Source organism: Pleurodeles waltl, chromosome 7 (assembly GCF_031143425.1).
Source record: "Pleurodeles waltl isolate 20211129_DDA chromosome 7, aPleWal1.hap1.20221129, whole genome shotgun sequence".
Classification (NCBI taxonomy): Eukaryota; Metazoa; Chordata; class Amphibia; order Caudata; family Salamandridae; genus Pleurodeles; species Pleurodeles waltl.
Genome location: NC_090446.1, coordinates 1,468,658,012 through 1,468,802,190, shown reverse-complemented (window position 1 = coordinate 1,468,802,190; position 144,179 = coordinate 1,468,658,012). Strand labels below are relative to the sequence as shown.

The window sequence follows — 144,179 nt, the reverse complement described above, 5'->3', positions numbered from 1 at the left end:
ACATTTGTTGTTGCAAGGACCTAAACATCGTGGAGAGATGTCTCCAGAATACATAAAATGGTCCTGTAAGGTCCAGGATAGCCCCCACCAATGTCTCAAACCCATTGTAATGTTTACTTCTGAGTGTATTTGTAGTAGACAACTGTACCATGCAGGAAGGAGGGACACAGGCTTTGCTACCACTAGCTGAAGAACACCAAATTCTGTACAATGAGAAGCTACATCAATGCCCACATATCAGACATGGAAAGTATGACATCTGTCTGTGGATGAATCCCTGAGGCCAACACATGTGAACATCACTGCAAGTCTATCCAGCGATGCATCCCAAAAGTCACTGTTAAATTCCAAAATCAACACACAGGTGTTGTGCACCTACAACCAACATTCCACATCAAGGGTACAAATGATCATGAAGTGAAGCCATACCCTGGCCCTACCTGTCATGTCCATCATGGCTACTGCAGTTACACATGACTGATGACATACTATGAGGCATGAATGTGTCTGTCTGACAACATATGATGGTGACACAGTCCTGTCTGGGTCATCACCGTAAATGGACAACCATTGCAGAAGTACCTTTACGACAACAGGCTCCCATGGACATATATCTGAGAGATTCAAGACATCATCCCATCTGCATCTACATCTAATGCATAGTTATGTATCCTATTGGGAATGAAGCACAAGCAGACATGTAGGCAACTGGAATGTTGGCTACACTGATGACACATCACATTCCTCACTTACCATGGGAAAGTAGTTTACTACAACTGCCAATATTTTGCCATGATGATAAATGATGGACACCCATGCATCACAGACTACTGAGAGGCACCAGCACCCAGCATACAATGGAGAAAACCTGCCAATGGATTGCAGATGTCAAAATACAAATATCCCCAAACACATGGCAGTGGACAATGAGCCACATCCTACCTACCTTTGGACTGTGACATTTAGGAGGAGTGATCTGTTGGTGGAAACTAACACCCACCAGAGTAGGTAAAGCTGAATATTTGTATACTAAACACAATTTTTAGAACCTGACAGCCTTAGGGTGGACATCCCCTAACTTTTTGCCTGCCTCCCTCCACTTTTGAGATACAGTTTTTGCTGGTTTTTAGACTCTGCACACTTTACCACTGCTAACCAGTGCTAAAGTGCATATGCTCTCTCCCTTTAAACATGGTAACATTGGATCATACCCAATTGGGCTATTTTAATTGACTTATAGGTCCCTAGTAGAGTGCACTATATGTGCCCAGGGCCTGTAGATTAAAAGTTACTAGTGGGCCTGCAGCACTGATTGTGCCACCCACTTAAGTAGCCCCTTAACCTTTTCTCAGGCCCAAGGCCTGTGTGTGCAGTTTCACTGCCAATTCAACTGGGCATTTAAAAGTACTTGCCAAGCCTAAAAAAAAACTTTTCTACATATAAGTCACCCCTAAGGTGTGCACTGGGTAACCCCTAGGGCAGGTTGCTGTGTAGGTAAAAGTCAGGACAGGTACCTGTGTAATTTACATGTCCAGGTAGTGTAAAACCCCTAAATTCGTTTTTACACTGCTGTGAGGCCTGCTCCCTTCATAGGCTAACATTGGGGCTGCCCTCATATATTGTTTGAGTGGTAGCTGCTGATCTGAAAGGAGTGGGAAGGTCATGTTTAGTATGGCCAGAATGGTGATACAAAATCCTGCTGACTGGTGAAGTTGGATTTAATATTACTATTTTAGAAATGCCACTTTTAGAAAGGGAGCATTTCTCTGCACTTAAATCTTTCTGTGCCTTAGAATTCACGTCTGGCTGGGTTTAGTTGATAGCTCCTTCTGCATTCACTCAGACACACCCCAAACACAGGATACTCAGCCTCACTTGCATAAATCTGCATTTTGAATGGGTCTTCCTGGGCTGGGAGGGTTGAGGGCCTGCTCCCACACAAAGGACTGCCACACCCCCTACTGGGGCCCTGGCAGACAGGATTGAACTAAAAGGCGACCTGGTGCACTTCTGAGCTACTCTTTGAAGTCTCCCCATCTTCAAAGGCACATTTGGGTATGAAAACAGGGCCTCTGCCCCTACCAACTCAGACACTTCCTGGAGAAGAGAAACAGAACCTGCATCCCTCCAAGAAGACTTGCCTGGCTGCTCAAAGGACTCACCTGTCTGCTTTCAGTGAAGGACTGCTGCCTTGCTGTTGCCCTGCTGTCTTGCTGCTCTCTGGCTGTGGTGAAGAAGTGCTCTCGAAGGGCTTAGATAAAGCTTGTCTCCTGTTCCCTGAAGTCCCAGGTCCAAAAAGACTTCGGGCCAGATGTAGCAAAACTAGGTTTTGCGACTCGGAAATTGCGACTCCGAGCGACTCGCAATTTCCGAGTCGCAAAACCATATGCAGAAAGGTGTCTCAGACACCTTCTGCGAGTCGCTATGGGGTCGCAAAGACCCACCTCATGAAAATTAATGAGGTGGGTCGCAATTTGCGCCCCCATAGCGACTCTGGGCACTCACGTGGATGGAGGCCTGCTGGGAACAGCAGACCTCCATGTCCGTGACTGCTTTTATATAAAGCAGGTTTTTTTTTTCCAAGTGTAGCCCGTTTTCCTTAAAGGAAAACGAGCTGCACTTAGAAAAAAAAAAGAAACCTTTAGTTTCGGATTTTTTCAGGGCAGGTAGTGGTCCCTTGGACCACTGCCTGCCCTGAAAAAATAATTGTGGGTCCAGTCACAAAGGGGAAGGGGTCCCATGGGGACCCCTTCCTGTTTGCGAGTGGGTTACCATCCACTTCAAGTGGATGGTAACTGCGACTCCATTGGAATTGCATACCACTGCGACTCGCAAATAGGATTCCTATTTGCGACTCGGAAATGCATTTTGCGATTCGGTTCCGACTCGTAAAATGCATTTCTGCATAGCAAACACACGTTTGCGAGTCGCAAACGGCGTTTTTCGCCGTTTGCGAGTCGCAAACAGCTGCATCTGGCCCTTCATCTCTACAAGAAGGACTCCTTGTGCGGTGAAATCCGACGCACAGCCTGCCAGAAATGACGTACAGCCTGCATCGCAGTGAAAATTTCACCGCACGCTGAACCAGAACGACGCAGCACAACTTCGCAACGAGAAGATCGACGCAGCGCCAGCGTAGCGACCGGAACTTCGAAGCACGACCTCACTGGATCGATGCATAGCTGAGCCGGAACGACGCAGCCTGACTTCCAGAGAGGAATCGACACAGCACCTGCCATGCAGTAGAAAATTGGATGCAATGCCTACTGGATCGACACAGCTCCTGTGACTTCATCCTAGCAGCGCCGGTAACCATGCATCGTCCTCGGGGCGCCTGAAAACCCTGCAACCCGAAGAAGATCCACGATCGAGGACTGGAAATTGACGCACAGCCGCCCCTGCGTGGAAACTAAGGGGGTGATTCTCACACTGGCGGGCGGCGGAGGCCGCCCGCCAGAGTTCCCCCCTCCAAAATACCACTCCGCGGTCGAAAGACCGCTGAGGGTATTTTGGGTTTTGCACTGGGCTGGCGGGCGACCGCCAAAAGGCCGCCCGCCAGCCCAGTGCAAAACACCCTTCCCACGAGGACGCCGGCTCAGAATTGAGCAGGCGGAGTGGGAAGGTGCGACGGGTGCAGTGGCACCCGTCGCGTATTTCAGTGTCTGCATAGCAGACACTGAAATACAAAGTGGGGCCCTCTTACGGGGGCCCCTGCAGTGCCCATGCCATTGGGGCCCCACGACACCCCATACCGCCATCCTGTTCCTGGCGGGCGAACCGCCAGGAACAGGATGGCGGTATGGATGGAGGATTCATTTGGGCAGAGGAAAACCGGCGGGAGACCGGCGGTTTTCCGCATCTGACCGTGGCCAAACCGCCGCGGTCAGAATGCCCTGCGGGGCACCGCCAGCCTGTTGGCGGTGCTCCCGCCAACCCTGGCCCCGGCGGTCCATGACTGCCGGGGTCAGAATGACCCCCTAAATGATGCATCGTCGTGTGCGGCCTGAGAAATCGATGCACACCGCTTTGTTTCCACGCATCTCCTCCTCTGCGGTTCTTTGCATAGATTTTTCACGCGAACTAGGTAGTTTGTGCTTGAAAGAGACTTTGGGGGTTATTACAACTTTGGAGGAGGTGTTAATCCGTCCCAAAAGTGACGGTAAAGTGATGGATATACCACCAGCCGTATTACAAGTCCATTATATCCTATGGAACTCGTAACTGTTTGCTTTTAAAAGACTTAAGACACTTTGGCCCTCATTACATCCCTGGCTTTCTGCCGTGCAGAAGACCGCCAACATACCGCTGCGGCTGCGGAATTCCGCTACAGGTATTACGACCCACAGCTCGGAATCTGCCACAATACAGACACCCACACAAGTCTGCCACACCAAAGGTCAGTGATGAACTGGCGATACCAAAACCGACACCGTCACGCCAACAGGAATACACCCACACTATCACGACCCAGGAATCAACGCGGCGGTCATTCAACCGCGGTAATCCATTGGCGGTTACACACCGCCGCGCTCAAAATACACACACACTTACAAAACACAACCACATTTGACAATTTGAAATACACACACCTGATACACATACACACACCACACCCACACACCCAATCCAATATAAAACACACACCCACATCCCCACAAACCTTTACTACCAAAATTTAGAAAGAAGGCCAGAGAGAGAGACTACCTAAAACAACACCAGCATCCACAGGCACACAACACCATCACTTACATAACATCCACGCACCTCAAACAACACACACCAACACATCACCCACACCACATTATGGCACCTCAAAGACACCCCAGGTTGTCTAAGGAGGAGCTCAGGGTCATGGTGGAGGAAATCGTCCGGGTAAAGCCAGAGCTATTCGTATCACAGGTGCAGCAGACATCCATTGCAAGGAAGATGGAGCTATGGCGCAGAATTGTTGACAGGGTCAATGCAGTGGGACAGCATTCAAGAACACAGGATGACATCAGGAATAGGTGGAACAACCTACGGGGGAAGGTACGTTCCGTGTTATCCAGACACCAGATTGCTATACAGAGGACTGGCGGTGGACCCCCACCTCCTCCCCCACAACTAACAACATGGGAGGAGCAAGTCTTGGCAACTATGCATCCTGAGGGCCTTGCAGGAGTAGCAGGAGGACTGGACTCTGGTAAGGCAAATCTTTACTACTTTATCCCCCACACCCCACCTGCATGCCATCACATACCGCCACCCTTACCCTCACACCCATCACCCAACAACCCACAGATACCCCACTAACACAACCCACACATCCCAAAACCAAGCCCTGCATGTAACATCAATGCATGGACACCCATCACCAAAGCATGTCCAGTACAGAGACTCACTCATGTCCCAAAATCACCAATCGCACAAGGACCAAGCCAATAATGCAAGCACAGGAGTAGAGGGTCACTCACCCATTGCACAAGATGGCACACACACATACAATAACTATGCATTTACACCCCAACAGGACACATGCCCAACGTCACCGGACAGGAGGTGCCAGACATATCCAGTCCCCCCACAGAAGAGACCCACAGTGATGACAGCAGCTCTGCATGCCTGGATCAAGATGACCAGCCCGACCCATCAGGGACCTCGGGACAGTTGGTTCCCCTGATACAGTCAAAAACCACCACAGAGCCTCCCCCATCAGGAAACACCAGCACAGCACCCACCCAGCGGGCCCATCCCTCAGTCCTCAGGACACGTCAGTCATCAGTTTGTCCACCACTACAGGGAACCCAGGCAAACCCACTAACACAGGACGATCAGGGACCTGGGGCAGTGGTAGTGGGCACACGGTTCAGGGGACATAGGCACAGGATAACAGGGAAGCTGGGAGGACAGGCCCAGGGAACCCACTCTCCATGAGGCACTCTCCAACATCATGGGAGCTTACCACCATTCCCAGGAGACCATGGGCACGGTACTGGCCAAGTTTCAGGAGACCCAGCGACTGCAGGAGGAACACTACCTGGGGATTTGGGAGGGCTTGAAGTCCATCAATACCACCCTGGTTACCATTGCAGGGGTGCTGGCAGACCTTCTCAACACCAGGAGGGACACAGTGGCACACCAATGGGCCCCTGACACTAGCCTGGATGATGAACAGCCCTCCACCTCCACCGGCGCTAGTGGACAGCAGGCACCGCCACAGGAACAACAGCCCACCAGCACCCCACCCCCTGCAGATGGAGAACCACCCTGCAAACGGTCCCTGAGATCCACGAACAAGACAGAGAACATTGCCAAGACCCCTGCCAGGAAATAAGACCCCCCCTGAATGTCACCCTTCTGTCCCACAATGTCATCCTGTCCATCCTTAAACTGCCATTGCTCTCATTCCTATGCCCCTTTGGTCAATGCATCTGTGAAACAAATAGACTGGACTCTGCCATGGACATACCTCCACCATCACCACAGCCCATTTTACAACCCCCTCCACTTATTTGCACAGGAATAAACACACTTCAATCACAAAACAATCTGGAGTCAGTCTGTGCTTTCACAAATGTGTAATTGCAATATCTATGGAATATAGCAATGTCAATTTACTTGCTCACATACCAATGTAACAGAGCTGTAGGCCAGGAGTAAACATAGCAGAGGACACAAAGTGGGACCCAGATCTGTGAAATGGAAAGTCAAAGTGACAAGTCAGGGTCCATACACTGAGTGAAAATGACAGACTTATGCTAGCTCCAACAATAGTATGAGATGTGGGAAGCAGTGACATCTTACCTGTGTCTCACTGGAAGTATTGCATGATGATGTTGTTTCGGTTGTCGATATCCTCTTCTTCTGCCTCCTCTTCTTCACTGTCCACAGGCTCCACAGCTGCCACAAGACCACCATCTGGCCCTTCCTCCTGCAGAAAAGGCACCTGGCATCGCAAAGCCAGGTTGTGCAGCATACAGCAGGCCATGATTATCTGGCACACCTTCTTCGGTGAGTAGTATAGGGAACCACCTGCCAGATGGAGGCACCCGAATCTGGCCTTCAGGAGGCCGAAGGTGCGTTCTATTATCTTCCTAGTTCGCCCATGTGCCTCATTGTAGCGTTCCCCTGCCCTTGTCCTGGGATTCCTCACTGGGATTAGTAGCCATGACAGGTTGGGGTAACCAGAGTCACCTGCAAATGTCGAGCAACAACTGTTAGACACACACTAACCCTTAGGGACAACCCCATACCCAGACACCTTTGTCAACTGTATTGGGACCTTGGCCTCACGTATTAGCCACACATGGTGCCTCAGGAGTTGCGCCATCACATAAGGGATGCTGCTATTTCTCAAAATGTAAGCGTCATGCACTGAGCCAGGATACTTGGCATTCACGTGGGAGATGTACTGGTCTGCCAAACACACCGTCTGCACATTCATTGAATGGTAGCTTTTCCGGTTTCTATACACCTGTTCATTCCTGCAGGGGGGACAAATGCCACATGTGTACCATCCATGGCACCAATGATGGTGGGGATATGTCCCAGGGCATAGAAGTCACCTTTAACTGTGGGCAAATCCTCCACCTGAGGGAAACAATGTAGCTGCTCATGTGTTTCAGCAGGGCAGACAACACTCTAGACAACACGTTAGAGAACATTGTCTGGGACATCCCTGATGCCATGGCCACTGTTGTTTTAAAAGACCCACTGGCCAGGAAATGGAGTACAGACAGGACCTGCACTAGAGGAGGTATCCCTGTGGGATGGCGGATAGCTGACATCAGGTCGGGCTCCAACTGGGCACACAGTTCCAGGATTGTTGCACCATCAAGTCTGTATGTGATTATGATGTGTCTCTCTTCCATTGTCGACAGGTCCACCAGAGGTCTGTACACCGGAGGATGCCTCCATCTCATCACCTGCCCCAGCAGACGTGCCCTATGGAGGAGAACAGCGAGCAGAGAGTCATCCAACACTGAGGTATCACAATGTGTTATTTGCAGAAATGTTAATAATCCGCAATGTGCCGGTATCTGTCTGTATTCCCGGCCTAGATAGGTGTGACGCAGTTTTTATCCATCCCATGTGGCCCCCTGAAATGGCGGCTGCCTGACCTGTAAGGTGGGACAAGGGGATATGAGGTAACTGTGCTGGCGTTGTACACCGTCACGGTGGGCGGTCGAAGACCGCGGCGCAATTCTGCATTGGTTAACATTGGGCCATATGGGTCCCAGGAGCCAATTACGATGTACGCCGGAGGTGACGGTAAGCACCGCAGTGGACGTGACCGCCATTTTCTGTCTGTTCACTCACTTGATACCTGACCTTCAACAGGAGAGGACCTACACTGCAAGTGCTGCTGTGGCCTGTGTCTGGAAGCAACGATAGCTACAGTGTCTGGGGAAAGGGCCCCTGCCTTCACTTCGGAGGAGTTGGAGGAACTAGTGGATGGGGTCCTCCCCAGTACACGCAACTGTACGGTCCTCCAGACAAACAGGTGAGTACACTGTGAGCATGCTGCATGGGCAATGCCTGCTTTGAGTGGTGTGGATGGAAGATACATGGGGGGGGCTGAGGCCTGCATGTGCGTCAGGGCATGGGTGGGAACTGGTGGGCAATGAGTATGACGGTCCGGACGGGTGAGTAATTTCCTTTCCCCCTGTACCATTCCTCTAGGTCAGCGCCCATCAGAAGAAGGGTATTTGGCGTGCCAACGCCAAGGACGTCTGGACCCTCGGGGTCTACCACAGATGGAGCACCCACTGCTGTAAAACATGGGAGGACCTGCGCTGCTGGAGCAAGAAGACGGCGGAGGCCCAGCTGGCGATGACCTCCCAACGTGGAAGGGGTGCCCATTGCACCATGATGTCCCGGATCCTGGCGGTGGCGTATCCGGAGTTGGATGGGTGCTTGAGGGCATCACAGCAGCCACAAGGGGGTGAGTACACTCTCATTCAGCTGACTCTGCATGCATAACAAGGTGTCTGGGGGGGGAGGTGAGCAGTGGGTTCCCCTATGCCATTGCGAACTTGGTAGGCAAGGTCCCTTGTGAGGCAGGCTATGTGGCACCCCAACCCCACTAGTGGTAAGAGCCATCTACGCCTAGTCAGGCTCATGTGACTTCCAGGTGTGCAGCAATTGGGCTTAGGCCTCGTACCCCATGGTCAGGTAAAATTTCTAGGAACTGTGTCCGCCAACGGTAGTGGTGTTGCATGCACTGAACATGTTTTTCTTCTGTCTCTCCCCCCTTTTTGTGGTCTCCCTGTTCTTGTGTGCAATAGCATCATCAGGCGGAGGAGCATTGGCACCGGAGCAGGAGGGAGCTGCAACCCACTTGGCCCTGGAGGGTGAAGCAATGGAGTCTGAAGCCAGCAGTGGGACGGAGGGCGAGGGGAGCTCCACGGCGGGGACAGGAGCAGACACCAGTGACAGCGACTCCTCCTCTGATGGGAGCTCCCTTGCGGTGGCGGGCACCTCTGTGCCCACTGCATCAACAGGTACAGCCGCCACCCCCGCTACCAGCTCCGCCCTCACAGCAGCCCCTCAGCGTGTGTCCCGTGCCCGCTCACCCAGGAGGGTGTGCATCTCCATCGCCCCAGGCACCTCAGACCCTGCCCCAGTCAGCCCTGCTGCCCTCAGTGAGGAGGCTATTGACCTCCTAAGATCCCTCACTGTTGGGCAATCTACCATTTTGAATGCCATCCAGCGTGTTGAGAGGCATTTGCAACAAACAAATGAATACCTGGAGGGCATTCATTCTGGGCAGGTGGCCCAACAGAGAGCATTTCAGGCTCTGGCCTCAGCACTGATGTCAGCCATTGTCCCTGTGTCCAGCCTCCCCCCTCCAACTTCCTCCACCCAGACCCAATCCCCTGTACCTCAGCCTATCCTAAGCACACCATCAGACCAGCATTCACACACATCAACACACAAGAGTGGCTCAGGCAAACATAAGCATCACACATCCCACAGGCACTCACACAAGCACCATCCCCATGCAGACAAAGCAACATCCACAGCCTCCACTGCGTCCCCCTCCTCCATGTCCTCCGCCTCCTTCCCTGTCTCGTCTCCACTCACACCTGCATGCACTACATCCTCATCCACTACCTCCATCACCAGCAAGCCCATCACCACACACCGCTCACATGCAATCACCATCCCACTACCATTCACACATCCCCTTTGTCCTCTCCCAGTGTGTCTGTGAGCCCTCCTCCCAAACTACACAAATGCAGGCACACACCCACCCAACAGCCATCCACCTCACAACAGCCTCCGGCCCATGCACCTTCACCCAAATTCAGCAGACGTACACCTCCTACAATCACTACCTCTTCCTCCACTCCCAAACCCCCTCCATCTTCCCGTCCCAGTGTGTCTAAAAAACTTTTCCTGGCAACCCTTGACCTCTTCCCTTCACCTCCCCCCCTGTCCTTCTCCGAGGGCCAGGCTTTCCAGGTCCCAGCCCAGCACCTCAGCCACCAAATACCCAGGCACAGTGGTGCCAGCAACTGCAGGCTCATCGAGTGCGCCACCCATCAGGGCTGCCAGTGTGCCATGTAGCGAGGGCAAGGACATTCCGCCACCTGCCAAGGTGAAAAAGGTGCCCACATCCCGGAGGGAGAAACCGAAACTACCAGCCACCAAGGGCTCAGCAAAAACAAAAGGGGATAGTGGCAAGACAACTGCAGCACCGTCAAAGGTGGGAAAGGGCCAAAAGCAGAAGAGCAGGTTAGGAGAGGGCATGATGGCACGGACTGAGGGACCAGTGTCACACCTTCTGTCCACGACCATGCTAACCTGTACGGTGGCGAACACCGCTAGCTGCCCCGCCACCACAACCACCACCTGCACCGCCACCGGCACATCTACAGCCTCAGCGACAGTCCCCAGCCTCTTCCCCAGTGGGCAGCCGTCTGAGGCTGCACGGGACGTCCTGCTGTGTCCCTCAGCAGGTGCTGACCCATGCACCGCCACCAGCACCGCCGCCACAGACACCGCCGCAAGCACCACCACCACAGACACTGCCGCAAGCACTGCCACCGGCCCCGCGACGTACTCAGACAGTGGCACTACTGCTGACATGGCTACCATCCCCAGTGGTCAGTCGTCCGAGCCTGGAGGAGAGTTCCTGGACCCTGGGCAGCTTCCATGAGGCATGACTTCCATCACTGTTTGCACCTACAGGTGGAAGGCGAAGCTGCAGCAGTGTGGGGTATGTCGCTGCCTCCATGGCGTATCATGCTACCTGTACCTCGCCAATCTCATGGCACACACACCCAGTTGAGGGAATTGTACCAGCCACACTGCACGTGGAGCACTCTGGGCACCATGCCCCCTCCAGAACCAGTGGAGAGATACATCAACTACCTAAGTCCTTGGCAGGATGAAGCACTCTGGGCACCATGCCCCCTCCAGAACCAGTGGAGAGATACATCCACTACCTCAGTCCTTGGCAGGATGAAGCACTCTGGGCACCAGGCCCCCTCCAGAACCAGTGGAGAGATACATCCACTACCACAGTCCTTGGCAGGATGAAGCACTCTGGGCACCAGGCCCCCTCCAGAACCAGTGGAGAATGGCATCCGCTACCTCAGTCTTTGGCACGATGAAGCACTCTGGGCACCATGCCCTCTCCAGAACCAGTGGAGAGATACATCCACTACCTCAGTCCTTGGCAGGATGAAGCACTCTGGGCACCAGGCCCCCTCCAGAACCAGTGGAGAATGACATCCACTACCTCAGTCCTTGGCAGGATGAAGCACTCTGGGCACCATGCCCCCTCCAGAACCAGTGGAGAGATACATCCACTACCACAGTCCTTGGCAGGATGAAGCACTCTGGGCACCAGGCCCCCTCCAGAACCAGTGGAGAATGATATCCACTTCCTCAGTCCTTGGCAGGATGAAGCACTCTGGGCACCATGCCCCCTCCAGAACCAGTGGAGAGATACATCCACTACCTCAATCCTTGGCAGGATGAAGCACTCTGGGCACCAGGCCCACTCCAGAACCAGTGGAGGATGACATCCCCTTCCTCAGTCCTTGGCAGGATGACGCACTCTGGGCACCAGGCTCCATCCAGAACCAGTGGAGAATGACATCCACTTAAGAGATTGTGGCTTTGCACTCCCCAGGATAATGCAGTGGGCAAACCACCCACTGGAGAGACTTGAGAGACGGTGGCTTTGCACTCCCCAAGATAAAGCAGTGGGCAAACCACCCACTGGAGAGACTTGAGAGACTGTGGCTTTGCACTCCCTGGGATAAAGCAGTGGGCAAACCACCCACTGGAGGGACTTGAAAGACTGTAGCTTTGCACTCCCCAGGATACAGCAATGGGCCTGGAGCCCCCTCGTGTAGCAGTGGCGTTGTGCGTTCATCTGGCTGAGGTGCCCCCCTTCCCCTTCCCCTGAGGTGCCTGTATATTTTCGGTCTGATTCTGCAGCAGTGTTCTCTCTGTTTCCAGTCAGGTATCTAGTGTGGGCTTCACCCATGCATTTTGGGACCAGTGGTCCACGGACAATGATTGGTACACTATCCGGACTTGTGTAGTTGGTGTACATATTTGTATATACTGAATTTAGATTTTTAACTATCAGATTTTTCATGATTACACTGGTTACAATCATTTCCTTTTGTCCTTTTGTTCTTCCAGGGGGTGGGGGATGTATATGTAATGTTGCTGCATGTATTTGTGTGTATGGTGTTGTGGGTGAGGGTGGGGGTGGGGGTATTGCGTGTTGCGTGTGTGTGTCACTCTCTTCCCCCCTTCCCTGTGTTGTAGGTGCAGTACTCACCGTGGTCGTCGACGGCGTCTGTCCTGCTCCTGATAGAGCAGGAGGAAGAGCAGCATAGGTAACACCTGTAGTTCAGGCTCCATGGCATCCTGGTTCCTCGTTGGGTATCGAGAGGTGAGTGTTTTCCCTTCTGTGTACTGTTTCTGCCATGCTTTTGATAGCGTTGGTTCCGCCCCGGAAAAGGTGGCGGATAGGCGTGTTGAAATACTGTGGGCGGTACTTTGTCTTCCGCCTGTCTGTTGGCGGTTACCGCCGCGGTGTTTGTTCTACTGCTGTGGCGGTCTGAGTGTTAAAGTGGCTGTCTATGTTGGCAGTTTCCGCCATGGTCGTGATTCCATTATTTTTACCGCTGGCCTGTTGGTGGTATTACCGCCACTTTAACACCGATTGCCAGGGTTGTAATGAGGGCCTTTATATCACTTTTCAGTGATATCGCTACATTTACTTATTGCATCTTTGATCGATTTGACCTGCATTTAACCAGATAAATATTATAAATTTTTTCTAAATACTGTGTGGTGTATTTTTGTGGTGCTATATTGTGTTATTGTATGATTTATTGCACAAATACTTTACACATTGCCTTCAAAGTTAAGCCTGACTGCTCAGTGCTAAGCTACCAGAGGGTGGGCACAGGATCATTTGGATTGTGTGTGACTTACCCAGACTAGAGTGAGGGTCCTTGCTTGGACAGGGGGTAACCTGACTGCCAACCAAAGACCCCATTTCTAACAACAATCATATGCGTTCCCTGCAGCGCAATTGAATTGAGGGCTCCCCATAGTTTAGTCCTAGGACTCCGGTCCAAAAGGATGAGCACATCACACCAATTTGATCCCAGATGATCTGTGACACATGACACATCCCACATTGTCAGGGGGAGCAGTATGTCCCTCACTTAGTCACCAGGCAAAGGGTCAGGCACAAATTTGCCTTGTGTGGGAAACTGGCACCTTGTTGCAGTACCTTCCCCCCCCCCACTTTTTGCCTTATTTTTTAATGCAGCTTGGACTGGAGTGCACTAGGATACTGTTAACCAAGTTCCCAGTGCCAGTGTTTTTTCCTTAAAAACATTGCAAAGGTAATTAGATACACCTTTAGCTACCACTATAAGTCCCTAGTAAAAGGAGTTTAGGTACCCAGGGCATGGGGTACTAAGGGTAGGCCTCTGGGGGCAGCAGCACTGATTGTGCCACCCTCTAGGGCCATGCATCCAGATGCACCCAGCACTGCCATAGCTGGCTTAGTGTCCCAGTGCAAACCTAAAATGCAAGCTCAACATGGTACACTGCCTGTGTGCCCTGTCCACCACACACTGCATTTACTATGGGTAAAACACCCCTCTGGCAGGCCTTACAGCCCTAAGGCAGGGTGCACCATATGCTATGTGAGGGCATAACTGAATGAGCAATATGCCCCCACTATGTCCTAGCGAAACCTGGGACGTAGTGAGTGAACAGAGCAGTAATTTTAATATATGTGCTGGACAATGGTCAACACGAGTTTCCCAGCTACATAATGGCTACTCTGAACCCTGGGTTGTTTGGTATCAAACAACTCAGAATGATAAATACAAACTGGTATCAGTACTGGATTTATTAAAAAATGTACCTTAGAGGTGGCCCCTGCAAAAGCGAACTATTCTGGCATGGTTGCTGAGTGGTTCCAGCCAGCCTGACACCTCCAGACAGCCAATATACAAACCTTGGGGGAGAGCCCTGTCTCTCTGGTTTGTAAAACAATGCCCTTCCTGGGTGAAGGAGCTTACACACTCTCCCTCAGGAATGTGCACTGCCTTGGCAGTGAACTTCCAAAGGGCTACTGCCCTTGAAACTCGACCCCAGGCCTGCTGTTAGCAGCAGATGGCCTCCCTCTTTGCAAACCACCACTTTTAGTGGGAGCAAAGGAGGGAAACCACACAAAGGGTAGAGTGAGTGGCCTCACCTGGCATTCACCACCCATAAGGTGTTGCCTGCGAGGTGGACCCTCTTTGTTATTTTCTTCCATCTTGAATGGAGGGAAAATAGCCAATTAGGTTTAGGGCAGTGACCCTTCCCACAGGGAGTAGTCACTAAAATGGGTGGAGCCACCAAAGGTAATTGTCCCATTGAACACTACCAGGTTTCCCCTAGCATGTCCACTAAATTCAGTATTTAGTGGGCATCCTTGGACCAAGAAATTATATTTGAAAGGACAAAGAAAACCAGCACCAAAGAAGATCCAAAGCAAGAGAACTGTGGCCCTGCTGCATCAAGAAAAGGCGCTAAACCCTGCCTGCTGCACCCAGGACCTGAAAATTGCTGCGGAGGAGGAGCTGGACACTGGACTGACACCAATAAACCCAGGGGACCTCCAGGATTCACCAATCGCCCAAGATATCCCTTCTGAGTGGAGGCACTACTCTGCAAACCAACAAAGACCAACAAGCCAGTGAGGATCACTTCACTGACCAGTGTATATCTCTGCAACCAGAAGACTGGCCGATATTGCCGCAACCGGAAGTTGCAGCCATAACTCATGACACACCGACGACCACCAGGACAATCAATCGATTAGTCATAGCATTTGTCAAGCGCACTACTCACCTGTGAGGGTCTCAAGGTGCTGAGGGGGGGTGCTGCTACTGATCGAACAGCCATGTCTTGAGGTGTCTCCTCAAGGTTAGCAGGTTCTGTGTCTGTCACAGGTGGATAGGAAGAGTGTTCCACGTCTTGGCGGTGAGGTGGCGGAACAATCTGCCACAGGCAGTCATTCTGTGGATGCATAGAACAGTGGCGAGGGCAAGGTCAGTTTACAACACACTGTTTGCAGATGTGCAATGTCCAAAATTCAAGGAGCATGCACATGACACATCAGAGCTGAATGAAAGAGACAACAGGGCTGTGGGATCAAGGAACCTGTTAGGGCTATGTGACACACATTGCCAGAGTTGATAAGAGCGCATCAGTCACAGATCACCACCCTGCATATTCCCATAATAATCAGTGGACAGAGGCTCAGTAAACTGCATAATTGCAGTGAGGCATGATTTCGCATCATCGCAAGCTGTGCAGGGGTACAGGGTGTGGACACAGTGTGACACTTGCATTGTAAAAGGAAATCGATGGACCAGATCTCAACTTTTGCTATGAGTAACGATAGACAGGCCCCGGTCTCTGCAGGCTGAGCAGGCAGACCTACACAAAACACCATAACCTACAAATCACATGCATTAAAGTACATCATGTAGCCTACAGCCAATTGGCGTTGGGTGTCTATGTGCACAGCTGAGGGGCATTGTGAGTCATTACTTACCTGCAGAAGAATAGCCCAGTAAGGCCAGATGTGGCCAGAAATCACTGTGCAAACACAGAAAGAGCTCAAATAGCAATCAACTGACACATACAACATGCATTCACACCTCCTGCTCTCATGCAATCACATGTGACCACACATGAACAACATTTTATGGCAAGAGTTGCCTGGGGGTGGCTGTCATGGCACCTCACCTAGTCATGGGCATCCAACACAATATGGGTTACGGAACACCCAATACACACTCACCACATTGTCTCAGGACTCCAAACCTGTCACTTGACATAGATACATGCCCATTGACTCAACCATTTTGCACACTGTCAGCCACTGCAGAACTTTGAGGACACAATTTGATAAACTAGGCCTAAGCCTCGGCTGACTAAAGCTAATATAAGTAGAGGTACACAGAAAATTGCGCACATGAGTCACTCACCTGCTCCTCTGGTGCACCATAAAGCTGTTCATACAGGAGAAGGAACTCCTCTACAAGATTCTACAGCTCTTCTGGTGAGAAGGCATGGGCCCTATCACCTGTTGGATAAGGCATGATTGCTCCCAGAGGTGGTACACAGCAGCTAAGGTAGTGGAGGTCATGCTGGCAGCAGTGTCAGGAGTCAATTGAGGGATTCAGCAGAAGATGGTCACGTAAGCGACAGTCACTGCTGGAGGGTACTTCCATTGGCCCAAGACCGCCATAGGCAGCAATGTTATTCTATGTCAAAATCCCCTGTGGTAGCATCCGCCTACCGCCATGACGACTTTCACTGGCAATGGCGGGCGGTTCCTACTGTGCAGTGGAGTAGGTCAGGCACCCTCCATTTTAAAGGCATACTATGTAATTTAACGCTATTTTAGATGTGCCACAATTTAGAAAAGTGTTATCCTGGTGTTGCCCTGTCATGTAGGTCAATCATTTTAGTGAATGTATTGGTATGTGGTACAGCATATATGACAACATCATTGAGGGCACAACTACCACCCTCTCCCCCACTGGCATTCCAGGATTTGGGGAACTAAATCAGTCAGAGTTGCAAGTTAGATGCACATATTGTTGCTATTTAGATAGAGGATGCGTACACATATGTTGAAAAGCAAAGGGGAAACGTGTTACAAATGTGAAAATGTTAGTCTTGATTAGTGCTGTGAATCATGTTTTCAGTGACTCACATGACATGTCACAGTTTGTATGTGACATGTATAATGTGATATGCAAGGGACACAATAAAAAACAGTCATAACTTCCTTTTTTCCCACATAGTTACATTGTGAGGAGAAGGATCAGACAACCTCTTGTGTACCGTCCACTAGCAAACTTGCAGGCCATGGAGGACGTAATCCCGATATACTGTATCACCTGGATTGGCAGGCAATCGTGGATCTTTGTCACCAGTTGGAGCCAGATCTGATGCCAGTAATCCATCATCCAAATAGCATATCACCCATTGAACAAGCCATGTCAGTGTTTTACTTCCTGGCCACAGGGTCCTCCCAAAATACAGTGCCCTAACTGCTGGGATGTCCCAGCTATGTTTAGTTCAGTCTTGAAGGATGTTCATTCAGCAGTGTTGAAACACCTGGACAGCCACATCCGGTTTCCTAAATGTGAGGATGTTGGCCATGTGAAGGCAGATTTCAATGGTTTGGATCACATCCCATGTATGGTGGGAGCCATTGATGGTACCCATGTAGCCTTGGTTCAACTGCATAGCAATGAACAGGCTCTATCGGAACAGGAAGAACTACCATTCCATCAATGTCCAAGTAGTTTGTCTGACGGACCTATACATTTTCCAAGCCTGTGCCAAGTACCCGGGTTCAATCCATGATGCCTTCATCACGCAGAACGGTGCTATTCCACAGCAGATGACATGACTGCACCAAGAGAGGGCATCGCTGATTGGTAACTCACATATGTCATGTGTGTTTGTATGCTATGTCTGCTGCTAGTGAGACAATTCTTTTGACTCATTGTTGCACACATGTCACATTTTCTTACAGAGGACTCTGCTTGCCCAAACCGTCCCTGGTTGTTGACACGTTGAGGAACCCAACAACGCCAGAGAAAGTCTGCTTCAATGAGGCACATGGAAGAACACGGCATGTCATGGAGCAGGCTTTTGGGCTCCTGAAGACAAGATTTTGGGCCATTGACAAGATAGGTGGAGCCTTCCTCTACTCACCCACAAAAGTGTGTAAGATCATTGTGGCCTGCTGCATGCTCCATAAACTTGCCCTGAGAAGAAACATTCCATATATCTCTGATGAGGGGAAGCTAGCAGTGGCTATGGGTGAGCCTCCTGAGATGCCAAGTGAGGCTGACAGTGATGAGGATGAAGGTGGAGACATGAGGGTAGATCTCATCAATCAGTACTTCACTTGAGTGTAAGTATGTGATATTATGTGATTAGTGTTACTGCATAGGTGGACTGTAGGGGTCAGTATTTGTTGGAAAGGGTATCTCTGCCACCATGAGACAGGGCATCTAATGCAATGCATCATACAGCCCAGATTTCCTGGCTACATCAGGCTTGAAGATGAGAATCTCTTGACGATCTCCTTTGTTCGGGGCAGTCACATTGCACTGTCAGTGAAACAAGTTAAGTTTGAAATGAGGTTTATGTACTATATATGCCTTTACCTGCCTAAACTCCTTGTATGTCACTTATTCCTTCCAGTTCTCCTCACCATGCTGATGTGGGCATTTCAGAGTTGTGTCATTGGCAGGTTGGCAATTGCTGGTCTGACATGTTAAACGGACTTGAATTGATCCAGGTACTGTTTGTAGCAGATTTGGGGTGTATGAGTCCTATGCCCAGGCTGCCTGCACAGTGGGAGGGCAGGAATTTGAGCTACACAATAGACCTGTTTGCCGTGGTGTGTTGGGCCAATGGTCTCATGTGTGTGATTATGTGGCCTGAAAACATGTCATCCTGTGCAATCCATTCATTCTTCCTCCACATTGTGTTGACATTGATTCTGTATGCCCTGTTAGTGGCTGTCAATGTGTTTCCTCATTGCAGGCCAGTGTGCCTGTGCCACAAAACTGAAACAGGTTTGTGACTTTCCATCAGGTGCTTGCTCATTGTTTTGGGAAGGGTCTGGACTCTGTTGCTCTGCCCCTTGTCTATACCATGGCATATGTAAATTTGGCAGGCCTGGTTTTGGTATGTGATAAGGGTCAAATTAGAGAAAAAATCACATACTCTCTCTGCCTAATCTTCGGGGCAAGGTCTTACAGGCCCATACTGGTGTGGTCTGCTGCATGTTAGTGATATGATATCTGACCTGACTCCATATGGCTGGGACATTGTTGGCTGTGACTGCGCAGACATTCTTAACACCTTATGTGCAATATATTACAAAAAATGTTTGATGTGACCACACACCTGTGACATTGTGTTGCTATTCATCCTCAACATGATACTACCTGAGACATATCCATCCATCCATTATATTCTAATGTCTTAAGCATCACATGTGATTGGCATTCAACATTACAGACGGATTAAAAAAGAGAGGTAGTAGGCAGTGTTTTAGTGATGGGGGTGTTTATTTACATTACAACAAAAATGAATAGTGATACTGGATAACAAGCAATACTTGAGGTAAAGGGACCAGTCATGGTGTAGGCAATGAATAGAATGGAGGCCACAACATTTAGGGTCTGTAGTCCAGTGTCCTACTAGCATAGAATATGGAAAGTTATTTAGGAACAGTCAACGGAGTGAGTCCGTGGCACACAAAGGATTGACATCAGGAAGTTGTCAGTTGCTGGCAGTGGCTGGTATCTTCCCACCCACACCTGCTGCATGCTTGGCTGGATGTCCCGCTTGCGGGAGACTCAGTGACTACAGAGGCAGGGGTGTCTGAGGTGATTACTTCCCCTGGCAGGGCCTACCTTCCAGTGGCTGGCACCATTGAAGGGCCTGGTGAGGAAGAGCCAAAGGAAGGGGTGTGCTGTTGTTGCCTATCCCTGCAGATGGTACTACTGTTCATGTCCATCAACACCCCTGTTAGGGAGGCCATGTTGGAATTGTGGGCCTCCCACTGTTCCTGCATCTCATAATGAAAATCCCTCTATAGCTCTTTGAGTTCCCCTAGTTTGTTGGGTACTTGGCCCATCACGCCTTGGGAAAGTTGGTAGGCACTAAAAGACGTGGCTGATGGTATCCTGGCCATGGGCATCACCAGCAGCCTTTTGCCGCTATGCCACACCATCGCTCTCATGCACCCTACCCCCACGTACCTGCACCCTTGGTGCATCCTGCCCCCTTCCACTGGTTCCAGGTCCCCCATTGTCAGGGTTGGCAGGTTGTGACTCAGGAACCTGGACTGGGGGCACAAGATGTAGGAGACTGATGGAGGGACGTAGGTCTGGGGGTGACTGACTGCATGCGATGTTGAGACCCCAGGGCTAGGAGGAGTCGATATTGTCAGACTGAGGCTGACTGGTGTCATCTCCCCAGGATGCCCGGATGGGCAAGAACCATCCTCAATGTCTAGTGGTCCAGGAGTGTTAGTTTCACTGAGAGCTTCAACCATGGGGTAGTGGCAGTCTCCTCTGTGGTGTTGGTAATAGCATTCCCAGTTGCAGTGGCCGCACAGCCTGTTGATGTGGAGAGATATTGTAAGTGGGTGTATTGTGACAACTACCTCAAATAGTTGACAGTGACTATGGGCTAGGGCCATGCTCACATTGTGTTTGCTGATTTCCCTCATGTGACAAGTACACACATTGTCATTTGTAGTGAGTTGACATTGTAGCCACATACCAATTCCTGTTCAGTGACCTAGCCTCAGAATGTCTGGAATCCTTAGCTGTTGGAGGGATGGTAATAGTCTCATGTCTTGCCAGCAGTGCAGAAAGGACATTGGCTGGGAAGGATGTTGTTTAAGTCATCTTGAACATTATTTGTCATGCACACACTGTCAGAACCTGGATGATGTGTGATAGTTGTCATCCTGTGGTCAGTGCATTGTGGAAGTGACTGCTTCCAATGCCATACACCAGACAGCTTTTGGGGCCCTTCATCTGTGTAGGAAGTTCCTACCAGACAATCTGAACTATCCTTCCTGGTTACACTATATTCATCTTGACATATCAGTTCTAGATGGCTCTGGGTATGTTCTCACATCACAGAGTGTACTATGACCTGTATCCTTGTCCCTCCCAGGTGTATTACATACATTGTGGCTTAAGGGACAGTCGCACAATATCAGTGGTCTGGTGTTTGGGGTTTCATGTACTGGTCCTCCTTGAATTTATATAGATGTTACTCTTGTTACAACTCACAGTTCACTTTATCCGTCCTCTGAGGTGAGTGGACTTTCAAGTATACCAACCGGGATAATTGACTATGTGAAGAGTGGGCTGGGTAATTGGATTGAGTAGATACAGCCTCCTGGTTTCAGCAGTCATGTGACTCCCTGTACTACATGCAGTTTTTCAATTGGATTCTCCCAGGTGGGTACACGTCATGAGTGTGTTTTCAGCTAAAGGCATTTTGGCAGGTGTACAGTGTACTGTTTCTCAGAGTGTGAGAAAGGGATCCTCCTATGGGTACCAATCATTTCAATCCCTGTATTCCACACACTGTATAGTTGTTTTCCTGGCAGGTGGGTACATGTCAGAGGTTGAATAGATGGAGAATGGTGATAGTAGCAGAGCACACAGTTGTGGCTGAGTGTAGTGAGAGTCCCAGTGCCTCCTGGCCTTAGCATTCCTGTCATTGCTTGTCCTACCCACACAATATACAGTTGTGAGCCCTTCAGGGGGTGCAGTTGTATGTCTGATTAGAGGGAGAATGGTCATAGTTGCAGAGCAGTTATGGCTGAGTTTAGTGAAAGTCCCAGTGCCTCCTGGCTTTCGCATTCCTGTGACTGCCTGTACTATACACACTATACTGATGTCATCATCTCAGGTGGGTCCACTGCAAAGCGGATTTGACAAATAAGGTAATTTTGATTAGGCTATACTGTTCTGGTTTTAGTGATGGTGGAACAGTGCCTGCTGCAACTTGTAGTGCTGTCAATCCCTGTACTACACCCATAATACAGAAATGTTGTTCCACCAGGCAAGTCTTCCTGATATGAGGGAGGCCAGCCAGGGGTCTATGAACAGGCGGACACTGGGCTGTTGAGCACACAAGAATAACACAATATACAAATATACGCAAGCTGATGGAATTACTTTTGGATGACATTGCATAGTCATTCTTGTCTCTCCCAAAGGGAGATATAAACCAACAACCCACATGGCAGGACATTCACTTGTATTCTAATGCAATATTTGACTGTAACTTGGAGTGAGTGTCAGTCTCATTACTCAAATAAGCATCAACAAGAAACAAATATAGGCATGTTGGAATGATGTGTTCTGTTAAGATTACTCTCAACTTGATCTCTTCAGTCTATGCAGTCTACCCACACCCCTAAAGGGTGTGGGCCGAGGTACATCATAATCCACATTGAACAACATAAAAATGATGCCCAGATGACACAGTCCCTAAAGAACATCACTTGGTTGTTAATCATTACGCAATGCCATCTTTAACCCCTAGAGTATGCCTTTTCATATTAACCTACACAAGTCATACCATTGGCCACAACACTGCAGCCATATATTTTTAAATCAAATTTAGCATTACCCCCTAGCATTTTAACCATAGTTCCTAAAACACTCTGTTTCTGAAAAACACCGGTAATTTCAGCCTTTCACCTGTAGAAAATGTTCACCATTGTATCAATCTGTGGTTATCACCTTTCAGGCCACAAGGACTGCAGCCATGATCTTCAGCCCTATAGGGAACAGTTCCACCACACAGAAAAGAAAGTTCCAGCTGGGACAGAGCTTGAAAATTCATTGGAACCCTTGAGGGGTTATCCTTTCCAAGTCCCCTGAATCTTAGTGTGGGGACAGTTGATAACTTCTTGGGGGAGGCTGCACTTCTCCAGTAGCACCCCCCTGCACCTGTTTTTGATTTTGTTGGTGACCCCACTCTTCTAGGGTCACCACATGCCAAACAAGTGTTTTTTGCACTTAAAGTGGGACAGGCCCCACAGGGCGTTATGGGGAGCTTTTTGCTGAGCGTACATATTAAATGAGTGGCTCTCCTGCTCCTCCAGGGAGAGCTGCTGTCCTTCGTTTTGGAGTTTTGCTTTTTTTAAATTCTGTGGCCTCTCTTCGCGTCTTTTTCTGTGAGGGTGTCTGGTCCAACCTGGACACCCCACGGTCAAGCCATCATTGGAAAGCAGCCTGGGGTGACCCTCCCACCGGCTGCTCTTACCCGCTCCCTACCCAGCCAGCACTTTCATGCTCCAGCGGGCAGATGTACCTTTGTGCTGTGGCTGGGCAGGCCACAGGGGGGGAGTGCAGTGGCACTCCTCCCTCCAACTCAGCCCCATTGGGGATCAGGGATTGGGTCCTTGGCCCCCACTCACCACCTTCACAGGGAGTGCAAAAGTGATCCCTGACTTCCTCTTTGGCCACCAGTCTCGCCCTCAGCTGCCAGCCACCTTCACAGGGAACGTGAAAGCACTCTTCGACTTTGCTTCTTTGTGAGGCCCTTGGATGGGGTCTAGGGCCCCTCTTGCCATCTTCATCGGGGACCTGACAGCGTCCCCTGACTTGACGTCTTTGTGGGACCATGGGATGGGGTCAGGCCCCTTTTGGCATCTTCACAGAGGGTGCAACGGAATCACCCAAACATGACTTCTTTGTGGTGCCCCAAGATGTGGTACGGGGTCCATTCTGGCTTTTTCATGGGGGGCACGATGACATCCCCTGACTTGACTTCTCATGCCAGGGCCTAGGGATGGATACCTGGGCCACTCTCGGGTGAGTGTGCAGTGCTTCCTCCATACAACCTGTTTGGCGGGGACGAGCAACGGCATTCCCTGGCTCCATTCTTCATTGAGGGAAGCCTCCGAGCCCTTGCCTACCCTGGAGCCCCTCACGATTCCTCACCAGGTCAAGCATCATCAAACATCACACCAGGATATCTTGGTCCCCGCTGTGTCAAACTGGCGATCTTCAGCTCATTTTGCTCCTGGAGGACTTTTTTTTAGGCTTTCTGGCCTAGACGGTTACCAACTTGGTAGGTAGACAGTCCTAGTGACTCCCAGTGCCAGCTTTTCATCTGGGTGCCATCTTTTCTCCTGGGAAGCACTGTCCTTGTGCCAGAGCCCAGTCTTTCCCTCAACTGGTCCTCACGGAAAATAAGGGGACCAGCTTATCTTGTCCTGTAGTGTTCCCCACTGGGTCTGGGGTCATCCAGGGGCAGAGCCCTTGCCCAGTGGGCAGTCAGGGGGTTCTTCGTTCCAATAATCCATGACACCTGTCTTCAGTCCCAGTGTTCTGCAGAGAAGCACAGCCAAGAAAGAGAGCCCTTCCATGTGCAAGATCTTTTAAGTTGGGGCGGAAGTGTCCAGCAGGGCTGCACCTCTGGCCTATCCTGATGTACCACATCACATCACTTCTCTGACCCTGCCCCAACCTTCCTGCACAGTCCTCAGGGGTATCTCAAAATGGCGTCATCCAGGAGTTGGTTGCCACCTATGCTCCGAGAGACTTAGCCTCTCCTCCCTCACAATCCTGCCAGGGCCTCTCACAGCAATTCCTCAAAGGAGCTCCTCCTCAATGAGGGCCCTGAGGCAGCACCGGTTCCTGGCACAGAATGACAGCTGGCTGATTGATGCAAGGCCCTGCTCCTGCAGCTAGACAGTACAGTAATTGGCCCTACTCCTGAGCTGACTCAGAGAAAGATAACATTTTTGGATGACCCATAAGCTTTACAAAATGCTTTTGTAACCTACTGCATTATTCTTTTCATAGTGGTTACAGTGGACAGGACATTGGAGTCTGTGGATTCTAGGGTACTGGAGTTGCGCCCTAGGCTAGCCTCCCCCATTGACATATAATGGAGTGTCACTACAATTAAGACAGTAAAGCACACTGACTATCCCTCACATTTGTACATATGTCTCGTAAGTGTGCTCTGCTTTATCGCATGCCGGGGGCTGTTCAGGTATGCTGGTCCAGTGTTGTGTACGGCTTTGTATGTGTGCGGAAGAAGCATGAATTGGCTGTGCTTATGAATGAGGTCCAAGGGAAATTCCTTGAGGTGTAGTGCGATGTGGGTGAAGCATGGGATGTCGAGTCTGAGTCTTGAAGAAGTGTTTTCGATGGTTTGAAGGCTGTTTAGGATTTGCTTGGAGATTCCAGAATAGAGTACATTGCCATAGTCGAGCCTGCTGGTGATGAGTGCTTGTGTGATGGTCCATCTGGTGTTCTGTGGCAGACACTTGAAGATCTATCATGGCATGCACAGTATGTGAAAGCATGAGGTGCTATGATGGCTTGTGCTGTCTAGGATGATCACAAGATTTCTTGGGTGGTCGGTGGGTGTTGGTCCTAGCTCCAACAGTCACCAGGTTGAGTCTAATGGGAAGTCTTATTTTTGGAGACCAATAAGTCTGTTTTGTTGGAACTGAGCTTCAAACAGCTGATTCTCATCCACTCTGCTACCATGGTCATGAAGATGGTAAATTTCATTCTGGTGATGGTTGTCTTGTCCATCAGTGAGTGGAAAAGCTGGTTGTTGTCAGTGTAGATGATGATGGTGATGCCTTGGGATCTGTTGATGTTGATGATCAATGTCATGTAGATGTTGAACGGGGGGGTGAAGGGTGATTGAAGAAATCTGAAGTCCCACACTGCAGGTAAGTAGGATAGTTTATTGATACAAGCAACTGGGAGGGAGACTAACAGTAACTGCTGTTAGCACCATTCCACAAACGAACACAGCATACGTATGTAGCATGAGGCTGCACACACATTCCATATTGAACATTACACATCCCTCTCCTTCATTTTTTTACACACCCCTCTCCTTCATTATTTTACAACAAACAAGAACACAGAGTTAATTACAAATATCGCAATACAGTACAATAAAATAAATAAGGAATTAAGGGCCAGATGTAGCAAACACTGTGCGAGTCGCAAACGGCGAAAATCGCCGTTTGCGAGTCGCAAATGCGTTTTTGCTATGTAGAAATGCATTTTGCGAGTCGGAACCGACTCGCAAAATGCATTTCCGAGTCGCAAATAGGAAGGGGTGTTCCCTTCCTATTTGCGAGTCGCAGTGGTATGCAATTCTTATGCGGTCGCAAATGGACTCGCAGTTACCATCCACTTAAAGTGGATGGTAACCCACTCGCAAACGGGAAGGGGTCCCCATGGGACTCCTTCCCCTTTGTGACTGGTCCCAAAATTATTTTTTCAGAGCAGGCAGTGGTCCAAGGGACCACTACCTGCCCTGAAAAAATCCGAAACAAAAGGTTTCGTTTTTTTTTTTCTAAGTGCAGCTCGTTTTCCTTTAAGGAAACGGGCTACACTTTGAAAAAAAAAAACTGCTTTATTGAAAAGCAGTCACGGACATGGAGGTCTGCTGTTCCCAGCAGGCCTCCATTCCCGTGAGTGCCCTGACTCTCTATGGGGTCGCAAATTGTGACCCACCTCATTAATATTAATGAGGTGGGTCTTTGCGACCCCATAGCGACTCACAGAAGGTGTCTGAGACACCTTTCTGCATCCCAAATTGGGACTTGCAATTTGCGAGTCGCAGGGACTCGCAAATTGCAAGTCGCAATTTGGGAGTTTCCTACATCTGGCCCTAAATCACTCTTACATTATAAATTCATCTAATCTCTTGGGCAACTTTATCATCACCTTATCTTGCAGATGTGGAACACATCCTCTGTTCGCCAGAAGAAAATATTCAGAGGGAACACCTGCTATAATTTTTTTAGTCAAAACGCTTACGATCAATACACTTCGGAACTTTTATCACCTTGTTACGATTCTATATATTTCCATCACTTAACAACAAGGAATATTCATACACTTTAACAACTCTCAAAGGCTCAGAAAATCTGGATTCACACTTGTTCACCCTGCCTCCCTTCAAAACCCAATCACCAACCACGTAAACATTGTCCACACCTTCCCACCTTACTTTCTTCCTTTCCACCCCCTTTGAAAGTAAAGCCCTATGCTTACTTCAAATGGAGATATACTTGTCACACTATGAGGTGTTGTGCGCTATGACCAAATCAGATCCTTAACAGCTTTACGCCAACCCACACCATTGCCCATAGCCAACTGCAGACTATCCTTCAAAGTTCTGTTCCACCTCTCAACAAGACCATTCCTTTGAGGATAGTAAACTGATGTTCTTATGTGTTCAATATCATACTTTTCCAAAAAGTCAGTCATGACATTTGACACAAATTGTACCCCGTTATCAGACACATTAGCTTCAGGTACTCCTTCAGATTCAAATAAATCAATTAAAAACTCCATTACCACATCAGCTGTGACACTTTCCACAAATGTCACCACCAGCCATCTTGAAAAATAATGGACCACCACTAGAGCATACATAGGTATATTACCTAGAGCATACAATTGGCCCATAACATCAATGGTTACCTTCTTCCAAGGTCTGTCAGATTTGTTTGAATCTATACAAGGCTTTTTCACCACCTTCTGAGACTTGTCACTCCACGCACACAAACAACATTCTCTGATGTGACGCTGAACATCTCTGCTCATGCCAGACTACCAATATTCCAACCTGATGTACCTCTTAGTCGCACTCATGCCCAAATGGCCTTCATGGGCAAGTTTTGACACTCTTCCACGCAGCACAACAGGAACTACCAATTGTTCCCCTCTCATCACTCTGCCACCTACCATAGATAATTCAACATTTACTTGATGGAAGTGCTCTGCTTCCATGGAGGCAACTCCTCTTGTTGGTCACCCTTCACACAAGTATTTCATAACTTCCTGCAAAACCAAGTCTTCCTGCGTGACCATTAACCAATCATCATCAGGAAATCTACCATCAGTAACACTACATATGTCTACGTCAACAGCAGCTATTAATTCCTCTGGTTCCTCATCCTCTTCTACTTCATCCCTTGAAGGCAAACTGGATAAGCAATCCACGAATACATTCTTCTTACCAGGCATATACTGTAGTATATAACTAGACTAAAACATTCTCATCACCCAATAGGCTAGTCTAGGAGTGGCTGTACCAGCACCTTTAGTAGAAAAAATATCAATCAGGGGTTGATGATCAGTCCTTATCATAAAATTGGTTCCCCACACATATTTCCTAAAATACTTAACACCCACCAACAAGCAAGAGCTTCTCTTTCTATGGTGGAGTAATTATTTTCTGCCTCTCTCAGAGCTCTGGACACATCTGTAATGGTTACTTCCTTGCCCTCCCTCACTTGTAACAGTACTGTGCCTAAACCAACAGAACTAGCATCCGTGTTAATAATAGTTTGATCCTTGGTGTCAAACGGTTTAAGTGCAGGTGCAGCATTATCAATTTTTCAGTTCCACGAATTCTGACTCATACTTCTCACACCACACAAATCACTCCTTTTGGCACATCAATTTCCTCATATACCTTGTTTTGTCAGCAAACATACAGATGAATCTTGAATAATACTCGGCTAAGCCTAAAAAAGATCTGAGCTGATCTTTGTTACATGGAAAGAGTGCATTTTTGATAGCTGATACCAATTTTAATTTTGGAGAAATACCTTTTTGGAATATCCAATGACCTAAGTAATCCACCCCAGGTACCCAAATTGTACACTTCTCTTGTTTGATGGTCAATCCGCTCTCCCTAAAAATTTCAAGAACTGTTCTCATAGTACAATTGTGCTCACCCTGGTCTTTCCCAAACACCAAAATATCATCCTGAAAATATGTCACAGACAGAACTTCTTCAAACAAGTGATGCATGGCCCTTTGGAAAACGGCTGTCACTGAGGCTAAACCAAAAGGCATACGCTTAAATCTAAAAGCACCTTCTGGAGTAATAAAAGACGTTAGCAGCAGATGACAATTCCAGTGTGGAAAACGCTTTAGCCCTCTTTAATGTAGTCAGCATTTCCTCAATATTTGGAAAGGATGCCTATCAACCCAGTTGGCTGCATTAGGATCTCTGAGGTCCACACTCCAACGTAACTTCCCATAGCTTTTCTTCACAATCACCACAGGAGCTAGCCATTCAGATGCTTCAGTCTCTTCAATAATATCTTAATTACACAATGTTAGAAATGGGGTTTTTGGTTGGCAGTCAGGTTACCCTCTGTCCAAGCAGGAACCCTCACTCTAGTCAGGGTAAGTCACACACAATCCAAATTATCCTGTGCCCACCCTCTGGTAGCTTGGCACAAGCAGTCAGGCTTAACTTAGAAGGTAATGTGTAAAGTATTTGTGCAATAAATCATACAATAACACCATATAGCACCATAAAAATACACCACACAGTGTTTAGAAAAATATAGAATATTTATCTGGATATTTATAGTTCAACACAATAAAAGAGGCAATAAGAATTTGTAGAAATATCACTGAAAAGTGATATAAAGGGGGTGATTCTGATTCTGGTGGGCGGCGGAGGCCGCCCGCCAGAATTCCGCCCCATTATACCGCTCCGCGGTCAGAAGACGGCGGAGGGTATTATGAGTTTTTCCCTGGGCTGGCGGGCGGTCTTCAAAAGACCGCCCGCCAGCCCAGGGAAAAACTCCCTTCCCACGAGGATGCCGGCTCGTAATCGAGCCGGCGGAGTGGGAAGGTGCGACGGGTGCAGTGGCACCCGTCGCGTATTTCAGTGTCTGCAAGGCAGACACTGAAATACTTTGCGGGGGCCCTCTTACGGGGGCCCCTGCCGTGCCCATGCCATTGGCATGGGCACGGCAGGGGCCCCCAGGGGCCCCGCGGCACCCCCTACCGCCATCCTGTTCATGGCGGCTTTCCCACCATGAACAGGATGGCGGTAGGGGGGGTCAGAATCCTCATGGCGGCGGAGCGCGCTCCGCCGCCATGAAGGATTCCCCCGAGCAGCGGTAAGTCGGCGGGAGCCCGCCGACTTGCCGCTTCTGACCGCGGCTGAACCGCCGCGGTCAGAATGCTCGTGGGAGCACCGCCGGTCTGTCGGCGGTGCTCCCGTGGCCGGTGACCCTGGCGGTCACCGGCCGCCAGGGTGAGAATCACCCCCAAAGTGTCTTAAGTCTTTAAAAAGCAAACAAAGGCCCTCATTCTGACCTTGGCGGGCGGCGGAGGCCGCCCGCCAAAGTCCCGCCGTCAGGTTACCGTTCCGCGGTCGAAAGACCGCGGCGGTAATTCTGACTTTCCCGCTGGGCTGGCGGGCGGTCGCCTTCAGACCGCCCGCCAGCCCAGCGGGAAAGAGGCTTCCACGATGAAGCCGGCTCGGAATCGAGCCGGCGGAGTGGAAGCTGTGCGACGGGTGCAGTTGCACCCGTCGCGTATTTCACTGTCTGCGCAGCAGACAGTGAAATACATGTAGGGGCCCTCTTACGGGGGCAGCGTTGTACATGCAAGGCCGTGCGTCGAAGTTCAGTCGCCCCGTAGGCGTTGCGTCGGGCAGCGTCAGCCTGGCCGATATTCTCACCGCGGAGCAAGCTGTGCGTCAAATATTTTGAGGGGTCCAAATGAAAAAGAGAAGTCTTTTTGGTCCTGAGACTTCAGGGAACAGGAGGCAAGCTCTATCCAAGCCCTTGGAGAACACTTTGGCAGCAAGACTAGAGTTCAACAAGGCAGCAGGCCAACAGCAAGGCAGCAGTCCTTTGTAGAAAGCAGACAGGTGAGTCCTTTGAGCAGTCAGGCAGTTCTCCTCGGCAGGATGCAGGTTCTGGTTCAGGTTTCTTCTCCAGCAAGTGTCTGAGGTGGTAGGGCAGAGGCCCTGTTTTATACCCAAATGTGCCTTTGAAGTGGGGGAGACTTCAAAGAGTGGCTTAGAAGTGCACCAGGTCCCCTTTCAGTTCAATCCTGTCTGCCAGGGTCCCAGTAGGGGGTGTGGCAGTCCTTTGTGTCAGAGCAGGCCCTCCACCCTCCCAGCCCAGGATGACCCATTCAAAATGCAGATGTATGCAAGTGAGGCTGAGTACCCTGTGTTTGGGTGTGTCTGAGTGAATGCACAAGGAGCTGTCAACTAAACCTAGCCAGACATGGATTGTAAGGCACAGAAGGATTTAAGTGCAGAGAAATGCTCACTTTCTAAAAGTGGCATTTCTAAAATAGTAATATTAAATCCAACTTCACCAGTCAACAGGATTTTGTATTACCATTCTGGCCATACTAAATATGACCTTCCTACTCCCTTCAGATCAGCAGCTGCCACTTCAACAATGTATGAGGGCAGCCCCAATGTTAGCCTATGAAGGGAGCAGGCCTCACAGTAGTGTAAAAACAAATTTAGGAGTTTTACACTACCAGGACATGTAAACTAGACAGGTACATGTCCTGCCTTTTACCCACACAGCACCCTGCTCTAGGGGTTACCTGGGGCACACATTAGAGGTGACATGTGTAGAAAAAAGGGGAGCTTTAGTCTTGACAAGTACTTTTAAATGGCAAGTCGAAGTGGCAGTGAAACTGCACACACAGGCCTTGCAATGGCAGGCATGGGACAAGGTAAAGGGGCTACTTGAGTGGGTGGCACAACCAGTGCTGCAGGTCCACTAGTAGCATTTAATCTACAGGCCATAGGCACATACAGTGCACATTACTAGGGAATTATAAGTATATTAAATAGTCCAATTGGGTATGATCCAAAGTTACCATGTTTAAAGGGAGAGAGTACATGCACTTTAGCACTGGTTAACAGTGGTAAAGTGCACAGAGTCTAAAAGCCAGCAAAAACAGAGTCCAAAAAGTGGAGGGAGGCAGGCAAAAAGTTAGGGGTGACCACCCGAAGGCATGTCAGGTCTAACACACAACTTTTCTAGCTCTTGAAAAAACTGTACTCTCATAACAAAAGGAACGTGGCAAGGCTTGTGAGCCTTGGAAACAGCATTTTGTTTCTGCATGATCTTGTGCAAGACTTTCAGTCTTCCCAACCCCTTCCTAAATACCTGTGGATATTCTTCCACAAAAGTGGGTTTCTGCACAATATTCACATTCGTGCATGCCCCCAGAACTTGTTCAGGATGATTAGGATCCATTTGTATTCCAAGATCTTTTTGGTGTCGCCAACCCAACAGACTGGCACCATCCTCAACAAAATACACCTTGGATGTCACACCCACACCGTGAAACTCAAGCTTGGCCTACATGAAACCCACAAAATCTATAGGTTTATTACCAGAAACTCCCAAATGCATATCAGGAGGCTTGATTTCACGTTCAGGAAACCCTGACGTGAACTCTTTCCCAATCAAAGTGTATCCTGCCCCCGAATCAGCCATCACTCTCACATCGACACCATCAATACTGATGACACAATAAAGGCCATCCATCTTTACACTTCCAACATCCACAATCCGCAAAATAAATTCCTGACCAACCTCTTCGATATTGTCACATTCAACAGAATAGACAACCCCCTTGGATTTCCTTTCCCCAAATTGTCTTCCCTTCCCATAGCCTTACACCTCCTACAGATTTGACCAATTGCAGGACAATGTGAGTCAGACTCTATATGCCGCTTTAAACCAAATTTAAAACATGTTAAGTCACTTTTTCCTTCTAACTTTGTAGATGTACATGGTTGTCCCGTTTTTTTTATGTTTGACACCATCAAGATGAACAGAATTCACTGTTCTGTCGGAATTGACAGCTCTTTTAAACTTTCATCCATTATTTCTGCTCTTTTCATTAGGTCTATCACCAATTGTAAAGTTAAATCTTCCGTGTTTAGAAGCCTTTGCAGTATTTTCCTATTTTGAGCTTTCAGGACTAACCGGTCCCTTAGCATTTCTTCCTGAAAATGTTTGTGATTACATGAGGATGCTAAGGGCCATATTTATACTTTTTGACGCAAAACTGCGCTAAAGCAGTTTTGCGTCAAAAGAATTAGCGCCGGCTAACGCCATTCTGAAGCACCATGCGGGCGCCGTATTTATTCAATGACGTTAGCCGGCGTTAGCCGGCGGCGCTGCCTGGTGTGCGTGAAAAAAAACGACGTACACCAGGCAGCGCCGGCGTAGGGGGATATGGAGCTTGGGCGCCAAAAATGGGGCAAGTCAGGCTGAGGCAAATTTTTCGCCTCAACCCGATTTGCGCCATTTTTTTCAACTCCCAACCCCCATAGAAATTACTCCTGTCTTAGCAAAGACAGGAGTCATTCCCCCTTGCCCAGTGGCCATGCCCAGGGGACTTCTGTCCCCTGGGCATGGTTATTGGGCATAGTGGCATGTAGGGGGGCACAAATCAGGCCCCCCTATGCCACAAAAAAAAAAAAAAACACTTACCTGAACTTACCTTAATGTCCCTGGGATGGGTCCCTCCATCCTTAGGCGTCCTCCTGGGGTGGGCAAGTTTGACAGGGGGGGTCCCTGGGGGCATGGGAGGGCACCTCTGGGCTCCTTCCGAGCCCACAGGTCCCTTAACGCCTGCCCTGAGCAGGCGCTAAAAAACGGCGCAAAAGCGGCCGTACGTCATTTTTTTTTACACGTCCACTCCCGGGCGTGAATTTTACCCGGGAGTGTAAATACGGCACACATACCTCGGAGTCAATTTTTTAGACGGGAACGCCTACCTTGCGTATCATTAACGCAAAGTAGGTGTCCACGCTAAAAAATGACGCAAACTCCATGGACTTTGGCGCGAGACGCGTTTAACGCCAAAGTATAAATATGGAGTTAGTTTTGCGTCGGAATTGCGTAAAAAAAAACGACGCAATTCCGGCGCAAACGGAGTATAAATATGCCCCTAAGGCTTTCAACGCAGCCACATAACTTTCCACTGATTCACCAGGTAATTGACACCTCTTTATTTTTTTCCTGAAATTTGCATCTAATTGTTCCATGGCAAAATCATATTTGCCTCTTTCTTCTATGTTTTCATCCTCAGGATCAGGGAAATATTTTAAAATGCGTTTGCCTTCAGCTCCCAAACAATGTTTTAACATGGCACATTTTCTAGATGCCGTTAATATATCACCACCCACAGCAAGACATGCGCTGCAAATCCTTCTTTCCAATCCTCCCAAGCCGTAAGTGGTTCACCGGGAGATTTAAGGAAGAACACTGGAGTTGCAAACCCGTCTATGCCGAAGTATATGACAAAGGCAAAAAAAAATAATAATAATGGCTACAAATAGCTCTTATTCCTAATAATAATTCCATCTTTTCCTTTTTTTCCCTTCTGTTTTTAGATATGGATATATGAATAAAATGTATTTTAAAGCAGGCATGTGAATACAGACATAGGTGTGCCTGTCACCGAGAATTGCAGCAAGAAAGACTGAAAGTAACACCCAACAACGGGTTTCAGAGCAGGACGCACAGGAAGGTTCTTTTGTTGCCAGCAGTGTAGCATGTTGCTGAGTACAGTTGCTGTGCACCAGCACGCCTGAGTTGCTCGACGTTAAAGACGCTCGAGACACGCGGTTGCTGAGCAACAAGGAGCGTGGTTCCCTCTGCACATGCTTGAGACGCGCAGACACACCCAACGGACAGGCACAATTCACTGAAATTTCACTACAGATATCTGTGGGATTACACCAGCATGGATAAAGCCAACCTGAAGAATCTCTGTCAAACCCTAAGGATTGTTGTTGGAGCCGACAGCGCGAACAGCATCCCAGCGACTTTGGAACACGCCACCTCCTGTTCAACACTAAAACAGCTAACAATCCATCCAGCCTCCTCTCCTCCCGGTTGCGAAGTCCCTCCTCGCCAGTAAACAAATCTGAAATCGCATGCTGCAGGTAAGTAGGATAGTTTATTGGTACAAGCGACCGAGAGGGAGACAAACAGCATCTGCCGTCAGCACCATTCCATGATCGAACACAGCATACGTGTGTAGCACAAGGCTGCACACACATTCCATATTGAACATTACAATGATCCCTGTGGGATCCTGCAGATCAGGTTCTTATTCTCTGACATGAAAAATGGCAACATGATCCCTTGGGTTCTTCCTGTGAAGAAGGAGCAGATCCAGCTGAGTGAGGGTACTTGGATGCCAGTATCATGAAGTCTGCTGATGAAATGCTAGCCAGTCCACTAAAAACTGACTCTCACAGACACATTCTAGAACTTACATAGTGACAGCAGAAAGGATCTGCATTCAAACATAAACAGGAAAAGAAAGCATTGAAAAAGCCATGTAACATATAACATTCCTTCTCCCCTAAAAATAACAAAAGTAACATAAAATAAGAATAATAAGAATATTACAAAATGTACACACAGTCATCAAACTTTACAGGAGGATGACTAATCCTGCGTTTTCTCTTTACTCTAGATGCCACAGACTCAGCACTGACATACATTGTTCGTCATGATGCAACAAACTCAGTGTCAATCAACACACTATTGTCTGCTCCCAACTCACCATTCTCCATATCTTCACTGTGACTACCAACATCACTGGAGACACAATCGCTCAGACTATTAGGCATAGAGTGACCTGAAAATGTCTTGTTTATTTTAAACAACATTGACTTCCCCCCACGGCTGAACACCCTCTTCATTTAATGTCATTTCACCTCCACACTTGACCACTCTCCTTACATTCCACACCTTCGCATCTTGAGTGACTACACTGTTCTTGTTGACTTTCACAACTTTCAAAGGTCAACCAAATTAAGAATCTCCCTTCATTTGAAACCCAGGTTTGAGTATTCTTACCCAGTCTTTCAATACAAAGGTGGGTTCTTTGACTCTCCATTTACTGTCATATCTACTTTTCATCTTTGCTTGATTCTCTTTCACTGTCAAAGACTCTTCTTTAGCATCCATTAGAAATTCATCTGGCAAGCTCTCTTTAATCCACCATGGGGAAAACTTGGAGACCGGATCGCTTGATTTCAAGAAGCAGAAAGGACTTACTTCAATGACACTATGAGCAGTAATGCGATACATCCATTACTTTTCCTTCAACACAATTTTTATTCACTTCCAGACTTGCATGGCCATTCAATACCATCCCTAAGTACACAATTAAATCCTTTATCCTGAACATTTCCTTGAGGTTCTTACAGTGCAACAGTTATGTGCTTGATACCAAATCATTTAAGTAACTCCTCAATTTCATGAGACTTCATTTGAATACCATTATCAGTAACAAGTACTTCAGTATATCCTTCTTGAGCAAAAACCTGTTTAAAGAATTCTATCTCCACACGTGAGGTGACATGTGCAACAAATGTAATTTCAGCCCATTTGGAGTGACAGTCAATCACAACCAAAGCAACCCTGGTGTTTTGTGGAGTTTTTTGTATATGGGTCAGAAATATTGTAAAGCAGTAAAATGTTTCAAATCTTCTCTTAACTCAATTTGATGAGAGACTGATCAAAAATCCAATGTCAAAAAACCCTTAGCCCCTTCTAACATTCGTAGAACCTCATTGACGTCGGGCAAGGGATAGCAGTCTACTACAAATTTGCACTAAGTGATCTCAAGTCCACGCCCAACCTCAAATTTTTGTTTGCCTTCCTTGCCAAACCTATGGTGGGAACCTATTCAGACAATTCCGCTTCCACAATTATGTCTTCATCAATCATGCCCTCCATCATCTTCTTTAATTCTTCTCCTATATTTCTAGATACTACTCTGGGTTTCTATTTCACTGGTAGTGCACCATTTTGTTATTTTGATATTCTGGGGGAACCCCTTCAACATTCCCCAACTATCTGGGAAGGGAACACTTTGGGAAACTGACAGATCACCCAATACTTACTTTGCTGGCAGCTACAAGCAATATCTGCTCCTTACTTTAAGGGTTAAGAATGACTAACCCTCTTGTCATCCCAAAACATTCAAACCTTTTACTGCCACACACAAACTGAAATGGGCCACTGTGCCTTTGAATTCAAGATGAACATCCTCATGGCCCATGATATCTATTTTAGAACCATCAAAGCTTTCAGCTTTTATGTCAGATTCTTTCAGTGTCCAAACTCAACACACCTCCAAATTGTTGTAGAAAGTAATCTCTGGTGAGTATTGTCCATGGTGAAACAGAGTCTGCTCCACATTCATAATATGAACTACAACCTTAGGAAGTCTCACAATAACTTGCTTTTCTTCACATTCACAAAACTATTTTATGGTTAATACAATACCCATACCACTTCCACATTCTCCATTATGTTCACTTACACAGAAAACTTTCCTTTAATTGTAACATTACTATTACTCCTTTTAAAATCTTTGCATACACATGCAAAACGTCCCACACTTCCACACTTTTTGCATTCTTTACCCAATGCTGGACGTTAAGGAGATGAAGCAATATGACTGGAATTACCCTATCTAAAACAATGAACATATTTGTCTTTTCTTTTAAGAGTTGTTTGTCGACCAACACAGAAACACTCACCATTCACACTACATATATCCTTAGCACAAATTTTACTCTCCTTACTTCAACCATTTTTCTGATTGCCTTAGCAGTGCTAATTACATCCTCTAAAACTGGGTCACCCATAATCCACAACTGTTCTTGAATGCTCCTGACATGCACAATAATTTCATCCCTTATCATTCAATCTGTGATGGTCCAAAATTACAAGCCATTGGCAAAGCATGGAATCCTGTAAGAAATTCATCAAACATTTCACCCTCTTCAATGGCACAGGTGTGAACCTCCTAAGTGCAACACTACATGTAGGTTTAAACCGATTCTCCATCCTCATCATAGCTTCCTCATAAACATTTGGGTTGCCATGACCATCCTGAGGTGTCATTTGCAGTAGCATCCTGAAAACCACCTGCTTTTATAAACCCAAACAATGTAAAATAATATTTTTCTTCCTTTCCGCTGATATCCCCTCCCCGTCAATAGCTTAGTGCATTATAAATTTGTCCTTCCACCGTATCCATGGAGTTAGAGGTTCACCTTTACTGTGAAGAAACTTGGAAGGTGGGTCAAGTTAGATGATAGATATAAAAGTAAGTAGGAGACTTAAAATGTTGTGCAGTGAATTCTGCAAATAATAAAGAAGATGCCAACAGGGTTGTACCAAGTCTGGAGCGATGCACACAAAAACGTGATCCACTTAAGAAATCGATAAGCACCCTGCATACCACTCACCTGAGCTGAGCGATGTACCTAGAATGCTCAAAAACACGTGTACATCACATGGTAACAGACGCTGCATGCAACTCTCTGTGGCAACTAGTAAGAGTGCATGAACATCACTCTTGCCCAGCAGAACATGTATGAGCCTGCCAGGCTTCTCCTTTGTGGGGCGTGCAGTAGTGTGACGCCTCTGTTGCAAGCTGGCTTTTCCACTGCGCGTGCAGAAAAGGCAGCAGCAAGCAGAAATTTAAACAATGCAATACAGATACCATAGAGGTTGAAGGCAGGAGGGACAAAGTCTTGCCAGCAGAGAGAGTAAGTAGTTGTTCCAAAGGAAGTATTCCAAATATAGGGGGTCATTCTGACCTCCGCGGGCGGCGTAAGCCGCCCGCCTGGCGGGAACCGCCAGAAGACCGTACCGCGGTCGGAAGACCGTACCGCGGTCAGAAGACCACGGCGGTCATTCTGAGTTTCCCGCTGGGCTGGCGGGCGACCGCCAGAAGGCCGCCCGCCAGCCCAGCGGGAAACCACCTTCCATGAGGATGCCGGCTCCGAATGGAGCCGGCGGAGTGGAAGGGGTGCGACGGGTGCAGTTGCACCCGTCGCGATTTTCAGTGTCTGCTTGGCAGACACTGAAAATCTTGGTGGGGCCCTGTTAGGGGGCCCCTGCAGTGCCCATGCCATTGGCATGGGCACTGCAGGGGCCCCCAGGGGCCCCACGACACCCGTTACCGCCAGCCAGGTTCTGGCGGTCAAAACCGCCAGAGCCAGGCTGGCAGTAAGGGGGTCGGAATCCCCATGCCGGCGCTGCCTGCAGCGCCGCCATGGAGGATTCCCTTGGGCAGCGGGAAACCGGCGGGACACCGCCGGTTTCCCGTTTCTGACCGCGGCTGTACCGCCGCGGTCAGAATGCCCATGGGAGCACAGCCAGCCTGTTGGCGGTGCTCCCGCGGTCGTTGGCCCTGGCGGTCCATGACCGCCAGGGTCAGAATGACCCCCATAGTGATGAGAAAAAACAACAAAATCCACATAGTTGATACCTCATAAAATCTGTAGGTTTGTCAAAAACAATAGTACCCCTTTGCTGCTGGAATAGTAGCAGGCATGTCTTCTATTAGCTAGTTACTGCTTGTAAGAAAGCAGGTAGCCTTCCGGTAAAAAAACACTAGGCTAGACTCACACCCTAGCACTATGGCGTAAAGGTGTGTGCGTGGTGCACAGCAGCTGAAATCAGCATCGGCTCTAGAGAGAGGGGAGGAGAGTGCCATATCTTTATAAATGTGGCGCTCTCCTGCTCCCTTTCTGTCACACAGCGCAGCATTTTTCATTGCTGCACTCAGTGACTGTTTTCTAAATCTTCCCCAAAGACGTCCAATCATGAGCAGGGGGATGACTCAAACATCTCTACATATTGTTATATCGGATACATACAGACAGCTAAAGGAGTGTGTAGCTGAGAAATAAACACGATGTAGTTGCTGTTGTGCCATCAAATAAAACTGGAGAGAATTAACACATTGTTAAACACAAATGTAGAAAGCAGGCGTTTATAAGAATGGTCTGGATTCAAGACCTGATTTAATGACAATATAGAAGCAAGATCCGTCATGCTTTATGTATATTCACATATAATGCGTGAATTAACCATGCATTAGATGCATATTTTACTTTTAATCTGTTCTTTTTTTTATTCTTTTTTTTCTGTTTATCTACTTTACTCCAGAATTATAAGGGCATTTTCTGAATTTGCGATCAATGTCTACCCATTTAATAATTTGACATTTTTTCACGTACATACATAATCATAGAAAAACCGGTTGTAAACCCGATGTCATGATAGATATTGACCAGGAGCTTGACAATATTCACAGTGTACACTGTGAAAGGATAGGACATGCCATGATGCACAAACAGCACGCAGAAGTAACACATAGAACAGTTGTATAAATATACAGGAGGGAACCTGGGCTGCTCTTATCCAAGGTAGAATTTGTAGGTTCTTGGGTCCCGGTAGAAGTCCCATTTAGCTAAAATCCCAAATATCAGGTAGCTGATTGCAGCAATAAACATGGCTGAGCCGATGCCGAGGGCCACCCGGTTCAGGGTCAATGCTCTGTTTGATGCACGACACGCTTCCAGGACATCTCCTTCCTGATTGGCTGCTATGGTCTGAAAGAGAGATGAGGAGATGAGCACGTTGCTCTCAAAGTCAGGTGCATGCAAATATGAAGATCCAAAAGGGAATATGCAAGGCGCGCTGTGCAACACATCATGTACAGTGCACCACACTTAGCCCACCTCCCACAACGCCGACTGAGGGAAGCTATGCAAGGATTACTGTCAGGGAGGCAAGCTAAGCAAGGATTACTGTCTGGGGCGTCTCCTCCACTAGGGCGGTGGAGCGTCAACCCCACCCCCCGCCAGCAGCAGAAGCTGCAAAACGTTTATAGTAAAAACATAATAAACTCAGTTTATTATGTTTTTACTATAAAAGTGGACGGGTGTGCATGTATGTTTGGCTGGCTGTCTCAAGCCTGTCAAACATACATGCGCACTGTGGTCTCACTAGCCTGACACTGTGTTGCCAGGCTGGAGACAGCAGGCACAGGCTCCCAGTCTGCCTGGGAGTGCCCTGGCTGGGCACTACAAGCCAATCCTAACACTGCTTTGAGCAGCCTGTGCCTGCAGCGACAGAGCAGAGCAGAGCAGAATGAGGGGTGCGGGAAAAAGGTAAGTTTTATTTTTAATAATATTTTTGGGGCACCCCCACCCTCCCTGCCACGCACTGCCCGCCCCGCCCCTTTCCCCCTCCCCGAGCCGTGTCTGATTACTGTGTGCATTACCTCACATACAGTTTCCTACATACAACACAATGTATTACGCTCAGCACACGATGTACGTAACACAAATGACTAAATATAAAACAAGGCTACATAGAGTGAAGCAGAGGTCGTCCCATTTAACTGAGTGTATAATGCATCATTTGCAGGGCACTGTATGTTATGCTTTGCTTTGGTGTGTTATACAACAAAGTGTACCACAAACAAAACACAACATACAAAATACAAACCACCACATTCATAACAAGTTGTCCCAGACTGAGACCGGGAAAGTGAAGATTATAGGTGTTTATCTCATCAGTACGGTGTGACTTAACCCCATTGGTGCTCAGGATGGAAAGGTTCCACCCTCAGCCACAGTGGACATTTGCTGAGGAAGGAACCATCCTCACACCCGCCCAAGAGTGGGCCGCCCATTATATCTCCCCCACCTGGGATGGCAGCGGAAGCGCTTCGCTGCCACCCTCAACCACCCCCCCCCATTGGCGATCTGATGACTTTGGCATGCGCACATCACATGCAGCTGGGATGCGCTGGAAACTATTTGCTTCCAGCGGGTCTTCAGGACAGGATGTACTTGAGGTAAGCCCTTCTCCGGTGGAGCTTGGTGGGGGAGGGGCAACAGACACAGGCAGAAAGTAAAGTTTTTCCCTTTCCCCTGTGCCTGTTGGGAGTGGATTCCTGCACCACGAACGCAGTGAGGGCCGAGATTGTGGAGCATGAATCCACCCACTAGACGTCCCCTTTTGTTTTTGCAAGGGGGGAGTGACCTCTTGGACAAGGGTCGCTCCCAAGGGGGAAACAATTGTATCCAGGTTTTGGCACCCCTGGGGAGTAGATCAACCATTTTGTGGGGGGCCAAAACCCACTAGAACACCAGGGATATTTTGTGCGCAAAATGAACATGGAGCGACCCCTTGGGCAAGGGTCGCTCCCTTGTGGGAGAATGTATTTATTTATTCGACCTCTCCCCCTCTCAGAGGGCAGATCAGCACTTTTTAGGCAGATCTGCCCTCTGAGGGAGGGTGGAAACCCACTAAACCACCAGGGATTCTTTTCTTGTTAGGTGGGGAGAATTTATTTGGTTATTCCCTCTGTCCTCCCCCTCCCACCTCCCCCCCAGAAGGGAGATCGGCTGTTTTTAGGCCAATCTGCCCTCTCGTGGTGTGAAAGCCCACTAAATCACCAGGGATTATTTTCTTGTTAGGGTAATGACCCCTTGGACAAGGGTCGCTGAAATTGGGGGGTGAATTTATTTTGTCATTCCACCCTCCCCCTGCGAGAAAGCAGATCGGCCGCTTTTAGGCTGAACTGCCCACTGAGGAGGGGGGAAGCCCAATGAGCCACAAGGGTTTTTGTTTTGTTGCTCTGGGAGCAGCGCCTTGGGCTAGGGTCACACCTCTTGGGGGACATCTTTTTTTGTATTCCACCCCCTTCCCCAGAGGCCAGATTGGCCATTTTCAGGCCGATCTGTCCTCTGGGTGGGACGGAAGCCACCAGACAGCAGAGAGTGTCCCTTTAGCTCTTTGGGCATGTATTTTGGCAATTTCTGCACTTGGTGGAAGTTTGGTGGTATGTTTAGGCCCTCTAGGCACGAGGAAAAGTTTCTGTGTGTGGCTGATGGTCTGCGTGTACTAGTGTTTGTTTGGCTGCATATGTACTGGTATTTAGCTGGCGGTGTGTGTGGACTTGTGCTTGGTTGGCAGTGTGTGTAGACAAGCGCTTGGCTGGCGGTGTGTGTAGACTGGTGTTTGCTTGGCAGTGTCTGTGTGGACTCGTGCTGTGGACTGGTACTTGTCTGCCAGTGTGTGTAGACTGGTAGTGTGTGTGTGGACTGGGGCTGGGCTGGCAGAGTGTTTGAACTAGGGATTTTGCTGGTGGTGTGTGTCAAATTACTTCTGGTTGACGGTCTGTGTTGACTGAGTTATTGATGGTGATGTGTGTGGCTGACATTTGGGAGGTGATGGGTGGAGATTTATCATGTTAACTGTTTCTTGTCATCATTTGCCATGGGATCACCCTGATTGTGATCATCCATTTAAGATTTGGCCTGACCTTGATCACTTTGTAGAGCAATTTTCAGAAATCTATATTCCAGGGAAAGAAATAGCTGTGGACGAGTCTTAGGTCCTGTTTAAGGGCTTTTTGGTTTTTAGGCACTACATTCCTGGCAAGATGGCATGTTATATAATTAAGATGTATAAGCTGTCTAAGAGTAGGACTGTATATGTTTACAATTTCAGGGTGTACAGTGATTCCGGTACTGACCCCCCTGGTTGTCCGTCCACTTTCGGAGTTAGTGAGGAAATTGTGTGGGAATTTGGAGAAAGACGACTTTTTAACAAAGTTAACCATTTATCCATAGAGAACTTCTACACTGGTGGACAATTATTCAGGGAATTGTTCAAAGTGGACACTGGATCTTGTGGCACAATCCGCTCTAACCGTAAAGGTTACCCAAAAAGAGCTTGTTTGTAAAAAACTTGAGAGGAGGCAGTGCATTGCCTAGTGATGAACTTCTAGCTGTGAAATTTGGAGGCAGGAGAGATGTCTACATGCTGACTACTAACCATGATGAAAGTACTTCACCAGTAGCTGTTTAGGATCAGGTTTCCGAAGTGCGCAAAACTAGGTGCATTTCTTTTACTACAATAAGCACATGGGTGGTGTAGATAGAGTAGATCAGAGGTTGGAATCTTATACTGCTGTTTGTAAGGTTTACAATTGGTATAAGAAGTTGGCTATGCATTTATTCCATTTAGCAACCTTTAATGCTTTTGTTGCATTCAAGGATTGTTCTCCAGAGTCAAAGATGATGTTTGCTCAATTTCAGCAATCTCTTATAGGTAGCCTTGTTGTAGTGGAATGGGCAAGTGTTCCTAGAGTTGGAGTGGTGGAGGATGTGGCTAGACTGAAAGATTGCCACTTTGCTTATCATATTCCTCCCACGCCAAAAACAAAGATCTTCACAGTAAGAGATGTAGAGGCTACATGCGAAGAGGTGTGAAGGAGGAGAGTCGTATGTACTGCCCCAAGTGTCCTTCTAAACCTGGGCTGTGTGTGGTCATATGTGTTAAATTGTACCACACATAACAAAGTTTTTGGGAGCAACCATGAGCATAAAAGTAAACTGACTGGTTGGTATTGTTTTATATTTTTTGTTCAGATTTCATGGTTGATATTTGAATGATATATTTAGTTAGAGAAATTGTGTTTGTAGTTATAGTTTTGCATTTACTTCCTAATGGTTTGTGTTTTTTTTTGTTTTTTTTAAAAAAAATGTGATGCTGGTGTGCGTGAACTGTTGCTTGACTGGCAGTGTGCGTGGACTGGTGTTTGGATGGCAGTGCATAGGAACTGGCATTTCAGTGGCGGTGTGTGAGTAGTGACTTGCTGCTTGTCACTACACACACTGCCAGCCAGATGCCAGTCCACACACTCTGTGAGCAACCAGCTGGAGTGATTGATGTGTCAGTCATGTGGGCACATGAAAGCAATGGGCCCTTGAATGGCGCTGTCTGTTGTTACTACATAATACAGCATTGATATTATAAATGACAATATTTTAAAAAACGATATTAAACACTTTAAAACGTTATTCCTTCCTGCGATATTCTGTAGCACTATAGTGTTTCAACAAAATATTGTTTTGACGATCGTTGTGTAATGTAATATTTTCGGGACGATGTGTATTCACTGTTTAAAATATTGGCAAAATGAGTTCAACAAGACAGCAAAACGAGGACATGGGGATATTGAACAGTAAAAAGAGAATGGGGGACGTATGAGTGGAATAACTTCAGAAAATGACACCGGCATGGAGAGAGAATGGAAGAGAAAAGCGAGGAAGAGTAAAATGAGGAAAAGGAAAATGGGGAGGGAGAATGATGGAAAGGAGAAGAGAGGAAACTAGAAGCATATTCAGATTAGAATTGAGGTCGGAGTAGAATTCATGGATTGCAGATGATGTTTTGAAATGTCAAGATTAAATACACAAAAACCAGAGATAGGAGAGCACAGATGAAAGGAGCTGCTAACTTTGTTATAAAATTCACCTATAGACCGATTCTAAGCATATACATTTTTACATATCACATCATGACTAACACCCAGCCCACAGAAGTTCAATCATTAGTTCCTTTATATTTCACAAATAACCACGAGGTGGCGATCAAGAGCTGAACAAGCATCTTACAAAGGCTGAGTCTCACAAGCTGCAGCTAAAGCTAGCCAGGGCATGCCTCCTCTGCATAAACCCTCTTTGTTGGGTTTAGCGCAGTTGTAATGAAATGCACGTCACGCCCTGCTATTTATACTAATAAATTACTTAGTAGGGGTGCATTGCACAGTATCCTGCCTTTATTTGCTTGCTGTCTGAAGTGATGAACGCTTTTTCCCTCTCGATGTAGTCCTTCTCTCCCCATATGCTTTCAGGCATTCATCCATTTATTTATTCATTTAGCTATTTTGTAACATGTCTTTTGCAGTTCAAAGAGCAGTATGTGTTCTATCTCAGCTTCTTGTGGTACAGTAATACTCGCATGCCATGCGGAGAGCAATGGGTAATAATAATCAGGTCATGTGTGACCTTAGCTGATCAGTGGAATCTCACGGGTGCCCCCAACTTCTATAAAATGGGAGATGGCTCAGTGAGCTGAAATGACTCTACTGGCAAACATGCTGTCCTTGACCTATCAGGTTGTTCAAACCCCGGCAAGGAAGACTCGGCCTCTCATCCTTCCTTGATGGATACACTGAGTAGTGCACATTGAGGGTCATCGCCATTTGTTATTTACATCAGTTACCAACAGTGGGAGTGCCATATTTGTTGCTATATAATATACACATTATTTTAAGATCCTCCTATTGAAGGGTCTGTTAGGAGGATGGCGAGAGAGATGTTGTGGGCACACAGAACCCACTGTCACCTTTCCCATTAGGGCTCCAGGGCTGTGCTCTGCTTGTTTTTACCTGTTTTCGTTACACCAAGTGTGGATAAAAATGCGCAGGTTGAAGGGTTCAGTGTCATGCTCCTGCAGGCAGCAATGTACATTAAAAAAAGCTTTTAAATGCTGTGTGTGTGTGGGTGAGAGCGCCTTTGTAAGACAGCATGTGTATGTGTGAGCATGTGTGTGTGGCTGTGTGTACGTGAAGGTGAGAGAGTGAGAATGAGTGATATGAAGAGTGAGTATGAGTAAGAGTGAATGAGTTTGAGGGAGGACAACAGTGAGAGTAACGTAGTGGGCCCCTATGTGAGACTGTAAGAGTCAGTGTAAGTCCCAGTGAGTCACAGTCTGTTTGAGTCTTGGTGAATCCAAGCATGAGCCTGACAGCCTCAGGGTCTCATTTACAAATCCCCAGCGCCCTTGGAGCGTCACTTTCAGTGACGCTCTGGTGGCGCTGTGCACGTCTCCACATTACAAGGCGTCGCTAAGCCACTTTGCAAGGCTTAACGTCGCCTTGTAAATATGGGCCCGACGCAGTTTTCTGTGGCACAGGGGCGTGCATTGGGTGTTACTGTGGGTGTTTCCACGCAACGCCCATTGCTTTTGACACTGCCCCAGATTTATGAGAAATCGAGAACCTAAGGCAGCGCCAAAAACTAACACCACCACAGGGACGGTGGTAGAATGGCTCAACAAGGATAAATACTTTTATTTCTCCTGTTTTTTGCTTTTTCTATGTGTGATGCATTCTGCAGCACACGTAGAAAGAGCAAAATGCCATAAACAATCATTAAATAATGACGTTTTGCTACTTCTATGTGTGCTGCATTCTACGGCACACATAGAAGTAACAAAAAGCCATTATTCATTGTTTATGTGCAGGAAGGGATGCCTTCCTGCACATAAACAATCATTCCTTGCAACACAGGCACCCTTGCACCTTCCTGCACATAAGCAATCATTCCTTGCAACACAGGCACCCTTGCACTATGGTGCAAGTGTGCCTACGTTGGCGCTAGGCAGCTAATTGTAGCACCAGCGCAGGGGGAAAGCCGAAAGGCAGGAGTGTAGTAGAGGGTTGGGATACTTTCAACAAAAGATCAGAGAGGTAGCTGAGTTCAGGAAGCAGAAGTGTAATGTTGCTGTATTATAATAGTTTTCTTGAAAGATCTCTGTCTTCAGCTCTTTAATAAACTGGAGCAGGGTTGAGGCAGTCTAGATGTATATTCCACATCCTGGCTGCATAAATAGCGAACGCCTGTTGCCTTTTTAAAATAAAATCTTTTTCCCACTTGTTTGTCTTTGATCGGATTGTGTCTAGGCTGTACATGAACTGAAAGCCACCAAACTGGTGAGATTGGAAGCCGCATAGGTGGGAAGTGATTGCTTTGTAGATGATTCAGCTGGTTTTGAAGATGGTGCAAGCTGCAAGGGGAGCCAATGGAGTTCCATCAGTATGGAGATGATGTGATCGCCTTTCTTCTGATCCTCGATTAGATGTGCTACACTATGTGGAATACTCTTAAAAGGGTCGATATAGGAAGCCATAGTGCAAGGCACGGCCACAAGTGGAATATTGACCGAAAACTCCCCTCTTCCTTGAATCTGTGTCCATGCGTTAAAATCGAGCTCTGCTGGGAGCTGCACACACTGCCAGATCTAATCCCCTTTTTTTCAGTTTCCTCTAGAGCCACACCTTATGAGCCCAGACCAAAGCAAATGAAAAATTAACAAAGCAGACTGATTCCAGTGACTAAGGGCCATATGTACGAACACTTTTTCCCATAGACACAGAATGGGTAAAAACCTTTGCTACATCTGGCCCTAACTGTTGTATATCAAGAAACCATATTGCTCAGTATTAGGCTTAAATGCTGTCAAGGGTCATAAATTGTAAACCCGGTTTGCATTTACTGATGATCTTATTTGTAGAGACCAAATTTTCCACAAATAGCATGAAAACTTTAGGTAAGATTTTCACCCTATACCTAAGAGAGCTATCAGCTTATAAGAGGCAGGAAATTCAGGGACCCTCCCTCTTATGCACGCATATTGTGAAGCTGCTTTTCTAACTTACATTGACTAACATCTGTTAAAAAAGAGTCCTTATAATGCCTGGACAGTATACCGAACCACCATGTTTTGTTACTTTTCAGTAGAACTAGATTTATACTCTCAGGTCCTAATGCATTGCACTTTGTATGAATGGGCTGAATCTACGCAGACTTCCTCTCCCCAGGATATTGCAGCATAAATTAGGACACTTTGAGGCTCAAAATTGTACATTTCCCGGAACATTATTGTAATCTTTGTGGTATTTTTGCAGGTCCTTATGATTAGTTGCCCACCAATCAGAATTCCAAAGTTAGTGATTATTTCAATAGCTGCTGTTGGTTATTGAGATTAGTTTTATACTCTCAAGGAAATAATTCCATGCGCTTCCTATTGTTCCATCCACTATTGGTAACTGTGACTCCTACATCCATTATCCAGACTAACAAACTAACTCACAGGAAGTGGGAATATTTGACTACAGGTTCTTTGCATGCAGCAAGTACGAGTCCAGTGGTACCTTTTAATGCTTTGAGCACCAAGGAACAAAGAAGCAGGTCCGAGCGGCTCCTATCGATATTTAAGGACGCATGAGTTCGGTTCTAGACTTGGGGTCTGCTGCCTCAGGGACTTCCTGTTACCTTGATGCATTAACAAGTGACCGATCTCTTATCCACCTTCTGTTACACTTTTTAATATGGAGACACACGCTGTTGTGGTTTTCTGAATTAGACTTTGCTTACCCGACTAGCCTTGAAAAAGTCACCAGTTGTGACGAAACACATGTTGGCTGTGATTGTGGAACGATACTTGTTGGACCTGACTTTTTGACAGGGACATCCCCAAACTTTTTGCCTCCTTCCTCCTATTTTTTCTGACCTGTTGTTGTTGGCTTTTGACCTCTGGGCACTTTACCACTGCTAACCAGTGCTAAAGTGCATATGCTCTCTGTGTAAATTGTACTACTGATTGGTTTATCCATGATTGACTATTTAATTTACTTGTAAGTCCCTGGCAGAGTGCACTACATGTGCCTAGGGCAGGTAGATTAAATGCTATTAGTGGGCCTGCAGCACTGGTTGTGCCACCCACCTCAGTAGCCCCTTAACCCTGTCTCAGGCCTGCCATTGCAAGGCCTGTGTGTGCAGTTTCACTGCCACTTCGACTTGGCATTTAAAAGTACTTGCCAAGCCTAGAACTCCCCTTTTACTACATATAAGTCATCCCTAATGTGTGCCCTAGGTAACCCCTAGAGCAGGGTGCTGTGTAGGTAAAAGGCAGGACATATACCTGTGTAGTTATATGTCCTGGTAGTGTAAAACTCCTAAATTCGTTTTTACACTACTGTGAGGCCTGCTCCTTTCATAGGCTAACATTGGGGCTGCCCTCATACACTGTTGAAGTGGCAGCTGCTGATCTGAAAGGAGCAGGAAGGTCATATTTAGTATGGCCAGAATGGTAATACAAAATCCTGCTGACTGGTGAAGTCGGATTTAATATTACTATTCTAGAAATGCCACTTTTAGAAAGTGAGCATTTCTTGGCACTAAAATCTTGTTGTGCCCTTCAATCCACGTCTGGCTAGGTTTAGTTGACAGCTCCTTGTGCATTCACTCAGACACACCCCAAACACAGGGTACTCAGCCTCACTTGCATACATCTGCATTTTGAATGGGTCTTCCTGGGCTGGGAGGGTGGCGGGCCAGCCCTCACACAAAGGACTGCCACACCCCCTACTGGGACTCTGGCAGACAGGATTGAACTGAAAGGGGGCTTGGTGCATTTCTTAGAGACTCTTTGAAGTCACCCCCACTTCAAAGGCACAACTTAGTATAAAACAGGGCCTCTGCCCTACCTCATCAGACACTTGCTGGAGAAGAAACCTGAACCAGAACCTACATCCTGCCAAGAAGAACTGCCTGGCTGCTCAAAGGACTCACCTGCCTGCTTTCTACAAAGGACTGCTGCCTTGCTGTTGCCCTGCTGCTTTGCTGAACTCTTGTCTGGCTGTGAAAGTGCTCTCCAAGGGCTTGGATAGAGCTTGCCTCCTGTTCCTTGAAGTCTCAGGACCAAAAAGACTTCCCTCTTTTACTTGGACGCTCCGTGCACCGAAAATTTCGACGCACAGCTTGTTTCGCGGCGAGAAAAACGCCGCACTCCGACGCTGATCGACGCAACGCTCTCGGGACGATCGAAGATCCGACGCACGGCCTCGCAAGGACAACGCCGCCCGACCTCTAGAGGAGAAATCGACGCGACGCCTGCTGTGAGATCGTAATTTCAACGCGCAGCCCTGCAGATCGAAGTCTAGAGGAGAAATCGACGCGACGCCTGCCGTGAGATCGTAACTTCGACGCGCAGCCCCGCAGACCGACGCGCAGCCGGAGAACAAGCAGGAAAATCCACGCACAGACCCGGGACATCTGGTAATCCCCGCGATCCACAGAAAGAGACTGTCCATGCGCCGGAAAACGACGCCGACTTCCCCGCGTGGAAAATAACGACGCAAGTCCGTGTGTGCTGAGGAGAAATCGACGCGCACACCCGTTTTCCACGCACCTCTTCTCCTGTGGCCCTCTGAGAAGATTTTCCACCAGAAACCAGGTACTTGTGCTTGAAAGAGACTTTGTTTATATTCTAAAGACTTAAGACACTTTCTATCACTTTTCAGTGATATCTTTACAAATTCGTATTGCAACTTTGATCGTTTTGACCTGAAGATACCCAGATAAATATTATATATTTTTCTAAATACTGTGTGGTGTATTTTTGTGGTGTTATGCTATGGTGTTGTATGATTTATTGCACAAATGCTTTACACATTGCCTTCTAAGTTAAGCCTGACTGCTCGTGCCAAGCTACCGGAGGGTGAGCACAGGCTGATTTTGGATTGTGTGTGACTTACCCTGACTAGAGTGAGGGTTCTTGCTTGGACAGAGGGCAACCTGACTGCCAACCAAAAACCCCATTTCTAACATTGGTGATCAGCGGTGAGGATAGGACTTGTGTTTGTGCAGTGACATACAGTAGCTAAGTATTTCACTACCTACCCACAGTTGAAGGTCAACTTGATTTTTCATCTTTTTTTGCTTTTGGTTCTCTGATGTCCTCCTGGATATACTATTTATATTTGGGACTTTGGATTTTGGTTTTTGCTAGTAAGATCTTATCAGAATGGGATTGCTTACCTACGCACTCTTTGTGCCTACTGACCACCTCACTAAGGCTGACTTAAGGAGGCTTTGCAGAAAATGGGGCCTTCCTGTATCAAGGAAATCTACTAAGATGGAAATGCTACATGCCTACATAGTCTGGGAGGAAGAAAGATGGGCAGAGAGAGAGGCAGAAAAAAACCAAATGACTAAATACCCCTCAAATGAGGAGGGGGACTACTCAAATGAGGAGGATGACTACTCAGATGAGGAAAGAGATCCAGTGAGAGCAGAATGGCTCCGAGCTCGAGAGCGGTGGATGGAAGAACTAGATGAGTTTCTTGAAAGGGCTGAGGCAGCGAGTCTCTTAGCCCTGGAGGAAGAAAAGATTGCAGCTCAAGAGCTGAGCTGTAAAGAGCTGAAACTGGAGGCCGGAAGGGCTGAGTCCAGTTCAGATGGTGGCAGCAAAAATCTTGCATCTAGTACTGCTGAAGAAGGGCACAAGCCCAGAGATGTGGTGCCCAACTTGAAGAAGGGAGTTGACACACCCCAGGCAGTTCAAGGGTATGAGGTAGTTCCCGTTATGCACAGGGTCCCTGAGAAGGATTGGGGAACTGGCACAGGGAGTCATATTCCTACTGGGGGGAGGGACACTTTACTGACTCTAGCAGAGAGTGACAGAGAAAAGGGTTCCCCCCTGGTGGACGTCCTGGATATAGAGTGTAGAGACATCCCAGAAGAGTATGGGTTGAGTGTCAGGGACAGACAGATACTGTCTCACCAGTCTCAGGAGGGTGAAGTAGAGTGCTTTTCCAAGGTTGAGTTACTGGGTGGTTGGGTGAAGGGTACTGTGGTTAATACATGTGAAGGGCAGAATGATGTAATTGCTGGAGAGCATATGTCTGGTCCTTATTTTCCAGAGCTACGCCAACACCAGGTGGAGTGTGAGTTCTCTGACCCCAGGGAACTTACAATGGAGGCAGACTTCTGGGTGAGTACCAGAGAGTCTGAAGAGGCATTTGGGGGTGCTCCTGAAGGGAGTGGTCTAGGTGGTTCCCAACCGAGTGTGGTGGGAAAGGATTGTAGTGTCCCAGGTAGGTCCCAGGTCCTAGAGGGTTCCATGAGGGAACACCAGGAGGGAAGCCTAGCCTGTACCGTAGGGCCACCTTTTGAGGGAAGCCCCGCAGTGTCAGAAGAACTTGGGGGGGTGACTGTAGCCAGCATCCCAACAGTTCTGGTGTCTGGCAGTACCCCTCCTAGTGAGGGGGTGCAGAAGTCCAGACATAGGGTTGAGAGGGGGTTGCAGACCCCAGTGTTGGACCTTGAGAGTCAGGGGACAGCTCTGAGAGCAGAGCCCCCCAGGAATGACCCAGGTGAAACCGTTTCTGGTTTGGGGGAAACCCAGACTCTGCCGGATGGGCAGAGGTCGGGAGACCTGCGCCAACCAGACTCTTGTGTGACCCTTGGGGACGGTATGTCCCTTGTGGGGGGTGAGAGTGCCCCCCAGGAAGTCCTGGCATGCCAGGCAAAGATTCAACCTCAGGGTGGTGACTCTAGGTTGGATACCCAGGTTCAGAGGTTAAACTCTGACCTGGTGGGAGGTAGATGTGCCTCCCAAGAAGTCCTGCTGTGCCAGGCAATTGTCCAACCTCAGGGTGTTGACTCTGGGTTGGAGAACCAGGTTCAGAGGTTAAACTCTGACCTGATGGGGGGTAGGTGTGCCCCCCAGAAAGTCCTGGCGTGCCAGGCAATTGCCCAACCTCAGGGTGGTGACCCTGGGTTGGGGAACCAGGCTCAGCGGTTAAACTCTGACCTGGTGGGAGGTAGGTGTGCCTCCCTGGAAGTCCTGGCCTGCCAAGCAATGGTTCAACTTCAGGGTGATGACTCTGGATTGGCTAACCAGGTGCAGGGGATAAACTCTGACCTGTTGGGGGGTAGGTGTGCCCCCCAGAAAGTCCTGGTGTACCAGGCAGTGGTCCAACCTCAGAGTGCTGGCTCTGGGTTGGATAACCTGGTTCAGAGGTTAAACTCTGACCTGGTGGGGGGTAGGTGTGCCCCCCAGAAAGTCCTGGCATGCCAGGCAATTGTTCAACCTCAGGGTGGTGACTCTGGGTTGGATACCCAGGCTCAGAGGTTAAACTCTGACCTGGTGGGAGGTAGGTGTGCCTCCCTGGAAGTCCTGGTGTACCAGGCAGTTGTCCAACCTCAGGGTGCTGACTCTGGGTTGGATAACCAGGTTCAGAGGTTAAACTCTGACCTGGTGGGGGGTAGGTGTGCCCCCCAGAAAGCCCTGGCGTGCCAGGCAGTTGCCCAACCTCAGGGTGGTGACCCTAGGTTGGAGAACCAGGTCCAGAGGTTAAACTCTGACCTGGTGGAGGGTCAGTGTGCCCTCCAGGAAGTCCTGGCGTGCCAGGCAATTGTTCAACTTCAGGGTGGTGACTCTGAGTCGAATGGCCATGTTCAGAGGTTAAACTCTGACCTGGTGGAGGGTCAGTGTGCCCTCCAGGAAGTCCTGGCGTGCCAGGCAATTGTTCAACTTCAGGGTGGTGACTCTGAGTTGAATGGTCAGGTGCAGAGGTTAAACTCTGACCTGGTGGGGGGTAGGTGTGCCCCCCAAGAAGTCCTGGTTTGCCAGGCAGTGATCCAGTCTGAGGGTACAGACCCTGGGCTGGAAGACCAGGTTCAGGGTGTCCCCCCGGACCTGGAGGGAGGGGCTACTGATAACAGTGCCCCTACCATGTTGTCTTCTGAGGAGGCCACTCCTAGTTGGAGGGTGCTGGACCCCAGAGGGGAGGGCAGGGGGAGGGAAGCCTCACCCCGGGCCCTAGTCCAACCTGAAGGTACAGGCCCCAGGTTGGAGGGCCAGTTGCAGGTTAACAGCCCTGCACTGGTGGAGGAATGGTACAGGGCGACTTCTGTAAGCACCCTGACCATGTTGGACTCTGGGGGTACCGCTCCAGGAGGGAGGGTACAGAGCCCCAGAGGGGAGGACCAGGGTCAGGCTGTCATCCCTGACCTGGTGGAAGGGAGAGTGGTTAAAGGGTGCCCAGCACCTGGGGCTACCGCCCCCCACTCTCCACAGCCACAGTGGTTGGAGAGCTTTGAGAGGCCTGGGGCCTGGCTCTCATCCCTGGCAGCTGTCAGTAATCACTGTGGCTTGCTGTCCGGGTGGACAGAGTTATCCCTGGGGAGGGGACAAGTGTGACACCCCGGGGGTAGAGTGGGCAACACCACTGTGTTGGTCGTGGTGGTACTATCCTGCTCCTGGGATACATCTGTGAGCAAAGTAAGGTTAGGTGCTGCACAGATGGGATCCGCAGGTAAGGAGAAAGGTTCCCCAGGGGTTGGCTTAGTGGGCCCTGAGAGTATGGACAGAGTGATCCAATTGGAGTCAGGAAGGCGAAGAACTGGAGCATGCCCCTGCTGTTGTGGGCCTGGGTTCTTGTTCTGTCGCCTCAAACAGGGAAGTACATCAGGATAGTGATTGTTCTCCCCTGGCTTTAGGCTGGTAGGGGGTCATGTTGGACCTGGCTTTTTGACAGGGACATCCCCAAACTTTTTGCCTCCTTCCTCCTATTTTTTCTGACCTGTTGTTGTTGGCTTTTGACCTCTGGGCACTTTACCACTGCTAACCAGTGCTAAAGTGCATATGCTCTCTGTGTAAATTGTACTACTGATTGGTTTATCCATGATTGACTATTTAATTTACTTGTAAGTCCCTGGCAGAGTGCACTACATGTGCCTAGGGCAGGTAGATTAAATGCTATTAGTGGGCCTGCAGCACTGGTTGTGCCACCCACCTCAGTAGCCCCTTAACCCTGTCTCAGGCCTGCCATTGCAAGGCCTGTGTGTGCAGTTTCACTGCCACTTCGACTTGGCATTTAAAAGTACTTGCCAAGCCTAGAACTCCCCTTTTACTACATATAAGTCATCCCTAATGTGTGCCCTAGGTAACCCCTAGAGCAGGGTGCTGTGTAGGTAAAAGGCAGGACATGTACCTGTGTAGTTATATGTCCTGGTAGTGTAAAACTCCTAAATTCGTTTTTACACTACTGTGAGGCCTGCTCCTTTCATAGGCTAACATTGGGGCTGCCCTCATACACTGTTGAAGTGGCAGCTGCTGATCTGAAAGGAGCAGGAAGGTCATATTTAGTATGGCCAGAATGGTAATACAAAATCCTGCTGACTGGTGAAGTCGGATTTAATATTACTATTCTAGAAATGCCACTTTTAGAAAGTGAGCATTTCTTGGCACTAAAATCTTGTTGTGCCCTTCAATCCACGTCTGGCTAGGTTTAGTTGACAGCTCCTTGTGCATTCACTCAGACACACCCCAAACACAGGGTACTCAGCCTCACTTGCATACATCTGCATTTTGAATGGGTCTTCCTGGGCTGGGAGGGTGGCGGGCCAGCCCTCACACAAAGGACTGCCACACCCCCTACTGGGACTCTGGCAGACAGGATTGAACTGAAAGGGGGCTTGGTGCATTTCTTAGAGACTCTTTGAAGTCTCCCCCACTTCAAAGGCACAACTTAGTATAAAACAGGGCCTCTGCCCTACCTCATCAGACACTTGCTGGAGAAGAAACCTGAACCAGAACCTACATCCTGCCAAGAAGAACTGCCTGGCTGCTCAAAGGACTCACCTGCCTGCTTTCTACAAAGGACTGCTGCCTTGCTGTTGCCCTGCTGCCTTGCTGAACTCTTGTCTGGCTGTGAAAGTGCTCTCCAAGGGCTTGGATAGAGCTTGCCTCCTGTTCCTTGAAGTCTCAGGACCAAAAAGACTTCCCTCTTTTACTTGGACGCTCCGTGCACCGAAAATTTCGACGCACAGCTTGTTTCGCGGCGAGAAAAATGCTGCACTCCGACGCTGATCGACGCGACGCTCTCGGGACGATCGAAGATCCGCGCACGGCCTCGCAAGGACAACGCCGCCCGACCTCTAGAGGAGAAATCGACGCGACGCCTGCCGTGAGATCGTAATTTCAACGCGCAGCCCCGCAGATCGAAGTCTAGAGGAGAAATCGACGCGACGCCTGCCGTGAGATCGTAACTTCGACGCGCAGCCCCGCAGACCGACGCGCAACCGGAGAACAAGCAGGAAAATCCACGCACAGACCCGGGACATCTGGTAATCCCCGCGATCCACAGAAAGAGACTGTCCACGCGCCGGAAAACGACGCCGACTTCACCGCGTGGAAAATAACGACGCAAGTCCGTGTGTGCTGAGGAGAAATCGACGCGCACACCCGTTTTCCACGCACCTCTTCTCCTGTGGCCCTCTGAGAAGATTTTCCACCAGAAACCAGGTACTTGTGCTTGAAAGAGACTTTGTTTATATTCTAAAGACTTAAGACACTTTCTATCACTTTTCAGTGATATCTTTACAAATTCGTATTGCAACTTTGATCGTTTTGACCTGAAGATACCCAGATAAATATTATATATTTTTCTAAATACTATGTGGTGTATTTTTGTGGTTTTATGCTATGGTGTTGTATGATTTATTGCACAAATGCTTTACACATTGCCTTCTAAGTTAAGCCTGACTGCTCGTGCCAAGCTACCGGAGGGTGAGCACAGGATGATTTTGGATTGTGTGTGACTTACCCTGACTAGAGTGAGGGTTCTTGCTTGGACAGAGGGCAACCTGACTGCCAACCAAAAACCCCATTTCTAACAATACTCATCTTGCTACATTCATGTCCATATCTATAAATAAATAAATGGGACCTACTAAAACCAAACTCCTCTGGATGACTTGTTGATTATGAACTATTCTGGAGTGCTGCAGTATCTTTAAAAATATATGAATGGTGTTTCTTGGGTACACTATATTATACTTTTGGGTTATGGAGCATACTCCACTGCTTAGCACAGTGCTCTACCCTACTTTGGACTAACTTCAACATAAACTATCATTGATTGTACTTTTATAACACATAGGAAGAGCACCCATTTTACCACCACGACCCATATTCTTCTCTGTGTACCCTTTAATAGGGTTGGAACGTATGACCGGTAGGTAGGTTATGTGAACATTTCAGCAGCAGGTGCATTATGAACCAAGTTGCCTCTTCAGCTCAGATTCACACTGAGAAAGACGTTTAGGGCCTATCAGCTCTTCAGGCTGCTCCCTATCAAGCAAATCAGGATGTATAGAAGAGCCCTTCCCCATACCCCATACCCCACCACGCTGTGCATGAATAAAGTAGCCTAACTTCCAAGGGCCCACAGATCATGACCTTATCCTATATAATCAGTATACAGAAATTACTGCTTCAAAGTGAGAGGAAACATAAAACCATCTTCTCGTCCAAGAGACAGCAAAGCCAGTAACTGAGGATGAAGCAAAAGCATTTTTACAAAACAGATGAGAACTGCCCATCAATGATGGAAAAGGATTAGATAAAGTTGATGCATTTGTATACAGGAAAAGAAAGTAATACTTTCACGCTTTGTTGTGCATCATACTCACTGTCTGCTTCCACAGCCACAGCATCTGACGAGACCCCTCAATAGAAGTGGGCAAGCCACTGAAAGCTTAAGCCAGATGCCTGAACCTGGCTCGGCTCAAGGTCCTCTGGTATCCCCAAGCCCAAAACGAGCCAAGGTGATATGGCAAAGTTAGATGGGAAACCAGGTTTGAATCCTGGCCGCGGCTCAGCATCCTGTGAATCCAGAATCCATGTGCCAACAAAAGAATAATCTGTAATGTAGTTTTGTCTTAGTCTGGTGGCTTAGTGGACTGATGCGTCCAATGTAGGGACCGATGATTAACCTTATGGTCACAGGTTCAAATCCTGGCGGGTTCACTCAACCTTTCATCCTTCTGAGGTTGATAAAATGAGTACCATTCAGTTGGGTAACAATACACATCTGTTTTTCAGTCTTTTGATACCCTCAGGTGATACATGCTCTTTACAAATACACATGTTGTGAAGCACTTTTATGTCCTTGGGCACTTTTTGTGCCATGTAAATTGCCAAAAATACAATGTGGACCCTGCCCGTCACCCATGTTCTAATCTTATCCTCCAAGACTTAAAGACAAAGTATTTTGATGCCTGATAGAGGTATTAATCTAGTGACTGGTTTGCACAATGTGAAACTGGCAAATCGGGGATCAATTCCGGCTTCCCTGTGTTGTCAAATTGTATGATATTAGGCAAATAGTTTTTCAGTGACTCATCTTTTTGTTCATTACCACATATGAGAGCACTTCAAATACGTGAGTTCAGGATGTGCGCTGTACACAAACCTGTCTTGTGTTTGATTCAATAGTATACAATGTTTCTCCATCTTTAATAAGAATCTAGGCCACATAAAGGGTGCACATGACAAGTGACACCTCTTAGTCAGGACCACTGGAATTATGCGATTCTGCGTCTGTTTTTGCATATTTATGAATTTGCTGCCCTTGCCACATAATCAATCATCTGTTGTATTATCTGCAGATTTTACCCCCAAAAAACTGTTTTTGTTTCTAGCTCACATACAGATCAAAAGTTACTAAAAACATGGCGACGTTTGTTTGCATACAGTGGAGGACATTTCGCAAAGGTTAACTGGTCATCTTCCAGCTGGTTATTTCTGCATCTGATTATTAAATTGGTATTAATGAGGTGAAATATTTGCCCAGACAGTATTACTACGTGAAAAAAATATAGAATCATTAGGTAATACTCAGACGCGGCCCGTCCTTTAGGGCGGAGGGGCCACGCCTCCCCCACCTTTTGCCTCTCATAAAGAGTGGCTGTCAGGCTGAACAAAGGTCAGCTTGACAGACACTCTTCATGTTCAGGTCAGGCAGCCAGGAGCAGACATGCGTGATTTGCGCAGACTCATGGCTGCCTGAGCTGAACTCTACTGGGATGACGAGGTCACAGCTCCTGTGGGTGTGACCTCTTGGCTCAGCAAAAATGCCTCGAGGCCCTCCCCCGGGTGACGAGGGAAGCGTCACCCATAGACTTCGACCTGGGCGCTTCAGGTTTAAGCCCTGAAGCGCCCACAGCGAGTGTCAATCAGTGACACCTCGTCACAGAGTGGGGTGGGGTCAGCAGTCTCACTGACCTCATCCCACTCTGTGACGAAGTTGGGACTGCTGCCTTCCCTCATTGGCTGGTCAGCCAGTGAGGGAAGGCAGCAGTCCCAACCCTCCAGGTACCTCCGAGGCTGAAGGTAAGTGTGTGTCTGTGTGATCTTTTTAAATGAATGTTTGGTGCATGCGTGCATGTTTGAATGTTGATGAGTGTTGTTAATGGATGTGCGTACGTGCGTGTGTGTGTGAAAGTGTGAGTGTGCTTCCCGCCCGCCCCGTTCCCTTCTAAAACTGCCGGCCGCCACTGGTAATACTATCAAACAACTTGATGCATTATGCTGCATACTTTGCTTTTTCTTGACGCATAATTTAGTAAACCCTGCTGCATAAATTGGTGCTCACCTGCCGCATAATTCCAGTAGTCCTGCTCTTAGTTCACTATTGCACTGCCACTAGGCCCTGGGCAGCAATGTAATGTTTCTCAGTTCATGTTTAAACGCTGTCACATTGTTAAATATTTCTCAATGTGGATATCTAATCAGATGTCCTAAGGTGAAAAGCTTCTGCATTTAGAAGACACCTTATCATATTCTAACAATATCTTTGTTACATGACTTAAATGCCAAATATTTTCATGGCTTGGCTCGTACACAGGCTCTTGGAGCCAGGGCCAACTCTTGGCTCGCTCTCCGTTTATTTGTTGGCTCACCCACTTCTTCCGCTCACCTTCCTCAGGCTAGTTCCGTTTCATTTAGTTTGACAAGTCATAGACCGGGCAGAGAGATGTGTCAAGTCAGGAGTAGTTAAAAATAAGTCAAAATATAGCAGAGCTCAACATGAGGTGAATGCTTGTCCTTAAATATAGAAATAAAATACATATACATGTCTGGATCCTCCTTTTCTCCACTCTGAAGAAACTCCAGTAATGGAAAGAAGGGGGCAGAGCAGAGGAAGACCATGTAACGTTTTTTAGAGCACGTCTTGGGAGGAGGGGAATTCAGCAAAGTGACATGTCACTCATAGAGAGGTGTTTGGAACTCCTAGGCAGCCTGACATAAAACGATGAATAAATCAAGGAAGGAATAATTTTGTGTTTTATTGGGGCACTCGGGCATAAAATGACAGGCATTGCTCACCTTGCCAATTTTTGCAGCAAATACACAATTCGCGAAAATCGTGAAAGACTGAGGGGTGTAGCTCAGCTTTAATGACTTGGTTCCTATGATCTACCCAGCAAAGGCAGTTCCTCCAAACATGGCCGGCCACCCAGAAGGTGAGACCAAATCAACAGTTAAGGATGGATTTAAGGCTGGAGTGTAGTGTATAATAATGCAGCCCATCCAAATTTTACTTAAATCCTCTCATGGAAGGAGAACGGCGTATATTCGTGTTATCTACAGGACCTCTGGAAGTCATTCACCAGAAATGATAGATATTCCTCGTCTGTATTATGTCTTGAGTGTCCTCCCTAAACTTTTTAAAATATATAGCTCTTTTTTTATAAAGCAACAAAGCAACAGTCAGCAATTATTGATTTATATTAAGACCAATCTTCCCTTGTCCAACCTTCTTCTGCCTAAACATCCCTCTGCTCCCACATAGGTAGCTCCACTTTCCCCTGTGTCCAGATACAAGCATAAGAACATTGTTTGGAAAAATGTAATAATAAACACATTTTCTGTCCATTATTGCTACAGCTCATAGGTCAAATTCATCATTAAAACTACAATACAAGTACAGTGTAAATGATTGGAAGAAATGTGCCTATTGTCTCAAATGTTCAATTATAGAATCATTTGACAGAAGAAAACAAGTTGGCCTCACAAAATGCAGTTATTGGGATTCTGTCTCACTCCATTAATTTAATCACTTTTGATCTGCATGTGGTTATATGTACCTTGTTAAATAACTACTGCACAGGAAGAAATACCATGGCATAAACCATTTATGCAGTTAGTCTCAGTGGGGTGCTTGGGAAGGAAAAGAGCTGATATGAAAACAAGAAAGAGAATCATGACACTAAGCTGAAGTAAACAAAGTCCAGATGGTATTGTACTGAACTACACACAAGAAACTGACCCAAGTGAATGCATTTCTTGGCCTTGCTTAGGGTGATATATACTAGCTTAAAATGTTGACATTATTTTAGCTTTAGTTTTGACACAAAAAAAGTAAAACGTTGGCATTCATCAGGCACACAAAGACTCTTTCTGCCTGTAAGTCACTGAGGGGATAAATGTGCATGCTATGTAGCTGGGAGGAAGTTATGTACGCGTACCTGTGGAGGCCACCACTTTTGCTGCTAGTACAACGAATATGGGGTTACACCACTTAAAATCATTGCTCCTTCCACCATGGGAGGCCATTTTGACCAGGATGAATCTCTGTCGTGCACATCTCTGTAGTGGCTCATGACCACAATGAAAAAAGTAGGTGTGGGAGGAATTTCACGGAGTTACATAAAACTCTGCAACATTCTGTGGAGCTCTGCCCACCCTTGGCAACAATGCACGTGTGGCTGACAGCAGTGTAATTTTAAAACCACAGACTGAGGGTGCAGCGTATTGGCCCAGCTTCTACTTCCTCAGTCAAAAAATATCTGCTGTCGCACTGGATGCTTGCAACACCTGCTATTTTCTTCCTGAAAACTAATGGCAGAGGTTTGTTAGGTGCATGCAGAAATGGTTTATTGAGTAACAACTATTTCAATGCACAGGTGGAAGGCTTTTTCTTATCACAATATATAAGTGACAATGCAGTGCATAGCTGCAGAAGGTAAATAATAATGCATTTATAATTAAAGGCAGGTGTGTTTGTAGTGCAGAACACAAACAAATGACTTTTGATGTGAATATTATAATTTATTTTGGGGAAAAACAAGTAGTATTCTTGACAGTTCATGGCTGAAATACGTTCATTTTAAAAGTATAAACATGTTTAATTAATTACGACTACGATTTTTTAAAATGTAGCTCTTGTCATCATCTTATTTTTATAAAGTGCTAAACTAACATGCATCCCATTGTAATTTTATAAAGTGGTAAACTAACCCTAATTTAGCTTTCCAGCTCTTAAGTAAGCAGTGCCAGTACAGGGTTTACCTACCACGCAAACAATTCATCAACAGGCAGTGTCAGACTCTCTGACCTCAATGATAATTTTATACGCTTAAGGCACTATAACTTCATTGGACATGAGGCACCATCGGCTAGTTAAGTACATATCCCTTTAAATGTAGCATGGAGAAAAAAAACTTTTGAAGAACTGTGGTCACACGTGAAAGAAATAAAAGAATCACTCAATGTTCAAACTGTAATAATTCAATAGAATATAATAGCTAGTAATAAGGGCGCCAGTAAACTCTGTCATGGGGCTAATGGTGGAGTGGAATGTACAACCCACCCCTAGAAAAAATGGCATCAAGAATGTATGACCATAGCACCATGTCAAGTTGGACAACTGGTCAATAAGAAACTACATTATTGCATGGTGTGCTATAGATCAGAGATTAAAAAGGTAACATTAGTGAGAAGACAACAGTTACAGATAATATCAGGGATGAACTTTTTTTAAGAATGGTTGCACACCTTTCAGGTTTGACAGTAAGCCAGACAATGACAGGCAAGAAACCACAGGTTAAATAAAAGAGACATGTGGACTTGGATGAGAGTTTTGTGCATGACTGGTTTGTTGCAGCTGCACCTCCCTGCCCTGAAGAGCCCCAGTGACACCTGTTCCAGCCCTTTGTAGGTGGCTGACAGCATTCTCCAATGAAGGACCTGAAGCTTTTCTGAGCGGGCACCATGTTAAAGTAAGCCCACTTGGCAAAGTGTTTTAGTTTTCAGTGACAAACTCTGAAAAAACAAAAAAAAATGGTTCTGGTAAGCTGGAATTTTTCTCACCATGCATGAGGGTAATTCTTCTTTGTTTCCTGTTCGAGACCACAAGGCCTTCCCTTGAAAAATGTTATCAGCCGTTCTGTTGCACACTGACCAATGGGCCTTTGGTGCTCAAAGTTTTCCTTTGTCTTTGATTCCACCTCAAATCTCTTTAATCCACCACCCTAAACCCTGTGCCTCTTTATTTCATGCGTTCAGGTTGTTTTTTATATTTGCCCTGTACCTTTGCCCCAGTTTTTCCATTGTTCTCTTCCTCCTTTGCTCCTCTTTTTCTGGCTCTCTCTCTCTCTCGATCAAAGTCTGCTGAGGAAAAATAACTGGTGGCCCCCACAATAAGCCACGGTGGGCTCCACCTGCGACCACTGGTTTACATTAGGTACTGACTACAAGCAAAAGAAAAATGTCCAACATGAGCTACTTTATCTATAGCACAGGATAGAAAGCACTCAAAGCATATTGGGCCTGATTACAACTTTGGAGGAGGTGTTAATCCATCCCAAAAGTGACGGTAAAGTGACGGATTTACCACCAGCCGTATTACGAGTCCATTATATCCTATGGAACTCGTAATATGGCTGGTGGTATATCCGTCACATTTGGGACGAATTAACACCTCCTCCAAAGTTGTAATCAGGCCCATAGCCTCATTTCTTAACCTTAAGGGGCCATACCCACTCCTGTTTCACTAGGCTGAGGCTGCCACTGTGGGTGCAATAACTGCACACAGGAGTGATGCCTACAGGTCTCCTCTTTGTGTACATTAAGCCAGTGAACGCAAGTAAATGAAGCTCCTATGTGGTTATGTTTTATTCAATTGGAGTGTTTGTGAACAATTTTTTGAGTGCAGAATTAGTCTGAGTAGATGACTGTGTACAAATGTTTGCTAAAGAGTTGGTGGAGGTTGACAGCTGCCACCAGAGAAACAACCGAGAAAGCCCATACCTGACTTCTCCTTCCTCCCCCAGTGCTCCTTTGTCACCAGGACTTAATTCAAGCATCTACAAAACATTCCTCACCAGACCCCGCCCCTAGATATTGCATCTATCTGTCCAGTGTCATGTGTGCAGCAGACTTCACAACACAAGAAATTCAACAAATGTACCCCACCCATACTGCTTGGACATTTAACCATTGGAAACACATCACACTGAATGACAGCTGGCTGATAGAAATATGAACTCAGAGTGCCAGGAATGCTTCTCTGCCAATTAAATGAGGCCAGAGTATGCCTGTGGGTATCTAATCTATAAGTGCAGGAAAGCTGACTGATCACTTTACTCATTCCTTAATTTGAGCCAGTGATTTCCAGTGCTTGAAACCTGCACTTGTCTAGATCAGCACTTATGACTGTCTGCCACATGGTGGCGCTGTGTATCTAATTTAGAGATCTAAAGATAAGCACAACAGCAGTTGTTTATTAATTCTATATACATTAAACATGACTCATACATGCCACCCAAGCCATAAGCGGTCTGGATTAGTCTGAATGTCACACTTGTAACATTGTGATGCTAGTGGTTGTCCCTGGCAGTAGCAATGAGTGATGTAGGCTGTAATGATCTCCTGGCAAGGGCCCTGGCACTTGTTGTGTTTTACAAAATAAGCACTGACTCTACCTGACAAGCACGTCCCTTGCTGTGTATGGGGCAAGCACCTGTGTGTTTTAGGAACAAGCTGGATGCTGCATAGTTCTGTGTTCTTTGTGCCTAAAGATTACACCTTTGCCTCCCTTTTACTGTGGCAAAATCAGTCCGCTGTTGACATACTGCCCACAGTACCATTGAGCTGAATGATATCCAGCTTTAAAGATGCTGCCCATCTTGGACTCTAAACCATAATTTTATTTTCACTCACCACTGATTGTTTCTTATGTAATAGAATCTCTTTTAATTTTCTCTGACTCCTACATCAGGAAGTATTCTTGTGTGCAGAGTGGATCAACATTAAAATAAAAGCTACAGAGCAGTTGATCACTTTAGTCAACTGTGCCCTCCATTAAACTGTGGAAGCCAGGAGTACATGTTTTTGATTGGGCAGAAGTTGTGTGCTTCCACAAAAAAAGTGCTTGGCCTATGCACAGCTGTGATAATTTTGTTTATTTATCCGGCTGCCTGAGCTTGAACCTTCAGGAGCACACATGGCATTGTAATTATATTAAACTCTGGGAGGAGGGCTGACAACCTATATGAATGTTTAGGTCTGGCTTGTTGCAGCTCCCACCTCACACCTTAACCTATAGCGATATTCTACTACAGTTGTTTGCTACCACACAAATACAAATCTATCCACATGGTTTTTACCTGTAATTCTTCACATTGCTATATAACATTCCTTTATTGGCGTTGCCAGTGCTTTTCCTATCCATTGTGCTCGGGAACAGCTGACTGCCGCCTCAGATGATGCTTGCTTTGGAAACGGGTGGATTTCTGAGCCAATTAACAAACAAAAAGTAAATTAAAGATTCTCAGGCCTTTATCTATCTTCAAAAAGTTAGCCTGTTTAAGGAATTTACAAAAATCCTAATACATGGAACTTCAAAGTCAAAGATTTCCCTAGATGTATGGTTTCGTTCAGCGGGAAAATACACACTTTTTTTTCTCCGCCTACTAATTGTTTGTCAAGGTGGAAACATCCCTTTCCATTGCCACCAACAAATATATGGGTGTTTATGTGTTTTACGTACCCAATTAGCGAACATACGTCAACCTTTTTAGGGCATTCGGCCCTCTTAAGAGAGACGCAGTATCAACATTTACCGGTGAGAATGTGAGGTGACTGGATTACCACACATTTTCCGCTTCGTAAAGAAATACCTCTTCAGTGACGCTGTATTCCTGCAACTTCCAAGTCACATAAATGTTGCGACTGGTTACCGCAAGCGGAAATTCGTTTGTAAATATATCTGAAACACCCGGTAACGTTCTCGCGTCATGTCATTTCCGCTAACTGTGCAGAAATGTCGAAGGACGCTATTTCTAAAGATTCCTGAAAATAAGCCCTAAAATGCGAAGGTCTGGGGAAGTTCACTGAATCAAATCTGAAACTCTATTAATTGGTTATTTAAAAAATGTAGGCATTCGATAAATTACACATGTGTAGGGACAGAAAATCACTCGTTTGCATTCTGATCTCTAACTTGTAAATAAGTATTTATCAGCATGTAATAGTATTTATATAGCGCTTACTACCCCTGACGAGGCGTCGAAACGCAATTGCTTCTTGAAGAGTCCAAGACCGTCGCCATATTCGGTGAGCTTAATACTACGTTTCACCTGACATGGTCCATTTAGGAGCAAGTCAGGTGTTACTGCAACAGTTTCAAGCACATTTAGAGACATTTTCATGAAAAGTGGCGCTGCACCTAGTGCTTCTCTTGCGTCCCTTAGCCCCCCCATAACACCACCACGTGTGCGTCATACTTACAATACGCAGCACCATGGTAGTAGCTAGGGGGACTAGCGTAAAAAATGTTGACGCTAATCCTGCAAAGCACCCAGAGGCCCCTTGAATATAATGGGAGCCTCTTTTTAATGCCTGCAAAGAGCAGGTGTTGAAAATGCCGACAAAAATGGCGCAATGGAATCTCATAGACTCCTTTGCACCATTTTTACAGCCCCCTTAGCGTCAGAACGCCCCCTTGCATACATTATGCCTGGTGCAGGCACAATGTGGCGGAAGGAGTTACAAAGTGGCGCAATGCATTCAATGCGCCACTTTGTAAGTAAATTGTAAAAGTGGTGCTATGGTGGTGCTAGGGGCTCTTAAATATTTCCCTCACTAACTTATAAATTCGAGAGAAAACTGGACCTTGTGGCAGTGAGGAAACGTGAGCCCACCCTCAACATGTGCTGTGTCTCCTGCCTCCATCTTATCTCTTAGGGGTGTGTTAGTTACTGCAGTATGAAATGCTACTTAAAAGCAGGCTAGTAGATGAGATTGGTTTACATAGTAGGAGCCTGAATGCATGTCCCGCACCTTAGAGAATCATGAAGTCTAAACAATGACTTTCACACTTGTGCATCAGTCAAGAGCGTTTATGTAGCTATTTATGAGTGTGTATTTTTGTGTTCATATATAAAGCTACACATATGCAGAGAGAGCGATAGATGTATACCTACATACTGTACAGAAAGGGGCATATTTAAGAAAAGTGGTGCTACAATACATAAAGCTCCGCTTTCCTTACGGCCCTTAGGGCCCCACTACTGCCACCATGTGTGCGCCGTATTTAAAATACAGCACACCATGGTGCAGGGTAGCGGGCAATAGTGTCAAAATTCCTGGCACTATTGACATACTTTTCAGGGTTAGCACCAAACCTTGAACAGTACATAGGGGCTCGTTGTATTCAATGGGAGTCCCCTTTTAACGCCTGCTCTGAGCAGGCGTTAACAATGCCGAAAAAAAATGCTGCAAAGAAATCTTTCAGATTACTTTGCGCCATTTTTTTCAGCCCACCCCTCACATACATTATGCCTGGTGGAGGCATAATGTGGTGAAAGGGGTTACAAAGTGGCGCAATGCGTGCATTGCGCCACTTTGTAAATGTGGCGTGGGGATTTTAGCCTCGTTGGGGCACATTAGCGTAAAAAAAATGACACTAATGTGGCACAAGGAGGAGCTAGGGGCTCTTAAATATGCCCCCAAGTATTTATGCAGATGCACTGAGCATATTATGAGATTTACTGTATTTGTTGAGTGTGGGGAGGGGCCATGACTCATGTGAGGCCAAGCCTCGAGTGGGTAACCCTGCCCCTCCTCTCTCTCACAAATGATGGTAAAGGGGTGAATGTGTGTTTATTAGTACAGCTGTTCGAAATTTTGTGTTATTATATCACAATTATGTTCACTGTCATATAAACATAGCAAACTATCAAGCACAATAAATATTATGGCGGTCATTCCAACCGCGGCGGGCGGCGGTAGCCGCCCGCCATGCGGTTACCACCGAATGACCGCACCGCGGTCCCGCTGGGCCGGCGGGCGACCGCCAAAAGGCCACCCGCCGGCCCAGCGGGAAAGCCCCAGCAACGATGAAGCCGGCTCCGAATGGAGCCGGCGGAGTTGCTGGTGTGCGACGGGTGCAGTGGCACCCGTCGCGATTTTCAGTGTCTGCTTGGGGCCCCTGTGAGGGGGATGGGCAGTGGCCCCCCAGGGGCCCCACGACACCCATTCCCGCCATCCTGTTGGGGGTCGGAATCCCCATGGCGGTGCTGCAAAGTCCATGGAGTTTGCGTCATTTTTTAGCGTGGACACCTACTTTGCGTTAATGATACGCAAGGTAGGCGTTCCCGTCTAAAAAATTGACTCCGAGGTATGTGTGCCGTATTTACACTCCCGGGCAAAATTCACACCCGGGAGTGGGCGGGTCAAAAAAAATGACGTCCAGCCGCTTTTGCGTCGTTTTTTAGCGCCTGGTCAGGGCAGGCGTTAAGGGACCTGTGGGCTCAAAGGAGCCCAGAGGTGCCCTCCCATGCCCCCAGGGACCCCCCGTCACCCTTGCCCACCCCAGGAGGACGCCTAAGGATGGAGGGACCCATCCCAGGGAACATAAGGTAAGTAATTTTTTTTTGTTTGTGGCATAGGGGGGCCTGATTTGTGCCCCCCTACATGCCACTATGCCCAATGACCATGCCCAGGGGACAGAAGTCCCCTGGGCATGGCCATTGGGCAAGGGGGCATGACTCCTGTCTTTGCTAAGACAGGAGTCATTTAAATGGGGGTTGGGAGTAAAAAAAAATGGCGCAAATCGGGTTGAGGCGAAAATTTTGCCTCAGCCTGACTTGCCCCATTTTTTGGCGCCCAAGCTCCATATTCCCCTACGCCGGCGCCGCCTGGTGTACGTCATTTTTTTTTACGCACACCAGGCAGCTCCGCCGGCTAAGTTGGCGCAGTTGTGCGTCGAAAAGTATAAATATGGCCCAAACTACCTCAAGATCATTTCACTCTCTAACGAGTATAATCACATTCTGTCATGTGTCAGTGGCAATAACTTATTCTTTAACTCAACCTCTGAGGCAATACGGTCCAAAAGAATGTCCCTACTATCTTAAATGGCATTACTACAAATAATGCAGGTTTCCACATCAACCGTAATCGACTGCCAAGGCCCAGACATTTCTTTCACAGGTAACTGCTCCTGTGAACCTCGCCCACAGAAATTGTGTGATGCTGGGCAAATCACTTCTTCTCCCCAAGCGTCCGTTCCATTGGCTACCAGATTTGCAGCTGCACAACGAATGCTGCTGTTGGCACACTAACCCATTCAATGATCTATCAAGGAGTTTAATCTGTAGGTTGTTTATAGAATCACTTCCATCAGTCCCCTTTTTCAGGTAACATTCCCATTCACTGCTGTTAAGATAACAGAGGCTCAAGGATGAGTGATTATCAAGCTTCTTGCAAGTTATCAAACTCTGAATACATCCTGAGCAGTATAAAGGAGAGTGTGAAAGTCTTTGGTTGTGTAGAGCTGTTGCTGCATGTACACGTCCTCCTGGTGCTGGACACAATTCACATTTACTAAATATGTGACAGGCATGTGACGGATATCCCACCCGCCGTATTACGATCCCCGTAGGATATAATGGGATCATAATGCGGCAAATGGGATATCCTTCACGTTTGTGACGGAGTATTTCCCTCCGCCAAGTCCTAAATCAAGCCCTTAGAGTTTGGCAGGCGGGTTACTCCGTCACAAACGTGATGGCTATCCCGTCCGCTGTATTATAATTTCCATAGGATATTATGTAATCGTAATACAACGGACAGGATATCTTTCATGTTTGTGATGGTGTATTCCCATCCGGCACACTAAATCAGGCCGGAAGTCTTCTTGAAAGCAGCTGTCTGTGCATCCTTAGACGAGCATTGATACCCTTTATGCAATGGGTTGCTTTGCCGTTAGGCAACCACTGCCCGACCATGCTTATCACCGGAGGTACCAGAGTTCTTCCCATAGTAGTCTCTTTTGGCAGCATGTCTCTAGTGTGTTGCTGTCAGTGGTGTAAGAGACGGTGAAGGGCACCCCTGAGGGATATAATGAAGGGCCCCAGAAATATTTATATTTCAAATGCCAAGCAAAAGTATGTTTCCTCTACCTCATTGCATACAAAAAGCATCAACATCTCTTAGTTGACAGTGAAGTTTGCCACACAGGAATACTTTAATTCATGAGGGATGATGAGAAATTAATGTAGAATGTCATTTTAAGTCACGTTATTCAAAACTTGACAGGATTTGATTACTATATTTCGAGAAGAGCTAATGTGTTCTCTCTAAAGGAGATTTGGAGAACAAATGTGACAAAGCACATTAGGACAGTAATACCGACTAATGTCTGATGGGATGTAAATATGACCTTCACAGGAAAATTGGTGGGGACCTCCTATAAGCTCTTTTTGAAACTGTGTGTAGGAAAGTGCCACTGTTGGCACATGGTTACCCCCCCACCACCCCTTTTTTGCCTAGTGTTGATGTAAACTTTGATTGAAAGTGTGCTGGGATCCTGCTAACCAGGCCCCAGCATCGGCGTTCTTTCCCAAAAACTGTACCTTTGTTCCCACAATTGGCACAACCCTGGCACACAATAAAGTCCTTTGTAAAAGGTACCCATAGTACCAAGGGCCCTGTGGCCAGGGAAGGTCCCTAGGGGCTGCAGCATGTATTATGCCACCCTAGGGGACCCCTCACCAAGCACATGTACACTGCCTTGCAGCTTGTGTGTGCTGGTGGGGAGAAAAAGACCCTCTCAGAGTGCCATGCCCACAAACCACTGCTTGTGGCATAGGTAAGTCACCCCTCTAGCAGGCCTTACAGCCCTAAGGCAGGGTGCACTATACCACAAGTGAGGGCATAGCTGCATGAGCAATATGCCCCTACAGTGTTTAAGTCCATTCTTAGACATTTTAAGTGCAATGTAGCCATATTGAGTAAATGGTCTGGGAGTTTGTCATTACGAACTCAACAGCTCCATAATGGCTTCACTAAATACTGGGAAGTTTGGTATCAAACTTCTCAGCACAATAAACCCACACTGATACCAGTGTGGGATTAATTGAAAAATGCACACAGAGGGCATCTTAGAGATGCCCCCTGTATGTTAGCCAAACTGCTAGTGTAGGAATGACCAGTCTGTGCCAGCCTACCACTGTCAGACAAGTTTCTGGCCACATGGGTTGAGTGCCTTTCTGCACTCTGTGGTCAGAAACAAAGCCTGTCCTGGGTGGAGGTGCTTCACACCTCCCCCCTACAGGAACTGTAACACCTGGCGGTGAGCCTCAAAGACTCAAGCCTCGGATTACAGTGCCCCAGGGCACTCCAGCTAGTGGAGATGCCTGCCCCCTGGATAAAGCCCCACCTTTGGCCGCAAGTCCGGCTGGAAAATTAGGGAAAACTGGGAGAAGTGACCACACCAGCAAGGACCACCCTTAAGGTGTCTAGAGCAGAGGTGACCCCCTCCCTGCAGAATCCTCCATCTTGGTTTGGAGGACAGTAACCAATAGGATTAGAGATGTGTCCCCCTCCCCAAAGGGAGTGGGCACAAGGAGGGTGTAGCCACACTCAGAGACAGTAGCCATTGGCTACTGCCCTCTGACCCCTAAAACGCCCCTAAATCTAGGATTTAAAGGCCTCCCTGAACCCAGCTCATCAGATTCCTAGTGACCTACAAGAAGAAAAAGGACTGCTTAGCTGAAACCCCCAGTAGAGAAGGAGGGAGATGACAACTGCTTTGACTCCAGCCCTACCGGCCTGCCTCCTGCTTCAAAGAACCTGCAAAAGACCATTGATGCGTCCAGCGGGACCAGCGACTTCTACCCAAGTCCAGAGGACTGGCTTGCACCAAAAAGGACCAAGAACTCCCAAGGACAGCAGCTCTTTCTACGAAAAACCAACAACCAAGGACTCCCACCTCACTCCGGATGCGTGAGTCTTGACCCCTGTGCACCCGACGCCCACCGCCCGTGTCCAGGCGGTCCACCCAGCAAGAGAGGGTCCCCAGGCAATTGTGAGCAAGTGCCCACCCTCGGTTGACCTCTCCACCCCTCCACGACAATGCCTGCAGAGGGAATCCCGAGGACCCCCTGACCGTGAAGTTCCTGACGAAGATTTCCAATGCCTAAAGACACTGCACCCAAAGCCCCCAGTCCTTGGAGAAACCGACACCCGATGCATCTACGTTCAGCAGGCGGCCCTTCTACCTGTCCGACCGGTGGTGTGCCTGAGGCACCCCCCTTGACCTCGCCTGCAGCCTCTGAGTGACCCCAGGGTCCACTCATAGACCAATATTGGAAACCCGACGTCCTGTTTGCACCCTGCAGCCAGCCGGCCCTGTGCCACTGAGGGTGTATGTTTGGTGCCTACTTGTGGCCCCTCCTGCGCTCCTTCAAACCCCTAATGGTCTGCCGTCCGAGCTTTGGGTACTTACCTGCAGGCAGGCCTGATTCCGGGTACCTCCTGTCTCCATAGGAGCCCATGTTAAAATTGTTCATCTTTGACCTCTGCACCCGGCCGGCCCCATGTTGCTGGTGATGAGTGTTTGGGGTTAACTTGAACCCTAACCGGTGGACTTCCTAAAACTGGGAGACTGAAACTGTAAGTGTTGTACTTACCTGTCAAACGATCTAACATTTCTTCCCCCATGAACTGTTTCTGAAAATTGCAGTGTCCATTTTTAAAACAGATTATTGCCAATAATTCAAAAACTGTATTACTTATCTATTTCAAACAACATACTGTTTATACCTGTGTGAAATAAGGTACTTACCTGCAACTTGAATCTTGTGGTTCTAAAAATAAATTATGAAAATATATTTTTGCTATATAAAAACCATTGGTTTGGAGTTAAGTCATTGAGTGTGGGCTTCTTCTATTGTCTGTTTATACAACAAATGCTTTGCACTACCCTCTGATAAGTCTAACTGCACGACCACACTACCACAAAAGAGAGCATTAGTATTATCTACTTTACCCTCTGTTAAGCGTCTGGGGAATCCCTGGACTCTGTGCACACTATGCCTCATTTTGGTATAGTATATACAGAGCCAGCTTCCTACACTGTGTTAAATGGAGCAATTTATTGCACAATGGTCAAGTCAAGAAATTTCACAGTGGAGATGAAGGCAGGGCAGTTCTGAAGATTTCTTTGTAAAGCATATGTTGCCAACTAACACGTGCAAAGTAGACACTATTGTCAGTATACACGTGGTGAGCAGCAGGTCTTGCAACGTCTCTCGCAAGGTTTAGCTCCCAGCTTTTCTTAGATATACTTCACACAAACACACACGGTGGCACACGCATCTACTCTTCAACACAGTCTTAGTCACACACACATCCACTAATACTCTCCAACATGGTTTCTCACATACATTTTTGTTCAAACTTTCACATACTTTTTCACACCATGACACGTGCGCACACACACAATCTGTTTCACACACAAACATGAGGAATTTAAGGAGAGACAGCGGATTGCAGAAAATCAAGGTTAAAATTGAAAGCTGCAGAAGTACACAGTCAAGTATGTTAGCCTAGTATATCTTAAGAAGAGCAGGGAGGGAGGATGAGAGCATGTAGGATATGTACTATTGTGGGATCTGTGTGTGACATAATTGGGTGGCACCAAATTGTCTTAGTGGGATCACAAGTCAGAACAAGTGCAGGGTTCATGTCACTTTTGGCAAATATGCTTTTTTATATCATTGTCAAATGATCATTTCACTCATTTGGTGTCAGAGAAAAAAACAAGTAAAACTGATTTAAAGCTTCAAAATTCGTGCAGCTGAGAACACATATCCAGACACTTACGGTGACCCAGCCTCCTATGTGCTGTCAACGGAGCTCATTCAGAAGATGTAAGATCATATCATTTTTAATCCTCTCCATAAGACACTCAGAAGAAAATCTGAATGGGACAGGTGTGTGCATGCAACTGTATGACAGATAATTATATCAATAATCATCAGTTGCTCTTTCCATTTACAGTTACTTCTTCCAGACAGAGACACTCCTCACTAAGCGCAAAGCAGAGTGGCAGTGCACTGGCACACCCATTCAGTCATCAACAACCAAAAACTAATCAGTATAGGCAAGGAGGCTAACCATGGTGCAAGCGTTACCACCATGAGCCAAGGCTTTCCAGAGAGTAAAATTGCCTGAAATGAGGAACATCCACAGAGTGTGAGGGAGACCTTATGAAGGAAACAGGGAGAGGTACAGAAGATAGGTACACTGTAATAGCAGTCATAGAGAGGGGATGAAAGAAAGATGGAGTATGGAGCTTGCATTTTGAGAGACGAGGAAGGAGAGGTAACCCATAGAATGGAAAGTGGGGCAACCAGCAGCATCCATTTATGTAGGGTAAACGTACAATTAAAAAGAGTAAAGTTCATGATTCTGAGTTTTTGGGACATGGCAGCAGGTCACAGCTCCAATCTAGACTCTGATAGTCTGAGCGGGCAGCACCACTTCCGGAATGAGAGAGTCTGGAACTACCTTGGTTCTCCTCCTTAACCTCAGACCAGATCCATATGTGCAATTCACATCTGCTGAGAATGTAAGTTGTGGTTCACAGTTCTCAACCGCACCCTGAGCTGGTGGTGATGCAAGTACATAGATGGTCAATCTCGCCTCTAATGGCCCAAAACCTACCCCTGAGAGATAAGTGGAAGGAGCTACCCCACCCAATTCCATTACTTGAATTCTTCCATTGTTTAAACAGTTAACTGTGTTTGTTCAGCGCTGGTCGGGTTCTAAGTGAGCCATACCCCTAGCCCCCTGTTGCAGGAGATGGTAAGGTTTATGTTATGCCTCTGGTGATGTAAGACACAGAGGGGGAATAAAGACCCAATCACCACCCCCTAGTACTGCAGATTACACTATGACTCATTTTGTTACATCAAGTTTAAAGCCAGAAAGAAAACCGGTGTTGGAAGACTCACCTCTCAGGGGATACCGACAGAGACCAGGATGCTCTTTAAGGCTAGCCCCCTCATAGCCCTGGCTCAGATAGTGGAGCCTGTGGAGGGCCCACAACTTATAAATGAGGCCTACATTCGTTCATCCACTCTGCCCTCCTGCAAGAGCACTTCCCCCACTCCTGAAATAACTAGACCCTGGCCTGGCGTTCGGTACAAATGCAACACTAATTTCTTACCTACACTTCTGCAGTCTGTGACAGTGTCTTCATGCACCAGACCACAGCCTGCCACATGATATCAGGACAACAACCAGGCCCTTTACTGTCAATACCAGCACTTAAGATTTCATTTGTGAAAGACATGCATACGTCATGCCTTTTCCGCAGTCTAGCCCTCCTTGAGCACATTGACCAACTACTGAAAACATACAAGGCTCCATGATTTCTGGACTACTTTTTATTTTTATTTCCTACGCAGCACGATCTCGCTGGGCAGTAATCGAGTGCTTTGCATGACTACTAGTTTAATTCTACTGTTTACCCTAGCGCTCCTTTGCGAATTCAATGTTTTACACAGCGCTCGTTTAAAAAAAAAATATTATTTATTTTCCTCATCCCCAACACCACCTCTGCTTGCCCCTCTCCTTGTTTAAAGGTACAAAAGTTCTGCAGGGAGAGTGGCCTTAGGAGTTTACAACGCTAATAGCTCTAACTCGAGCAAATGCAAGACCCATTGCATTACAAATGCTTGTTATTTATAGCTATGGGCATGGGGCCCTAGACTAGTATGAATTGTCACACTTGTAGCAGAGTGCTGGTCAACAGTTGTGTAGGTACATTCATTGGCAACGCTGACAACACACACACACTTCCTCTGCCTTTTTTCTTTCTCTTAGTGCCCTCAGCCCTTTTGGCCTTTTCTCTCTGCACTCCAGTACTCAACTTTACAGAGAAAGTGGAATGCCTTCCCTTACCACTAATTTCGAAAAAGGCCCTTTGACCCGTCCCTGCTCCTAGCGACTCAAATGCGAAGGTGTGCAAAATTGCAAAGGCAAACAACTTGCACCTTGTCACATTTAAAAAAAAAAGTTTTGCAATCTAAGTGACGTGTGAAACTCATAAGGTTTTATGACAAACAGGACACCCAGCTTCACTGTTCCTTCACTACCACAAAAAAACTATTCTCAGTGCCGATTCCAAACCAGCCTCAAATTCTCTCCTTCTGTCAAAAATGTATGTAGCAAAATAGGTTGGCCCACCAGTCCTTGCATAAAACCAGATTAGTGCAAGAGAAAAGTGTTGTTACTAATATAGAAAAGAGATAATAACTGACGTAGACGACCCATTGCTCCATGCTGTTGCCTGTGGTGGGCAGAAACAAAATGTGAATATCACTTGAACAGATCAATGGATGAAGGGAGCAGGTCAACGCCCCTCAATGTATATATTTATAAATTTCAGGGTTGGCGATGTCAATTGTGCAGTTATGGCAAAATTATAGTTTCTATTTGTGAAATACGTATTTATTGCTGTCAGCATAGAGCCTTACAATGTTAAAACAAAGTACATTTAGATTAATACACTGTATCAAGGTTGAATCAGCCTGAAGTAATTTGCTGTATGATGCGTTGATCGGCTTAAGGACCAAGGAAGAGAAGAGTCTGTGCAAAGACAATCACAATCACATCCAATTATATAAAAAATTGCAAATATTGTGTTATACAATCCCAGCTTTGGTAATAGGACTGCGTGTTTAGGTTGGCAAAATGGCAACGTGTGGACTGAGTCTATCCACACAGTTAGTAGCTGCCGGTCTAACTCCTAGCGTGCTCACAGCTCATCACCCAAAACTCCACACCCACTGGGTTAAAAGGGATTATGGCAACCCGAACATGACACTTCGACTCCCCAGGGTAGCCAAGGAAATAGATCATACCCTTTCATATTATCACTCATGCAAACCAAGGCGAAACAAAAAGATACAAGATAAGTTTTCAATACATTTATTAAAACAATGACAATCTGGAATATAAAGATTGAGCTGTGATAATTAGGCAGATGAGGAAAGCAAGGTAATCCATTTTACAAACATGATAAAGAAGATAAACAGTCCAATCATGATGTATGTGGTTCTCGACGTGCTAGAGGTTCCTATCTACCCCTATCTCTATTCTGAAAGGACAGTGGTTGTAACCCTCTGCCTGGCCTGATCTAAGGGATTAGCCCCAGACCCATTCCTGGAAACAATGTCAGGAATCAGCCTGTGGTGTAGATGGCAATCCTCTCAAAAAGCTGGCAGATCAGCGCCAGCCTAGTTGCATGTCACACAGTGTGCATCTCAGAATAGTCATGGCCGGATTGCCCTCTGCCCTCCTTGGGTCAGCGCACCATATAATACACCATACCGCATTGGAAATACAGTTCAATTGCAATGCTTTGTCTAGGTGAGAGAAGCTGTCTCCTGAACAGGCAACATAAGCTAACATATCATGTACCGCACTCCACAGCCCTGGACAGAAGGTATTGATTATATGTTGTGCAAAGTCTAACTAAACAAGCAGCATGTTCATCATTTTTCCTAGATCAAAGCAAACTGATAAAATGTGTAAAAACTGTCGCTAAAAAGCAACTTTACTAAAGTGAATAAAATATGAATATACATGAACTGGAAAACTAAGCTAAAACAGGGATGACCAACCCGGGTCTTAGAGATACACACGCTTTGTGATCTATGTACTAACTGCTACCAGCATAGGGGTATTCCAGACAAATAAAACTGTGAAATTACATCCCTAGACCCCCTTTTGTTACTTGAACTGTGCGTGATGAAGCAAACTGATATCTAATTTTCAGTCAGATTGACAATTGACAGGGAGACACGTAGGTCACAATTAGTGGTTCTCCAGCCACGATGACACAAATGTCCTTCCATCCTCTACTGGTTGAGTACCTTTTAACCTAAATAACACAAGTAACCAAAGTCTGTGAGCCTGTGCACATTTTGTGCAAAGTAGCATAAAGTGCATTGCAGTTTGCTTTCCCTTTAAAAAGCAGCTAGAATAAATGCTCTCCTTTGGTACCCTCTGGACTGGGCTAGCTGGACCTTCATGTGAAATATCCCTTATCTAGTCTTATATATAGGGAACGTTTCAGCTTTGTTTGAATATAAGCCATCCAAGTACTTCTTAAACTGAGGAGTCGACTTGTGAGCCTGGTATTGTGCTGCTAGGTCACCTTCTTGTGCTTTTTGACCATTTCCCCTTCTATGCTTAATCAATACTGCTTCTTAACAAGTTCAATTGAACCTGGACCGATATGAGTTGAATCCTTTCAATACTGTTCTGGTTGTAACAATGTCAGAAGATTCTTAACATAATTTAACCAGTTATTACCACCCCTGCCTGTGTCTGCAGCCATTGCTTGGAATGATTTAAGTAAACTGATGCACAAGGTTTTCTATTCATGCACACCCATTATTATACAGGTTTCTGTCCAGCCTTGGCTCTTATAGTGGAAATGCCCATTTGGAGATATGTAGGCACCAATGGGTTTCCAGGAACTAAACCAGGCACCTGAATGCATTATTTTCTTCACTTTTACGTTTTTTTAAGCTACCAATTTCACATAGGTTGGTCCTGTGTAGATATGCAGAATTATACTCAGGGTCCGGCCCCCCACTTTGTGTTTCACAGTAAGGATTGCACTCAATTTGTTTTAATAAGCTGGTGGCATCCTTCTCTATCTGTGGTTTCCAACTAAACATCTCCTCAAGGTGGATCCAGCTGTACCTGGAAATCTGCTCTCAGGGTGAACAGTCGACTTTGAGTTTTCTTCCAAGGTGTGCAGTTGCCTTGATAAGACTTACCTTAGTTTTTGAAAAGTCGATCGTTAGATCCTTGCTAGAGCAGTAGCCCAAAAAATCAGTAAGTAGATCGTGTGATGGGTTTTTGGCCGTCACCATTAGGACGATATCTGTAAAAAGAAGGCCTGGCACTTTACTCTCTACAATAACGAGTAAGTCTAGGTTTGCTTATAGCAAATCTTAAACTACATTGTTCAGGAATAAACTAAAAAAAGGACTACTGCCATCACACAGCCTTGCTCAACACGTTGCTCAATTGGGAAAGAGTTATTGCACTCATCTGGGGCCCATAACAGAACTTGGCCGCATGTCTGCTATGAAGCCCAATGACAGCACTAAAAAAAGAGCTATCTACACCCATTTTGCATATTGATGACCATACCATTTCTCAAATGACTAGGTCGAAGGCTGACTTCTGCTACATAAAGATCAGAAATAGAACACTGTTTTTAACTACTCCATACTTGAAGGCAATCAGATATAAACATATTGCTTGATCCACCAAGCTGATCTTTGGTCTGAGGCTGGCCTGCACGTCCATCAGTATGCATTGTTATTTGTCCAACCCTGGAATATATTTGATAACACTTTTCCCAAGATTTTCCCTCCACCATCCAAAAAAGATCGGGTGGTAGTACTAGGCATGGTTTTTCCTATTCTCTTTTTTGTGTATTGGCTCCATAGGGCGGGTATCCCGTTCTCCGCAATAAAATAATTGAAAACCTGGGCAATAATACGAGACCAAACTTTAGGCTGTTTGCCATACAAATCAGGGGGATTAAGTCCAGGCCTGGAGCTTTTTGTGTTTACATTCTGAGAATAGCTCTTTCCACAGGGGCTGGAATTGTTTTTATTGAAAAAATACTTTTTGTCTTCTTAATAAATTTGGCACAATTTACCAAATCTGCAGTAAACTTTTAAAACAATGTTCATCAGAACATAATTGTGTTCAGAATGGCAAGTTTCTTGTAGATCCGTCAAAAGGGGTGGGCAGAAAAAGAGGGTAGGAAAAAGTACAGAAAAAATACTCTGAATGGAATTACACAAACTTTGCATGAATGTAGAAACTTTACTCAGGGAAGTGCCTTTTTTGGTTTGGTTTAAACCCAATCAGAAGTTGTTCAGGTATTAGTGTTTAAAATGTTGTGTGGGTTCCTAAAGGTTAAAAAGGTAGATTTGTCTGGACCAATAATCCATAGAGTGTCTATGAATTCAGATTTACAACAAACAGCACACTCATTTTGAAAAATATTCGGGTCCTACTGGATGAGGTAGATTTTTCTCCCACTACCCATTTTAGACCCGGCAGGTCTAAAGGTAGGTGCCTGCACCTGAATGCCTCTGACTAACTGCTTTCAACTTGTAGAAAAATATTGCAGCTGCTTGAACACAGCTATGGACAAATCAGTCTTGACCCTGCTCCAATCGGAACAGTCCATCCCGAACTGCCAAGCCAGGTCCTCCCCGAACCAGAACACAAGTATCCCAGGACAAGTTTCACCCTTGTTAGGGCACATCATCCAGGTATTGCTTGGTTCCAGTGACACCGTGTGCATAGGACCCACCTCTGGGCATGCCCGTCTGGGCATACCAAATCTGGGCATACCTCTCTACCTTAGAGTGACATCCCAAGTATACAAAAAAGTGATGGATGGAGTGCTTGAATTATTCTAAGTCACTGGTAATTACTCCAGGCCACTTCCCAGTTCATCGTTATTTTGCACACCATAACACCTCAGTTTGGACACAGCATAATGCAAATCAGTCTTGACCATGCTCCAATGAGAACAGTCCAGCCCTAACAGTCAAGACAAGTCCTCTCTGAAACAGAACAAAAGCAACCCAAGACAGTTTTTTCCCCTAGCTAGGGTATATCCTGGTTCCAGTGACACAGTGTGCACATGACCTACATCAGGGCATACCAGCCCTTCTTAGGGTGACATACTAAAGTATACAAAAAGTGCTGGATAGAAGGCCTGAATTAATCTCAGCCACTGGTAATTACTTGGGCTGCATCCCAGTCTTATACTTTGCACACCATGCCACCTCAGTTTGGACCCAGCTATATGCAAATTAGTCTTGACCCTGCGCTAATGGGAACAATCCAGCTCAAACTGTCAAGACAAGCCTTCCTGAACCAGAACACAAGCAATCGGTTTTGCCCTAGTTTAGAATATAAACCTCAATTTGAATTCGGCTTCAAAAATACTATGGGGCATATTTACAGAATGAGGAGCATCAGCCATGATGCACCACTTTTCATGCGCCCTCCGTGGCCCCTAACGTCATCATGGTAGCGAGTTTTCACAGTACAGCGCACCATGGCACACGCTAGCACAATAGCATCAACATTTTTGATGCTATTTTGGCACATTGTTCGACTAGTGCCAAAAATGATGGCGCCAGTTCAGCAATGAGTTAGGGGGGCCCATTGGAAACAATGGGAATGTCACTTTGATGCCTGCCTGGGGCAGGCGTTAAAAGTGATGGAAAAAATGGTGCAGTGATATTCTGGGCCTCCTAACGGGGGAACGCCCCCCTTGCATACATTTTGTCTGGGCAAGGCATAATGTGGCGCAGGGGGTTACAAAGTGCTGCAATGCTTGCATAAAAAAAATTACATAAGGGAGGCGCATGGAGATGCTAGGGGCTTGTAAATATGCCCCTATGTGCACTGGTGGAAAACTTATTGGTGTTTTGAGAGTTGACAATTAAGTGGACAAATGGATAAAGGGGGCTGACACAAAGTGCCTCTGTCTATATACTGAAAAAAAAAAACAACGGCTAAAGTAGAGTTTTATTAGGTCTTCTAATATTTTTTTGTAAAGTACTGTTTTAAAACTGTTTTATTCAGTGAATTTCTAAGGTTTCTTTTTGAAGTAAAGTAAAATCTTACTACCTTACTTATGAGGAACTCAACAGGCCCTGTGCCCAGCCTCCAGAAGCATTCAACCCCCCTACTGTGTATGGCACCTCATAGCCGGGCACGCCTCATGAGCAGCCAACCTTCCACAGAACTCCCACACCACATTTTCCCTTTTTGTTTTTAATTTTGTTTGAGTCCCATAAGACTCCTGGAGGAACTAGCAGGGCCACATGGCATGGGGGCATCATGATGTCTTCCCTGGGAGCCCCATGGGAATTCCACGTCTCAGTGACAACCATCATTTTTTTTCAATGTGTACCCTCTGGGATTTTATTTTTCAAGACTGAAGAACCGAGTCTCCAAGTCCTGTGATGGTGGGCACAATATTTTTTTTAGTTGTGGCCAACCAATCATAACGCTTGTTTCAGTGTCTGTCCTGAAGTCCAGCCAATCAGAATCCTCTTTTGTTGCTTTTTCACATTGGAATCCTGTGGCAACAGATATTATTATCTTGTAAACCTTAATTTATTTAAAACAACTGAACAGATTTACACTAAACCATAAAAAGCATGCTTTATGTGTAAATATATAGTTGTCTGTAAAATTTTGTGTAATTCTCTTCAACTGCTTTCTCTGTATGGCTGTTCAGTCGCTTGGCAGACCTATCCAAATTTACCAGGAAGGATCTGGGGTAGATGAGCTTATCTATCAAAGTGTAGTCAAGATTCGTCTAACAACTCCAAAGTTGTTAGCAAAACAAAAAACGCTCAGTCTATGGAATACACCATGGAAAGCCACCAGCATCGAGTAAGCAGCAGTGACTTTCCTGCAGTGCACTGTCCTAGAATTATAGATGAGTAAATGCTAACAAAGATCAGGAAATGAGGTGACTGATGACAAACGGACGATGTAATGCAGTCCTGCTTTTCTTTGACCTTACAAATATTTATTACTCCAGGCAGAGTGAGATGAAATAACTGCCCAAAACCATTCAATATTTAACCCGCATTCCACACAGGGACCGGGCATCGGTAGCGGGCATCTGGCGTTTTCCTGGTGGGCTGGAAGGGTCGGGCCGGTTTTGTTGCGGTGGGGGCTAGTTTTGTGAATGGGGGCCGGTTTTGCAGCTGTGCTGCGAACTCGGCCCCCAAAACAGCAGCAATGAGGTCTTCTTAAAACTGTGTGTGGAACCTTTGCACGCACAGTTTTAAGACCTCGCTGTGTGCGCAAAGGTCCTCCTCCACCCCCCAGGGGCTGGTCAGAAAAAGTTGCCAGGGCTGCTGCGGGTTCCCAGTCTGGCCGCGTTTCCACAGGCATTGAAATCCAGATTTTCAGGTTCCAAAGTCAGCAACTAAATTCTTGACCTGACAGGAGGAGCATGAACGTTCACCTGCTCTTTATTCAGACAGAGATGTTCGAGAATGTCGTAAGGGTTGTTATTGTTTACCAACAAGCAGCAGTTTACTTGTGGAAAAGAAAGTGCAAGGCCCCGGCTTATTTACCAGGAGGTCACCGGCACTCACACCATCCGCTGCCCCTGCCAGGTCTTCCAAATGCAGGTATCTATGATTATTACTATCACACCGATACAACTGTGACATTTTGCACTATTCCAAGCCACCTCGAGTTTTAAGAATGGTGCTAGTTCATTATGTTTAAGTATATGGAACTATGAAGCACTTTGCTGGTCTTAAAAGAGCTTGAGAAAGCCACCATGTGGTCACATTAAGGTGCCTGTCTTTGGACATAAGTGCAGGTGCCCAGAACAGGCATGCACCGGCACAAATTAAGTTGAGCTAATAGGTGTTTTGAAAATTCTGTCTATTTCAGTGTGTGCCAACATTTTCTTTCCAGTGACTGAGTTGTGTTTCATTTGGCAGTATCCCTCCCCTTAGTTACTTCTGGAAGCACTCCACAAAACAAAATCTGCCACTGCACCAAACACACTGCATGGATCATTGAAATAATTGTACAGACATGTCCGCATATAACTCCAAATGTTCCTGTGCTTAAATTGTAGAGCAGATTGTTGGGCAATGAAAATATTATTGTTAATATTTGAAAGATGACCTTTGAACATTGCTACTTTTCTCTTGTTTAAAATTGATGGGTACCCTGCTCTATGCTACTTGGATATGTTGCACATTGTGAGTTATTTACCTGAAACACCTGCTGTGGTATATAGGTAATCTATGGCAGGCAACATGTATAAAGTAAAGATACACTTATCAATTAAATAAAGTGCCTCACTAAAATACCCTCCCCTTCCAACCTTCTCCTTCACCTCTTGATTTCTGTAACCAGATTTCAGCTAGGCCACACACACACTACACTGTCCTATTCACAGCACCTAATGTTTAAAATACTCCTTCAACAATAAATATCTTCTGCAACGTGCTCCTGTGCTCAATAGCGCTAGGTCATGATTTTATAAAATGTAATAATAATCCAGGATTTGTAAAGCGCCGCAAATCACAAGTGAGGGTCTCAAGTTGGTGTATTGTAGGCACAGAGATTTTAAATAATTTGCCTAGAATCACAGGATGTTGAGCCGACGCCAAGACATAAACCTGGTTCCCCAAGCCCTGAAGGCGGCAGCTCAGGCTGTTAGCCACAGCCTCACCCAAAAAGAAACTATGTACTTGATTTTGTTCTTGACTGTAGAAAAGTAGCCTCTTTCTAGATTGGTTATCCCCACTTTTGGCCTGTTTGTCGGTGTGTTTGACTGTGTCTACTGGGATCCTGCTAATCAGGACCCCAGTAGTTATGTTCTCTCCCTTAAATTATGGTTATTGCATACTGTTAACTCAGTATTTACCCCACAATTGGCATACTGGTGCCACCTTATAAGTCCCTAGTATATGGTACCTAGGTATCCAGGGCATTGGGGTTCCAGGGGATCCCTATTGGCTGCAGCAGCTATTCTGCCAAAGGGTTCTGCAGGCCTGCCATTGCAGACTGCGTGAACCGGGTGCATGCACCCGTTTTCACTATAGGTCACTACACCAGGTCACTATAAGTCACCTCTAAGGTAGGCCCTCTCAGCCCAGAGAGCAGGGTGTAGGTATCTATTTATGAGTGCACCCCTGCACTAGCAGAGTTGCCCCCACAAACTCCAGACCCACTTTGCTGGACTTTGTGAGTGTGGAGACACCATTTTACGCATGTACTGGACATATGTCACTACCTATGTCCATTTACATAATGGTAACTCCGAACCTAACCATGTTTGGTATCAAAAATGTCAGAATCATACCCCAATACTTTTGCAAGTATTGGTTGTGTAATTCCATGCACTCTGGGGCTCCTTAGAGGACCCCCAGTACTGCCATTACAGCCTTCAGAGGTTTTCCAGGCAGACCCAGCTGCTGCCACTTCTCAGACAGGTTTCTGCCCCCCTGTTGCTCGAGCAGCTCGAGCCCAGGAAGGCAGAACAAATAATTTCCTGTGGGAGATGGGTGTTCCACCCTCTCCCTTTGGAAATAGGTGTTACAGGCTTGGGAGGGGTAACCTCCCCAAAACACTGGAAATGCTTTGAAGGGCACATTTGGTGGCCTCCTTGCATAATCCAGTCTACACTGGTTCAGGGACCCCCAGTCCCTGCTCTGGTGCGAAACTGGACAAAGGAAAGGGGAGTGACCAATCCCCTGTCTGTCACCACCCCAGGGGTGGTGCTCAGAGCTCCTCCAGACAGTTCCTGGGTTTTGCCATCTTGAATTCAAGGTTACTAGGGAACTCAGAGAGCATCTGAGTGGCCAGTGCAAGAAGGTGACGTCAGAACACTCCCCTGATAGGTGCTTACCTGTTTAGCTGGCCAATCCTCCTTTCAGGGCTATTTAGGGTCCCTCTTTTGGGTGGTTCTTCAGATTCGGACTGTAAGATTCCAGCAGAAATTCCTCTGCATCATCCACTTCAACTTCTTACCGAAGAAACTGCATCTGGACCCTCCAGGAACTCTACAACTACAACAAAGAAGCAAGATGTCTTCTGCAACACTGTAACTCCATTTCCTGCCAGCAACTGCAAACTGTTTCCCGGTCGTGCATCCTCTGAGGACAGCCCATTTACAGCCTGCATCAGAAGAGCGAGGTAATCTCCCTTGGGGTGAAGGATTCACTCCCCAGCTTTTGCAGGCACCTACTGCGACGACGACCAGTGGCATGGATCCCCTTTCCTGACAAGCTGCGTGGATCCTGGATCACGGGTGGTGGACTGAAGTAGTCCCGATGGTCCCGACGTCCTACTGTCCCACTTTGGTGGAGGTAAGAGATTGCCTCCCCACGCAAGACAATACCCACGTGCACCGCATGTTTTGCAGTTGCCAAGGCTTGTTGGCGCTTCTCCACGAAATCCGGGTTTAGCAGGGGCTCCTGTTCTCCCTGGACTCTCCAGTGCTTGTTGGACTTGGTCCCCTTCTTCCACAAGTCTTCAGGTCCAGGGATCAGTTGTTGGTGTCTTGCAGTCTCTGCTGGTTCTTGCAATAACTTCTTTTTTGTCTTTCTGTGTATTTTAGGAAATTTACTGTACTTTACTCCTACTTTCCTGGGCTCTGTGGTGGGTTCTATTACTTACCTCTAGTGTTTTCTAATACTCCCAGCACCCCTCTACAAACTACACTTGCATAGGTGGGAAACTGACATTCGCATTCCTCTTTCTTAGTATATGGTTTGTGTTCCCCTTAGGCTCATTTCTAACGATTGTGATTCTTACTAATTGCACTGTTTTCTAACTGTTTCTAAACATGTTTCTGGATACTAGTGTATATATTTGGTGTTTTACTTATCTCCTAAGGGAGTATAGTCTCTAGAATATTTTTGGCATTTGTTTCACTAAAATAATGTACCTTTATTTTTCTAACACTGAGTATTTTCTTTCATGTGTGTGAGTGCTCCGTGACTGTAGTGATATTGCATAAGCTTTGCATGTCTCCTAGTTAAGCCTTGGCTGCTCATCCACACTACCCCTAGAGTACCTTGCTTCTAGACACTGTCTACATTTCACTAATAAGGAATAACTGGACCTGGTATAAGGTGTAAGTACCTTAGGTACCCACTACAAACCAGGCCAGCATCCTACATTGGCGGAGGGGGATACTCTGTCACAAACGTGATTGATATCTCGTCCGCCGTATTACAGTCCCATTATATTCTATGGAGATCATAAAACGGCGGACTGGATATCCTTTATGTTTGTGAAGGAGTATTCCATCCACCGAGAACTAAATCAGACCCCTAGTCTTGAAAAAGAAAGAACTCTTATCTTCTGGAAAATTCAAGAGTCCCCAAAATCGATAGTCCAAAGGCCTCCTGAGGAGAGAAGGTCACCTTGCTTCCTCTTAGGTCTTCCAGGGACGCCACAGAGCAACGCTCCCATAAAATTTTTTATAACAGTATAACATCCTTGTTTACCTAACTAGGTAGTGTGTCTTCTCCTTGTTTTCTCTGTCATGAAAGCAGAGGTTACTGTACGATTTTCTCACTTGATCTCTGGCAGTTCCAAGGTGTTGCCCATCCTTTAATGTCAGAGGGTCACTAACCTAGCGGCAGGTCCCCTCCTTTGACTGCAAATGCATGTTGTACATGGAGGGTGCCCTTAAAGGGACGCCAACAAACAAGTGTTGTTTTTTCTCATTCAATCCGGCAAACGGGCATTAATACAGAAAACAACTTGTAGAGTTGACATTTTGATTGAGTTAGGAAAGTCTGTTCTTATTAGCCTGATGCCACCCTGAAGAGTTTCTTCTAATCACCGTGTTAAGCAGCCGTACACAACCTTACAATCGCCTACTCAGCCGGTGAGACAAACCGAGAGACTGGGGAACTCACCTCTACTGCTGCTCTGACTGTGTGGACAGGAAGCTTAACTCATGGCATCTTTGAGATAGCCCTGTGAAGACTCAGGCGGTCATTCTGACCGCGGCGGGCGGCAGTCGCCGCCTGCCATGTGGTTACCGCCGAATGACCGCTCTGCGGTCAAAAGACCGCGGCGGCCATTCCGGCTTTCCCGCTGGGCCGTCGGGTGACCGCAAAAAAGGCCGCCCGCCGGCCCAGCGGGAAAACCCCTGCAACAATGAAGCCGGCTCCGAATGGAGCCGGCGGAGTTGTAGGGGTGCGACGGGTGCAGTGGCACCCATCGCGATTTTCACTGTCTGCATAGCAGACAGTGAAAATCTTTGTGGGGCCCTGTTAGGAGGCCCCACGACACCCGTTCCCGCCATCCTGTTCCTGGCGGTAAAAACCGCCAGAAACAGGGTGGCGGGAAGGGGGTCGGAATCCCCATGGCGGCGCTGCAAGCAGCGCCGCCATGGAGGATTCCCTGGGCCAGGGGAAAACCGGCGGGCAACTGCTGGTTTCCCTTTTCTGACCGCGGCTTTACCGCCGCGGTCAGAATCGCCCAGGAAGCACCGCCAGCCTGTTGGCGGTGCTTCCGCTGCCCTCCGCCCTGGCGGTCATGGACCGCCAGGGTCGGAATGACCCCCTCAGTTATTAATATGTCATGAAAGAGGTAGAGCTAGTCTTGGAGGATGGGGGTAGCATTTATGCTCAAAGTAAAGCCTTGTCAAGCAGAGATTGGATCTGCCTCCGTAGCCTCCTTATAGGCTCTGCACAGGTTAGAGTCATCTTGACTGAATCCATTAGCACTAGGATCAGCTGAACTATCACACATACTCCAAGCTGATTCATTCCCTTTATACCTTCAAATCTCTCAGCTTCTTAAAAAGCTGGTTCAGTCACTGTAGAGGAACCCAGTGTAAAGTGATCTGCAATACGAGGTGATTCAGAGAGCGGCACCTTTTGATGACCAGCCCACATTGAGCCACTTCGGACCATCCTGTACAAAAAGATAGAAAACATGCATACATTTATACATACAGGTGTTTAATTATTTTTATACATCCCTGTTTGCCACTTTTACATTTTAAGAGTTATGGACAGATACAAAAGTGAGATAATGGGGAATAGGCATCTAGACATCCATGGACAGCAAAGGTGAAGGTCAAATGCAGATGGGGCTATAGAGCTTCTCCCCTCCTGGCAATATCGCAGGTACTTGCAGGCACTGGCAGCTGGTGTGAGGCATCCCCAGCAGGCACTGGCAGCAACAGTGAGGCATGAGGCTGGCTTGAAGAAGCACTTGTATAAGGGCCTAGCAGAAAGCTTTGAGGTCAGTGGAAGGTGGAAAAAAGACCACAGTTGGTGAAGAGGCAAAATGGAAGTGCGGTCCCTTTAATGCTCCGGGATATCTAAAGACGTTCGCTCCAGTGGAAGGCGCTGTCAGATAGAGTATAGGTGATGTCAGTGTTGGACATGTGGTAGTCTGAGCTCTTCCTCCAAAAGGCCAGTCTCTGTTTGTGTGCAGGGAGAGTGCATTAAAGAAGGATAACAACAGGTTCAAGTGAGTTGCTAAGATTGCTTTACCTAAGTCATGGTAGTTGGTGCTTTGTGTGTATAGGCAGACTTACGTTACAGTCAATCTTTAATTGGCACCAATGACTGTCTTAATTGCAGGAGCTCGAAGTGCCAAAGGTTACATTCGAAACATAGTTCTTGACTCTCTGAGGGATGGGTAGTGCCTTGGTTGGAAGCTCCTTGTAGATGGTGTCACCAAAGTCCAGGTGGGGCATGACCGCTGCAAGGACCAGAGTGATCTCCTAAGGCATGTGTAGGAGGGGAAGGCCCCCATTAAGTGATGAAGAAATCATAACACATTTTTAGAGCCTGTGCTTGTTTTGGAACCCGACAGTTGAAATGATGAGATGGTTGAAATGTGCCTATGCTCAGGACTTTATCTTTGATCCTTTAAGTTTAAGGTGCAGAAATGTTTGATGCGTCCCGAGCTTGGAGTGCTGAGAAAGGCCACTGGTGACTGTTACCGGATCCCTCCTGTAGGTTGAGCGGCAGCATCAGTATACCAGCACATCATCATCTTACCAGCATAGCACATGCTGTAGTCTTCGATGAAGTGGGCCAGTAGGTCGAAGTAGCTGTTTGAAAGGACCAATGACAGTAACAATTCCTTGTAAATAACCCTCTTGTGAGTGTGATGGTCATCTATTGCATCCGAGGACTTACACCTGCTCTTCATCTCCATTCCTCTCCAGATAACTTCCTGCTATATAACTACCTCAAATTACATTCTCAATTTATGGCTCATTTTTATTTTGTATTAAAAAGAGTCTAGTTTAACTATTTGAGTATCATTTACAAGAAGACATTAAACCAGTTAGGGTATTTGCTGGTCATAACTTAAATTTTGCCAGTAAGCACTGTCAAAATCAAAAACCTTGTACTTCACAATGTTTCAGACGTTTTGTAAATGCTGTTTCAGGAAAGAGTTTCTCCCAAGTGGTAGCTTATTGCAAACTCAGCTTTAACTGATTTTGATGATAAATGCAATTTAAACTTTCCAAAGTTTGGAAAGGATGCTAAAGTTTTGCAAAGTATTGATCAAAACTTTCAGCATTTGTAGTGTGAGCTTACAGTGTAAGTACTTTTAGTAAGATTCCTCCATATGTTGGTAACGGATTAAGCTGTACCCAGGGCCAATGGGACCAAGATGGCTGTGTGCTCCAGCTGTATATGAGCTCAGGCATGAACTATAGGAATGGAAATGGGCAGGGACACTCAGGGGGTGATTCTAACCCTGGTGGTCGGTGTTAAAGCGGCGGCCAACCCGCCAACAGGCTGGCGGTAAAAAATATGGAATTCTGACCCTGGCGGGAACCGCCAACACAGACAGCCACTTTAACACTCCGACCGCCACGGCGGTACAAACAAACAGCGCGGCGGTCACCGCCAACAGACAGGCGGCAGACAATGTACCGCCCACACTATCACAACTCACCAATCCGCCACCTTTTCCGGGGCGGGAGCACCGCCGATAAAAACACGGCGGAAACAGACTACGGACGGGAAAACGCTCACCACTACGCACTCCAGGAGGAAGGAGGACAGCATGGAACCCGAATTAAACATCCTACCTGCTCTCGTATACCTTCTCATCTACCACGAGTACGAAGTCCGGCGCAGACGACAACGGTGAGTACTGCACCTACGACACACGGGAGGGGGGAGGACGAAAGGTTACGGGCACACACATATGCGACCCCCCCCCCCAACTATGTACACACCAATGCAGAGCAACAAGTCACAGTGACACCACCCAAACACCCCAGAAAAATGCTAGGACATAATCAAATTTGGAATAAATATTTATGTACCAAAAAGCTCCTGAAAATTATCGTACAACCATGAAAGATATTCACAAGAAAACAAATGACATACACATCAGTGTATAACTGAAGTAACAAGTCCTGCACATCCTACGAATTCATCATGTCCGTGGGCCAAAGTTTTGAGAAACAAGGGCAAAGCCCACACAGGAGACCTGAGTCCTTTGGAGAGAACACTGCAGGGGCATCAGATGTAAAAACTACAGGCACCTCAGGGGGAAGGGAAGGGGGGGGCACCACAGCCACATGAGTCCACGACGCCAGATCCAAGAGGAGCCACCATGCCCACTGTACCATCCTGGGGAGTGCAAAGCCACAGTCTCTCAATGTCTCTACAGTGGGTGGGCTGCCCACTGTACCATCCTGGGGAGTGCAAAGCCACAGTCTCTCAATGTCTCTACAGTGGGTGGGCTGCCCACTGTACCATCCTGGGGAGTGCAAAGCCACAGTCTCTCAATGTCTCTACAGTGGGTGGGCTGCCCACTGTACCATCCTGGGGAGTGCAAAGCCACAGTCTCTCAATGTCACTACAGTGGGTGGGCTGCCCACTGTACCATCCTGGGGAGTGCAAAACCACAGTCTCTCAATGTCTCTACAGTGGGTGGGCTGCCCACTGTACCATCCTGGGGAGTGCAAAGCCACAGTCCATCAGGTGGATGACAGTCTCCACTAGTCAAGGAGGAGGCATGGTGGGCACAGTGAACCATAAACAGTGATTGAGACGGCGGTGCCCAGCGGAGCGGTGCTTGACAGGAAGGGACCAGCGGAGCGGTGCTTGAGAAGAAGGGCCCAGCGGAGCGGTGCTTGAGAAGAAGGGCCCAGCGGAGCGGTGCTTGAGAAGAAGGGCCCAGCGGAGCGGTGCTTGAGAGGAAGGGCCCAGCGGAGCGGTGCTTGAGAAGAAGGGCCCAGCGGAGCGGTGCTTGAGAAGAAGGGCCCAGCGGAGCGGTGCTTGAGAAGAAGGGCCCAGCGGAGCGGTGCTTGAGACGGTGGGGCCCAGCGGAGCGGTGCTTGAGAGGAAGGGCCCAGCGGAGCGGTGCTTGAGAAGAAGGGCCCAGCGGAGCGGTGCTTGACAGGAAGGGCCCAGCGGAGCGGTGCTTGAGAGGAAGGGCCCAGCGGAGAGGTGGAGAGACAGCGGGGCCCAGCGGAGCGGTGCTTGAGATGAAGGGCCCAGCGGAGCGGTGCTTGAGAGGAAGGGCCCAGCGGAGCGGTGCTTGAGACGGCGGGGCCCAGCGGAGCGGTGCTTGAGAAGAAGGGCCCAGCGGAGCGGTGCTTGAGAGGAAGGGCCCCGCGGAGCGGTGCTTGAGAAGAAGGGCCCAGCGGAGCGGTGCTTGAGAAGAAGGGCCCAGCGGAGCGATGCTTGAGAAGAAGGGCCCAGCGGAGCGGTGCTTGAGAAGAAGGGCCCAGCGGAGCGGTGCTTGAGACGGCGGGGCCCAGCGGAGCGGTGCTTGAGAGGAAGGGCCCAGCGGAGCGGTGCTTGAGAAGAGGGGCCCAGCGGAGCAGTGCTTGACAGGAAGGGCCCAGCGGAGCGGTGCTTGAGAGGAAGGGCCCAGCGGAGAGGTGGAGAGACAGCGGGGCCCAGCAGAGCGGTGCTTGAGATGAAGGGCCCAGCGGAGCGGTGCTTGAGAGGAAGGGCCCAGCGGAGCGGTGCTTGAGACGGCGGGGCCCAGCGGAGCGGTGCTTGAGAAGAAGGGCCCAGCGGAGCGGTGCTTGAGAGGAAGGGCCCAGCGGAGCGGTGCTTGAGAAGAAGGGCCCAGCGGAGCGGTGCTTGAGAGGAAGGGCCCAGCGGAGCGGTGCTTGAGAAGAAGGGCCCAGCGGAGCGGTGCTTGAGAAGAAGGGCCCAGCGGAGCGGTGCTTGAGAAGAAGGGCCCAGCGGAGCGGTGCTTGAGACGGCGGAGCCCAGCGGAGCGGTGCTTGAGAGGAAGGGCCCAGCGAAGCGGTGCTTGAGAAGAAGGGCCCAGCGGAGCGGTGCTTGAGACGGCGGGGCCCAGCGGAGCGGTGCTTGAGAGGAAGGGCCCAGCGGAGCGGTGCTTGAGAAGAAGGGCCCAGCGGAGCGGTGCTTGAGACGGCGGGGCCCAGCGGAGCGGTGCTTGAGATGAAGGGCCCAGCGGAGCGGTGCTTGAGATGAAGGGCCCAGCGGAGCGGTGCTTGAGAAGAAGGGCCCAGCGGAGCGGTGCTTGAGATGAAGGGCCCAGCGGAGCGGTGCTTGAGATGAAGGGCCCAGCGGAGCAGTGCTTGAGATGAAGGGCCCAGCGGAGCAGTGCTTGAGACGGCGGGGCCCTGTTCAGCGGTGCTCTTCTGCACCGCGGGCCCTGTTCAGCGGTGCTCTTCTGCACGGCGGGGCCCTGTTCAGCGGTGCCTATCTTCACGGCGGGCCCTGTTCAGCGGTGCTCTTCTCCACGGCGGGCCCTGTTCAGCGGTGCTCTTCTCCACGGCGGGCCCTGTTCAGCGGTGCTCTTCTGCACGGCGGGGCCCTGTTCAGCGGTGCCTATCTTCACGGCGGGCCCTGTTCAGCGGTGCCTATCTTCACGGCGGGCCCTGTTCAGCGGTGCTCTTCTCCACGGCGGGCCCTGTTCAGCGGTGCTCTTCTGCACGGCGGTCCCTGTTCAGCGGTGCTCTTCTGCACGGCGGGCCCTGTTCAGCGGTGCTCTTCTCCACGGCGGGCCCTGTTCAGCGGTGCTCTTCTGCCCCGCGGGCCCTGTTCAGCAGTGCACTTCTCCACGGCGGGCCCTGTTCAGCAGTGCTCTTCTTCATCGCGGGCCTTGTTCAGCGGTGCTCTTCTCCACGGCGGGCCCTGTTCAGCGGTGCCTTTCTCCACGGCGGGCCCTGTTCAGCGGTACTCTTCTGCCCCGCGGGCCCTGTTCAGCGGTGCTCATCCAGCAGGTCAAGGGAGCCAGACCTGGCCTGGACTCCCTGCTCAGTCGCCCTCGGACCGTGACGTTTCTGGACCCTTCGGGGACGGACTCCTGGCCTCCTTAGTGTCCTCCTTCCCAGCTGGGATGTGGCATGTGGGGTCCACCTTCTCCGCGCTCCTGTTGCCCTTCCGCTCCTTTGATGGGGCTCTCGGGCCCTTGCCTCCCCTAGATGGTGTGGGTGGTGAAGTGGCCGCGCATTGCTCCTTGGGGGCAGCCCTGTCGGTCCTCTCACGGCGGCCCTTGTTTTTGCGGGTCCTCTTGCCGGGGGGGGGGGGCTGGACGTGTCCTTGCTGCTGATCGATGTGTCACTGCTGGCAAAGGGTGGGCTCCAGAACCCATGCACAACAGTGACACCCGAAGCTGGGCTGGTGGTGGCTGCGGTGCTCTTGGGACTCTTTGAAGATGGATGGGGGAGCTCATCGGGGGGAAAGAGGTCAAGGTTAGCCATGAAAAGTTTTTTAGGGCCAAGGTAAAGGGTAGGAGAAGTGGAGATGGAAGTGGAGGTAGAGGAGGTGGTTGTAGGAGAGTCAGGTGTGCTGTCATTGGGTGAAGGTGCTGGTGCTGTAGGCTGTCGTGAGGTGGTTAGCTGTTGGGTGGGTGGCTGCCTGCGTTTGTGTGTCTTGGAAGAGGGGGTGACAGACACAGTGGGAGAGGACACAGGGGACGTGTAAATGGCAGTGGGGGTGGTGACTGCACGAGTGTGGACTGTACTGGAGGGTGAGGTGGTGATGGAAGCACTGGCTGATGTTGGGGTGCATGCAGGTGTGAGTGTAGACGTCACAGGGAGGGAGGAGGGAGACGAGGAGGAGGGGGACACAGGGGTGGCAGTGGCTGTTGGCATGTCTGCATCTGGGTGTTGCTTGGGTGAGTGTTTGTGGGATCTGTGGTGCTTGTGTTTGGATGAGCTGCTCTTGGGTGTTGAGGTGTGTGCAGGCTGGTCTGATGGTGTGGATGGGATAGGCTGAGGAACAGGAGACAGAGAAAGGCTGGAGGCAGTAAGAAGAGGGAGGCTGGAAACAGGGACAATGGCTGCCGTCAGTGCTGAGGCCAGAGCAGTGAACGCTCGTTGATGGGCAGCCTGACCCGAATGAATGCCCTCCAGGTACGCATTGCTCTGTTGCACCTCCCTTTGCACACCCTGGATGGCATTCAAAAGGGTCGTCTGCCCAACAATGAGCGTCCTTACCAGGTCAATGAGCTCCGCACTGAGGGCAGCAGGGGCAACAGGGGCAGGGGCTGAGGTGCCTGGGGCGAAGGAGACGCGCGCCTTCCTGGGCGAACGGGCACGGAGCGAAGACTGAGGGGCTGCTGGGAGGGCGGGGCTGGTGCGCTGGGTGGCGGCTGTACCTGTAGAGGCGGGGGGCACGGATGTTGCCGCCACCGCTAGGGAGCTCCCATCCGAGGACGTGTCGCTTTCGCTGCTCTCACCAGCGGTCCCCGTCGTGGTGCTCCCCTCGCCCTCCGGATCACTGGTGCCCTCGGTGTCTGTTCCTGGGCCCACCGGGGCCTTGTGTCCTGCAGCTCCCTCGTGCTCCGATGCCAAATCTCCTCCGCCTGATGATGCTAATGCACACATGCACAAGAAGATGAAGAGAAAGGGTGGGGGGAGAAAAAAGAAGACCAGGTTGAGTGCATGCAATGTCAACACCGTTGGCGGAGAGGACAGACACAGGAGCCTAATGCACTAAGCCGCGCATTCGGGGTACACTACTCAGTACTACTGACTAGGACAACAGGCAAAGAGACGTCAAACGCGCACATGGGAGATGCTGGACCTTCAATGGCTGTACTTGTCACCCTACAGAGGTGGGGGCCGGGGGCACAGGGCCATGCCTAAGGGAGAGGACTACACTACAGAAAGCGCCCTGGCCTAATGTCACCCACAGCCCTCCTCCCCCACCCAGACGCCTCCACTGCACAGAAAGATAGGAGAATGTGCTGATACTCACCCCCTTGTGTCTGCTGTGATGTCTTAAAGCGCCCATCCAATTCTGGGTAGGCCACCGCCAGGATCCGGGACATCAGGGGGGTCATGGTGCGACTGGCACCCCTCCTAGGTTGGGAGGCCATCCCCAGCAGTGTTTCTGCGGTGTTCCTTGTTCCGCGGCGGATGTCCTCCCACCTCTTGCAGCAGTGGGTGCCCCGTCTGTTGTGGACCCCCAAGTTCCGGACTTCCTTGGCGATGGCACGCCAAATCTCGATCTTCTGATGGGCGCTGACCTATTTGACATGTACAGGGTGGAAAGGAGGAAATCATCAATGACCTGCATGTTAGATGTGATTGGCCCCCCCCACCAACTTTGCCATATGGCACATGCTCTTATCTGTCGGGCGTTGCACTCCTCATTCGCCCCCCACCCCACCAACTTACATCCACCCCAATCCACACAGGCATAGCCCATTCCATGTGCACCCGGTGTACTCACTTGTTGGTCTGGAGGACCGTAGAGTAGCGCATACTGGGGGAGGACCCCATCCACGAGCTTCTCCAACTCTTCAGACGTGAAGGCAGGGGCCCTTTCCCCAGTCGCAGCAGCCATTGTATCTTCCAGACCGAGGTCACAGCAGCACTTGCAGTATAGGTCCTCTCCTGTGGATGATCAGGTCTCGAGTGATTAAGCAGATAGAAAATGGCGGTCACGCCCGCGGCGGTGCGTACCGCGGCGGTGCGTACCGCGACCGCCGGCGCACTTCGTCATTGGCTCCTGAAACCCATAGGCTTCAATGTTAACCAATGCGGCTTTGCGCCGCGGTCTTCGACCGCCTACCGCCACGGTGTGCCCCGCCAGCGCATTGACCTCACATCCCATTGTCCCACTTCACAGGTCAGGCAGCCGCCATTTCAAGGGCCTACATGGCTTAATTTTGACTGCGACACACAGGTCTAGGCCTTGCATTGCCACACATACACGCCTTTCAACCCATTGCCATTCTTTAACTGTGCAAGCTGTCTGTACGTACCTGTGGTTTGGCTGACTCTGTGCTCCATGTTGTCCTTCCTAGGCACCGTCCGCTGGGACTTGGGATGAGAAGGAGGAATCCTCGCGTGTACCGACCGCTGGTGGACCTGTCGACAATGGAAGAACGCCATATAATACTTCGATACAGACTTGACCGTGCCACTATCCATGAACTGTGTGCCCAGCTGGAGCCAGCCCTGATGTCCCCCATCCGCCAACCCACAGGGATTCCCCCTCTGGTGCAGGTTTTGTCAGTCCTCCATTTTTTGGCAAGTGGGTCATTCCAGACCACAGTGGCCATGTCATCTGGAATGTCTCAGCCTATGTTTTCAAAGATTTTGAGCAGAGTGTTGTCTGCCCTGATGAAACTCATGTGGAGCTACATCATTTTCCCAGAGGAGGGTGACTTGCCTACAGTGAAGGGTGATTTCTATGCCCTTGGACATATCCCCAACATCATTGGTGCCATTGATGGGACCCATGTGGCTTTGGTACCCCCAAAAGACGATGAGCAGGTGTACCGAAACAGAAAAAGTTATCATTCGATGAATGTCCAGGTGGTCTGTTTGGCTGACCAGTACATCTCCCATGTAAATGCCAAGTTCCCAGGGTCAGTGCATGACGCGTATGTGATGCGAAATAGCAGCATCCCCTATGTGATGGAGCAGCTACAGAGACAACGTGTGTGGCTAATAGGTGACTCTGGTTACCCCAACCTGCCTTGGCTACTGACCCCAGTAAGGAATCCCCGGACCAGGGCAGAGGAACGGTACAATGAGGCCCATGGGCGAACTAGGAGGATCATCGAAAGGACCTTTGGCCTCCTGAAGGCCAGGCTTAGGTGCCTGCATATGACTGGGGGATCCCTGATGTACTCACCAAAGAAGGTGTGCCACATCATCGTGGCCTGCTGTATGCTTCACAATCTGGCATTGCGACGTCAGGTTCCTTTCCTGCAGGAGGATGGTGCAGATGGTGGTGTTGAAGCAGCTGTGGAGCCTGCGGAGAGTGAAGAGGAGGAAGACTCAGAGGACGACACAGACAACAGGGACAGAGTAATAGAACAGTATTTCCAGTAGCACACAGGTAATAATCACCCATGCCATTTTACATTTCCTGAAAGCCTCCTGCATCTCAACTTTGTCGGTTTCCCCCCAGACCTATGAACATGATGTTTGATTTTCCCTTCCCTTTTCTGTGCTGTATGAGCCACTGCGTGACCTCGGCTTGGTTGGCCCATGGACTAATGCTAAGTTACCTCGGTATGTGTAATTCACAATGTTAACAATACGTAATTGATATGTAATGTGTCATACATTTGTAAATAAGACAGGCTGAGTCCTGATTGATTTCAGTGCAATGTGTGATTTATTATTAGTGCATAGATATTGGTACATGATAGTGAAACAGTGATGGGTGGGGGTGGAGTAATGTCCATGGCGGAGTCCAGTTCTCAGTCTCACAGGTGCATTGTCCATATGCCTGTGGCAGGATGGAGCAGGGGCAGTTCAAGGTTTGACAGGGTGGCAATGTGGGACAGTGGGAGGACTTCAGGGGGTATGTGATGCTGGCGGGGGACTTGACATCCTACTCTGTCGTTTTTTTTTATCTCAGGCTCCTTTTGCGGGGCGGTTGTTGTTCAGCAGGAGGTGGGGTTCTGGTGGGCTGTCGTTGTGGTGGGGCCTCCTGTCCACTAGCGCCGACGGAGGTGGTAGGCTGTTCCTGTTCCTGGCTAGTGACAGGGGCCCTGTGTGATGCCACATGGTCCCGAAACGTGTCCTCTATGCGGTTCAGGGTCTGGACTATGCTCCCCATAGCGGTTGAGATGTTGCTGAGTTGGTCGCTGAACCCCATGTAGCGTTGCTCCTGCTGTGCCTGGATCTCCTGGAACCTGGCCAGTACCGTCGCCATCGTCTCTTGTGAGTGGTGGTAGGCAGCCATGATGGTGGTGAGGGCCTCTTGGAGAGTGGGTTCCCTGGGCCTCTCCTCCCCCCCCTGTCGCACAGCAGCCCTCCGAGTTGCCCTGTTTCCCTGGGCCTCTGTCCCCTGGACGGTGTGCCCACTCCCACTGCCCCCAGGTCCCTGTTGTTGTTGGGTTGGTGGGTTACCCTGGGGGCCCTGTAGTGGTAGACACACCGCTGCTTGACCTGTCCTAGAGACAGAGGCATGGGCCCGCTGGGTGGGAGCTGTGCTGTTGTTCCCAGAGGGGGTTGGGTCTGCAGTGGCCTGTGTCTGGGTGAGGGGAACCGACTGCCCAGAGGTCCCCGATGGTCCGGGCTGGTCGTCAGGTTCCAGGTCGACAGAGCTGCTGTCATCACTAGTGGCCTGTTCCGGGGGTGGGATGGACATTTCTGGTCCCTCCTGACCGGTGTGTTGTCGTTCGGGTCCTGCATGGGGTAAGAGGGTATGGTTATTGTTTCTGTGTGTGCATTAGCTTGCGTTTTATGGGTGCCCTTGTCCCCCAGTGCTGGCATTCCCTTGGGGGAGGTGTTGTGAGGGTGTTTTGTGGTGGGGGGGTGATGGGTATGTGCAGTGGTCATGCTTAGGTGATGGGTGTCCATAGTTTGGGGGTGGCATGCAGGGGTTGGTGTTGGGTGGGTTGTGCTGGGGAGACATTCTCAGGGAGGATGTGTGCTGGGGGGTTGAGGGTGAGGGTGGGGGTTAGCATGCTGGGGGGGGGGTGAAGTGGTTGGCCTTGTACTTACCAGAGTCCATTCCTCCGTGTACTCCAGCGAGGCCATCAGGATGCAGGATGTTGAGTACCTCTTGCTCCCATGTTGTGAATTCGGGTGGAGTGGGTGGAGGTCCCCCGCCAGTCTTCTGCACTGCGATGTTGTGTCGCGAGACCATCGAGCGCACCTTCCCCCGTAGGTCGTTCCATCGTTTGCGGATGTCCTCTCGATTTCTGGGATGCTGTCCCACCGCGTTGACCCTGTCCACGATCCGCTGCCAGAGCTCCGCCTTCCTTGCTATGGTGGTGTGCTGGACCTGTGAGCCGAAGAGCTGGGGTTCCACTCTTATGATCTCCTCCACCATGACCCGGAGTTCTTGGTCCGAAAAGCGTGGGTGCCTTTGTGGTGCCATGGGGTGGTGTGTATGAGGTGTGGGGTGGTATATGTGATGATGTGTGTGTTGGTGTGTGGTGCTTTGTGCTTCTATGTGGTGTGTGTGATGTTGCGGTGTGCCTCTGTGTGTCTGGCTATCTATTCTCTGATGTGTCTCTCTCTCCTTTGTCTCTGGTTTTTGTTGGTAGGGGTTTGTGGGTGATGTGGGTGTGTGTTTTATATGGTATTGGATGTGTGGGAGTGGTGTGTGTATGTGTTTCAGGTGTGTGCCTTTCAAATTGTCCAATGTGGTAGGGGTTTGTAAAGGTGTGTGTATTTTGACCGCGGCGGTGTGTACCGCCAATGGAATACCGCGGTTGAATGACCGCCGCGTCGATTTGCCGGTCATAATGGGATGGGCGTATTTCTGTTGGCGTAGCGGTGGAGGTTTGGTCTTCTCCAGTTTACCGCTGGCCGCTGATGTGGCGGACTGCAGTGGAGGGCGGATTTTCGGAGGTTTTGCAGTTGTGGGTCAGAATGTCCGTGGCGGCTAACCGCGGCCGCAGCGGTATTGTGGCGGCCTTCTGACCGGCGGTAAGCGGCTTTTACCGCCGAGGTCAGAATGACCCCCTCAGTGCCCTGATCATAATTGAGGTGATGCTGGTCCAGGAGAGGCATCAATTTTGTAACACAAAAAGACATTAAGTTCTTGAGGATCTGTAGAGAAGTAACCTAGTGAGATTGAGCCTGTTGAATGATGGTTTCTACTTTGTTGCAAGTCTGAAAATGGTTATTTCATACTTATGGATCATGGATATTTTATTTTACTTTTACTGTTGTCGCAGACTTGGGATATCTTACATGTTTTCTGTGTATTCTGCCTACCTTTTCATTTGGAGTAGATCATGCAAAGACTGCTGAAAGAGTTATTCTCACGTCTGTGTATATTTTGGAAGGCTTGAGCGGGTGGATATGTGTATGATGCCCATTACTATACATTCAATGTGGGTGAGGATCAGGTGTCTATGGAGATTTGGGGGTCATGTGATCTGTAGCTTTTGAGTCAATGGCACTGTATTGATGCTTCCTCTGAGGCCGCACCTGCATCTGTCCAGTGCTCTCGTTGACATCTGTGTAGAGCGTCCCTAGAAACATTTGGGGGGTTATTCTAACTTTGGAGGAGTGTTAATCCGTCCCAAAAGTGACGGTAAAGTGACGGATATACCACCAGCCGTATTACGAGTTCCATAGGATATAATGGACTCGTAATACGGCTGGTGGTAAATCCGTCACTTTTCCGTCACTTTTGGGACGGATTAACACCTCCTCCAAAGTTAGAATAACCCCCTTGATCTAATTAGTGTGTATTTTGATGCTGTGTGCTTTAGAATAATAGGAAAGAAAAGGATGAGGTGCTCCCATCTGAACAGGACAGTTCAACGAGGATCAAGTTGTGAAGGGTTTCGATGATTCTTTGTTGGAAGGTGTAGGAATAGGCAACAGTGTAGATGTTCATCTTAACCATGAGGAATTCCCATGACGATGCAGGGGTTTGCCAGCAGCATTCATGCATACGAGGTGACAAAATAAAAGTAAAAACAAACCCTTTCAGGTTGCCCTTTCGCATGCTCATTGAAGGTCAAAGTTTGCAGTTTAACTTTGTCTTTCCATTAATTCATTGTATCATTTGTGCAACCAAGTATTTTTGTTTATATATCTTTGTTTCTTTACAAGATAACGATATTTGTCCAAAACTCTCCTATGGATACAAAATTTCATCAATAGCATGTTAATTTTATCAGAGGGTGAATGTATAGGGATGTGGGGAATATTGTATGAGTAACAGTCTTGTCCTCCTAAATTAAAGCTTGCATCGGTTCGATGGTTACTCATGTTCAAAAGTTTATCTGGATTATTTGGAAGCTAAACCGTGTTTGTTAAGAAAACTGTTACTCTTTCAAAAAATGCTATTTTTCAATACTTTAATCTAAAGGCAATTTCTTGAATCGTATCTCTAAACTGTTACACCCACAGATGTCTTGCTCCTGCCAACTTAAGTTCATGAAGTCAACAGCTTCCTTCATACGAATCGTTTGTGCTCTGGTTTAACAACAGCTTGGAAAGCCAATAAATCTGGGTTTATTATGCTAATTCAAGCAGAGTAAGCGGATTAAGGCAGGCTAAAACAATTAAAAGAAGTTTGTATTGAAGGTTTCCTTGCATTTGGTACAGCCCTTATATCAAATAAAAGTCTGCTAAGAAGGGAGATTTCATTATAGTTCTTCAGTTGTTTTAATGGAATAGAAAGACACGAAGGACTGTGATAAAAGCAATGAAACAAGGGTGTGGTGACGCTCTGTTCCAGTTTTTCATTTTGCTTAAAATATTTAATTTGCTTTACATATATATATACACATAGGTGGTTATTACAACTTTGGAGGAGGTGTTAATCCGTCCCAAAAGTGACGGTAAAGGGACGGATATACCTCCAGCCGTATTACGAGTCCATTATATCCTATGGAACTCGTAATACGGCTGGTGGTATATCCGTCACTTTACCGTCACTTTTGGGACAGATTAACACCTCCTTTAAAGTTGTAATAACCCCCATAGTGTTATACTTGACCATGGTTAGTGATGCTCATGGTAAGTTAGCCGTAGTTAATAAAGGCCTTTGTATAAATGACTCATGTTAACATTGAAAATGTACATTGGCTTCTGTGTTTTTCCTCTCTAATCTCGTTGCAGGAGCCAAGCAAATTAAGGCCAATATTTATACTTTTTTAGCGCCGCATTTGCACCGCTTTTTGCCGCAAGAGCAGTGCAAAGTTACAAAATACTATTGTATTTTGTAAGTTCGCGCTGATTTTGCGTCAAAAAATGATGCAAATGCGGTGCTAAAAAAGTATAAATATGGGCCTAAATGTTTCAATGTTTTAGTTTTTGTGAAAAATGATGCCAGTGTGTGTTCCGTGGAGAGTGAATAGTGGGGAGCTTTGATATGCTCAAGATGGCTGGCTTCCGCTAACTGATTCAGTTGACCTAGGCCCCGTTTACAGATTTTGTTCCTGGAGCTAAAAATGTCTCCCAAACCGTTGCCCTTACTCCAGAAGAAGTGGTGGAATGAGGGATAGTATTTTGTGTCAGAGACAGCACTAACACACCCATATTACACACAATGCCAGAACAGGTGGGATCCCAACCCGCAGCCTGCACCCTGAATCAGCAGAGGGCTTGTTGCACTATAGAAAGAGGGAACTCTACAGGAGGCCGAAGGTACGGAGGCGCCAGTAAGGACAGAGTTGCAAGGATCCAACTGGGGGAGGTACTCTGGAAGACGCAGACTGATGCGGGGATGCACTCAGGCCCAAGACAAACCAAACGTGATTCGAGGAAGTGGGATTTGTCCTTCCATCTATAAGGTGATCACTCCATAAAAGGCACTGGAGGCAGAGCCAGTTCGTCCCCCCAGCACTCCAACCTCAAAGGCACAACCCAGGGGCAATACAACACTCGGCCAGAAGTCTCATCCCAAAAGCACTAGGCTTTGTTCCACGTGCTAGGACAGACTCTCATTACACCACGGAACCTGAGGACTCCCTTACCTTTTTTGCTCATTCCGGTCTGAGAACAGCAACAAGGGGTCTGAGGCACAAAAAGATTCAGCCTGAAGGCCCACAAAGGCTCATACAGGTGGCTTTATGTTCTGTAGCACGCAATACGATGGAGGTGGTCCTAAACTTTCCACGACGCATAATGGCTAAGAACCACATGCAAATGAATGAATGAATGCAATTTCATAGAAAATGATTTCATGAAATACCATTACTGAGAAACCATTTCATCTAAACATTGTAATGGAAATGTTCATAATGAATGGCGTTTAAGTTTTAATGGAAATCAATTCATAGAATGTCTTCCTGGTCGAAATTGGATTTTAAATGTTTATTTTTTAAGTCTAAGAGCAATTGTTGCAGGTCTTTCTTTCAGAAACAGTTTTGTCAGAGATATGTATTCCAGCACTTCACTTCAGGGGATATAATTTCATATTTATACCTTTTACATTGTCAGACAATTACTTTGGATTGATTTAATTCACTGACCCCTCACTGTCCGTAAACACCATCAATCCCTGCCCCCTAAAACTCCTCGCCACACCTAAACTACACTCATCCCTGAAGCCTAAAAGGCCTTTCCACTCCACAAATCCACCATCCCGGAACCCTTAAGTCACTCACTACCCCTAACTCCACCCATTCCTGAACACTAAGAATCCCTTTCTACGCCTAACCACCACCCATCCCCCCTTAAAACACCTCAGCACACTCAAACTCCAACCATCCCAGAACACTAAAAAAAAACTCACCGCCTTTAATCACAAGCCATCCCTGACTCCTAAGAACTCCTCATCACCCTAAACCACTCATCCCTGAACTCAAACAGCCCTTTTCTACAGCTAAACTCCAGCCATCTCTGAATCCTTGAGCCCTCAACACACTAAACTTCACCCCATCATGAACCTTAAAAACTCTTCAGCACCCCAACCGCTACCCATAATTGAACCTTAAAAACCCTCATCAGCCATAAACCCCATCTATCTATGAACCCTAAAACCCATCAACACCCTTACAAGACACCCATCGTGGAAACCTAAAAGCATCTCACACATCTAAACACTACTCATCAGTAAACCCTAAAAAACCCTCACCACACCTACACTCCACCCATCTCTGAACCCTAAATATCCCTTTCTATGCTCAAACTCCAATTTTTCATGACACCTGAAAACCCCTCATCAACCTAAACATTACTCATCTCTGAATCCAAAAAACCAACAGTAGTCCTAAACTCCACCCAACTTTAATGTAATTTTGGATTTTTCCTTAAATTGATCTTTCCTTTAAAATGTTTGCTTTAATTTTCGAATTTGTTACATTTCCTTAAAATTGTTTTTCCATGATTTGGTTTCTTCCAATGTAGTCTCTCAGTTTTCGTTTCCCATTAATACGCAATCCTCACATTCAAATACCCACTGCATCAGCTCACATCTGGGTGGGAAACAGGGTCAAGGCCTGTTCTCATATCTGATACACCTATAGGAGTGTATGGCATTTCCTAGTCAGTGGCCTACCCCTACGCTTCCTCAGAGAGACTCGCCTCAACAAAAAGGGGGAACATGTGATGGTTGAAACCAGTTCTGTGAGTCATCGCACAAAATGTACTCACCACTGCCTGTGCTACTTTTTCTACTACTTGCCCTCGACAATGACATAAACACACTATCCAATGTACTCGTGTCATACTGCTTCCTGGCCAGGTAATCCATAGACACAGGGACCTAATAAATGCTGACAGGAAGGAAAAGAATGACATGTTCATGTCTGCACCAGAGATACCGGACTGTTGCGGATCCTCCCTCTTGACCACTGGAGGCACACTGAGGAGGCTGTGTGGAGTCATTTGAAGATGAATCAAGAGATATTTTGGACTGTAATGCTATTATACTGGCATTGTGTAGTAGCAGTTGGTCCTGGAACCATAAAATCACTTACTACCCCTAAGTCCACCCATTCCTGAATGCACAGACTTCACATTTATACACCCCCTGGAGTTCTAGCAGGCTCGTTTAAGCCAATACCTGGAAAATGGGGCTTCAGTCTTCTCACCTCAGATACTATGGCCCACCGGAAAGCAGCAATACAAGATGAACTGATGGGGGACTCTGCATCAAGTTTGAAAGAACAACACCAATTACAACCAGATATCAATAAATGGAGGAAACAATATACAGAACATCCAACCCCACAGCTCCGGCAGCAACTTGAGAAGGCTAAGTTCAACCTAAATTTCCACTACACCACGCAAGCGGAATATGCATTACTGCAGCTTAAATGACAACTTTTTTAACACGGGGAGAAGGTCACCTATTGGCAGCACAGCTTTGTCAATGAGAAGGTCACCTAGCCATACCGGCTATGAGAAATCGAGAAGTTTGCTTAGTGACCCATCCTGCAGAAATAGCAGAATGCTTTTCCCAATTTTTAGGATGACTATGCCATACAGAGGCCCTAGATGATACCCCTGAAAGCAACCTTTTTCAGAAAAAGTACACCTCTCTAATCTTTCTGAAAACAGGAGACAGATGTTAAAGGAGGAAATCACAGAGGAGAAAATCGCTAAAGCCATTTCAGACATGCACTATAATAAACTTCCTGTAGATGACGGATAACGGATGATGGATATCCCACTGAATTTTATAAACTCACCACACAGCTCTTACTCCTTTGTTACATAAGATCTTTGGGGAAGCTGAAGAAAAGGGCAAGCTAGAGTACAATAAGCCAATAATAATCCACATACTGAAACTTGGCAAAGACCTAACCTGCTGTGCTAGTTATCACCCAATTTCATTATTAAATACAGAAGTGAAGATGCGAGCCAAAGTACCAGCAATTAGACTACAAATAGTGATCCCAGGTCTTGTTCATAAGTCACAGGTACGTTTTGTACCAGGCAGTTCCTCAAGAAACAACATGAGAATGCTGATGGAAATACTGTGGCAGGTGTGGGCATATATGGATGGAGAATTCATTATTTTCCCTGGATGCTGAAAAGGCATTTAACAAGGTCCAATGGGGCCATCGTTTCCACACACTGGAATGGGCAGGAATAGTCCCTAACTTCCTGGCCAAAGTAAGATTGCTCTATATAGCACTCTAGGCACACATTGAATGACGACACAACTCACAGACCTTTGCCATTGGATGAGGCACGAGTCAGGGCTCCCAGCTGTCCCCACTTTTATTCCTCCTTTCCTTAGAGCCCCTTGCAGAAGCCATACAGCAAAATAATTGAATAAAGGGCATTGAGACAACAGTGAGGCACAATAAGTTAATGCTTTGTTAGGATGTCACCCTCTTAACATTAAGTGACCCTGATGCCTCATTCCCAATCCTTATATCCACAGTTGATGCTTCCTCTGCATTTTATGGCTGCAAAATAAATAGAGAAAGAGATAAGGATTACCGATATCTATATACATGACCAACCAAGCCAGTAATAACTATTGGTTTACTTGCAAGACCTCCAAATTGAAATATCTGGACATACTGGTCAACAGGAGTCTATAGAGCATGGTGATGGACAGCTTGCAGCCTTTGATTGGGTAAATTCAGAAGGGTTTCCTTAGATGGCCCTCCCTCTAACTGTCACTGTGGGGCAGAATTTAAGCGGTAAAGATGGAGATGGCAGCTAGGCTTAACTACATCTTCGGAATGATGCTGTTCCCGATCTCTAACGGTCTGCTTCGTACCATAGGTATAACCAACAAAATATTTGTGCAGGAAAGCAGGAAACCCTGTCTTAAGCCATCAAAACTCCGTGCTGATACAAGATCAGGGGAATGGTGACTCACCAATATGTACCAGTATTAACTGTTGGAAGAGAGTGCTGAACAACCCACCTGGGTGGCCATGGAATGCCATGCAATACATTCATCACCTAGACTGAATATATACTACAACTCAAGATCAATGACTGTGCATCTGTGCTCCCAAGCAGTTAAGGAGATGTGACGGACTTGGGCAGCCTATTAGAAACTGTTAGGCATGTATAGCCATATTCACTAAGATGTGCCATGTTGTCCAGTGTCAGGTATTATTATAAATAAACAATAAATTATCAAGTGGGCTCAATGGGTGTAAACACTGTTAAGCCCTTTGATACTCTCTGCAAAGACAATAAGATGCCACCCTCATACCATTGGCCATATAGGCAGAGAACATACTGTCTGATCAGTAGACTAGGACATGGACCCATAGTTTTACCTGAATTGCCAATTCAGAAAAATGTGATAACGTGGGGAAGATCAAGAAGCACAATTCTAATATCCATCAGATCCTAGTTGATGCAGAACACTCCACCATCACAAGACATGAGATTAGGAAAGACAGGAAAATAAGACTCAAGATGGACTACTCTGACAAAGAGTACCATAATGGACTATCATGACCTTGTGCATACACTGTTGCCATGTAATTTGCTGGATTGATATTGGGGTTACATATGGCAGGCACTGCACAACTCCAGCCTACACCACTTTGAAGAAACAGCAAAACTATCTATTTGATATAAAGGACACCTCCTCCTATTGGAGGAGATGGATATTGTCTGCTCTTGTGGTGGCAAAAATGTGCACACTGTGACATTGGCGTTCTGCAAATGTACAAACACATCAGGAATGGATGGTTGAACTTTTCAGGATTGCCACATTTGAGAAGAAAATATATAAAATCCAGGACAACGTCTCCAAGTTAAAGGGTATTTGGTGCCCTTTTATTAACAGGGCAAGTCAACGGACAGGGGATCTTCAATTAGCTGCTCCTACATCTTAGATTCCTGTTGTGAGCAGAAAGATGCCCAGAAAACAGAATGGAAGAACAGGACACATACAGACAAGTATAGCAAGAGGCTGCTTTATTCTAAGACTGAGTCACTCACAGGGTTTGTCAAAAACACCTCACCATGCATGACACGACCACTCATAATAGCAGAGAAAATTATCTTCCCTTCTCTCTCTCTCTCTGACACCTGTGATCAGTAACGAATATGTGAGCTGTCTATATGGGTGGGTTGCCCACACAGCTCATTTAAGATGAGGACATTACGCTCTAGAATCTTTCTTTCCTCTTGGATCTTTTGATTTTCACCCAACCGCACATCAGTACCGCTGTTGTCATTCCCTCCCTCGTGTAACCCTTGATTGCTTTATGGAACAGCAGTTGTTATAAGAATACGACTTGATAAGAAATATTATCTTCTACGAGAGGTTGATGTTCATGTTAATAATGACCATGTTTATCACTGGGCAATGCCCTTTTCCTATTGTTACATGTGTGAAATATAAAAAAAGAAATGTTTAAAAAAAAAAAGCGAATGAATAGTGAATTTCTACACCTTTGCCTCGGGCTAGCTGACTGAAATCTATTGTCTCTTTTTTAGAACAATTTTGAAGGCCATGCAGCTGTGAGCTCCCATTGTGTGATGGCTGGGGTAAAAAGAGAACCCATATTATTAGGAAACGCTGGATCCTGATTTGTCCCCACTCCCTTAGAACCATAGGGAGTGGTACAGGTTATCGAAAATGGTGTTTTAATTGTGCATTTCTGAGCCAGTTAGATTCAGATGCCGCATTTTCTGCTCTCCGCAGACAAGGTTCCTTCTTATGTTGATCCCACTCAAAGAGCTAGGGCCAGATTTATAATCTGGAGGAAGGAGGACAGCTTCTTTCTCCACCAGTATGATGGAGAAAATTACTCCATTGCCTTGACGAAGACACCATGTGCTAGACTTACAAATGGCCATCAAGTAGGAGGTCATGTTTAAAGCTTAGCCAGAACCTGTGTCATTGCGGGTCCTGTCAATGCTTTTACCAGTTGGGTGCAGGACTCCGTCAACATGGCCTGCACCAAACTGTCTTCTTTTTCATTTTGAAAGTAAAATCCCAAAGCAGGATTTTATTTTGAAATCAAAGGCTCCTCTCAACATAGGAGCCCTCTCTCATGGCCAGGGGAGCATTTAGCAATTTTCACTGGCCCTTACCACCAGGGTTTTCCTGGTGGAGACGGGCAGGAAAAACTGACCTCTAATTCTACCCACTTAAATTATATGGGTGGAATTAGAGGACTACCTTCGATGGGCCTTACTCCACAGGGCCAACGGATGGCACGCCAACTTGATTTTGCCTTTGTTTTGCTGACAAGTTCTCCTCCTTTTCTCCAATTCTTTCTACTTCTTCATTTAGCATTAGGGAAATTCCCATCAGAGGAAACTGAAATTAACCCAATTTTCATATGACAACTTTAAGTAGTCTGTTTTTGTATTTGTTGTATTTGAATCACTTTGAATTACATTGACAGTCAACTTACATGATGATCTTTAGTTCGTGACCAATTTGATTTATTAAAATTTTTAACTTTGCTAACCTGTAAATAAGTCATTCGTAGTTTGCAAATCTACTATTTTCTGACATCCTTGTCGACCCTAATATGTGTCTATGTCATTGATATGTTGGATCCCAATGTCCATCTGCTCAAATGAAGATTGTACTTGAGTCTGCACAAAGTAACTGCACCGCTCAGTTCTCATCTGCAGTGCAACAGGAACCTTTGGTATATGCATTAACTTATGATTCTCGAAAATGAAAAGGAAAAAAAAAAAAACACTCTTACCTTGTGGCACTAATGAAAAGCCACTGGGAGGGGAGACAGAATGGGAGAACGAGAGGGTGTAGCAGAGAAAGAGAACTAGGAGGACATAGGAAAAAGAGGGGAAGTGATGGGGTGGGTGAATAAGTAACACAAACAAAAAGCAGTGTGGGGAAATTAGAGGGGATGGCAGGATGGGGAATGAGGAGAGAATAGGAGGATAAAATGTGCAGGGTGGCATGCCAGGCAGTAGAAATAACCTGTTAAATAGTGAGGATTCAGCTACCACTTACAAAATGCGAAAAAAGAGTATGCACCATCCTAATTTCCTCAACAATGCTGGGTTTTTTTGTGGAGGAAATTCTGCGAGTGGATTCTGCTCAGTTTTGCTCTGGACACCTAGTACGACCACACTATGGATTAGACCCTTTGGCCCATCAGTGTTGATCCTGATATGACTGATAATATGCTGAGGTTGCTCACTTCTTCACCCTGATAATATGACCCATAAAGATTCATAGATGGTGGCTCAGACCTCGCTCCCAGGCAGAAGCCTGTTCCATGGAAAGCAACCTACCAAGGATCCTACCAATCTGAAACAAACCTTGAAGAGAGATGACGTGACTAATTTATATGTGGAGAGCCTTGTGTTACTGTTAGGCAAAGGTGGGAGCGGAGGATGTGGTGTGGCAATTATTGGTGAAGAGGAGGAGGACGTGTGGCAGTTCATCAGCTCAGTTGGGTTGTCCTCCATAAACGCCGTGGAAGGGCCAGTACACAATATGATGCCCTGGGCAGGTGTCCAACGACCGAACGCACCGAGGAAGTGTAACACAAGTGGACAATTCCGAAATTGATCAAGCACCACATTTCAAAGTCCAGATTGTATGTTTTATCTTTTCTCCTTTAACACCAGAAACTTGAATCTCCCATCATATTCTTACTCCTTCCAATCACAAACGATTCTGATCTTTGATATACTTACAGTACTAATGTTGTATGTTTAAATATCACAACTAAGATCTTTAAAAAAAACTACCCTTAGGCCAGATGATGCTATTGCTCCAAACCAGACCAATTAGTACATCGTGAGGGGAGAGGCTTGGTGTTATCCTTCAAAATATTTCCTCTCTTTAACCTTTTACTTTAGTGCTACTAAGTGGCTCTTTTGCTTCTACAGGATGGTCTGCTGCTATGAATCATGTGTACTATGATCCTGTGCTTCACCATCATCTTCTGCCACTACATGCAACAATCACTTACCACACTCAGGCAAGGACTTGGGCAGTCTTACCCTCTTTGGAATCACCATCACTGAAGAGGATGCAATAGAAGGTTCCGATGACAGTGCCAAGACTCTACTAGATAGTCGCTGGCAGGGGAGCCAGTGTAACAGGGATTGTGCAAGAGAGGGCAGTCTCAGCAGCTCAGTACCTAAGTACCGGGGCCCTTGTCAGGAGGGCACTGCAGCTTGCACTGCAATTCAGGCTATTCCAGCCCCACAAAGTTATAAGAAGGGCTTGGGAGGCGGAATTTAGTAGTTTTAACCCATAATGTATACTTAGCAACTGTTGTCCAGTTTGTCATTAAATTACCCAAAACAACGCTATCATGTGACGGACTATCACAGGAGCCAGTGTAGACAACTAGGGCCCATATTTATATTTTTTTGCGCCGCATTTGCGTCGTTTTTTGACACAAAATTGTCGCAAATTTACAAAAAACAATTGTATTTTGGAAGTTTGCACTGCTTTTGCATCAAAAAGTGATGCAAATGTGGTGTTAAAAAAGTATAAATAAGGGCCTAAGTCCTGGTGCTGAGCACCAGAAACCACTAGCTCAAATTAAGCACTGCTGCAGATAGTATGTCAGAAACCATTGGCAAAGAGGCTCTTAACAAAAAAACACATATAATTGTCATGGCGCAGCTTATAAGCAACAATCTTGATTAACAGGGTAATATTGCACCTAATCTTTCAACTGTGCAAAAACTAAGCAACAGCAAATATAAACAATGCACTGTCGCAATTCATAATTACACTAATAAAAGGGCTAATGCTCAGTCTTGTACATAGGGTGCAGTCCTCGGTTTTCTACCCTGGTAAACTTCACATATTGAAAGAATATATGCAATATTTGCCATAGAAACTATACCAATAGAAAAGTTGTTTTTTTAGGATGAGCAGTCCAAGATCCATTACGCCACAGGTTATGGAAATGCTGAAAATTAAACTTCATAAAGCCTTCTTAATTTTGTGATTTGTAATTTTCTACAGTAATCAAGAGGATCCTCTTGTAGGGTAGGCAGACAATTATGAGAACATATCAGATTTGCAAGTCTTTGACATAAAGATTTCTCATTTTAACATCTTTCATTTTTGTCTTAATAGTGCCTGATTATATATGATCCTCATTCACTTTACCAGGATCCATAGCATTAAGTCATTATCTACAGAATGAAGTATTTATATGACCACTGACCACAACTCTTTTCTGTCTCATCATATAACATCACTGTAACAAATTGGATTATTATTTGCGGTGTGTGATTACCTACCTTAAGTAATAATCACAACCCTTTTCAGAGTGAACACTCAAAGTTACTAAATTAAACTGAGCACACCCCACTGGTAGCTATGTCACATAAAAGACAGCCTTGATTTAAGACAATGTGGGGGTTATTACAACTTTGGAGGAGGTGTTAATCCATCCCAAATGTGACGGATATACCACCAGCCGTATTACGAGTGCCATAGGATATAATGGACTCGTAATACGGCTGGTGGTATATCCGTCACTTTACCGTCACTTTTGGAACGGATTAACACCTCCTCCAAAGTTGTAATAACCCCCTGTGTGTTTATGCAGGGTCAAAACAGTAACACACAGTACTACAGTCAAAATGCAAAAAATAAAAATACCAAACTGGATGAGCATAATAGAGTAAAATGTAATAAACACAATGACATCAAAATGACAAGAATCCAATAAGGAGAAACGTAGTAATTATTTTTTCCAAGTTTTAAGTACAATTAGCTCCAAAAAGGAACAAAGCATCAGTGACAGGTAATGATGTGGTAGACAAGGAGCTGTGCTTGATTTGAGGCTGAGCGCATTGAGGGTGGGTCAAATATACCAACCAGGATCTCCTGGACAAAGATTTTCCCTGCTGATTTAGGTCCTGATTTAGAGTTTGACAGAGAGTGTTACTCAATCATAAATGTGACAGTCTTCCGCAGGTCTAGAAAGTGAGTGACTGGAGAATGCACATTTCTGTCTGGCACATGACTCCTGGCCCCTCCCTAATCAATAGGGTTAAACATCCCAAACCCTTACCTACCGACCTTCTCAGTGATTCCTGTTTGCTTTATTTCAAACATGCCCAAAATAGAATGTGTCAGGGCAAAGTCAAGAAGCCAAACGTTATCGGGCACACTCAACTCAGGATCCGAGGGTTGGGTGCATTCGAGAAGGGTGTACTAAGAAAATCCTAGCGACCGGCCACATCTAACACTAGAATCCAGGCAGACACTTTATCTGCAGCAAACCCAGAGACAGATGTCTGGTAGCACAAAAGCAGGGCCCTGCAGCATCCAGGCAAGAGATCCACAAAAACGGTCATGCCATCCTGTCATCTCCCTTTTCCCTTTTCCCTTTTCCATTTTTCCTTTTCCCTTTTCCCTTTAATGAGTGCCCAAGGGTTACATGTGTTTCAATAGACCTCTTAGGCAGGATTTGACACTGCATTGTCAAAAAGGATGGCCACAGCCCTCACTCTGAATATTATGCAGTGTTCAGAGAAGTCATCTCTGTCCATTAGAGTCAGCCTATTGTTTGCTCCTGGGAGACAGTTCACACCTATTTCATACCTATACAATGCAGAGGACAGTCTGAGAGCTGGCAGAGGCTTATGCTAATTAGCCTTTGGACAGTTTGGTCAGATAAAGTGTAACTTCTAAAAGTTACTCTTCCTTAATATTGATTAAAAACGATGACTTCACCATTGAATCGGATTTTAATAAATATCTCGTCCCATTCCTGAGATGCAGTATTAGTATTTTAGTCTGTACTCTGTTTTTTTCACATGGGACAGCTCATCCTGCCACAGTGAGAATAGCTTTTGGACCTTCTCATTCTAGCAACATCATAATATTAATTTTCCACATGTCCCACTTTTTAATACTATGCACCCTACCTTGTGGGCCTCAGGACTTACACAGAGGTGACATAATATTTAACAAGGGAGGGTTTTAACTTTCAAAAAGGGTTGCACTGCAGCAGTCAGGCTACACAGGGCATGCCTGAAGGCATGTTTACTTTGCCACTGTAGTGTCTGGCTCAACAGGTACTGTAGTCCATGAGTGGCAGTGAGCTTTCAGGTCCCGGGTACACTTTTTACACCATACTAGGGACTTATAGGAAAATTAAAGTTAACAAGTAGGAATAGGCCAATTCAACCATGTTTAAAGGGACAGCACAGGCACTGTTCTACTGGATAGCAGGAGTAAAGTGCACAGAGTTTCAAATCCAGCAAATGAAAATAGAGTCCAGCAGAGACAAAAAAATCCAGAGTGACCATGCAGAAAAGGTATATTTACTGTATGAAAGGCAAAGGATCCCAGGACTGTTCTGGATAGCAAAGAAAACCAAAGAGTATCATCCATATGACTACTCTTGATTAATGCCTAATACATATCATATCGTTTACTAACACACAAATGACAATTATATTGAGCTTGAGCTGACTCTCTGTTTAGATTATCATTCTTCTTAATATACTTCCATCCAAGCGGCCTGTGCTAAAAGTCATAGTTTGCCTTTTTGGCCTTGATAATTGTTGAAATAATTTTAAATTCAGCATTGCTCCCAGTTATTATCAGCTCAGTACGAGCCTGAAGCCGAGTGTGGGTTGTCATCCTAGGTGAAGCCATAACAGGGACTTACTTTGTTTCTTCTGCTGAAAAATTATTCAGCCTCATCTGGCCATTGACCTCCCATGTTCTGCCTGGGAACTCAGCACAGTAAACACTGATAGAGTATGCTCAACCATCCCTGTGCCTGAATTGTACCCTGAGTTGTTGGCCTATTTACACAACTGTTACTGCAACCACCTGCAGGGGGATGTCTGGGGACCCCAATTCTCCAAAGAATGGGACTGCCATCAGTGGTGCACTGTCTGTGCGCCATATCTAGTTTCTCACAAGAACTTCTTAGCACATGTCTTTGCACTGGTGTGAGCCCAAAGACAACACTTTCCCTCATTTGTAAAGGATTGTGCCCCATTGGCCCAAAGGAGTTTAGCCAGAGAAGTCTGTATTATAGAAGAGGCCATGCAAGCATCTGCAACCTCCTCTAGAATACTAAAATACCCAAGGATATAAACACCTGGAGCACCCTTTGAAGCAGTTACTATAATAAAGCCCCTAGAGTCAAATTATTCACCCAGAGCACTGCCCCGATCTGCACCGTTGTGAAACTTTAAGAGGTTGTGGCTGGTGCAGACCTGGACAGTGTGCATTTTTGTATACATTAATTTGCTGTCTCAGTAGTGCATTATTGAGTGGTGAACTGGCCCTTTGGAGCAGCTGGTCTGCCTTTCACTGAAGACAACAACCAGACCTGCCTTCCAAAGACAGGACAAAAATCCAGCTGTAGGCATACACAGTGAGTGACTGCACCTGCAGCAAATTTGCGGCTTCACTGTAAACAGTGCATTAGTGAAAGATAGACTAGCTGTTTGAAACCCTCAGCCTGACTTTCACTCAACCAGACACTTAGTCATAGTTAAAAGATGGGCAGGCATCACTTGCTGGTAGATTCTGTAAATTACTGCACCTGCCTGTAGGGAGATTTCTAAGAGATCTCTGAGACACCAGTGCTTTGCTCAGAAGAAGTGCTCAAGGGGGGAGGGTCTTCACCTTCTTTGTGCCACCTTTCTGTGGTACAGTCAATGTACTACCCAACAGCTCCTTTGCCTCTGTGCACACTTCAGTAATGTGGCATGTGCACAAACACAAATGATGATTACCTTATTTATATAGGGTCATGGCCCCACACAAACGAGGAATCCTCTCCGCTTGTGATCATGCTAAGACAAAATTTGTGCAAGAGTGATCTGTATCATAGAAGAGGCTGCACAAGCATCTTCAGTCCATTCTATAATACCAATGTACCTCACAGGCACAAAAAGTGGGCAGAAAAACCTGTTTAACTCCCAGGGATTTTTGATATACAGAACCTGGAGTGCATGCAGTGTCCCATTCCAGGTCTTTTTCACTTCCTTTACTTGGGATAGAATCTAATGCCAGCTAAGAGGCCATTTTAGAGACCACCATGACTGACCAGTACAATTTTTTGTTAGCATGAGGACCTATGGTCACTGTAGTCTACTGAGTCCAAATATTTCAGTTGGCTAGATCATGGTGTGGTGGACAGGCTCATGCTTGATAGAAAAAAGCTGACGATTTGTTTTTTATTGAAATACTCCAACAAGTATTTTGTAGTGCAGATTATTTGGATAGGAAGCCAGGCCTTGCACTTGGATTGATTGTCTCCCAGGCTTCACTAAGAAAGCAAGAAGTTTCAGTTCACTGGGCAAGCTCTTAGTGCTTCCATTCTCTACATATGTTTGAATTAGCGCTCTGCTTCTCTCCAAAGAATTTAGATGTAGAGCAGAAAGAGATGATCCACTCAGAAAAGTCCCTTTTACGTCACAGACTTAGTTCACTAGGATGTCCGGTTTGGCCAAGCAGTAAGATGACTCAAGGAGAGTCTGACTGCAATGGCTCTCAATAGAGTGCAAAGGGTGGCTGGTTCTCCCTCTGATGGCCAGTAAGTGTTTCTACCTGTGATGGCCTATAAGTGAGAGTTCACTGTTTATGATACACCCAGTGGTCATCACTATGTGTGAATCTGTCACTGGTGATCAGTTTGTGATCTACATGTGAAGGCCAGTAAATGTGTGACTTCGTAATGGTCAAGGTGTATGAGTCTCTTTAGGATTATCAGTTTTTATTTTCACTATGAAGGCTGATGCATGCTGACACTCTAATTGATTTTCAATGGGAGTGAATCTCTCTTTGATGTTGTATGTATGAGATTCTCCCTGTGGTGGTGAGTGTGTGATATTTTTCCTGTAGTGGTAAGTGTGTGATTCTTTACGTGGTGGTAAGTGTTTGATTTTCTTTGTGGTGATGAGTGTGTGGTTCTTCCTTTCAGTGGTGAGTGTGTGATTCTCCATGCGGGGCTCAGTGTTGTGGGTTTCACTGTGGTGTAGTGGTGAGTGTATGATTCTTCCTGAGGTGGTACATGTGTGATCATTATGCAGTGGTGAGTGTGTAATTCTCCCTTTGGTGTTCAATGTTTACTTCTCTCTGTGCCAGTGTGTGTGGCTCTCCCTGAAGTGGTGTGTGTAATTTTTACATTTGTGTGCAGGGTGTGATTTTCTCTGTGGTGGTGACTCTGTAATTCTTCCTGCAATAATGAAAGTTTGCTTCTTTTTGCTGTGGTGAGTGTGTATACCTGGTCATTGGGGGAGTATGTTTCTCCACATGGTGGTGACTGTGGTATTCTCCCAGTAGTGGCAAGTATATGTGTCGAACCCCTTTGAGAGGACCATGGGGCAAGCCGGATCTACTGGGCCCAACCGTGGTGGTTGAGGCCTTTTGCCCCCTCATGTCCTGGGGCCTGGTTTACTATTGGCTTAGGTCAATCGGGCCATGCACCCTTTCAGCACGTGACTCTAATTGGTAGTGCAGGTCAGGCAGTCTAAGACTTTCAGGGAGTAAGCAGATGTAGATTGAGCGCAGATTCAAGAATCAAAGTACATCCAGCAACCACAATAAATGTGGATCAGATACTTGCTTTTAAGTAAAAGTAGTATTTATATACAAGCACAAAGTGAAATATGGCATTACACAAATAATATACACAGTGTTCTTAAAGCTAGCATTACCCGGGTCAGCTCTTGAGTTCCACTTCCCCTTTTAAGGATTGCAGTTATTCCCCATTCACATGAGGCAACACACCAGCTAAGCCCCGCTAATGAGTTCCTGTCTTAGAAGTTCCAGATTGGCTTTTGGAAAGCCAACGTGTCCTTGCCCCATAGCGCTTAAGTCAGTTCCCCCAGGATTCCAGCAGCTTGGCTTTCAGCCTTAACCCGATCCTGCTGGAGAGGGAGTTTGGAGAGTCCGAGCATGTGTCAGCAGCCTGTTGATGAGCAGAAGACTGGATGCTGTGGTTGAGGTTATTGACATCCATGGTGATCCTCCAGTCCTCAGTGCTGGACTAGAAACCCAAAGCAGCCCTGGTAATTTTGTCAGACCAGCCCCTGGGTTGGGAGGGTGGGTGGGCAGGTGCGGGAGTATGAAGCACTGCTGCTTATGTTATTTTGTTACTGGGGACCCATATTGCAGCACTGCTGCAAACCCAACCCCCAGTAACAAACCCGGCCTCCACCTCTGAGAAACTGGCCTCCACCCTTCCAACCCACTGAGAAAATGCCAGATGCCCACCTCAGCCAGTCCAGCCCTGCCAGCCCCGTAGTAAGCCTTCTTAAGATCGGTGGTAGGTTCTTGGTACTTTGGGTCCGGGTGGTTGGATCGATGTTCTTCTTTCACTGATCACAACCCACAACTTCTTCAAGGTTGCCCCCGCTCTGAGAGCGACAGCCCTCTGTCCTTGCTTGCTAAGGCCCACACTGGCAAACGGGGCAACAGCCCCATCAGGTTACTGCCCTGAACAAGGCAACGACCCTTCCCTCAGCACAGTGGTACCACAGCACAACAGCCCTTAATGTTCACCACGGCCCTCACCTGGCATCGGGGTCTCGTACAATTCACTCATGGTGGTGTCCCTCTTCAGGCCACAACACTGATGAGGTCAATGACCCTTATCTTCCTCACAGTGCAGTAACAGCCCTTAAGATTCACTGCGGTCCCCACGCGGCATAGCGGGGGATCATGGACCACACACTTAAAACAATATCACTCTTTCAGTCACAACACTGCACTGGGTGACAGCTCTATAGTCCTCATGGTGCTGCACCAGGTCAATGGCCCATAGGATTCCCTGCAGCGTCCACCTGGCATATTGGGTCATGAACAACTCACGCAGGTGGAAGGCCCAATTGGTGCAGAAGTCCTAATAGACCAGAATCTCACACTCCTGGAATATACTCAGCAGGATTCCCTATGGACCTCACTACCTCCTGGCAGCCTCCTTTGCCTCACCTTTCCAATTTGAACTGACTATTACTCTGTTTTGTCATTTCTCCAAAGAGCAGTCCATCACAGCACCAGTGTCTCAAAACTGTTTTGCCCTAAAATACAGGCCACAAGAGTGACTAGAGGATCACACCTGAATATCAGCCTCACTGATACATGTTTATCAGAAGGTTACAAAGGCCCCCAGTTCTACTCTTCATGATTCAGTTATGCCCCATCTCCTTCCTAAGATTTATCAAGGCCCTTTGACCAATGACCTCTTTCAGAATAAAACAGCACTTTTCAAGTGTACTGAAGAGCTTGGCTCTTCCCTCCTCCTGCACGTGTGTGTTGCCAACCATCTATCAGAAATACGCAATCCAAAGATCTGTTTGGGGCGCTCCTCCAACTCGCCATGCTTTTCCAACAAGGCCCTCGGTCTCTCAAAATGGAAACTACAGGCTTCCATGTAATGTGCCCTTCACAAGTACACACGAAAAACAAGTTTATGCTGTTTATCGTACCACTTCACAGGTACACATACAACCCTGCGCTCTCACTCAGACACATGCTGACTTTCATGTATTGCACCACTCACAAGTGAACGTTCATCTCAGTGCACAGGCGCAGAGATGCACTAACTTGTGTGTATTGCATCACTCACAGGTACACATATATTCCAAAACACAGACGTGCACTGACTGTGTAGCACTACATCCATCCTGACGTAGACCAAGGGTAAGTTAAGCACAGAAGCTCAACGTTACATGAGTTGGACAGTAGGCCCCACTGCTGTGACACAGGTAAAAAAAATCTGTATACTCCACTACTCTCATTATAACTTATGACACTGTATGCTGCCACCACCACACTTGTGCTACTTAACTCGAGGTGAAGGCCGCAGCCTTCCACCATATGAGGGTAGTACGTTGAGCGCCAAGCCTGGTCTAAGCAAGGACACAGTAACTGAGACAGGCCAAAATCATGGCACACACACATGATCTGCGTTCACCTATAACCAAAAACCAGCACAAGGGATTCCAATTGGACAGCAGCCGGGGACACTCAGGGCAATAGTACACGTCCATTACAGTGCAAAGGACTTTTCCATCCCAACAATGTGATTCTTCCCTGCATTGATGGGTCATTGATTCTCTCTGCATTGTTCTGTGTGTGTAATACTCGCTGCGGTGCTGCGTGTGCAATTCTCAGTGTAATTTTCAGTTTGTAGCTCTCTCTGTGTTGATGAGTGTGTGGCTCTCAATGTGGTGGTTAGTGTTTGATTGTCTGTAGTGGTGAATGTGTGAGAACTTTCTTACGGTCGTAAGTCTGCGATTCTTTCCGTGGTGATGAGTGTTTGGTCGGATCCCATCTGCAAGGGTGAATGTTTGTTTCTCTCTGTTGCGGTGGTTCTGTGTTTTTTCCATTTGTGTGATTCTCCCTGTAATGCTGAATATGTGATTCTCTCTGTGGTGGTGAGTGTGTTTCTCTTAGTGATAGCGAGTGTGTGAGTCTCACAGACTTGGGAAGTAAGTCCGCACAGCAGAGTTTTGTGCATGTGATTATCACTGCAGTGCTGAGTGTGCAATTCTCACTGTGATTGTGACGGATATTCTGCAGTGTTGAGTGTGTGATTTTTCCAGCAGTGGTCAATGTGTGCTTCTTCCTGTGGTGGTCAGTGTGTGATTATTTCTGCAGTGCTCATTGTGGGTGTACCTTCCCGCTCCTCTGTGATCAGTGTGTGATTCTGGCTGTGGTGAGTAGGTGCTCTCTCTACAGTCGCGGGTATGTGAATTTCAGTGCGATATTCAGTGCGTTAATCTCTCTGCAGTAGTAAGCATGTGATTCTCCGTGTGGTGGTGAGCGCGTGATTTCCTCTTCGGTGTTCATTGCGCGCGTGTGTGTGTGATTTCTCTCTAAAGCGTGTGTTTGATTCTCCATGTGGTGGTGTGTGTTTCTCCTTGCAGTGTTTATGTTGCAGTAGCGCATCTCCTCAGCATAAGTGGCATAACCTCTCTTTTAAGCCTAAATGGATTCACATGCCCAGCAGGACGTACCTTCTTGGAGTAGACCAGGGCCCCGAGGCCGATGGGCGGGCAGCATAAGAGCATGGTGAGGATGGAATACAGCAGGTGGGGCTCCTCTAGGCCCGGCGATGAGTCTACTGGGGCGTCGCTCTCCTTGGAGTTTCCTGCGCCCCAAGGGGGACTCTGAGCCGGTTTCTGCGGCCCACCAGACACTGTATAATCGTTGCTAACCGCCGATGACTCCATGCTGTCAGATTTGCCACTCGAAGCGCAGAGATCTGCTTCACATTCGGGTTTCAGGTCCTGTAGACCTTCTAACCTCTTGTTTACTCCGCAGGACGTTGTGTGCTCACAGCACCTCTGCCTTCCAGAGGCTCATGGGACAGGAAGAGAGTAATGCTAACTCCTGTTAAATCTGCAAGTACCTCTATTTGCATCCCTTTGTTGTAAAATTCCAAAAACACCTGTGTCGCGTTAGAACTTGTTGAGCAGGTACGCGTTGGCTGAGGGGAGGGGGGCCCTCACTGACATTTTGCACAGTTCCAAATGGCAGTGATCTGTGTAAGGGAAAACTGGACTGACCTCCTGCAGTGCCAGGGCAACAAGTCCCAGGATGCAAAGAAGTAAACTAACTGCTTATGCAGGGACCTGGGAAAACATGAGAGTAAGAAGTCCTATGTTTCTAAACAGGGAAAATCAAGACTACACGTTCCACAATGCAAAGCAGAAACTTGGAGTGGAAAGAGAATTACTGGGCATTGCAAACAGGAAATAACAGTTTTAGCAGGAGAAATATTCAGAATGATAAACTGTATTTTTTAAAATACTTGCATGCACGGCAGAGTCAGCAAGGAACACATTTCCTAGCAGATGACACGGGTGGGACCAACTTACTCTGCTAAATCAATATTTTCCTACATTTAATGCAAATCTAAACAAAATGCGCTGGCATAACTAAAGCATAGAATGTCAACTGCTGAGGGTGCTCGCTCACAGCATCACTGGCCCCATGTGCTGCTATGAATACAGAATTAAATTAATTCATGGAGGCTCTAATTTCAGAACAGTGACATATTACATGAAATGGTTCTTTCAGAACAATTCAAAATGTCTTCAGAATCAAGTAGTTTTTGCACCATTAAAACTATAAACTATTCATTTTGATTGTTTTTCCCAACATCTGACACGTTTCGCAGAACCATTTTGGTAATTTATTTTCGAAGGTGCCAAAGACAATAAATAATAATGGTAATTAGGTCTTAAAATAGTTATTCTTCAAATGGTTGTATGTCGGAATGTCAAGGACATAAATGTTTTACTATAAAAATATTAAATGCAAATTATTGCCCTCTAATACATCATCATGGTCGTCCCATGTACCTTCCCTCTAATATATATATTTTTCCTACTGGCAATATGTATTAGGTAGTTATAGTTGGGACCAACCTTTCCTGTAGACAAATTGTTTTTTGTTTTGCTAATAACATTGGTGCTGTTTGACAAATCATGTCAAACTTTTCAAAACTAGTGTGCTAGTTACTTCAGTTGCTGTCTGGAAAGTTTTGGGGTGATTCTTCAAATGGGGTCTGAGAAAAAGCAGGGGTCCCAAATGTTTTTTCCCCATTATATGTCTATGGGAATTTTGCAATCTGTAGACATGGCTGCAGCCTGGACCTCCAAACTGAATCAGACCAAATTCCGCAGAAAGCTAGATCCTAGTCTACAGAATGTGCTTTTTGTTATTTGGTGATATATGTTCAGTAGTTTCAAGAGTTATTAAAGGAAAAAACATAGCTATCTAGAGATGCAGAATCTTTTCGGATCAATGGGTACCCACAGGCGATCTGTTGATACACACAATTCTGAAGCCTAATGGAAAAAAACACTCACCCACTCACTCACCATACCCCTGGTGCACATGGCCAAAGGCTGTGCACAGAGAGGAGCTAAGTATATTTGTGGGGAGAAGGGGGCTGCAGGCCCTGTGGCAATCTCCTGTTGCACATTGCCGAAGAGCATGCGTGGCTGTGATAAGGTACAATATTTATGTATTGCTTTACATTTTAAAAACATGGAAATTCACTGCAAAAAAGTAAAGGTTACACGAATGTTATAATTAGGTTCATGTTTTACCCACACAAAGCTATAGATATTGGGTAGTGATAGGTATATTTATCTGAAGAAACTATAACTCGTGCCAGAAGCAACTTTAGGCTATGAGTTATAGGGGCTTATTTACAAGATTCTAGTGGCGCCTTGCAGCACCATAGAGTAATTTTCTTTTACGCTAAGGTGGCGTTAAGGAGGCCTTTCTCCTGCGCATTATTTTGCATTGTGCCACTTTGTAAACCCTTGCACCACATTATGCTTGTGCCAGGCATAAGGTATGCAAGGGGGGTGTTCTGATGCAGGGAGGCTGGAAAAAAGGGCGCAATGAAATTTATAACATTTCACTGCACCTATTTTTTCAAAATTTTTAACACGGCCCAGAGCAGGTGCTAAAATTACAGACCCATTTCAATCAATGGGTCTCCCTGTGCAAAGCACCACAATAGCATCAAAAATGTTGGTGCTATTGTCTTAACGACTGCCCTGGTGTACCGTATCAGAAATACGGTGCAATCATGGTGTTGTTAGGTGGAGCAGGGGCGACGCAAGAAACGTGGTGCAGCGGGAGCGATGCAGCACTTTCTTGCAAATATGTCCCGTACGCCCATATTTACACTTTTTTAGCACCGCATTTGTGTCATTTTTTGACGCAAAAGCGGTGCAAACTTACAAAATACAGTTGTATTTTGTAAATTTGCGCCGCTTTTGCATCAAAAAGTGGCTCAAATGTGGTGCTAAAAAAGTATAAATATGGACCATAGTTTCTTAACATAAGTATACCTATCAGCATAAATATCACTGCTGCATTTCTATGGTTTTGTGTGAGGAAAAAGTGAACCTAACTATAGCGTTCCTGTAACCTTTGTTTTTTTTCAGTGAAAATGTGTGTGTAAAGAAGACATACAAATGCAGTTTTAAGTACAATAAACCTATACATATTATGTATATATATTTACCATGATGATATGTAGTGGGTCGATTGTTTTGCTTCACTATTTTTATAGAACAATATTTTTTCCAGGATGTTCTGGTACTATATGTTTTTCAAACAGATTTTCCAATATTCTAGGGTCGGATAAATTTTAAATTAAGATTTTGCATCCTTGGAGGTCGTCTCCTGCATTTATTTCAAATCCACCAGCATTATAATTATTTAGATAGCCTGGATGGCATCTAATATTGCCACAGATTCCGTGTTTAGAATATGTTAAAATTGGGGAGCCTCCGGGTACCGACAGGGAGCTGAGGTTAGGCGCAGCTATCATGATTAGTGTTTATAAGACATTGAATGAAAACTTCTGAAAGCTCTGCTTAAACACAACATAAATATAGTATATAAATAGCATACTCACTGCCATTCTGCATTATACACCTAGAGTCAAGGTCGAAGATCGTGTTAAAAAAAAACAAAAAAACTCTACGGTGTGACCTGTCAGAAACTTTCTAGCCTATATCATGTTCTGAAATTCATCAATGGGCATTTTTAACCAATAAATAAACACTACATAAAAGGAAGTGTTTGGTAACATGAACTGTATAAGTTTTTTTGTATTGTCATACACTGCTGAGTGAAGGACACATTTCGTAGCAGATAACAGCAGCATCAATTACATCTTCTAAAAGTAGACACTATGGGGGTCATTCTGACGGCGGGAGCACCGCCGACAGACCGGCGGTGCCCCGCAGGGCATTCTGACCGCGGCGGTTCGGCCGCGGTCAGATGCGGGAAACCAGCGGTCTCCCGCCGGTTTCCCGCTGCCCTGCAGAATCCTCGCGCTCCGCCGCCATGGGGATTCTGACACCCCCTACCGTCATCCTGTTCCAACAGGATGGCGATAGGGGGTGCCGCGGGGCCCCTGGGGGCCCCACAAAGTATTTCACTGTCTGCTATGCAGACACTGAAATACCCGACGGGTGCCACTGCACCCGTCGCACCTTCCCACTACGCCGGCTCAATTCTGAGCCGGCGTCCTCGTGGGAAGGTTGATTTGCCCTGGGCTGGCGGGCGGCCTTTTGGCGGCCGCCCGCCAGCCCAGGGCAAATCCCAAAATACCCTCAGCGGTCTTTCGACCGCAGAGCGGTATTTTGGTGGGGGAACTTTGGCGGGCGGCCTCCGCCGCCCGCCGAAGTTAGAATCACCCCCTATGTGCTCGAAAACACATTTGGCAGATGACTCTTTTGGAAACAATAATACACTATTTCCCAACATTTAATTATGGATCTAGCCTACATTAGCTCGTAATCATTTTGGCCTTTGGTGCACCTCGCATTTCCATTTATTCTCATATATAACACAAAACTGACTGTTAGAGCTGGCCACTAGGAAGGAAACTAAGGGGTATTTTAAGATGCAAGATGACAGATTTGGTCTTCATTCAGAAAACCTTAATTTAAAAATGATCGCAGATCTTTTATTACAAAAAATAATTAGGCAGAAGTGCGACAGAAAGTATCAGTTTAAACACAAATGAAGAACCTACCGCCAAAAAACAGTAATCTTGGACATGACAATAATGGGGGAAAAGTAAATTAGTGAGGCAAACCTGGGGCTAGGTAATTGCCTTCCAGGTGGAAAGGACCACAAGAATATTCTGTGATACGTGATTTACAGCAAGATAGTGGGGGTGGTTGTTTTGAAATGGTAGCAAAAACTGAGGTCTTTTGTCCAAGATTAACTCTGCCTTTTGTGATTGGCAGTCACAGCATTGTTCTAACAAGGGACCAATAACAGCTGTTTTGGATGTTCAGTAATAATGGCTGCCTCAAGGACTCATGGGAATGCAGGTGACGTATTGGAGACAACTGTATACCAGAATTTCTGTAACATAATTCTATGGTAGTTAAACCTACTGAGCCATCTATATGAAAGGTCAGAACAGGCCATGCCTCACATGCACCTGCGTCAATGATGAAACAACAGAAAAAGCCTGGGGCAGTCCGTTTAATTAGCACTCCTGTCTGGCAAAGCAGCAGAACAACATCTCTGAGGGCCTTTTAGGTCTGGAATTAGCCAAGACATTTTGATTTTTTAAAGAACATTTCAAAATACGTACATTTGTACATGCCTTGAGGGGCTATCACTCAGCTCTCTTGATCTATTGGTCTCTTTTAGTGTCATTCAGATTTTGCTTCCATTGTCAACAGCCCACAGCTTGGACTTACGCGTCATTCCATTTCAGCTACTGGCTCCAAACCTCTGTGAGTGATGACACCATTAAAATATTTCCATTCAGTGCAAGGGGCTATATCAATTTCTATTTAAAAAACAACTGTTTGAAATGCAATAGGTCTTACATTTGCGAGAGTTAGAGTTTTTGGCATTGTAAATGACTTTGGGGGTCATTACAACATTGGCGGTAAAAGCCGCTTACCGCCGTGCAGAAGACCGCCAACACACCGCTGTGGCCGCGGAATTCCGCCACAGTCATTATGACCCAAAGCCCGGAATCCGCCAAAATCTAGACACCCACACAAGTCTGCCACACCAAAGGTCAGTGATAAACTGGCGATAAGAAATCCTCCACCGTCACGCCAACAGGAATACGCCCACACTATCACAACCCACAAATCCACGCCGCAGTCTCTCAACCGCGGTATTCCATTGGCGGTACACACCGCCACGCTCAAAATACACACACATTTACAAAACACATCCACATTGGACAATTCGAAATACACACACCTGATACACATACACACCACTCCCACATACCCAATACAATATAAAACACACACCCACATCACCCACAAACCCTTATGACCACAATTGCGACTGAAGGCCACAGAGAGACACCACCATCTACAAACGAGCATCCACAGACACTCAACACCATCACTCACGCAACAACCACGCACCTCACACAACACACCTCTAAATATCACCCCACACATCACAACACACACCACCCCACACATCACCCACACCACCCCATGGCACTGAAAAGACACCCCAGGTTCTCTGAGGAGGAGCTCAGGATCATGGTGGAGGAAATCATCCGGGTAGAGCCACAGTTATTCGGATCACAGGTGCAGCACACCTCCATATCTAGGAAGATGGAGCTATGGCGAAGAATAGTGGACAGGGTCAACGCAGTGGGACAGCACCCAAGAAATAGGAATGACAACAGGAAGAGGTGGAACAACCTGCGGGGGAAGGTGCGTTCCGTGGTCTCAAGACACCACCTTATGGTACAGAGGACTGGTGGCGGACCCCCACCTACTCCCCCACAACTAACAACATGGGAGGAGCAGGTCTTGGCTATTCTGCATCCTGAGGGCCTCGGAGGAGTAGCTGGAGGAATGGACTCTGGTAAGTCAAATCTTTACTATTACATCCCCCACCCTACCTGCATGCCATCACATACCCCCACTCTCGCCCTCACCCCCATCACTCCTACTCCTCACACATGTCCCAATATCACAAACCACCCATCCCAAAAGCAAGCCCCGCATGCAACACCAAAGCATGGACACCCATCACCAATGCATGGCCACTGCACATACCCCTTCACCCCCCCTAAACCATCATCACACAAGGTCCTACACAGGAATGCAAGCACTGGGGTACACGGTCACCCACCCATTGCACACCATGGCACATACAGATGCAATAATCATGCCTTTACACCCCTGCAGGACCCCTACCCAACGTAACCGGACAGGAGGGTCCAGATATGTCCAGCTGGGGATGGCCTCCCAACGTCGGAGGGGTGCCCGTCGCACCATGACCCCCCTGATGTTCAGGATCCTGGCGGTGGTGTATCCGGACTTGGATGGGCGCTTGTGGGCATCACAGCAGCCACAAGGGGGTGAGTACACTCTCATCCTGCTGATTCAGCACGCATTTAAGGTGTCTGGGTGGGAGAGGTGGGCTGTGGGTTCCCCTAGGCCAGGGCGAGTTTGCTAGTTAAGTTCCCTTCTTCAGGCAGGCCCTGTAGCACCCCACCTGTGTACAGTGCCAACTACACCTAGTCAGACTTCTGTGACATCCATGTGTGCAGAAATCGGCCATAGCCTTGTAAGCCATGTCCCAGAGATTGAATAATGGAGCCCAAGTGCGCGGCGTAGTGCAGGGGGCTTCTGTGTCTGTTGTGTCCGCCAACGGTAGCGGTATTGCATGCACTGAACATGTCTTTCTTCTGTCTCCCCCCCCCCTTTTTGTGGTCTCCCTGTACTTGTGTGCATTAGCATCATCAGGCGGAGGAGCAGTGGCACCGGAGCCGGAGGGAGCTGCATCCCACATGGCCCTGGAGGCCGACACTACAGACTCCGAATTTACCAGTGGGACGGAGGGCGAGGGGAGCTCCACGACGGGGACAGGAGCTGACACCAGCGAGACGGACTCCTCCTCTGATGGGAGCTCCCTTGCGGTGGCAGCCCCATCTGTGCCCCCCGCATCTACAGGTACAGCCGCCATGCCCCCTACCAGCACCGCCCTCCCAGCAGCCCCTCAGCCCTTGCCCTGTACCCGCTCACCCAGGAGGGTGGGCATTATCTTCGCCCCAGGCACCTCAGGCCCTGCCCCTGTCACTCCTGCTGCCCTCAGTGAGGAGGCCATTGACCTCCTCAGGTCCCTCACTGTTGGGCAGTCTACAATTTTGAATGCCATCCAGGGTGTAGAGAGGCAGTTGCAACAAACCAATGCATTCCTGGAGGGCATTCACTCTGGTCAGTCAGCCCTTCAGTGAGCTTTTCAGACTCTGGCCTCAGCACTGATGGCAGCCATTGTCCCTGTCTCTAGCCTCCCCCCTCCATCTTCCTCCACCTAGACCCACACCCTTGTACCTCAGCCTATCCCAAGCACACCATCAGATCAGCATGCACACACCTCAACACACAAGGGAAGCTCTGGCAAACATAAGCACCACACATCCCACAGGCACTCACGCAAGCATCACACACATGCAGACACACCAACATCCACTGCCTCCACTGTGTCCCCCTCCTCCTCGTCTCCCTCCTCCCTCCCTGTCTCGCCTCCACCCACACCTGCATGCACTACATCCTGAGCCACTATGTCCATCACCAGCACACCCACCACCACACCCTGCTCATGTGCAGTCACCATCCCCACTACCATACACACATCCCCTGTGTCCTCTCCCAGTGTGTCTGTGAGGCCACCTCCCAAGGTACACAAATGCAGCCACACACCCACCCAACAGCCATCCATCTCACGACAGCCTCCAGCCCATGCACCTTCACTCAAAGTCACCAAACGTACACCGCCTACAATCACAACCTCTTCCTCCACTCCCAAACCCCCTCCAGCTACCCGTCCCAGTGTTCCTAAGAAACCTTTACTGGCCGGCCTTGACCTCTTTCCCTCACCTCCCCCACCCCGTCAGTCTCCTAGGGCCCGACTCTCCAGGTCCCAACCTAGCACCTCAGTCAGAACATCGGCGAGACCAGTGGTGCCAGTAGTCACCGGATTATGGAGTGCACCAAGCAGTAGGGCAGGCAGTGTGGCAAGGAGCCAGAGCACGGACAGTCCTCCACCTGTCAAGCATAAAAAGTTGGACAGTGCCCGGCAGGAGAGGGGAAAGAAACCAGCCACCAAAGCCGCTCCCAGGGGTACAGTTGGGAGTGTGGAGACAGCTGCGACACCATCCAAGGTGGGAAAGGGGCACAGTAAAACCGCCAAGTCTGGGAAGATCAGCACTGCGGACAAGACCGCCACCAGCCCTGCTGCCCAGGAAGCGACCGCCAGCAGCCCGCTGCCACAGACAGGACCGCCAGCAGCAGTCCGCTGCCCTGGAAGCGACCGCCAGCAGCCACACTTCCCAGGAAGCCACCGCCAGCAGCCCCGCTGCTACAGACAGGACCGCCAGCAGCAGCCCCGCTGCCACAGACAGGACCGCCAGCAGCCACACTGCTCAGGAATCGACCGCCAGCAGCAGACCCGCTGCCACAGACAGGACTGCCATCAGCAGCCCGCTGCCCTGAAAGCGACCGCCAGCAGCCACACTGCCCAGGAAGCGACCGCCAGCAGCCCCACTGCCCAGGAAGCGACCTCCAGCAGCAGCCCCGCTGCTCTGATAGCGACAGCCAGCAGCAGCCCTGCTGCCCTGAAAGCAACCGCCAGCAGCCCCGCTGCAAAAGACAGGACCGCCAGCAGCAGCCCTGCTGCCCTGGAAGCGACTGCCAGCAGCCAAAATGCCCAGGAAGCGACCGCCAGCAGCCCAGCTGCTACAGACAGGACCGCCAGCAGCAGCCCCGTTGCCACAGACAGGACCGCCAGCAGCCACACTGCCCAGGAAGCGACCGCCAGCAGCAGCCCCGCTGCCACAGACAGGACCGCCAGCAGCTGAACTGCTGCCCAGGACACTGCCGCCACAAGCACCGCAGGGCAGGCCAAGACCGCCACCAGCTGAGCCGCTGCCCAGGACACCGCCACCACAAGCACCGCAGGGCAGGACAAGACCGCCACCAGCTGAACCGCTGCCCAGGACACCGCCACCACAAGCACTGCTGCCAAGGACACCGCCACAAGCACCGCTGCCCAGGACACTGCCGCCAGCAGCCCCGCAGGCCAGTCAGCGCGAATGATTCCGATGCTACTGAGTCCGCCACGGGCAGGATGAAGCACTCTGGGCACAAGGCTCCCTCCAGAACCAGTGGAGAGATACATCCACTACCTCTGTCCTTGGCAGGATGAAGCACTCTGGGCACAAGGCCCCCTCCAGAACCAGTGGTGACTGTTATCCACTTGAGAGACTGTGGCTTTGCACTCCCCAGGATTGAACAGTGGGCAACCCACCCATCTGTAGAGACTTGAGAGACTGTGGCTTTGCACTCCCCAGGATTGAACAGTGGGCAAACCACCCACTGTAGAGACTTGAGAGACTGTAGCTTTGCACTCCCCAGGATTGAATAGTGGGCAACCCACCCACTGTAGAGACTTGAGAGACTGTGGCTTTGCACTCCCCAGGATTGAACAGTGGGCAACCCACCCATCTGTAGAGACTTGAGAGACTGTGGCTTTGCACTCCCCAGGATTGAACAGTGGGCAAACCACCCACTGTAGATACTTGAGAGACTGTGGCTTTGCACTCCCCAGGATACATCAATGGGCATGAAGCCCCCTCATGGATCTGGCTTCGTGCACTCAACCAGATGAGGTGCCCCCCCTTCCCTTCCCCCTGAGGTGCCTGTTTTATTTCTATCTGATGCCCCTGTAGTGTTCTCTCCGTTTTGATTGGGTATTGAGTGTGGGCCTCGCCCATGCCTTTTGGGCCCTGTGATCCACGGACTATGATGGTGGAATCCCTTGGACTTGTGTTCTTGGTATATATAATTGTATATAGTACAAATGTATGTATTTGTAAATATTTTTGATGTATGCAATTGAATATATCACAATTATTCGACTAATTTCCTTTTGTCCTTGAATTCTTCCAGGGGGGGTTGGGGGGTGTAACTGTTATGTATCAATGTGTATTAGCGTGTGTGTTGTAGTGGGTGAGGGTGGGGTTGTTGCGTGTGTGTGTCACTCTCTATTCCCTCCCCCCTCCCCTGTGTCGTAGATGCAGTACTCACCATTGTCTTCACCGCCGTCGTTCGTGCTCATGGTAGAGGAGCAGGAAGATAAAGGCTGGCAGAATCTGGAGCTCGGGTTCCATGGTGTCCTGATTCCTCGTGGGTTGTGTAGAGGTGAGTGTTTTCCCTTTGAAGTCCTGTTTCCACTGTGTTTTTGTTCGCGGGGAATCAGCCCCAGAAAAGGTGGCGGTTTGGTTGGTTGTAATAGTGTGGGCGGTACATTGTGTTCTGCCTGTCTGTTGGCGGTTACCGGCGGGGTGTTTGTTTGTACCGCCGTGGCGGTCGGAGTGTTAAAGTGGCTGTCTATATTGGCGGTTTCCGCGACGGTCGTAATTAATTTTTTTTTACCGCCGGCCTGTTGGCGGCTTTAGCGCCGCTTTAACACCGACCACCAGGGTTGTAATAACCGCCAATATCTTTTATCTATGTGTTTTGGTTTGGAGTGTAGTGAATGTATGCGATTTGGAGTGGAATTATGTGGGTTGTATTGGAATTGTGTGGTGTGGAATTGTGTGGTGTGGAGTGTATTTGCGTAGTGGAAATATGTGGTATGGTGAATAGATAGCGGTGAGAGCTGCACAGAGTAGATAGAAAGCAAGATAGCGAGCGATAAGTAGTTTGTTTAGGAAGTGGTGAATGAAATTGCGACAGAAGAGCAGAAAGTGAGCCTTTAGCTAGAGTTCTTGGCTTTGCCAATGTCTATAAGCTATGTTGTAGAGCATTGTGGCTGCTGTGCAGCATGATAAAAAGATGTAACAAAAATTTGTTATAAGCATTTTTGTTGCCTTAGATATACCCAAGGAGACATTATGTACAATTGAACGACCCTATTAAAAATGTCTTATAGATTGTTTTTGTCCTTGCAGTGCTTGCATTTTCTCCCTGCCTGTTCTAATGCTTGTTTGAAATAGCTTGGTTATGGGGGGATGTAAACAACGGGAGGGTGGAGGTTGGGAAATATTACCTGAATTACAAAATGAGAAGCGGACGGACGTTAGGGGAGAGTCAACATATGCCAGATGCTGAGGGCAGACTGAGGTGGTGCTGAGTAGTGCTAAAATGGTGCTAAGGTGTTGTGCTGGTACGGAGGTGATGCTGAATGATACTCAGGTGGTGATGAGTGATGCTGAGGTGGTGGTGCGCTGGTGCTCAGGTGGTGCTGAATGATGCTGTGGTGGTGCTGAGTCATGCTGTGCTGGTATTGAGTGATGCTGTGGTGGTGCTGAGTCATGCTGTGCTGGTCTTGAGTGATGCTGTGGTGGTGCTGAGTCATGTTGAGGTGATGGTGCTGCGCTGGTGCTCAGGTGGTGCTGAGCTGGTCTTTAGGTGGGGCTGAGTGATTCTAAGTTGGTGCTGCACTGAGGTGATGCTGCACTGATGCTGAGATGGTGCTGCGCTGATGCTGTACTGGTGCTGTGTTGGTACTGAGTTGCTGCTGAGGTGGGGCAGTGCTGGTGTTGAGGTGGGGCTGCACTGGGGGTGTTTCACTGATGCAGAGGTGATGTTGTGCTGATTCTGCTGTGCTGATGTTGAGGTGGTGCAGTGCTGGTGCTGAGGTGGTGATGAACTGGTGCTGAATGGGTGTTGCGCTGATGCTGAGTTTGTTGATTTAATATGCATATGAGTGACATGTCACTGCCAATAAAAGACCCTGTGAGTGACGTTATCATAGATAAAACCAAGCAATAACAAGCATGTAAAGAAAGAAATATCACAAATTACCCACTTTGAGACATGAAAAGCTCACAAAAACACTGAGGGCCATATTTATACTTTTTGACGCAAAGCTGCGCCGGCGCAGCTTTGCGTCAAAAATATTAACGCCGGCTAACGCCATTTCGATGCGCCGTGCGGGCGTCAAATTTATACTTTGACGCACGGCGGCGCAACCAACAGGTGGGAGTCATTATTTCGTGACGCACACAGCGGCGTCAAGGCGTAAAGAAAACCAACGTTTACGCGACGCACATCACTGTGGGTCGATTTACGACAGCGCAACCCGGAAAGCGCTGTTTTTTTTTACGCAATAGCGTCAAATTTACCCGCGAACACTGCCCTTTCAGCAGAGGAGAGCCAAAATGGATCCCAGATGCCACTACAGACCCCAGGAAGATGACAGCAGACCAGGAACCAGCCAGGAGGACCCATACCGGAACCAGGACATTTTCCGAAAAAAAAGAAAGTGTCGCTTCAGTGCAGAGGAGCAGGAAATCCTGGTTAAAGAGGTGACGGAACACCAGCACCAATTGTTCATCACCTCTAAATTGCCAATCAGTAGGAGAGAGGCCATATGGCAAAAAATTGTGGACAAGATCAACAGTGTGGCTGAAGAACGCAGGACAGTCACCGAGTGTAAGAAACGCTGGCATGACTGCAAACGTAGGACAAAAGAAAAAATGGCCAGGAACAGGAAGGCAGCACTGCAGACTGGAGGGGGGAGTCCAGCACACCAGGAGGCCCTGGACCACATGGAGGAGATGGTCGCAGCCGTCATCCCTGAGGAGATCGTCACAGGGATTCAAGGACAGGACAGCTAAACTATCACGACACAACGCACATGCAGGGTAAGTTGCATGGGGAATTAAAATGCAACAATGATACATGCTACCGGAGGGGGGAATACCTACTACACAATGCATGTAAGTCAGCACATATATGAAGTGGCATGGGTAAAGGGGCACGGCAGGGGGGCATGCCCAGCACAGACTGAATCTGGGACACGACAAAATACAGCACCAACAACAGTCCCATGGGGCCATCCTGTAATTACAACAATAGAGCCAAGGGAAAGCAGCGACAGGTGGGAAGGCCACTACGTCAAACTCACATCCAGGCACTTGTCTGTCAAAATCTATCCTACATCAACTAGGTCCCTATCAGTAATCCAGTAGCCAAAACAACAACTGCAATGTAACTGCGACAACAGTTGACAATAACACCTCTCATCTCTGTGCAGCTATAGTAGCAAATGGCAGGAACCTCCCCATGGAACATACATACCTAAATTAGGGGGTGAGGATGACATCTGCAACTATTTATAGAAATAAGACAAAGGCACCAGTACACTCAAATGCCAATGCCCATACTTGACACATACATCAGCCAAAGTAAACAGCAATAGGAGCCACACAGCACTAAGGACACACACATGCTGCATACGTCAGGGTCCCTCACGTGCCTGGCTAACAAGGCAACATCACTAATGTCATACTGCTCAGACAACAACATTGAGGAGGGGACACAGGCAACTGGTCACTGAAACACACCTGCACAGTCTGACAACCAAATAGGACCTTGATACGATAAACAGGGCAATCCAATTAAACACACATGACCCAACATCATCTCCAAACATCAACAATGTTTACATCCATACCACATCCTAACATTGACATGCATAGGATATGCCACATTACATGTACATTTCGGGCAATGTGAATTAAAAGTGTTTGGGGCAGGTCCTGAGAGGCAAGTGTGCTGCCAGGGCATTCACAACACCCACAGCCAGTCAAAGTGTAGTGTGGTAAGTGTTACGTATACTTTGCGCATTAGCTTCAGGCTTTAGGCCTTTGTGCACCTTGCCCTGAATGTACTTTAACGCATTTGCTCACATCTAAGAGCCTCTGAGCACTTTGCACTAAATGCTTTTTATTAGGCTTCCTATCAGTTAATTTTGCAAATAGCCAGTCCTACGGTGTTGTTTATTAGTCAAATCACACTGTTTTGCCTACTTCAGCACTGGAGTTCGCCAGAACATATTCACTCTGTGCCCCAGTCAAGGATACAGTCTGGTACATTGCCGATAGATGTGGTAGGGGTTAAGATTTAGCATTCCTGCGTAGGGACACTTTGGGCCTCATTCTGACTTTGGCGGGCGGTGGAGGCCGCCCGCCAAAGTACCGCCATCAGAATACCGCTGCGCGGTCAAAAGACCGCCGCGGTAATTCTGAGTTTCCCGCTGGGCTGGCGGGCGACCGCCAGAAGGCCGCCCGCCAGCCCAGCGGGAAACCCCCTTCCACGAGGATGCCGGCTCCGAATGGAGCCGGTGGAGTGGAAAGGGTGCGACGGGTGCAGTTGCACCCGTCGCGATTTTCAGTGTCTGCTATGCATACACTGAAAAACTTGGTGGTGCCCTGTTAGGGGGCCCCTGCAGTGCCCATGCCATTGGCATGGGCACTGTAGGGGCCCCCAGGGGCCCCACGACACCCGTTACCGCCAACCAGGTTCTGGCGGTCAAAACCGCCAGAACCAGGCTGGCGGTAAGGGGGTCGGAATCCCCATGGCGGCGCTGCTTGCAGCGCAGCCATGGAGGATTCCTCAGGCCAGGGGAAAACCGGCGGGAAACCGCCGGTTTCCCTTTTCTGACCGCGGCTTTACCGCCGCGGTCAGAATTGGCCTGGATGCACCGCCAGCCTGTTAGCGGTGCATCCGCGGTCCCCGGCCCTGGCGGTCCATGACCGCCAGGGTCGTAATGACCCCCTTTGTCAACACGATGACATATTACTTATAAAATCACTTCCTTGTCCCAAGACATGCAAGAGGGAGTTTCCAAACAGAGAACCACAACTAGACGCTGCCTGCCTTGCTGCAGATGCAGAACCAGATCACAGGCCATTGCTCAGATATGAGGGATGATGTCTCCCCAGTGATTCAGACAGGCAAGCTCGAAGCTTAACATGCTGTGCTCTAAATAGAACAAGCAGAGGGATAGTAGAAACAGTTAGGCACCATGATAGCTTTGTACTAATGTTTTACTCTCCTGCTGACTATTTCAATTCTACCATGTTGTATTGTTTGGGTTATTGTGGCTCACACCTAAATATCTACTAGTCAGTTGTTCAATGAAATCATCCTATAAACAAATACTGTCTTTGTCATTTGTGTATGAGATCATACTGGAAAAGAGAGAATTGGTTTGGATCTGAGTGACCACGACTTCCCTGAGAAGTTCCAAAGATGTCATGCGCTCGGATGTCTAATCATTCCTTTGCCGTGGGAGACATGAGGCACTACTAGTTAGCCAGAGCAAAAAGAAAGAATCAGGGTGACAGAGTTATTTACAAGTGGGTCAGACTCAGTCCCCCACACCATTAGCTATCCTGCTGCCTAGAAAGCCAGTAATCTCATGTAGGATAATGAGAGCCCACCCAACAAAATGTCTCTCCATAAGAATAGTTAAACACGGAGGGACTAGTAGGACAAAAAGATGGCTATTCCTAAATTGTTACAAAGCAACACCTAGAGGCAATTAGGCAGACAAGTCTGATAGCTCTATATCATACATGTGACACACAGGTGGGCCATAGGCCTACAACAATGCCCATATGAAGGACAGCAGATACCAAGACAAAAACAGAGCACAAAGTTAAGGCATCCAAAGGCTTGTATCTTATTGCAAAATTGTCACAACACAGACACACTAATTGTACCCTGTTTCATTGCAGAGGAACATGGATCTCCTGCCGATATGCCTGTCCCTGATTTCCCTGATGACATGGATGACAAGCCCATAAATATTCCACAGGAGACCATCCAAATGGTCCTTGAAAGCCTCCAAACCCCACCTTCAGTCACAAGGAGGATCACAGAAGAAGCAGCCACCACAGTAGAACCACCCGCCACCCCAATTGTATTACCTGCCAGCTCCAACACAGCTGAGGACTCTGACGACACTGGCACCAGCTTCGAAAGAACCGTCATTGGGGTACAGCGGGAGCTGGCCAAGGAGGTGCGGGTGGGGATGCAAACTATGGCAGCCAGCCTTGAGGGGGTGCGTTCGTGCATGATGTCTTCTGCTGATCAGGCAGCTGCTATGCAAGCCCTAACATCTCTCTTGCAGGAACTTGCCAAAACACAGAAGGAAATCAGCACAGCTGTCATCCAGTTGACACAACATCTACAACTGCAATCCATTCAACGTGTGCACGAATGCAACATTGAACACCTCAGGGCCGACCTGGCTGCCTACCATCGTGATGTGGCTGCCATTCTCAAAAACCAGCAGGCCCTCCTTGCTGCAGTACTGCCCTTAATAACTCCACAGGGAGCAGCCCCCGGGATGTCTGCCTCCACATCTTCTAACACTGAGGTGTGTGTTGCCCCTTCACAAACAACAACAACAAGGACAAACCAGGCAACACACACATCAGAAGAAGAAGACATGGAACAGATAACATTCTCACGGAAGAGTACCCGGAAGCACTAGTCCCTGCACCATGGCCTACTTTCACCAAGGTCCTACATTTTGTCAAATGCCAGTCTCACTACAACTACACTCAATGACTGTTCTGCAATCCACTGTATGACTTGTCACCATTGCCAGTGAATGTCTCTCTTCTACTATTTGCCAATTCCTGTCCCTCTGCACTGTCTGTGACATCACCCCAGCATGTCTGGAGCATCATCCACACCCCTTCTGTAGGATCACCATGTAAGAATGCACCAGAACGGACCCAGCAAACATGGACAATGGACATTTTGCAATACAGCACCTATAAATAAATAGCACTTGCACACCTATCATGTCTCTGTGTTATTTCACACTTCAACTGTGCAGTACATAACTCCAAAGTGCCTGTGTGGCAACCATGTAGATTGTCAATACAACTGTCCTGATATCATGTAGTCTGAAACATCTGTGCAGTGGCCAGGATTGCATCATAGCCTTACCATACTGAGGAGAATAACTGATGAAGGGACTAACCACACACAATCATGCTGTGTTGGACAGAATGATGCACCATCTATAGCTATTCTAGTCAACTAATGGTGGCTGAGAAATGTAGGCACCATGCAATACTAAAACATGAAATTATGCTGCAAAATGTAAGGAAACATTAACAAATTACACTGCATCAATCACCCTTTCTGAGTATACTTCCATGAAGGAAAGTCATGCTTAATTAGTACACACATGATGTAGGTCAGCAATGAAGGCAACAAGACAAAAGTGTTAACAACTCCTCATCTACAAAGATCTCCTTGAACTTCATACTGCAGTCCGACCTATTAAATTACCCACAATAACAAGTCTGGAAGCACACTTTGTGAAGTAGAATACATACTCACCAACACAAAACCTTGGTGATCAATGCAAACTACCAATGGTGGGTCTCCCAAATGGTGGATACTTACCAAGTTAGCACACGGGTACCTGGCATGTTAAACCTCAATTTCCTGGGGATGGCGAGCATAGGACACAAATGTCATACAAAAACATTCAGCTACACTGATGTCAAGGCCATGAGAAAGTAGCACCTAATGCATAATGTAAAGGGTTATCTATATATTTATTACTATTTATTAACACAAGAGGCAACTAAGGGAAAGGTAATACCTACACTAATCTAACCTGACTACTACTAACCCACAACTGTCCCTAACTAACCTAAGCTAAACTTACTCTACACATGTAACGAAACGATCTAAACATCAACCCCCCACCCACCATTATGAGACAGGACGCATGCAGGACAACACTTATTAACCTACACACATACTATACTATCCTAAACAAACATATATTTTTTTGTACATTTTTGTATATTTTTATATATTTTTTTTTTTTTTTTTTTTTAAATAACAGGAATCCCAACATTTCCCCCCACCCACCCACCCACACAAAAAATAAAGATAGAAAGAATAAGGACCCCCCACCCTCTTCCCTAACACTAACTAAGCTAATTACCTATACTAACCTAATACTAATCCCCAAAACCCAACTATCAGTAGAAAATAGGAAAGAGGAGAGAGGGGAGGGGTAAAAGTTCAACAGGGCAAAAGTCCTAGAGGTTTGCCCTCCGTAGGGTCCGCCTGATGGAGCTGACCCTTTTTTTTATATAGGCCACATCTTGGCTCAGGTTGTCCACCTTATTGAACAGCTTGTCCAATTTTCTACTCAATGCCAGGAATGCGGCTGGGTCCACAGGAGGGGCTGATGTAGTTTGTGTGCCGGCCGAGGTTAAGCTTGTGCCAGGAGTTGACTGCCCACTGGACTGTCCTGGTTGTAGAACATGGCTGGGTCCAGGTCTTGAGGATGAGCCAGGGTCTACTGTTCCCGACGTTGCTGGGGCCACTTGGGGAGACCTGGTGGATGTGGTGTTGGTGGCTGTTGTGGGCAATGTAGGCCGACCCTGTGGTGAGGCCCACCATGCCCCGGAGCCCCGATCCGAGTGATATTTGCGGGCCATCCTCCGGTACCCAGACTGCACCTGCAGGATGTGCCTGTATCGCATGGCACGCCTCTCAAATTGGTGTCTATCTGCGGCACTCATGTTTGCAGCTGTGAAGAGAAAAGGCAAATATTTTCCTTTGGAATTGCATTGGGTGGAATAGCACAATGGGTTATTTGTACATTACTAGTAATGTATTTGTTGCAGCAATTGTCACAACATAGTTCACTTAAAGGCTCAGAGGAAGTACATGTGAAGCCTGCATACATAAGGGCATCTCACACCTAGCATATCCATGTCTCTACATGATGGATGACATCACCCTAAACTACTCATCCAAATTATGCCTAAGGCATCTGACATTATGGCTGCACCTCTTCCGCATACTGACTTCACTACATATGTCACTCTATGTGATAACTATCACAATCCTCACTCAATGCCATTTGTAATTTGTTGTGTGCTAATATTGAACCCATGGGCCATAACCGAATGTGTACACTAGGGGCCAGATGTAGGAAGATGGAAAATTGCGACTTGCAATTTGCTATGCAGAACGGTGTCTCCGACACCGTCTGCGAGTCGCTATGTGGTCGCTAAGACCCACCTCATTAACATCAATGATGTGGGTCCCAATTTGCGCCCCCTTAGCGACTATGGGCACTCACGGGGATGGAGGCCTGCTGGGAACAGCAGACCTCCATGGCCGTGACTGCTTTTAAATAAAGCCGGTTATTTTTTCCCAAGTGTAGCCCGTTTACCTTAAAGGAAAACGAGCTGCACTTAGAAAAAAAACCAAAATCTTTAGTTTCGGATTATTTCAGGGCAGGTAGTGCTCCCTTGGACCACTGGCTGTTTCGAAAAACATTTTTTGGGTCCACTCACAAAGGGGAAGGGTTCCTATGGGGACCCCTTCCAGTTAGCGAGTGGGTTACCATCCACTTCAAGTGGATGGTAACTGCGACTCCCTTTGCGACCAGGTACTCGGCCGCAAATGGAATTGCATACCACTGCGAGTCGCAAATAGGACGGGAACACCCTTTCCTATTTGCGAGTCGGAAATGCATTTTGCAAGTATGTTCAGAATCACAAAATACATTTCTGCATAGCAAACAGACGTTTGCGACTCACAAAGAGCAATTTATGCCATTTGCAACTTGAAAACTGTTTGCTACATCTGGCCCTAGGTTCTAAACAAAGTTGCTAAAGGTCACAAGTACGTGTAACATACTGGTTGCTACAGTCCTAGGTACCCTGTTTCCCATTAACATGGCAGTCTTTGAGGGTGGGGTGGGACAAAACAACCAACAATCCCATGTTCAATGCACACCCAGGAGTGTATAGAAAGGGCAACAAGTATGTGCCTTCACACACAACACCTATGAAGGGCTAGCAACACGTTGGAGTCAGCCAAACATTGTCACATCCAAGGTCCAACCATGTCAAAATGCTCTGACTTAGGCCAACATCACATACTATCAGTGAGGCATGTTTTACAACACATACAGAGGAGCTAGAACACCCATGATCATGAGTCGACAGAACACCTAGGCCATTGCACTCTAGTCACACACACTTCTAGTTCAACTAGTGGAAGTACATGCCCCCGGAAGATCCAACCTACAGTGTACAAAGTGCATCCTCAACTAGGAAGATGCACATTTCATCAAAGCCATTTGCCAAGGCTATCTGGGAGAATGTCAGCCTGATATGCAGACTCAGTTCAAGCCAAGTCCCAGAGCAAGTCTTACATTAACCAGTGTATTCCACATGACTCATCCCATTCCCCATTGCGGCCCAACTGGAATGACCTACAGCCCCTAAATCTGAGAGATGGCTAAGTATTGGTCTACAGAAACAGAAGTGATATTTGAAATCCCACTAAAGCAACAATGCCAATGAACGTGCAGCGCATCAAATCATGAATTTTGTTGAACACACAGTAGTCCATCATGCATCACTAGCACAAAATTAAACATAGCACTCAGGCCACACTCACTGCAAGTATCGGGGTCCTCAAAATGTGCCACCTCTCCCACGGTGTACGGTGCTGGTCCACCTGTAAAGCATGAAAGGAAGAATATACTCAGACTCGGTGCTCTGACAAATGATTGCAGTTACTATGACACTGTGTGAATATGACATGGTAATAATACACTTTCCCACATGCTCATACTGCATGGATGATTTTTTATAAACATTAACATTGGATGAGTCTCCTACTACAGTTACAGACTCTACTACACACATGCAGTGGCCAGGACAGTCAGGTGTTGTCAAAGATACCCCTCCATTAGTATGCCCCAACAATTATGGCTTGCATACATCTCATCATATGCATCCCAGAGAGACATCCAAAAGCTGGTTACTTGAGGACTGCATGACCCCTCACAATCAAACAGGCTAGGTGGACATTTTCAACACACAGCATCCAGACACACATGTGACATATGTGTGGACAACATAGCTGACTTCATGTGACGTGAAGCCAGCACACATTTATAGCATCATCATGGGTATACAATTTTCTGTCTAGCTATGGCGTCAACATATGTAGGTATGTTGTTTCTACATGACTTTCTCACTGGCCAATATGACCTTTAGGTTTAAGATAGAGGCATTAACGTGTCGTTTGTCTGACACAAAGGCAACACTACATTACATACAGCTACAGGCATCCGGTATGTGTTGAAAACATGAGCCATCTGACTGCTAGCATTGGTCTTCCGACACATTCTGCAACAAATACACATTAGGGGCCATATTTATACTTTTCGACGCACAACTGCGCCAACGCAGTTGTGCGTCAAAAAATCTAACGCCATTCTGAAGCGCCATGCGGGCGCCGTATTTATTCAATGACGTTAGCCGGCGGAGCTGCCTGGTGTGTGTGAAAAAAAATGACGTACACCAGGCAGCGCCGGCGTAGGGGAATATGGAGCTTGGGTGCCAAAAAATGGGGCAAGTCAGGCTGAGGCAAAATTTTCGCGTCAACCCGATTTGCGCCATTTTTTTAAACTCCCAACCCCCATTGAAATGACTCCTGTCTTAGCAAAGACAGGAGTCATGCCCCCTTGCCCAATGGCCATGCCCAGGGGACTTCTGTCCCCTGGGCATGGTCATTGGGCATAGTGGCATGTAGGGGGGCACAAATCAGGCCCCCCTATGCCACAAAAAAAAAAAAAAAAAAATACTTACCTGAACTTACCTTAATGTCCCTGGGATGGGTCCCTCCAGCCTTGGGTGTCCTCCTGGGGTGGGCAAGGGTGACAGGGGGGGTCCCTGGGGGCATGGGAGGGCACCTCTGGGCTCCTATCCGAGCCCACAGGTCCCTTAACGCCTGCCCTGACCAGGCGCTAAAAAACGACGCAAAAGCGGCTGGACGTCATTTATTTTGACCCGCCCACTCCCGGGCGTGATTTTTGCCCGGGAGTGTAAATACGGCGCACATGCCTCGGAGTCAATTTTTTAGACGGGAAAGCCTACCTTGCATATCATTAACGCAAAGTAGGTGTCCACGCTAAAAAGTGACGCAAACTCCATGGACTTTGGCGCTAGACGCGTCTAACGCCAGAGTATAAATATGGAGTTAGTTTTGCGTTGAATTTGCGTAAAAAAAAACGACGCCTATCCGGCGCAAACGGAGTATAAATATGGCCCTAGGTTTCCCTAGCATTATACACAGTCAGCTACTTATCTAGCAGATTGGGTAACAATCATCACATGTCCCCACACAGATTTCATTTATTCACATGTAATTTATTTGTACTCACCAACATGGCCACCAATCCTGATTCCCAGGTGGTCCAGCAGGTCCTGCTCCCTGGATATGAGATCAGCCCAGCGGTGCTTCAGTTGATGCTCATTCCTCATGCTCCCGTAGACCCGGACCAGGTGATGGCACACCTTCCCCCACCGGACTTTCCGTGCCTCTGTGTGATACCCCTGTATCACACGGCCCCCAGCCTCCAGCATGAGTGGGAGGAAATGGCAAACGAGCCAAATAAATCCCCCCAATTCCTCCTCACCC

At 47.5% G+C, this 144,179-nt stretch overlaps 1 protein-coding gene across 2 annotated transcripts; it reads right to left on the bottom strand.

The window, feature by feature from the left end:
• Positions 1 to 39,733: 39,733 nt before the first annotated feature.
• On the bottom strand, positions 39,734 to 121,710 carry LOC138247438 (transmembrane protein 91-like). 2 transcript variants are annotated; one of them, XM_069202066.1, is made up of 2 exons: positions 121,362 to 121,710; positions 39,734 to 40,341 (listed from the first exon to the last, which is right to left on the bottom strand). In XM_069202066.1, exons 1-2 carry the CDS (start codon positions 121,575 to 121,577, stop codon positions 40,147 to 40,149), a joined length of 411 nt encoding a protein of 136 aa, XP_069058167.1. In that variant the 5' UTR covers positions 121,578 to 121,710; the 3' UTR covers positions 39,734 to 40,146. The 2 variants fall into 2 exon arrangements, with proteins under 2 accessions (XP_069058167.1, XP_069058168.1); XM_069202067.1 differs by lacking the exon at positions 121,362 to 121,710 and adding an exon at positions 78,886 to 78,987.
• Positions 121,711 to 144,179: the final 22,469 nt, after the last annotated feature.

Excerpts from the sequence above, each read along its gene's own strand:
- LOC138247438 (XM_069202066.1), bottom strand. The coding sequence starts at position 121,577 with ATGGAGTCATCGGCGGTTAGCAACGATTATACAGTGTCTGGTGGGCCG. Across the intron at positions 40,342-121,361 it reads CCCTGGTCTACTCCAAGAAG|ACCATAGCAGCCAATCAGGA; the intron begins GTACGTCCTGCT and ends TCTCTCTTTCAG.